A 141,746-nucleotide genomic window follows, 5' to 3' on the forward strand; every position below is an offset into this window, starting at 1 on the left:
GGGTTTTAATAAAGAAAAAAAGGGGCTTTTTAATATTTGACTTTATAATTAGGGATTAAACTAATAAATCTTAAATTCCCGCCTAAAATATAAGCTGATAAAAATTGCCTCTGTTCGGATTCGAACACGCGACCTCACGTGCAGGAACGCAAATTCTTGAACCCCCAACGCTACTGAGCTACGCCTTTGGTGTATGTTCAGGGGGTTCAATATTATATATATATACATAAATAAAAAATTTAATCGTATATATATAGTGTAATTTTTTGACGATGGGGGTTCGGATGAACCCCCTTGGTTCAACGTAAATCCGCCCCTGTTGGTGAGTAGTCCATCGAGCTCGAATTATGACATGTTTCTATTCAACATCTCAATATATGATAAAGAATTTTAATAAGTATAGGTTTTTCGAATCAACTTTAGTGTATATTTTTAAGACTCTATTAGGCAGTTAAGTTAATTATATAAAATATGTTATTTCTTTTAATTGTACATATTTTTCTTAATGGATTGTAAGAATTCAGATGTTTTCTAATTTAGGTTAATGCGTATAATTAAATATGACGAGATATTTTATGTGGTTAACTTAACTATCTAATAGAATATTGAGAACTCACACAACTTTTTATTTTCCAAAGCTTTATTCGAAATTGTCTAATTAGAACATTTTATCATGTGTTTAAGTGTTTAATTAGAACAAACAATAATTCGCACGATAAATTAAATTTGCTTATAAATTTAAAAAACTAATTATGTATTAAGCCATATAAAATTCATTTAATTGTAGAAATTGGATAAGTAAATTAAAACTAACTATTTTTTATAATGGAGGTATCACGTAATTAGTAATACGATAGAGAAGGAGTACTATTTTGCTAACGCTCTTTTTTTTACTGTGAGTTTTGGAAAGGTTAATGATTCCTATCTATGTTAAGTTCCCTTCTTGGTGGAAATGTTTTAATTTTTTTAATTCTCTGGATGTTGAATCATAGGACTTTATTTCCTATGAAAATTAGTTATTAATGCCTTCGATTAGGAGAGTGGTCCTCATTAATAAAATGAGACACAAGTCCAAAAAAAAAAAAAAAAAATCGCTAATATTGTTCTTTATTTGTTTCTTAAACATTACTTATTTATCATCCACACGATGTAATTGTTACTATGTATTTGTATAGCATCAAATTATGACAAATTAAATCCTCTATATATAAGTAACTTGTAAATTTCGAGGTCTTAAATGACCTTTCACCTAACAATGATATAAATCAACAAAGACAATTTGTGCCAAGAAACATTTAATCTTTTCCCTCATTGCTATATATATCATAGTCTCTATGCATATTGATAAAGTAGACTCACATGGGAGTTAACAATAGACTAAAATGACTGTACAATATATACAAACAATTAATACACAATCATTTTAAGCTGGCATATCCAAGATTTGCAAGTTTTCTAGTCTACCTTAAGATCTGGATCCTAATTGCCACCTTATTTCTATGTGCAAGTGGCTTCAAGTTCATGTATTTTGCTATTAGATCAATTCCAAACGAAACCACCATAATGCTAGGAGCGCTTTCATCTCTTATGTGCCTTACATATATAGAGTGATTGGTGAATATCATATTCGTTAAACAAAATAAAAATTTCCAATAAAAGATACTAATAATGAGTAATGAGTCTCATACAATGAATATTCAACCATTAAGCATTTAACATAATTTCTAGCTTCGTGCCACTGGAGCTTCCGAAGGTCATTATGATCGCTTCCTGTTGTAAAAAGGCGGCACTCCTTAGGTGAAACCTCTTTCAAATGTCCGATCATGTGTCAATTTAAAATAACAAACGATAAAGGTTTTTTTATGAAATACGAGGGGACAATCTCTTGTATTCTCTTTGGATTGCCACAAATATTTCGTCTTATTTGATTTTGCCACGTGCCATGATCTGATTCGTTCCTATTACTTCATCCGATTTTTCCACATACAAATTATATGTTCATTTTTTGGGATAAATACTGATCTGGCAAATAGTTTTAATTCCCATGTTAGAAAATTTTGATAAAATAAGATATAGTATATGTCATTTAATGTACATATAGCTAGGACAAAAATAAAAGATATTTTGCAGAGACAAAATCATGGTATGACACTTTCGTACAATGACCAAGATTGGTTGTAAGTCAGTGCTATTAACTATTGATGCGACAACAAATAAATGTGAGTGATAATTATAGGTATCATCATCTATATTATTAGGGGTATGCCAGAATATTTAATGACGTAATTTAAAGGTTATTTAACACTATTATTTTTTGATTATTTTTAAACTACTCTTTTAAAAATGTAAAGTAGTTAAGAACTCCCTTAAATGAAAGATAAATGTGACAAAAGACTTAATAATTTTCTTAAACTTTGAATAATTAACTTATTTTAAATAATAAAAAAACTCTCAACAATTTACTTAATATGTACTCGAAGGAGTGGTGAGTAATGTAGATCTGATCCATTTTATCATAACAAGACAATGACAAACATGATACTATATAAAACAAAAAAGGGTTAACACTGCACATAAATGTATTAAGTTAATAATTTGGTCTAAAATTATTTTATCGTCAATAATTTGATCAAAAAATAATTCTACTGCTAATAATATAATCCAAAATAGGCTTATTGTTACTTATGGGTCAAATAATCCTCTTTCTCTTAAACAAACAAGAAATTGTATCATTACCGATCATAAATTATGGACTAGAATTGACGTGAGTAATATTTAAGGAAGTGAAAGTATAATTTTCTCATATTGATCATTGGATTCCACCAAAATATCAGCCATAAAGATTTACCTTGTACATATAATAATGTAAGGTAAACACTAAACACTAAACACACATCATTGTATGCAATTATTAGGAGTATATATGTGATCTTTATTTGAGTAAATTCCAATAACCTTTAGTTAATGACAAGATTGACTCAAATTAATCAATTTAGATAGGTGACAAGGGTATTTTGGTATGACAACCTATCAGTCTATTACACACAAATAGAAGTTTAATAAAATCCTTTTAAACTTTACCAAAATATATCAAAGAAATTTATGCAAGATACAACAATGAGAATTTTTCTCTTTGTTCGTTTGAAGGTCAAGTAAACAATTAAAAGGATAAAAGTGGGCTTACTCATATGGATTCGTCTCAATTCATTGATGAGCCCAATTGAATTTAGAATGGAGAAAGTAGCCCGAACTTAACAACAAACAGCCCATTTTTATGGGCCAACACTCTCGGTTTCGTTTGAGATTGTAGTTGAGCACGCCACAGAAGTTTGATCAAACATGCTATTAACCTTTGAAGTTTTTCGTTAGAATTCATTAGCAGGGACTAAAATTTTTTAGATGTAAATCCTCATTGATTTGAAGTATGTAAACTGGAGAATTATCATGTTAACAATTTCTTTCCATCTTATCACTGGACTTTGGAATTATTATTTTTTTTAAAAAAAGGAATTTATCAAGAAATGGACAATGCAATCTGGATTTGAGGGATCCAGGGTGCAAAATATTTTTTTCTTCCGTTACAAAAACTGATCTTAATGTTAATGAATTAATTACTCATGTTGAAAAATACGTAACGATAATATTTTTCAAAAAAATGTTTAGTAGAGAATTAAACACTCATCACAAAATGCGGGATCCAAAATCACATCAACCTCCTTAAAAGACAAAACTACCCTCCATGACTTAGTTTATACCAGAACTAATGACCTACATCCCCACTGTCTATATGGTAGTTTTGTCTTTTTCCATATTTCTCTTTTCGAAAAAGTGACTCTTTCATTTTTCACTTCTCCTATAATATTTGTTCTTTGGAGAACATACGTCTCCTCCATTTCCCTCTTCATCTAAAGAGTCAAAAAGTTGAAAAAAAGCAAACAAAACACACCAAAAAAAGAGAGAAAAAGGGTAAGAAATTTAAAGGAAGATTTGTTTACTAAGAGTGAAAGGGAAAACAATAGTTTTTGTTCATATTTTTTCTCAATTTGAAGTTGTTGAGAGTAATGGCTGGGTACAGAGCTGAAGATGACTATGATTACCTATTCAAGGTGGTACTAATTGGTGATTCAGGTGTTGGCAAATCCAATTTGCTTTCAAGATTCACTAGAAATGAGTTTAGTCTTGAGTCTAAATCTACAATTGGTGTTGAGTTTGCTACTAAAAGCTTAACTGTTGATAGTAAAGTCATCAAGGCTCAAATTTGGGACACTGCTGGTCAAGAAAGGTAACATTTTTCAGACCCCCATTTCTCTTTTTTCTTGATCTGACCATACTTTGTTTATGTTTGAGAAGATTTGTGTTGTTTTGGTGAGTCATTCTTCTCTGATCTGGTGTATTTTTTGGGAATTTTATAGTGAGTATATGTATTGAGATTTGGGAATGAAATGTGCTTTATGTTTCTAGAATTGCAAAGCCCTGATCTGAATGATTGGTTTGCACAATGTGAGTATCTCTGTGTGGTGTTTTGCTGGATTACTTTGGGAATTTGAGATGTAGTTTGTAGTAGATCTGATGGGTATTTGGTTTCTTGATCTGTTAGATCTTCCATATCTTACTTTCTTATTGTAGTTTTTGACTCAATTGACTTCCTTTCTAAGGTAAGATGTGCCTGCAACTGTTGGATACAATGGCAAAGCTAAGAATTTTGTAAGGGTGTTCAAAACTTCAGGATATATATCTAAAAGGTTTTTTTTTGACCTATATATACAATCATTTGCTAAGGGTGTTTGAGTGATCACCATGGAATTAATGTGGCTACGGGCCTGGTTGGATACGGTGACTATAGCCAAAGGAAGCCCCAAATTTATCACCTTTGTGATGATTTCTTCTATACCTCATTTCAATGCACTTACAAATGATGCAGACTTTTTTGCTTTAGAAGATTGTGTCGTGCTATTAATTTTGTTTTAGATTGTAGTTTCTGTAGTGGCAATGACAAAGGGATTGAACATAAGTAGACCAGTTGACAAGCCATGTTCTAAAATGTGAGTCTGTCAGTCCCATTTTATAGGATGCCATAATTCTTGCATGGTCAAACAGTTTTTGACTTTAATTTTTTCAAACATCCTCAACAGTTTCGATTATAAGAAATTGTGATCTATAGTACCTTCCATAGTCATATGAATACGTAAATAAAACCAAAGAGTTGATGTCCAAATTCCAACCTAAAAATTGTGAAGTGATGCAACCACTATCTTGTTACAGATTATTTAATGAGGCCGTGGACCAAAGAATTTGAAGGTAGTTGACAGTTGTTTGATTTTGGGGTTGTGCACAAAAGTTGGTTGGTAGTGAGTAGCAATGAAAATATAAACAATTTAGTTTCTAGGAACCTGTAAGGCTGTAACAGTGTGTGCAGCAGCATGCTGAATTGGCATGTCAAAGTGTGTAGTAACAAATTCTAAAGGGCACTTGAGCTAAAGTAGTTGAATGATATAAAGTGAGATATCTGGTGTATATGCTTTGTGTGTCTGGGAGCATACATTTGTTTTTGCTCCTTGTAGTTTTTTTGATTGTCTTGCATCGGAAAATGAGCCTGTTCATCTGGTGATATATGATTTGTGTTAACATTAATTCTGGGGAATCTTCTATTTTTGCAGTTGTTATGGAAGTAAAAAATTCAAATGTGTCCATAATAGATGATTAAATCCCAACATGAATGTGGATCAAAAGTAAAATTATTTATCATTATTATTGTTTTTATTATTAGTTTTTTGAAGAAAACTTTTTTGTTAACTTGGTGACATGTTTGAGATATTGCTAAAGGATCTAACTTGCAATCTCCAACTAATTAGTCTTATACTTTTTACATTGTATCTTTAGGAGTCATTATTTCCTCGAAAAATAGAAGTTGTGATTGCTGAAGTTTGTTGATCTAGTAAATGGGAATATATTCCCCATTTGCCATCAGTGGAATTGCTTTCAATTTTATAGATATACACTGGAAGTAAATTATCTAGAACAAATTACCTCTCAAGAAGACTAACTAAAACATAATTAAGAGCTTAATTAATCTCAAAAACAAAAAAGATAGGAAAATATAGGCAGCAACTTCAACAAGAAGAGAATATATATCTAAAACACAGTGTGAATACTATCATAAACCATCATCGCACTTTCAAACAAGACGGGATCTTCCTCAAAAGTGTGTCAAATAATCATCCTATCTTCAACCGCACAATCTTCACCCTTAATAATAACCAAATTGACTCCATTAAGTTCAATATTCTTCTCCAGTATTCTAACAACATTTACCATTCACCTTTTCCTCCGAATTCAACATCACCAATCAATTCTTCCCTCATAGATGTTAAATTGTTCCTAGTATAAAAAACAACTATATTTTGTATGGATGAGTACCAGTTTCCCGTCTTAGTATGACGGGCCATACACCAAAAAAAGTCTAAAAAGATGCGAGAAGAAATCCATCTATTCGGATAGGGTTCAGGAACAACAAACTCATGAGAAATGTCATGTATGTTCTCTCGAATCAACATTATAAAGTAAAAATCTTTTACTGAATGACAAAAACCCCTCCATTTTAATGTCAGTTAAAAAAGTTCATTGTTTCACGGTATCGATACATGCAACAAAAACGTCAAGCAAAGAAGAAGCGTAGTGGGGGTGCGAGAATAAGAAGATTTGGGAAAGGAGGAGGAGGAGGAGGTAAGGGGGTTGGGGATTTTTTAAATCCAACAATCAAAGCAAAAAACTCCCTTACCATATTAGCAAATTTGATACACACCGAAAAGGGCGATTTGATAAAATGCCAAACAGTTTGAAAAAGACCCTTGTTACTGTTACTGCAACCGGATGGTGGAACCGGAATAGGACGTTAAATGGAGGAGTTTTTGTCATTGAGTAAAAGATTTTTACTTTATAATGTTGATTCGAGAGAACATACATGACATTTCTCATGAGTTTATTGTTCCTGAACCTTATCCGAATAGATGAGTTTCTTCTCACATCTTTTTTTGGCGTATGATCCGTCATACTAAGATAGGAAACTGGTACTCATCCATACAAAATATAGTTGTTTTTTATACTAGGAATGGTTTAACATCTAGGGAAGAATTGATTGTTGATGTTGAATTCGGAGGAAAAGGTGGATGGTAAATGTTGTTAGAATACCGGAGAAAAATATTAAACTTAACGGAGTCAATTTGGTTATTCTCAAGGGTGAAGATTGTGCGGTTGAAGATAGGATGATCATTCGACACACTTTTGAGGAAGATCCCATCTTGTTTGAAGCTACGATGATGGTTTATGATAGTATTCACACTGTGTTTTAGATATATATTCTCTTTTTGTTGAAGGTTTTAGACTTGTTGAAGTTGCTGCCTATGTTTTCCTATCTTTTTTGTTTTTGAGAATAATTAAGCTCTTAATTATGTTTTAGTTAGCCTCCTTGAGAGGTAATTTGTTCTAGATAATTTACTTCAAGTAGCTGTAAAGTCAGTTTTAAACTATTCATCTAGTATCATGAACTAATGTTAATAATACTTATTTTTTCTGGAAAAAATAAGAATAAGTGCTTGTGGGCATATTTAGCTTTTGTTGCCAAGTAGGAGAGAGGTGCAATGTGCCATTGTATACATTAAGAACTACCTTGCTCGAATATAATTATTTTATCATGTGAAATGCATCCTTCAAATCAACTTTTCATAAGAAAAGAAAAGGCAGTCAATACAATCATTACCACTCTAAGCTAAAAACAGGGGAATTCGGTTATGCAGGTATTTTGACCTATGACAACATTCCACTCTTTCCCTAACTTAAAAACTCATTTAGAAATTTGCTGGTACCTCTCATTCCTGATTGTCCTTAAAAGGCACAGTGCGCTAGCTTTACCTGCTACTTTCATCTTGGTCGATCCTCCTCATCTGCCGCCTTGCATAGTGCATGTGTTTGTAGACTTTTTATCAACAAATACATGCCATAATGCACATTTCGTTTTAGTCAACACAATATTCACTAACAATCAATGACATAAAGACGAATTAGAGGGCTAACACAAAGATAACTTCAAAGGATTTCCTCCAAAGATTATCTGTTTGTGATTTCAGTTTTGACATAGTCAGTTTTCTATAATCTATTCTAGTTGGGGTGGGGTGGGGGTGCCTTGGTGGATGTTGTGGTGGCATCGTAGACTTGGAGGTTGAAGTGTCATATGCAGGATAAGGACATTCTTATGCTATTCTAATTTGTTTTCCTGTGTTTGGATGATTAATAGTCTGTCTATCTTGTTCTTTTTTCCCTTTTCTTTTGGTTTGTATCTCTTTCTTTTTTCCCTTTTCCTTCGGTATGTAAAGGATAACCTGATACCAGAAATCACTAAATATGAACAAGAATGTGATATGCATTTTTAAAATTTTATCTGTTCTGACTTCTTCCTTTTGGTAAGGGAGGGTGGGGTTTTGAAGGAGGTGGTTGGAATGGAAGGCCGAATAAAAATAAGATTAAGCTGTACCTTTAGGAACACCATTTGCCATGATACTAAGGGCTGCAAGCTAGCAGGCTACTAATTCTAGTATTTAGATCTGTCCTTCATGGGTGAAGATTTCTACTTCGTGGAAAAATGAAACATTTGTCTAGGTTAGTTATGTGTTATTTGCAGAAGTCAACTAGTTGCAATTTATCTGGCATCAAGACGAATATATTATTCCTTGTTAAATATCATTCCCTGCCTCAAGAGCTAACCCCATGATGCAAAGAACTATCTACTTCTAGTACCAACTTTTATGATGTAAATGAATCCAACTAGTATAGTTTGTTGGTCACTTGTGCATTCATTTCATTGTTTAAATTCATTAAATTACTCAAATCTTAAATTTGTGTTGTTTCCTTTATCAAACTACTTTTCAATCATTAATATTATGTTCTTCTTCCACTATAACTAGTTTAATGTACAGGTTAACATCTTAAACTCCATAGAGGATTACTATATTTAATTTTATTAATTCATTATAAATGTTGCTTGAGCTTAATTTTTTTTTATTCCTCCATCTCCAGCGTGTCCTATTCTCCCAAATTCTCGATCCTATTGTTCTTTTGTTTTCTCTCGTAATATTATAGGAAACCTTAGGTTCTTCCATATCTAGTGATTTCTGTTTTTCAATCAAATCATGAGATTTCAGCTAATATTTGTTTATCATATGTCTACCCGTCATTTAGAGAGATGAACATGTATGTACTTCTTTTAGAACCATTTGACTGTAGAACAGTTTATTGTCTTACATCCCCCAAACCCCCTATTTAGGCAAGGAGGGTGATGAGAAGGGGCAAGAGATGCCCTTTTCTTAATTTATTATAGTGGACATGTTACTATTTTTGAGGGTTGGAAACTCTATGAGACTGCTTAACTTATTTTGTGATGCCTCAGAAAGGACGAGAAATGCTTAACTTATTTTGTGATGCCTCAGAAAGGGCAAGAAATAAATATGACACTAAAATTACCATGTTGTCTTCAATAGTTTCTTAATGTGATGCCCATCCCAAGTGATTTTATTTACATGTTGACTAATAAGCTTTTCCTTGGTTATTAAATTGTCTTCTACACTATTTGGTCTTGTTTCTATGTGATAACGGCTGTACTACATTGTTCTGTAGGTACCGTGCCATCACCAGTGCTTACTACAGAGGTGCTGTGGGTGCTCTGCTTGTGTATGATGTCACTCGACATTCTACATTTGAAAATGTTGAGAGGTGGCTTAAGGAGTTGAGAGATCATACAGATCCAAACATCGTTGTCATGCTTGTTGGAAACAAATCTGATCTGCGGCATCTGGTTGCAGTGTCAACTGAGGACGGGAAGTCTTTCGCGGAGAAGGAATCCCTCTACTACATGGAAACTTCTGCCCTCGAATCTACAAATGTTGAGAATGCATTTGCTGAAGTTCTCACTCAAATCTACCACGTCGTGAGTAGAAAAGCCATGGAAAATGGTGAGAATGGAAACGGAAACGTGCCTTCCAAAGGAGAAAAGATTGATATAGGTAAAGAAGTATCTGATGTCAAGAAAGCTGGTTGCTGTTCATCCTAAGGGCTATAATCTGTGCTGCTGTATCCTGTTCTAGGTGCACCGGTAGTGTAAAATTGTCCAGACTACCTTTGACACGATCCTATTTGATACTACTACCTTTTAAATTGGTTTTTGTTTTGGTTGGTAGTAAAGAATATCAATGTTAGAGAACCTTTTTCTAATGGAACCAAACCCTTTGTGTAGACCTGTTATGGCTTAACTATTGAATCATTCTTTCTCTCTTTTCAATTACTTTAATTGACTTGTGGATGCTCTGGTGTTGATACTCCAGTGCTTGTGATGAAGAGTAGTTTTAACAGTAGGTTGGTTTTGTAGGAGATGGGCATTTGGTAACTCTCTTGGCTATTCTGATACTAATTTCATAACCAAAACACTTAGCATAGTTTAGAGCAGTGACGGAGCCAGTATTTTCACTAAGGGGCTCAAGATGTGAAGAAGTAAACATATGAAGTCAAACTGGGTTACCCCTGAACTCTTACTATCTCTGCCACTGCACAAAAACATAAAACATTCTGAATTGAGTGAAAATGACAATATGCCTTTCATTTGTATATGGAAAAAGAAAATTGGAATGTTAGAAATTTCCACTCTTTGTTTGGTATGAACGAAGAAAATAGAAATAAGGTAAGGGAAATTATTTTGGTCCACCTACTCTTTTCATTTTCTCTAACAACCAAACAAAGTGAATTTTGGTCCCCATTTCTCAACTTGTTAACATCTTTTCGATGAAAATTTACATAGAGTAAATAGGTAAGAGTAAATAAATTATATGCTATCCATATGTTGAAATTCTTTGATTCTTTTGTACATTTACTTTTTTGATTTTTGATTCCACTTAATGAAAATTTTGCTCCGCCACTGCTTCGTCACATTGTCAAATTTGATTAAGCAAAAACTTTATACTCCCTCCATTTCAAATTAATTGAATTGTTGAGCTGTTTCACACCCTTTAAGAAAAGAAGATTAAGACATCAATTAGGCATAATTTTCCATTTTTACCCTTATTTATTATTATCAAATTTATGATTAAAATAACTAAACATTAATTAATAACTAATTCCAATACGAACTAATGAAGGGTAAAATTGGAAGACCATTCTAAAAATAGTCTTGAAAATTGAACAATTAGTTAATTTGAAAAATGAAAAATGTATCAACAATTCAATTAATTTGAAATGGAAGGAGTATGACTAAACAAAACAGAAAGAGATAACTCCAGATAGACTTTTAGCAAGATATCACCTTAGTTCATACTTTAATTAATTTATAGTTAAAATTAACAGATAAGATTATCACAGAAGAAACACTTGATAAAGATTCTTAATCTCATCACTGACGTTAATCCATGACTTGCACGTGCAACATGTGGGGACACGTATCACTCTAAAAGTTCATTAAAAGCTCTAAAAACAACTTGATAATATATTTTAAGAGCAAAAATTAAAAACCGGCCCTAATCTCTAACCAATACCAATAAATTACAATTTAAAAATCACAATTATTTACGAATAATGTAAGGACAATTTGGGTCCCTCATTTAAGCCTCTTTACCTACTCTCCCAATATTTAATTAGTTTCTAATCATGATTAACTAATCCTTAATACCTCCTGTCTTAGCAAGCTAAGATAATGCTATTTGATTCGAAGTCATGTGTAAACACCATCATACAAGGGAAATTGATGATCATAATCATATGTAACCAATCAAAATTATTCTTCTGCAAAAATTAAATTAAAATGTGGGACAACTCTTATTCAACGTGTACAGCTATATCAATATTGCTTAAAAAGTCAAAACTTTGGTTAATTTTGACTTTAAGGCAGTCAGCTAGTGAAGTTCGTAATTAGTCACATCAAATTTAAGTGATTTATGAAAGTCATTTTTCCATTACTATAAATTCAATATTTATGATTTAATTTAAATCTTCCTTATATGGGAATTCCGGCTCATTTAAATCAAAACACAACGAAACACCTATGATTAAGGGGAATGGAATGTCGACAATAGAGTGGAAGAATTTTGGTTTATGAATTTGAACTGACTACTACCGAAGTCGTAGCTACTTCAACCAAACACCTCCCCCCCTAAATTCAAGTCAAAAGACGCACTTCACCTTACTTATGAAGAAATTATTGGAGCTGGACTTCGAACTATGAGAATTTGCTTTTTATCTTCTTTTTTTTCCTGATCAAATAAGGGATCAAGCCACTCCTATTACATGAATCATGATAAAAGCTAGTGTACCAATTTCTTTTTCTTTAATCAATCATCAAATTTGCAAGCTTACATATTCCCGTCGTTCTAAATTATTTGTCGATTTTCACTTCTCAAAATCTAAACTATGTAATTTTGATTAACGTACTAAAATTATTATTTTTTCGTTATATTAACATGAGAACGATTGAAATTTCTAGTATGAAATCGACTATTAAAATGAGGAAAAAAGATACTTATAAATAAAGTAAACACATGGGATTTTGGGAATAGAGTTGTGCCACTTTGCTTGCATTAATAGAACTCAATAAGAAACAATTAATAAAGGATTATTGAATCTTATAGTTTTTGTCTTCTTTTTCTTTTTTCACTAGTTGGGTAAGCTCTACTCAATTTTCTTTGCCAGTTTTCTCGTTTCCTTAATTTGTAAGAAGGGATTGGATTATCCAATTAAACCAGATTAACATACTATATATTATACATACTTGTTCACTATTATTATATCATATGTTTTACCCTATTTTCTATTGCAAATTAAAACCAGAATTCTTTAACAAGTTAATGACCCTACCGGTTTGTAAGGCTAAAGCAAAGGTTTTGACACATGGTGGTTCAATATATAGGATCTGACTAGAACATTATTTTATTAACAATTCACTTTAGTAGCAGTTGTAATAAATACATCATCCAAAAGTAACAGACTGTAATATGTTATCATCCACTTGATTAAAATTTGGAACTAATTGAATGAGATATATGCAGGAATTTAAAATTCACTGACTACTCAATAGGTCTATATTTGTTAATACATAGAATGAAATCATGAACTATTAAAAAACTTAGCATTATTTCCCAGTATGACATATTACCAAAAATAATGGTTGATACATATAAACTGAGTAAAAGCCTAGGAGGTGAAGGTATTTATTATTACCACTTCCTCTTACGTGATATTTTTCATTTTTTCAAGAGATAATTTAACTAATTTTTGAAGTTAAATCGAATTTGATTAACTCAATATTCTAAAATTAAAATTTAGATATTAAAAAAGGACTATAAGTTGCAATTCATCCCTTTTGTAAGCTTGCTAGCTTACAGGCTGAACCATCACTGTTTACTTGTTTGGTCACTTATATGATGAAAAAATATATCATAAAAAATTGATATATATATACTTGAATATCAAAAAGTGAAAAGTGTCACATAAATTGAAACATAAGAACCAATATAATTTAATGAAATTAGTGGTAGTATCTCACATGATATATGTTGAGTTCAATTCTCACTATCCTCATATATTCTTCCTTTAATTTCATTTTCTCAATCTTCCGTCAATAAAGGGATTGGACTAGAATTTAAAATTGATGAGTTCTGAATTTGTCATAAACTTTATAGCTCAATTTGATCTATTGAATTCACAATGCATATTTAATGATTCTTTTGATATAAATATAGAGTCTAAGTTAAAATCACTGAGTCGTCCGAATTTATAATCAATATTATAGCTCCATCCCGAGTCCAGACCCATCTAATAGAAATATAAAGAAAGCAAAAGAGTGGACAAAAAGGTAGACCCAATTGGCAAATCTCTTCCATCTTACTTAAAGTAAAAAAAGAGGCATCGGATGAAATTTAGCCGTTAGAAATGAAACGGCCAATGATGCTAATTACAATGAGAATGAGACAGATTCCTCTCAATTGGACAACTTTTTTTATTTTACTATACTACAAAACCTACACTCAAATCTAAGAAAACTTACAAATATTAAAAGCCAAAACCAAATTGCTTTGGTATCTTATGGCGCACGACGCGCAATTTCCTAATGAATCAATTAAAAAAAAAGTTATAATTTTTTTTTTTTTTTTTGGTCAAGTAAAGACAAATAACACATATCGTAACCATCTTAGCCTGTAGTACCACACCAAGGTGTCAAGCTAAGTCGACGATGTTCCTCATCTCTCTCCATCATTCCACGGCCAAACACCGTTGAACATTCCGGTAACTCTCCGAGATCGGCGAAAAGTGACACGTCTTCCTCTCGCATTGTCAACGTTGATGACATGTCAATATCACAGTTAACTTCGGTCAAAATTGGACTTTCTAGCATAGTTGTTGAAGTACACTCAATTAAATCCGAAAACCATCCGAATTCATTTGCACTAATTAGAGACGATGATGATTCACCGAGATTGACAAATTTTTCGTCCGAATTAGGCTCCGATGGACGGGTGAAATCCCTCGTGACCTTTTCTTCTGAAACCACGATATCAGAATTTATCGTTGATGTTGTTATTGTTGTTGTTGTTGTTGTTAATGATGCTATTGTTTTCATCTTCGTCTTTGTATTATTATTAATAATACATGATGTACGATGGTTGTGTTGATTATTTCTAGAAGCCGGCCAAGGATGGTTATGTTCACAAGAATATGTCACAACCAACATGTTTGGGTCCGCACGGCTCCTTTCAACTTGTTTTCTAGCTGGACATCCTTTTGAACTACTACATCTATAATATCCCCTACAATTATCACAAAAATTCAAAAAAAATTCAATTTTTCATACAATTGAGTCCTAAAAGTTTATCAAATTACGATAATACCAAAAAAAATACTACTAATAATTAAACTAACCTGGGATAGGGGGAACCTTTGATGGGCTTTTGTCCATATTTTCTCCATGCCCAAGAATCAGATGGTGGCATACTTATTTCACCTTTCATTTTTGATCCTTCAACTTCTTTAATTGGCACTGACACCACTCTTTTTTCTATGGATCTTCTGCTGCAATTTTTTTTTTTTTAAAAAATTACTCCATTATAATTAAGCACCATATATATTAATTATCATGCAAGCACATGATCAATAAAATATCAAAACCCTAAAATCTCTTAAATATTTTCTTCCAAAAAAATGAAGCAAAAGAAAAAAAAAAAGTGAAAAAACATATTAATGTTCAGTAGATATTCTCGTATATATTTTGATTAAATAGGTAAAAAAAGAAAAAAAATATTAATGTTTTCATATAATTTTTTTTGAAATATCTCACTATTTCAGTGAGAATCTATTTCTCATTATATGTTTTCTCATTGAGCGGAAAATAAGTGAGAAAATCATATTCTATAACACAAATTTTATTGCGGGAATAACCCTTGTTTCTAGTAGTGAGAATAGATCCCATACTCATGGCAATCAACAAAGAAGGTATAATATATATACTATATGTATATGAGATTATTTACCTTCTTTTAGGGGACGAAGTTGAAGTCATCATCTTGTTATCATTGAACAAACCGGAACGCGGTGAATCGGAGCTGTTTTCCGGTGAGTTCTCGGAATCTTCTTGCTCAGAAACAAAAAAGTTATTGAATCTTCCATCCATATTTGCTTTGGTGAAGTAGTTTAATTTTCCTTTGTCTCTTATGGTTCTAATAATGATATATAGAAGATAAGAAAGTAGTTAAGAGAGAGAGAAAGAGATTATATTTTTCATAAGAAGAAGAAGAAAATAATGGAGAAAAAGAGTATAAAAAGGGTGTGAAAGGTGACAGATAAGGGAAAGGCATTGCATTTGTTTATAGAGGACGTGCAAATAAATGTGTGAAACTAATCCAAATGACAATTTTAATATTATTACAATTATTTTGAAAACGACCTTAACGTTTCTTTTAATTGTTATGCTATACTAATCCTAATTGATTTATTTATTTATCTATTTATTTATGGGCGCCACCGTTTTTGGACTATATGCTTAATTATACCTAGACGTCTAAATTTACATAGCCTAGACCTCGTCATACCATGCTTTAATTTTATTTTTATTTTTATTTTTCACCTATTTAAATGATCTCTACTCTTGTTGATTAAGCATGGATAGAAGAAATTAAAGGAAATTGATCAATAATTAAATTATACAGTCAAATCTTTTTGATAACAACATTGTTTATTTGGATTTTTATTTTTTTTTTGCTATTATAGCAAAATGCTATTATATATATTACATAATTAAAAAGTCGATTTCAAAAAAGAAAGTTGATTGGTATAGAAAATGACCGCTTATAATAGAAATGTTTATCTATATATCTCGATAGTTCCACAATTAGAGTGATTTAACATATTATAACACTTAATTCATGGAGTATATATCATTTATAAGAGGTTACTAAGCAATGAAAAAAATTAGAGTTATATGGAATTACCTTTTGATTAAGTGATTTGAATATAAATATTCTTTTATATAGTCAATGTATAAAACTTAAACTCGAATAAAAAAAACTCTACCTGATTTTAGCATGGACACCAACAAAGAGTATGTTAGTTGTTTTGCCAAACAGAGTTTGAATTGTAGTCCAATTCTCTTAAGGACTAATTAAAAGCTTGTTAAAGGCTATTTTTGTTAGCATGTTAGTTGATGCCCTACTTCACCCCTTCTCTATTTAATTTACTATCTAGTGGTGTAAAAATTTGGCAAGCAGGCTATTTAAGAAAAAGTTTTTAAAACATGAATTTAGTAGAAATTCAAACAATGATCTTCAAGAAAAAAAAATTCTCTAGAAAATGAAATGAAGGATTTCAATAAATTTAATGGATACTTTTTCTAGATTTGTAGGAGTTCCCAAACCTAAATTAAAGTGTACCTCAAGTCTAGTATACTATATACTATGTCATATTATAATTACTAATTGGATTAGTTCAAAAGAAATCTCGATGCATTGAAGAAAGAAGAGAGATGACAACACCAAAAGCATTTCTTAATTAAAAACTAATTTGAATAACTCCTAAATTAAGATACTGTATTATTTTGTTAAATCAATGTGTCCATATACATGTTGACGTCATACTTTTTTGGATAGCATAAACAATTAGCAATTAGCTAAAATATTCATAACGCTATCTTTGATTATTATTTTAGAGTGATGAAAATTAAGTTATCACTATTACGTCATTAATAGGAAATATATACTATAAGATCACACAATACAGATATATAATATGAAAGAAGGGATAGCAAAAAAGATGACTTATATATGTACACACAAATAGTTAGACAGATTTATTATTCCAAAAGTAACTCGTAACAATTTATTGATACTCAAAATCAAAATTGTTATAGCAAATTAAAAGTGAAAATAAGTCATACCTTACCCTTTACTTGTATATAAAGAAAATAAGATCTAGATAAAATTAATTGGCCTAACATCAAAAATAAAAATAAAAACAAAAACTATGGAGGAATTTGAGTTATTTCTTTGAATAAATAAAAACAAGAAATTATATTCTATAATCTTGAAATGTGTTATATAATCTCTTTCCTCATTATTTTGAATCTGTAGATCATGCCCATGGACAGTGGACTCAGTAATCACGATCATATTCATTATGTGGATAAAATACAGACTCAAAAGTTAGGAATGATAGACTATTCATAATATTATTTCATCTTCTTTTTTTAGTATTTTAATGCAGTGTTCGGTACTTATTTTTGGACCAATTCATTCATATATGTGCAAAAAAGTCTTATTTAGGAGTTAACGAGATATCTCCTTAACAAATTACCATTTTATTCTCCAATCTCGAATCTAAAACCTCTTATTAAGAATGTAAAGGTTCTAATTACTAATCTACCATGACCTCAGACGATAGATTTATATAAAATTTTATAGAGTATACAATATATGTTTGTTTCTAATTATGCATTTCTTTGAATTAACCAAAAAAAAAAAGGTTTACTTGTGTGAGCTCACTCATATGTTCGGTCTCAAGCCCCCATAAAGAAAGGGGTCACGGAGAGTCTATCGAAAACAAATATTTTACTTCATAAAGTAGAGATAAAATTGCATACATCTTACACTCTTTATATCACATTTGTGAAATCATAACTTACTTACTTGTGCCTTGTGGCAATCTTTCGACCGCCCAACTACCTATAACACTAGTCACTACTTCTACTGGGATTAGAAAGTAAGCCCCATAGTCCAAAGCAGCGAAGAACAAAGTTGTTAACCAAAAAAAACAATTTTTTTCCTTATATGTATATATTAAACTGCAGGCACAAAAAAAAAAACTAAAATATTTAGAATCACATGGGTGTTTGAGCAGAGAGAGAATCAAAATATAATGCGTGATCATGGAACTGAAATCAAGAATCTTTTTCGGGTTTCTTATTGTCTACTTATTATGCACATGACCAATTCACCATCACTTTGGTCCCCTAATTTAAAGTTTTGTTCTTCATTTAAACAAAAATAAAACTGGGGCTTACAAATTATGGTGAAAGAGCACCAATATATAAATCAGAAAAAATAGTGTTCATTGATTACATTTTTAATGATCGTGTCTTTAATAAATAATTATTACTTATACATTTTTCAAGTAACAGGTGAAACTCCACAATAATGATCTTCTAGAAACCTTATGACGGTAATTATTTTTAACCATAGAAATTGAAAATAGTTATTTGTTAAATTTACACCATAATCTAATTAAAACGAGTTAAAGTTATATTTCCATTCAGTGGTGGAGCTAGGATTTTTAATAAGGGGGTTCAAAATCTGAAGAACTAAACACATGAACTAATCAAAGGGGGTTCGACATCTACTATATATACATAAAAAATAATTTTAATCTTTTATAGATAGTATATTTTCTGCCGAAGGAGATTCGGATGAACCCCTAACAGAAGGCTGGCTCCGCCCTGTTTCCAACCAATTGAACCCCTTAATAAGTTGAAAGAGAGTTCTGTGTTATATACGGTATACAATATATATACATTCAAGTCTATGTCTTAATTTATGAAAAATTAATCTCAGCATCAATATATTTGGCGTACCTAAACAATCAGGGTTGTGGTGGAGTGGTAAGTACTCCTTCATCCTTAACCAAGAGGTCTCGGGTTCGAGCCTCCTTGGACACAGAGTCGCCTTTGTTAGGGAGCGTTTTACCCAATGTGAAACTTTCCGTCGTGAATCTGAATTTAGTCGGGCTCCAATGTGGATACCGGACACCGAATGAAAAACCCAAAAAAAATATTTGCCGTACCCTAAATAAAGGAAAGGGTTGAAATATTGCCATGAGATGGTAATTAAGTAAGCATTATTAATTTTAAAAATATGAGAAGTATAAAATGAAGGTATTATTAAATATTTGCAGACAAAAAGTTACGTAAGAATGCCCAATTGGATGACTTTTTCTAATCATCTGACTTTCTTCATCCCCAGCATGTTGCATCCGTTGTTGGCAGTTGATTGAAATACTATTCTATTAAATAATATAATACATAGTGTAATAAATAGAGCTACCTGTATTACTATTATTATTCAAATCATGATGTGAAACTTCCTCTTGCTTTCCTTCTCCTTCTTTACACTAAGGGTGTACGTAAGTCGGTTTAGTTTGGTTTTTCATTAAAAAAAATCTAAACCAATTATATCGATTTATTAAATCTATAAATCAAATCAAACCATATAAAGTTGGTTTTTTCGATTTCGGCTTTAGTCGGTTCTTTTGGATTTTTTTGGTTTTTTGACTTTTTATAACAATACGGTGTTTGAAAAAGAGATCAAACATATTTTCACTTACCTGTGTGATAAGCTAAACTTAAAAAATGTTAAATGAATAGAAATTTTTGAAAAGACGGTAAAATTCACATGAGTACAAAATATTTTTTTTGAAATATCAACACTCATTATATTAAAGGCTACATGAAAACTGAATACAAAACAAAAAATTTACAAAGTAAATTGTTAACTTTGAATTTGAAAAACTATAAGGGAAAATGCATAAGTACCCCCAACCTATGCCCGAAATCCCACAGACACACTTATACTATACTAAGGCCCTATNCCCCCCCCCCGAACTTATTTTATAAATAATTTTCTACCCCTTTTCGTCCTACGTGGCACTATCAACCAAATAGTTTGAAAAAATTGTCAACACGCACTGGGCCCAGAAGATAGTGCCACGTAGGCCGAAAAGGGGTAGAAAATTATTTATAAAATAAGTTCGGGGGGGTGAGGGGATGGGCGGGGGGGTAATAGGACCTTAGTATAGTATAAGTGTATCTCTGAGATTTCTGGCATAGGTTAGGGGTTACTTATGCATTTTCCCAAACTACAACAATATAATTGTAACTTCGGATCTTCATACAAAATAAAATATTTACAAATTTTACAAGCCTAAATTTGAAATAAAACATATAAACATTGAAAACTATAAACTAACTAAAAATATATTAACAAAGTAGATTATAAATAATATTTTTATCTGTAAATAAAATTTTATATATATATATATGTGTGTGTGTGATATTTGCAAAATTTTCCAAGCCCAAATTTGAAATAAAATATATAAACATTTAAAACTATAAACTAACTAAAAATATATTAACAAAGTAGATTACAAATAGTATTTTTTATTTATAAATAAAATAAAATTATATATATTATGTCGGTTTGATTTGGGTTCGGTTTGACTTTTTTTCTTTTAATATCAAACTAAACCAAGAGTGGTCGGTTTTTTTTTTCAACCACCAAACCAAACCACAAATCGGGTTTTTTTTCGATTTGATTTGGTTCATCGGTTCGGTTTGACTTTATGATTTGGCTTGTACACCCCTACTTCACACTACTCTATTTCTTTGTTTCCAAATTTTGACTTGTCAAGCACATTATATATATATTAGTCAATCTTTAATAATACTTTCATGGTATCTTTACACGTCCTTTAAGAAATAATTTTACTAACTAATATATAGTTTAATCTATTGGAAAAATTATCATAAATGATAAAGTAAAAATAAAAATATATTTTTAATATAATGAACAAGTAAAAGTGAAGGGAGGAAGTAAATAATTTATTGTAGCAGCAATGTATAGGCCAAGCTTTTCCTCATCACTAATTAATGTGTTCAAAAGCCTATTTGTTTAACTTTTGGGTGCACAAAAGGGAGATTGTAATAAAAATCTTTACTTCTTGGTGTCCAATAAGGGGGAGACAATGTCAATGATCAAATCCAATTTATGGTGTCACAAATATAGATGAGAACTTTTTGCATAATGGTAATTCATTTAGTTTGTTGTTGGAGTTTTTTTGAAGTTATTTCAAGGAATTGATGATCGTAAATTTTTCGTTATTATATAGATGTCTATCATAATTAAATCAAGTATAAAATTTAAGTGATTATAAAAGTACACGTAAAAGAAATAAATTTTGTAGATTCAATTAAATTCATTGTTATTAGCTCAACACACATATATAAAAAAAAATTAAAATGTCCTCAATCTAACTATGAACTAAACAAACTTTAACCTAATAATATTGTCGAAGATAATTCAGTTCGAATGTTAAATATCAAAAGACCATGGCATTTATACCACTAAAACAAAGATGTCAAATGATTATTTATATAGTATGAATAATTAGTTACAAATTATCGTAATTGAATAAAGGTGTTAAAACCTTGTTACCAATCATTATTGTCGTCATTTTATGATAAAAAAGTCATTAGATTGTATAAAGCAAAGTCAAAGATGATTAAACCGCGCAGTGAGGAAATTAAAAATAGGACAAAATCTTTCTAGGAGTATGTATAGTAAAATAACGTGATCCCTTAATTCAAAATATTAAACTAGTATACTAAAGTCTAGTAATGCAAGTCATATTTTTGAAAAAATATTATGCTACTATTTTCACATTATATTGTTTTTTTCCCCTTATAATCATGATTTAATATGTATACAAATAAGAAGGGGGCAGATCTAGCCTATTGGGTGCTTGTTTCTAGAAACCTAATAACTTTCACGAAGATCCTATATTTATATTGAGAAATCATATATAAGAAATATTTGTTAGAAACTAAATAACAAAGTACATAGTCTTTTGATGGAATTTTACTGGTATGTTATCGTTGATGCTGTTGTAGTCTCTTGATCTTGTAAACAAAGTATAAATGGAATTTGCTTAAGCTATACTACCCTCCTCAATGAGGGTTCAATTCTCTCTAGACACTTGTAATTAAGTTTCTTTTTCACTATTGAAAATTCATAAATTTTAAATTCTGAATTCACCTTCGTAAATAAGGACGAACACACATCTCTATAAGTACTAAGTAGTAATTCTTTTCTTTTTTAATAAAAATAACTTTTCGTATTAAAAGAGGCAACTAATAATACCTGATTTAGCAAAAGTGCAAAACTACATAGCAGAAATTCCAGAAGAGAAAGAAGGGAAATTAGAAAAGGTAAAAAAAGGAAAATGCAAAATATGATAGGTGGAAGAGCATCGTTTTGGGCCCATTAAACGAATGACAAATTAAGCAAAGTGTTGGAGTCATCACATCACGTACATAATTGTGGCTAGAATTAGCAGCTCTATACTTTTCACTTGATAAAGTGACTAGAGTTGTCAACATAGAAAGGCCCAGCTCAACTCATACAGGCTTTAATATTTGATGCATCAGTTTGGCCCACCACTTTAATGTCTAGCTCAATCCAATATCACATAGGCTCTTTATGTAAATAACAAGACTTAAGGCTTATTAAAGAATCTCACTAGTTTAGGAGTTAATTACTTAGATACAATTTAGTTTGTAATATAACGTATCTTATCAAATTTTAGTGTGTCCAGATACACATGTAGATCTCGAAATACATTAGATCAATTCTCCTTTGGCAGTAAAAAATTATTGACCAAAGGAGAACTACACTGTTATTCTTCTCTTCTACTTAGTATTTTTTGTTAAAAGAAGCAAAATGTTCATCAAGCTATAGCCTGTGTGAATTGTTGAGCTGATCTTCTGTTTTATTTTGAAGTAATTCGCAGAAAATATTGCATATTCTCTCTTAACGAATCCGTATATGCTAAAGCACAAACCCTTCCAGCTAGGAGATCACAAGTATATATTTCTTTCACTTTTCTACTTGCACTCATGGTCCCCTTTGGTACCATCCATGAGAAAAAACGTTCAATTAATTATTGATTTATTTATTTTAATCGGCTATCGTTGATGAAGATATATAGCTAATACTTTCTCTATCTCAATTTATATGTGTTATAGTTATTGTGACTTCAAGAGGCCAAACTTCTTGTGTATTTACGAAGTATTCCTTTTTGCTTTATGTTTTTATCTTGGTTAAAAGAAGAACCAGTAAATTTATTCCCAAACAAAACTCGATTGAAGCAAGATATTTTTATCTACTTATGTTTAAGATCATAAGACTAGAGATTTTTATTTGAAGGACCATATTTTACTTTGGATCCTTTATTCCACAAATGAACTATCAATTTAGCCTAATACAAATTCTCTTCTTTCCCCAAATATAATTTTAAACCTTTGCAAAAAAACAAATATATCGAAGCTAAATATTATTCGTATTCACTAGGCACAACATTTGTACAATGATTTTGTAGGAATAAAACGTCTTCGCGAACGTACGTGTTGCTGTATCACATTCACATATACTTTTTTTTTATCCTATATTCCTTCCTTCATCGTATGGATTGCAATAGAAGCTTTAAATTCAGACTTTTAACCAACCGCGCCTATAAATAATAAGGCAGACGATATATATTGGTTGTGTAGCAAATTATAATGTAGAGTGCAAATAAATTAGAGGGCTAATCTCATTTGGCAGACAGCAAATAATGCACTGATATATGCTTAGTTTGTAATATGCAGAATTAGTGAAGTCTGCCAAAGGAGATTTGCTCTCTAATTTTATAGTGCAACGATATCACTTCCAGAAACTTTGTAAGGCACGCATAATAATGGTAAGTATACATTTATTTACGGAGAATTAATACATTAGTATGATATATGGCTATTTCATATAGTGATTTACTAATTTTGATGTCCAATCTTAGCTCTTATTAGTTAATGCTTCTTTCTTGATTTATTTTTATGACATTTGGTGCGTTTAATATTATTTTTAAAAAATATTTCAGAGATACAAAATGCAGAATGCTTTGTGCATCGAACTGCCCTCAGATATTGAAGATTATAAAAAGAGATGATATTTCCTTCGAGGTAAGGAAGGTGACTTCTCTAGACGATATTACAAAAAGAGATGTCCTTACTCGTAATAGTAATACAAATTCATTCATCATAAAAATATATAGCACGAGGCACGATAGAAAGGCGGGGGTGGGGGTGGGGGGGATTATTAGGCACAACTATAGGAAGTGGTCACGAAACAATTAGAAAGAAAAGCTGATTTTTTTATTTGGAGAGGATAAATTATAATTTTTGGATTCAACAGTATCACCATGGTGGAGAAATTACAAATAAAAAGTAAAAAAGGTAAAATAAATTTTTAGGGTTCGTCCAATTATATGTAATGGATTTGACTGGATACTTATATAAGAAACAAATGAGAGACATTTAACACTCAATTAAATTTAATATAAGTATTTAGTATTTGTTTATATGTGTAACTATTGCAATGACAAATCAATTTGAATGACATGCGTACACCAAATTAACTTTTAGATTAATTAAATTTGGACGGAATTATAACTCTCCCAAACTTGACCATATTTTTATGAGAAAATTATATGAAATAGCAAATTAAATGATATAGTCATAGTTTATTTTATTTGTAAGTCGCAGCAATCATCCCATTTTTTGCCATCTGATTTGGTATACAATTAGTCATTTTATACACTTCGGTATAAAATATGTTTGTGTTTGTATAAAGCGAGAGATAAGTGTATATACAAATACAAATACATATATTTTCGTCCTATACACTTATAATTATACAAATACAAATTTTATTATACAAATTACAATGTATAAATGAATTTATACAAAACTGAACAATTTGTATAAAATTGGATGTATCTAGCGAATTATACAAATCAAAAGCTCCATAGCAAACATAAAATTTGTTATGGAGCTCAATTATGCAAACTATAGTTATAACATACAAATATGATTTTTATGTTTGCTATATGTGAAAGTTACTCTTTTTTTTATTGACTAATTTTACCATCCTAAAGTCATATTCTTAGGTTCTTTCATATTTCGCTCTTCTATTAAGAAAATAATAATTATATTCTAATTAAAAATATAAAGTAGGGTCTTAGAAAATATAAATGAGACCTATCTATTATGGTAGCAATGCTTTAGTTTTGCTCTTGTTGGACAAAGATAAGAGTTACAGGTGTGATATAGTGACGCTCTGCGTCTATGTGCATTGTTCCAAAATCATATTGCTTGATAATAACATCTTAAATAACGCTTATGTATATACTTATTTTCTTGTTATACGTAGAAATTAGAGGTGTCAAGTGAATATGTAGGCTTTTATTTATCGAGGGTTTGAATTTCTCTCTTTTCGCACTTTCACCTAATTCATTAATGGTAATGACTGAAATGTATCAAATAGCAATGGAAAAAATGATTCCAACAGTTAGACGACTGAATTTGAATAAATTAAAATGAATTGAGTTAATAAATGAACGAGTTATTGACCGTTCAAAAGTTATTTAAGCTGAATTTAAACGAATTACAATGCATTAATTAGTTAATAAATGGGTGGGCCAAAGTTACTTGGACTGAAATGGGGTCATAAATCCAACATGCACAACTTTCACTAAGTTTTAATTGATTTATTTACATTTTTATAATTTTTGTATCTAATAAAACTATAAAACAAAAAGCTTTATTAGTTTGACAAGATTTTTTTTCTAGGAGCTTCCACTCCTTTTGTTCTCTTGATAACTTGAACGTACGTGACCCATAATTTTAAAGTTTAAGGGGTTGGGGTATTGATCATCTAAGAAACCTCCGCATGAGTCAATTTGAATTATATAACGTAATAGATAGATGAAATTTTTATGAGCTAATTAATTTGACACCTCTAATTATATTTACCTACTATTTTGATCGTAAATGTTAATACAATTATATACCTCCACGTAGAGGAGAATTTTGATGCTAATTTTGAATAAATGAATTTATAATTTCTCCGTAAAAATTGATATTACAGGCTTAAAGCACACAACTCATGGTATTATTGTATGTGTCATCTTTTATTAAATTGGGCTCTACTTCCACCGTGTGAATAGTCCTAAAGGATACGCTTGACTATATATCATATAAACAAATGCATTGATATCTCACATCACTTTCAGAAGAACACTTTTTCTAAAAAAAATAACCAAAGTCTTCGAAAAAAATAATACAATTCTTTACTAAGCAGAACCAATTTTAATACTCGTGTGGTCGTGTCATATTGCTATTAAATAAACACCCATCTCTTTCTTCTACTTTCCTTGTCCCAACTGTGGTTAGTTGTAGCATTTAATATCACTATGTATCATACTGTACATTTTAATATGAGAGTTTTGGAACTTGATTTGAATTATTAGTTTCATTCTTAAATTATTGATAATCTTAAAAATATTCTCTAATTGACAAAATGAACTTAAATGCATCCTTGATCTGCCACATGGTATAACAAGTGGTCTCAAACTCTTGTAGTAGCGTGACTCTTAATAAAAAATCAAGAAAAGTGTTGAAAACACCTCTAAACTTGGAGAGAATTTAGGGGTGTATTTCACCCATGTGACAATGATCAGGAGTGTATTTAAGTTCAGCTAATCAAGTAAATGGATGTTTTAAGGTTGTCAATAGTTCATCGATAAAATTAATAATTCGCATCAAATTTAGAGGTATTTTCAATATTTTTCTCTTTTAATCTCAACAAAAATATGAGTACTAAAATTGGAGACAGAGCCAGATATATATATAATTTAATTTTTTATTTTTTTCTTCATATACTTACTTTTTTTAATTTTAAATTCTCTCTTGGTGAAAATTTGAACCGTGCCATGTTATTACCAACTACTAACACTGCTTTGACTGTGTGGGAACATAATAAAATAATTCATTACTTTTCTGTTGCCGCATGTAAAACATGCATCGTCTAAAGTACTTTAAATTAGCTTAAACCATTTTTTACTTGAAAAAGTTTCATAAGCCTAAAGAATAATTTCATATCCTTGAATACATTTCTAAATCTTTTTTATGTTTATCACGTTTTAATTCTATGGAACTTACTCCTCAATCCTCATGTGTTGGAGCATACGCCTTATGTTCGATGTTAAATAATTAAAATATCTCACATTTTACTTCCACCTCTTAAAACACTGCTATAAAATACGACTTATATAAATATAAGGAAAATAGACCATTACATAATAAATATGACATTATCGAGAGGACGATAAGAAAAAAGAGATCCTCTAGGAAAATAAAGAAATTAAATACTAAAAAGTAGTTGTTTGTGAAATCATTAACAGCCTTTTTCATAAACTAATTAATTTCATGTGCTCATTCCCACTGCTGGTCCTTCCCCTCTTTGTATTTATCTACTGTAGTATCCCTTCCGTTCATTTTTAGTTGTTATATTGTATTTTTTGAAAATTAATTTAATTAATTTTTGAAGTTAAATTATATTACATTAATTTAATATTTTAAACAAAAAAATTAGATATTCAAAAACTATACGAAAATACTATAAACTATAATTTTTTGCATAACAATATTGTGAAAATTACATCGTAAAATATTAATCAAATTTTTTATAATTTGATTCTAAAAAGAAAATCATAACAACTAAAAATGGACGGAGAGTATATATATTTGTTCATACCTTCTAGTTAGTTGAAAACATTTATTTAGCAAAAATTAAAGGCACTTCAAGCGCCACGTATCAGTTCCTTTTAATTATTTTATGAACATGAGGACGCAGTGACATTAGAAAAGAAGATTAAGTCAAATAAATGAAATAATAATTAATTAAAAATTGAAAATAAAATGAAACCCCAATTATTTTATTTTAAATTATTTTTTCTTAAGATACAGTGATAATGAATGACCAGAAGTAGGTACGCCATTGAGTGAGTGGGAACACAAAATTATGTTTTAATTCATTTTTAACGTGGTCAGATATTTTGTAAAGTTTTTTTTTTTTTTTTTGAAGAATCATATATATATATATATTATAAAACTTGGCACGTGAGATTTGGACTTAATTCCCACGAACGCCATTCTACCAAGTTCAAAGATCCCGCGTACACTATTGTTGGAGTTGCCAGGTGTTTCACTTTACTATACTACCCTTCATATCGGCTCGAAATTAGGATGGTTCAAAATTGAATTGATTTTTTTTATAGTTTATTGATTTAGCGATTTTGATAGCTGTTTTGCCTTTTTTAATATTGGATTACTGATAAGTTGATGGTAAACTAAAAAATTCTATTTATATTATTTAGTATATAAAGTTCTTGACTTAGGGTTTAATTTAATACTGTCATTTTTTATTGTCTTAAACTTTCAGTTATTTCACAAGGTGTCAATATTTGCTTTTCAGTAATATGCAATATCTATCAACTCATATGCATAGCTCATTTAGTTTGTTACTTTGTTTATAAGTGATTTTCAATACTTTTTTGTGTGTGAATTTAGCGGGTAAACCAATAATAACCAATAATTAATAAATTCATATCTTAATAATTTTATGACGATGTAGCGTGTCTAGAAATAAAAAATTTACAAGTCGAACCAATACACAACCCTACTTGAACCTTTAATTTTCTATTTCAACAGCAAACAATAATCCAAATTGACACTTTTGACTGTTTTTAAATAGTGATGAAAAATATCAAAAGACCAACAAAAAAGCAATATCTTTACGGGGGTAAACTTGATAAGAAAATAGATATTATTCGTACCTCATCCTCAAAATACCTCAAAATCTAACTTATGTGATATGATCTTTCAATATATAATAGGGATAAGGGTCTGAAAAATATTTCAATTTTGGTCAGATTTGTTGTTGCGATACTAAACTTTCATGAGGACCTATTACCTCCCTAGACTATTTAATACCGTATTTAAAACATATATATTTTCCCACGTGGACATAAAAAATAATGCAAAATTATAAGTAGTAATGTGTCCACGTGGGCACATATATACCTTTAAAATACACTATTAAATAGTTCAGGGGATAAAAAATACGGTATTTAATAGTTTAGGGAGGTAATAGGTCCTTATGAATGTTTAGTATCGCAACAGCAAATCCGACCAAAGTTAGGGATTTTTCAGACCATTATCCCTATATAATATAAAGAGATTTAATTAACATTTTTCACCATTATGGAATTAAACAAATAGATATTAAGCGTAACTCAATCTCAATAATTAATTCATATGGTAAAAATTTATCCTACATATATAAAAATAAAAAAAATAAAAAAATTGCATCCCCCACATTGATGTCGGACTGAACAATTTTTTAGGGCACTAGTCTAATAGTGAGAAAATGGGTATCTATATCTAAGTCATTATCCATTAATTACCTAGAGATTAGATCTTAGACATGCCAAACTTATCTAAATTAGATAATGCTTATGAGAATAATTAATCAATGGTACTCCATGATTGATTCCCTTGATCATTAGAATTCCGTAAAGAATATGATTCTGAAATTTGACCCACCTTTAGTTGGGATGATTCGATGAATGTTAGTGAGTAGTAAAATTGGCAAGAAAAAAACCATCATTATTTCATTTAATATTATGGTGTCATTTCAAAACATGATGGTTATGAGTTTGGTGCTTCCCTTTATCTCCTTGGTCATGTCACACCCCAATTAATACCATATTAGCATCCTCATAACCTTGATAATAGGCTGAATCCATCGGCAACTCCCTAAAGTTGGCACCAATTTTCATTTAGACACTTCAAGTAGGCTTTGTTCATTTTAAACACCTCAAGTAAAGGTCCTATGTATCATTTTGACATCTTTTGACAATCAATTAAAATTACAAAGTGTGTGTAAAACACTTGCGGATGACATGACATGATGACTAATTAAAAGTTGACATGCGGCATTTGAGTGTAAAAATAATAATTTTAAAATAAATTATTAAAAAGCAACTAATTTTTCAGCAAAAATAAATAAATAAAATTACTATTTTCAACCATCCCACCCCACCCCTACCCCATCTGCCTTACGTCCCTTTTGCCTCCCCAACCCTACAGCCATTTTTTTGTTCTTCTTCCAAATATTTTTAAAAAATAAAACATTAGATTTTAGTTTTTTTTTCTATTTTTGTTGTGAATTTGATTTTGAAAATCATATATGACATTCTTCTTTTACTTTTTTGAAAGAAAAAAATGTGTGTCTTGTTCTAAAAAATCTTTTCAAAATTAGTGTGATGATTTAAAAAAAATTGTTCTTATAAACATTTTAAAAATTTAGTGTGATAGTTTTTTTTATTTTATTTTTTCATATTTTGTAAGGTTTTTTATCATGATTTTTCATGGTAGAAGGTGGAATAAGTGGTCGAGCTAAAAAGTGAAGAGGAAGAAGGAATTTTTTTAAAAAACTCCTCACGCGCTCAAAATGGGTGCAGTACACACAACATGTTAAGTTAGTAAAAAGTGTCAAAATGACACAGTGATACTTAACATGAGGTGTCTAAAATGAACAAAGTGTAATTAAAATGTCTAAGTGAAAATTGATGTAAACTTTAAAAGGCTATCGATGGGTTCAACCTTGATAATAAAAAGGGCATCTACATGAGATTGACAACAAGTTATATTTTCATACCACACACGCAATCATATACTCTCCCTTTATTTAAACGACACATCATCACTTCTCCATATTCCCTTGTCTTGCTTTTTTTGAAATGAGGCAATTTCATTAATTAATCATCTTCCTATATCTAGCTAGGGTTATTTATAATTTAAAAGTTTAAGATTTTAAGTTACTGACCATCCTTTAAGTTTTTCGTATAATTCGCTCGCTCAAATATGCTAATCTAACCTTGTACTAATTGCTTCAAATAACGTTTGAATGACTCATTTGATATACGAGATAAGATATGACAATTTGATGATAATATATAAGATTATTTTATCTCGCATAAGAAGAATTAGTCTTTTGTCAACTACTCCATTATCAAGCCTCTTTGGTACGACCTTTTTGATAAGTACAACAACATATTCGAAATAAAATAATAGTACACACACTAGAAAACGTGTAAACAATCAAAGTTGAAGCATTTTGGTATTATAAGTAACTAAAGAAGGGTAATTTTGTGAACAGAAATAGTTTATATATATACTCACACGCAACTAAATCATCCTCTCTAAGCAACTTCTCACCAAAATCCCCTGCTGTGATAGCTCCCAATTTTCCTTTCAGCCTCCATTAATGGACCTCGAGGCTATACTTACCCTCTTCGATTCATGTTGGTTCAATCTTGAAATCCTTAAAAAACATTTAAATCCAACACAGAAAAACCCAGATGACAAAATTCAAGAAAATTCACCTGAAATTGTATTAGATTCAACAAAATTAGAAATCCAAATGGAGTCGCAAAGCGAAGATTTGAGCTACAATTCAGATTCTTTCTCCCCGGATTCAGTTCTCCCAGCAACCCATTTTAAACCGGATACTAAAAAGGCAGTACCGAAAAAAGTAAAGGGTAGAAGAAGGGAATTAAGGAGAAGAACAAAAAAGGGTCTTAGCAAGAGCTTATCGGAGCTAGAATATGAAGAGCTAAAAGGGTTTATGGATCTTGGATTTGAATTCTCAGAAGAAGATGTAAATTCAAGTTTGGTTGAAATTATTCCAGGTTTACAGAAATTACGCAAAAACAGGGATAGTGATGATCATCAACAAAATGTGAATTTTTATGAGAAATCTGAACAGTCAAGAGCGAGACCTTATCTTTCTGAAGCATGGGGAGTTATTGAAAAGAAAAAGAAAACGAATCCATTGATGAATTGGAAAGTACCAGAAACAAGCAATGAAATTGACATTAAACATAGTCTCAAATGGTGGGCTCATACTGTTGCTTCCTCTGTTAAACAACAGATCATAAGCTAAAATTAAAATCCTACTTATTTCCTTCTTTTTTTTCTTCTTTAATAACAACGACAACATATTCCGTGGAATCTAGAGAGGGTATGTCTACATAGACCTTTTTTTTAGCTTCTTGACTCACATTGTTGAGCTTGAAGTTGCAATCGAAAAGCAAATTCCTTCTGTTCTAAAGAAAATAATTTGTATATTGGTAGTTGGTTTTTGGAATTTGCATTGAACTATTGATGCAAGTGGTAATGTGGATAAAAATTGATGTCAGATATGTGTCAAGAAATGGAAAAGAATGAGTCCATCTTTAATAGTGTATATATTGTAGTATTATATTTCCTCAAGGAAATCAATCTGCAGGCAAAGGCCAAATCGGAATGAGTCAAAAATATCTTTATTTTGTTCCATATACTTCGTTGACACCATTTGATTTGATACGATATTTAAGTAAAAAAAAAAAAATTTTTTTAAAACTTGTGATCTAAAATAATTATTAGATATTTGTGTGGTTGTAAATCATTTTATTAATAATAAAAGAGGAATTTTCAAACTAAATTGTTTAATTATTGTAAAATAACATTATTTTTGAAACAGACCAAAAAAATAAAAAATAAAAAAGTTAAAAATGAGACGAGACGGAGGGAGTACTATTTGTTTGATAAGTCTTCCAAAGCCAAACCAGCAAATATTTAATATAATCCATATATATTATCTTGGTATATGAGAAATCAACCCAGCGAAGTCATTTTTATGATTGGTTGAAACAAGTTATAAAAGTAACAAAAATATTTTTTCTAGTAAATGATAGAAAATTATTTGTTGGAATATAACTCACAAAACATACCAGAAGACGAATCTTCAATGTCCAGCTTTTAGTGTTGATTTCTTCCAAAAAAATAATTTGACTCATCTAGATGCAAAATGTACTTATTGCATCCTTCTTTCGAATATATTGAATGAATGAATTTTACCGTTTTAGCCTCAAGGTTATAATAATTCTAGTCAACTAATCAAAAATTTATACAAGTGTATATTTAAGCATGTTATTTTCAAAATTAATAGGTAAAGTGTGAATTTTGGGCTACCAACAACTCCTTCGTACCAAACATGATATTAAATATATTTGTCAATCTATTTTTCCATTCCAATACAATTTGACATACTCTTCCCTCTACCGTCCTTTTCTTTTCTTGCCTCCAAATTATTATTATTATTACATATATTATAAAGTTTCAAGAAGTGGTATGATCATCACAAATAACATTATTATATTATATAATAATAAACATTGATTGAGAACCACACATATCAAAGACCAAATATTCCACTACAAATTCTGAATAAGAGAATGGAAAAACCGGCCAAAACATTTGTGAAGAGGGAGAGGCAAGAAACTAATATTAATTTCTTGAGAAATATAAATTAAGAAGAAGAGTGTCAACTATCATATAATTAATTATGTGACTTATTTTGATTTCTCTCTTCTTTTTATACTATTTTTCCGTCCAAATTAGTTGCAGCATTTATTTTAACAAGACAAGAATAAAAGCTTGAAGCGTCACGTTTCACTTCATTCTATCTACATTAGGAGGCAGTGTTCACTAGAAATAGATAGACTAAAATCTAATTAAATATAGTCAAATCATAAATTTTATATTTACAAAAGATAACGGTCGGTAGGACCATAGGTTATAATGTTATATCATTCCCATTGCGTGTATGAAAACACGGAATCAATATTTAAAGGGATATATAATCACTACTACTACTACTATATATATATATATATATGTAATATGTTGTGTATAATCATGCGTATTATAATTATATGTCAGTATAAAATATATGTTTTGTACATATTTTATAAATTAAATGATCGAATGATTTTTACCCGCAAGTATCCCTATTTTTTTTTATAAGAATTTGGAGTCATAAAGGGTAAAAAAAAATTATCAAAAATTTCAAAATGGCACATCAATTTTTTTAAAATTAAAGGGACAAAATTACTCCTGACGAATCGATTTCCTCTGACACAATTTTGACGCCGTTTGTCTATTATTTTTTTTCCAAACAAAAATCGATTCTATGGGAGCTTAATTTAAAAAAAAAAATTAACAAATTCTTGGGATTTTATATAAAAAAAAAGTTCTGAAAATCGCCGCCAAGGCAGCATTTTCATTCCCCTCCAATTTTATTTTATTTTTTAATTGTAACTCAATATTCACATTTCATATAAAAACAAATTGAGTTACAATTTAAAAAAATAAAAAATTGGAGGGGGCAACATTTTTTTAATAAAATCGCTACAGGCAGCGATTTCTCTAGAAACTATTTTTTAAAAATTAAAACGCTGTCACAACAGCGAATTTAGTTGGAAAAAAAAATTGAACTTAAAATTGCTGCCCTGACAATGATTTTTATTTTTAATGGACTAACGGCGTTAACAATGTGTCAGAGGGGTTTGCCTTTTGGGTAGATCTCGTCGCACCGGGCTTGTCTAGTGCGGGTTGCTTCTCCTATGTGGTTTGCGAGTTATTACATAGGAGCGGGGGTTTTACCGTGTGTGCATCCAAAAGATAGCGACTGCGGGTTTCCCTTGTCATCAAAAAAAAAAATATGTCAGAGGAAAATCGCTTCGTCGGGAGCGATTTTGTCCTATTGATTTAAAAAAAATTGATGTGCTCTTTTAAATTTTTTGACAATTTTTTTTTTGCCTTTTTAACTCCGCACTCTTTTTTATAATCTAGATTTGTTACGTGACTAAACTACAGTCTACACTATTCAGTAATTAACAGCCACGGGAGTTTTGCTATTTGACACGTGAGGTTTTTGGTATTTGACTTCTAATGATTATTGGTGTATAATAGGTGGTTGTATTTTACTACACTACCCTTCACATTGCTTGAGATGTACGAGTAGTATTTCTGAAAGGGAAATTAAAAATTGTTTTATGCAAAGAAAAGGAAATTTCGAAGTTTCTAATTTCAACATCAACACAAACACATGTAGTACTAATATTTTTTGCACAAATTTGCCAATTTTCTTTCTTTTATTCCCTTTCCTTATTTTCTTTAATTCCTTTCCCCCTTTTATACTTTATTTTTCACTAATAGAAGCACTCAAACTCATTATAACCAGCATCTTTCAAATTGATATGCATTTTATGCTTTGTGATTGATAACAACTTTACGATATCGATATCGATATCGACATCGAACGAACTGTCTAGTTTATTTAATTGCAAGGTTGCCATGATATTCATCGTTTGACATGTTGCATTGATAATCAAAGGAGCTACGTACATAATTCACATTTTAGACATTTTGCATTTAGAACGTCCATTTGTTTAGAAATAAGTAAGCACTACGCAAAAAAAATTATTGATACATATTGTATCTGAGTCATTATCAATTACCTAAAGATTAATCTAAAATTATCTAAATTACCGGGATGTTAAGAAGTTCTTGATTGAAAGTAAAGAATCATTAGGGTGTAGAGTAATAGAAAGTGAAATTTAACCTTTTTTGTGTATGTAGTTGGATTGATGCCCTTCAATGATTAGTTGTCTATGAGTAGTAAAAGAGCATGAAAAAGTCATCATTGAATTTAAGGTGTAATTTCACTAACATGATGGTTTGAGTTTGGTGCTTGGCATATGCATAGGCGGAGTCAGAGTTATGACTTTAGGACTTTTAAATTTTAGGACAGAAGAGAAAAATATAGCAAAAATGCCTCTTTTGACAAATTTTTTATTATTAGTGGGATTTGAACGCACAAGCTAGTGTGAAAAATATTTTCACCACTTTTTCTTATCATTGAGTTATCAATCAATTTTATTAAGAAATTTACTTGTTAATATATATATATATATATTTCTTTAATATTTTAATATAAATACAAAATTTACGAAAAAACTAACTACACCCCACCTAACTCTGTCTATGGCCATGCCACACTCCAATGAGTGAGGTCTCAATTTAGCCATGTTTTAGCATCAACGTGATCACAACCTTTGTGGTAAGGGCATCTTATTGAGATTGACATTTCAGTCAGCACATCACGCAATCATTTGCTTCTCCTTTTAAACCACATCATCATCCTCCATATTCCATTCTCTTGCCTTTTAGTCTGCATAATACATTGATAAACCTTTAAATTTGTCATCAGATTTTATTTATGAACAGATTCAAATTTTTAAAAACTTTTTATACGCATTTACATATGAGTATTTACCATGTAGGTAAATAAATCATTTAAAATATATCATCTTTTTTTGTATTGATCTTGATAGATTGTAAAATCTTGGGTTTGTTCAGATTAATGTTGATATGGAGTATATAAAAGGAAGTGACATATTTTATGTAATTAACTTATTTTGTAATAATCGTTTGAGAACACAAGAAAAGTTGTTTCAAAGTTGAATAAGAAGTGTCTAATAGAAACACTTTATCATGTATTTAAGTGAAACAAACTGTAATTCAAGTGTTAATATATTCAACCTTTTTAATGCTTATTGTGGAATCAAGTTAGTTAGTATAAATGTCAATTATTTTATTGGATACTTATTAATTACTTCTTCTAACTCCATATATGTGATTTTTTTTTTTAGTTAATTTTAAAAAGATAATTTTCATATTTAGTATTAGTATTTTTACTTTAAAGTTAAAACACATTTTTGCAAAAATTGATAGAAAACCGAGAATGACCAAAATATGTACAAGATAGTTTATAATGATCTAGATACATACATGATTCATATATCATCATAAATAAAATTAAATAGAAATAGATAATTCTTTTATTTGACTAATTTAAGGCCTTTTAGAGAGATGATTAGCTTTAGGCCACAAATTTTATTGACCCGTCCGTGCACACTCAACAAATCCCAATTTAAAATTGAAGAGCATGCAGTAAATTGAAAGAAGATAAATGTGGAACTAAACCTGGAGATCTTACGTACTTTTGTCCACTAAAACAATTTTTGCGGACATTTTTAAGTACAGTGACATTTTTCTAAATCTAAATAAAATAATACTCCATCTGACTCTGCAAAACGTGTAAACAAATAAAGTTGAAGCTTTTTTGTAATATAAGAAATAATGAAGGGTGTTTTGGTCACCAGGATCAATATATATACCCACAGATAACTTAGTTCTTCATAAAACCAAACCAAAAAAAGAAGAAGTTGTGTTTAATAATTTCCTAGTTTATTTCAGCCTCCATTAATGGACCTTGAGGCTGTTCTTACCCTCTTCGATTCATGCTGGTTTAATCTCGAAATTCTCAATAAACATTCAAATCCAATCCCATTATTGAATTACCAGAAAACCCCAGATAACAAAATTCAAGAAAATTTAGCAGAAACTGTATATGATTCACCAAAATTAGAAATCAAAATAGAGTCACAGAGTGATGATTTGAGCTACGATTCGGATTCTTTTTCACCAGATTCAGTTCTCCCAGTAACCCATTTTCAACCCTTTTGTAAAAATGCAGAATCGAAGAAAGTAAAGGGTAGAAGAAGGGAATTAAGGAGAAGAAGAAGAAGAAGCGAAAAGTGTCTTGGCAAGAGCTTATCGGAGCTTGAATATGAAGAGCTAAAAGGGTTTATGGATCTTGGATTTGAATTCTCAGAAGATGATGTAAATTCAAGTTTGGTTGAGATTATTCCAGGTTTACAGAAATTAAGCAAAAACAGGGACAGTGATGATGATAAGCAAAAATTGAATTTTGTAAAAAAATCTGATCAGTTAAGAGCAAGACCTTATCTTTCTGAAGCATGGGAAGTTGTTGAAACGAAGAAGAGAATGAATCCATTGATGAATTGGAAGGTACCAGTCATGAGCAATGAAATTGACGTCAAACATAATCTCAAATTGTGGGCTCATACTGTTGCTTCCACAGTAAAAGCATAAAGTTCAAAACTTTGTAAATTTTTCTCCTTTTTTTTCCCTCTACAAAATGTATAAGAAGAGTAAAGTTAGCCTTTTGATCCTTTTTTTTTTGCTGCTTCTTGACTCACATTGTTGAGCTTCGAGTTGCAGTGTTATGTATATTAAACTAGGAACAGGGCAAACTCCTTTTTCTTCAGAAAGTACGAGAAAATTGTATTTTCGTAGTGGGTTTTGGAATCCCAAATGAGATATTCTATCGAAGTTCTAATTTGGATTCAGTTGGCTGTAAATATTTGTCAAGAATGGCATAAAAATGCTATCGAAATAAACCGAGTTACTACAAAATTGAACTTTGCTTTGAAGCTCCATTTTCTTCTTTTGTTATGAACCAAGTCTATGTTACACATTGTTCGTTTTGGCCTAATAGATTATTATTTCACTTTTATGCTTCAATCAGGCCTATATTCGCATTTGAATGATACCAATCGAGATGGCTTTTTCAGGGACTGGCCTCTTCCCTGAGGTTCACAAAGTTACCTTTTGGATTATGTCATAATCAAATTCCAAAGCAAACGTATCGTGTATATTTGTGTTATGTATTGTGTAACTTTTTACTTTTCCCTCTCCTTTTGATATGCGATTCTATAGAAATTTGGCAACTCAAATTCTAGAAGCCTGTCAATCTTCTATTTGATGCACCGTCTGTTCACATGCGTCGGAACTTTTTATTGTTCTTTCAGTAATTCAATGGCATTGACTTCTAGGTGTTGGTATTCCTTTTGCTTTAAGCTACAGGCGTAACATTGTGGTTTTCCAAATAAAATTGAAAAGTCGGCCATGATTTATCATTGTTACTGTTTAAAATATACATAGATTTCGTTTTTTGTTTGTTGGGGTCAGTTCTGATTCATTGACTACTGTTTGAGGAAGACATGTCAAATGGATGGCCAAAGAGCGTGGGTTTACTTTGAAGGAAGTTATTATTAACAACAAGACTGTAAGAAGGCTTTACTTTTAACGTAGGACTTTCGCAGGCTCTAATATGGGGTACTAGACACCGATTTTGGAGACCAAAAAAGAAAGTCACATGTATCTCGAATTTATGTTAGTCCACTTTTTCTATCATATAATCCGAAATTATTATAGTGAATTTCATTTTATGAGATTGCTATACTTCTTTCAGAATAGATTGATTCCAACATCACAAAAACATTTTGATTCCTAGTTCCTACTAGCAATATTAAGACTTGTTTCTTGCATGCATCACACTAAAAAGTTCATAAGATGTGTTTTTGTATAAGATTGTGGCTTAAAATATTATTTTTATTACTTAAATCGTACTATAGGAGTATTATTTTTCCTAACAAATACGACATCGTTTGATGCCCTAAAAAGAAAACGCTTTCACAACTCACAAGAGGGTATAAAAAGGGGTTCTTACTGGTAGAGATAACGTTAGCAACTGAAAGAGCGAGCAGAGTAGAATGGAGGAACCAAGAAAACTCAAAGGTCACAAAGCCAGCACCACTTGCTGTATCGCCTCTCAAAACCGCCCTGGTCTTATTGCCACTGCAGATGAGGTGAATCCTTTTAATTCCAAGAACCTTTTTTTTGTTTAATTAGACACCCAGATGAAGCATAGGTCTTGAGGGGTAGTTTTGATTGCTAAATCTTGAATTTTGTGATTATAAAGATTGAAATTTTATTGAAAGTGCATTACTTTCGACTGTTGCTTTTTGTTTATTTAATCATTTTATTGGGAAATATTAGGATGGCTGTGTGTGCTGGTTCGATTTGAGGTGCAAAGATAAAATCTTTACAATGGATGTTGGAAATGGTAACCCAGTTTCATCAATATGTTTCAAGCCAGGTTTGTGTTTTTTTTTTCTTCACTGGTTCTTCTTATTTAATTGGAGTTGTGTGATTAAACAAAATATTTAGTCTGTATTTATTAAGTTTTATTGCATCTATGTACTCCCAAATGAGAACCATAAGATGATGGACAGAGCAATACAGGGGGCTGGTGTTTGGGACTTTTTAAGAGTCTATGAGGATTCCATTTCATTCTTGAGAGACCACTGGTGTTTCTCCTTGTGTTAATTGCATCATATCCGGATTTGTTACATGCTTCCGTTGTTATTTCTTCTGTTAGTTATGACTAAAGCTTGTCTCATCCTCGCAATTAACAAATCATGACCTAAAATGGAGCCTAATGGATGCAGGGAATTCATGTAAACCACCCCAACTAGAATTGAGGTAGAGTTGATTGATGTCTAGTGGTGAGAGCAAAACACGTGATGTGTGGGTTAGATGGTCACGGGTCCGAATCTTGCTGCAGGAAAAAAATTCTCGGTATTTAAGTGGAGAGGGTGGATGCATTATCCACTAAGTTTTGAACTGTGCTCCACTTTGGTTATATAAAAAACTATTTATCTTTTGTTTGGCGCTGTGACAATGTTTATGATTACACATGCTATGGAGTTGAGAAGTCTGAATACTAAAGATTTAAATGGAAGTACTTCAAATCCTGTTGGAGCAAATTATTTGGGGAGTGGGAGAGGAGATAAAGCTTGGGAGACAACAATGTCTTGATACTCCGTGTTGAAAGTTAAGGGTTCAGATGAGCCCATAGACTAAAGGCTACATCTAACCCTGAATATGGCAAAGAAAAATGTAATGATTTGATAATTTGATGAATACAATGGGCACCTATTTATAGATGTCAAACACTAAATATATCTTATTCTTCAATGAGACACAGTACTAAAAACTGACAGTTCTAATGTTCTAAATCTGGTATTCCAACGCTAGCATTTCATGTACTAACTTGCTCCCTCAAACGCAAGGTGAGAAAACATAGTTGCTTATTTTGATAACAAAATAAAGTAAGTCTCCAGAGAATTGCCAAAGAAACATGGCATAAATTTTGCCAGACGATCACACTGAAAATTTATGGAATATTAGTGGTGACAAAGGTAGTTTCACACTGCCGCCACAACGGTCGCCTAAAATGCCACTGGATAAGAGATGTGTTTTCACCGTAATAATAACAAGTAATATGCACAGCACCATCAGAATGATAACTGGGAAGAGGCACAATGTTGCCAAAACAGGTGCCGAATGAGTTGTAGTGTTACTGGAATAGTCTCCAAGAATAGACATGGTATTGTTGAGCGGTCATGGGAAGGATATAAGGATAGTAAAACTATTTAAGCAAAGAAATAAAAGCTAGTTAGGTCTCTACTATCTACTATGGTGTAGAAACTCTACTTAAGTTTCTAGTATGATCGTACAAACTCTGATACCTGTGAGAAATATGAACAGGAATGAACTGTATTGGTGACGGGATAATTGATGAATGCAAGACACCTAATTATATGTGTCAAACATAATAAATAAACCATATTCTTTCAAAACAAAGAAGAGAAAAGATAATAAATGGCATATACCACTCTAACTTAAGAACTTCTAATATTCCAACTCTAATACTCTTAACACTAACAACGAACATTCCAACTAAAAATATATGCTGCTGTTTTAGACAAAATAATATGCTATTTTAGGACAGTTACTGAGAATTAAGTGACTACTGATTTTGAGTTCTCTGTTAGTTCTGCACTGTAATAAGTTAGTTGGAGGGATGATAACCTTCCACTGGCACTGATAACATATTTGGAAATTTGTGAGAGTCGTCAATTTCAAACATGGTATCCATGGTGCAGGAAATGAAGATGTTGTTTATGTCTCATTGGGAAGTGAAGTCAAATGCTTTGATGTGAACATGGTAATGTTATATTGTTCCACCATTACTTTCTTGTGCTTTTTTTAAACTTGTTTCTTTTGTGTGGTTTTATAATTTACCGCATCTTGTGTTATTATGGTACCTCACAAATGGCTAAATATGTTTTTTAGTGGCAATTAACATTCTTTGTAAATGTCCCTAAAGCCTATAGCGACATTGAATCCAATGGCATGGAAAGGCTTTAGCACTCTTTGCTAATGTGCATATTTATTTTCTAAATTTAGATCTTTACCAACATCTCTCTAAATGAAATGCTTTCCCTTAATTTTATGTTGTGATTTGGTTTGAGTTGGCTTCTCTCCACTTAATTCTCTTTTATCACTTTTGGGCACAGAATTTTGTTATTAATCCAGTTTAACTGTATCTCAAGGTTACTGCATCGAAACTGTTGCACAGTTACAATTACAACAAGGATGAGATAAATCAGGTATGATTTCTGTTTGTTTTCTTTTTTTATCCTTATATTTTTTCCTTTCTCTCACTGTCCATACCTTTTAAGAATGGATTTTAGCACCATAAATTTAACTTTGCTCTCCTCTTTGCAAAAAATCTGCCATTGTGCTCGTTTTGTTATTTTCCACTTGTCATGTTATCAGGAGTATGCCCGATCATTAGTTCAATTGGCAATACAATATCTTAGCATCTTCAGCATCTTCTTTATTATTATCTCAGTCCCAATTTATGTGGATCCTTTCGTTTCCCTAGAGTTAATTTGACTAAATCTTTGAAGTTAGATTGGATTAGATCAACTTAATGTTTTAAAATTAAAATTTAGATATTCAAAAACTATACGAGAAGTACTATAAGTTGCAATTTTTCTCGTGACAATATGATGAAAAATACATTTTAAAATGTTGGTCATAGTTCACATAGTTTGATCTCGAAAAATGGGAAGTCCACATAAATTGGGACAGAGGAGTAGTCTTGAGCCTCTCATCTTGTGTGTATTTTGGGACTTTGATTCCAAGAACTTCAGCTAAATGCATCAGTTATTTACCATTCTTATCTCTTAACCTGATCCTTTTTTTTTTTTTTTTTCTTGCATTAGCTCAAGGAGTTTAGCTAGAATCAATTTAGGAGGTTTTTCGTGTGGTTTTCTGTTCACACATGTAAATTTTATGGATCACTTTGCTTTTCAAACCAAAATAGTGGTACATGTTGATGTAATTTCAGGACTAGGTACACAAACCAGGGAAAAGTTATACTACTTATCTGTCCATCTCATTCTGTAAATCCCTTTGCTTCAACCACCACGCTAATAGGTCGATTGCTCTGCAATAAACTGTACCAGATCTCCACATTGACGAATTTGAACTCTGAACTAGCCTCATTATAATTTTTCCTTATCCAAAAAAAAAAAAAGTTCTGATAGAATTTAGGACTTTGTTCGAGAAGCGTCCCTTGTTTCTTTTAGGCAATTGTGCACTCAATTCTCTGTTTTTAGGCTCTAGTCTAAATGTCATGTCCAACAGATTCACCTTGTACAGGCTTAAAAACAGAAATGTAGGATTTACTCTGTATTTGTTCATTCGGATATGTATTAGGCTTTGTCCATTCAATTTTGTGATGTTTAAATATCTTCCCTTCAATATTTTAATCTCTTATGATTTCTCCTATCTAACAAGGTCATATTTCAGGTACCTCAATTAGGTGTACTATATCTTCAAACAATGCCTATTCTGTTTCTGTGTGCTTAACCTTTCTGTTTTGTAGATTGCTTGCAGCTCGAAGTCATCATTCCTCGCTGCTGCAGATGATAATGGTGATGTCAAGGTAGTACAGACAGTTCCTCTGTTTCTATAAGTATGTTGGACATCTGTTTCGCTGTTCCCATAAAAGATAAAACTGATGAGTTGTGAAACTTTTGAAAGATAAAAACTGTTTCTCTGTTTCCATAAGTATGTTAGACATCTAAGTGCTACTTGTGTTGCAGATCATTGACATCCGCCAAAATCGCATGTACAAAACATTGAGAGATGGCCACACAAGTGTATCCTTTTTTATATAATTACTATAATAAGTTTGTACTTTTCCCCAGAAACATGGTGATTTTTTTTATGTCATTCATTTTAAGTAAAATGTACTGTTCTACATTCTATTTATTTGTTGTTGCCCTTCTAATATTATCTTGCTGGCATGTGAAGTCCTACTTGTATTTTTGCTGTGAAGGTTAATTCCAATTTTTCTTCCCCAAACTTCACATAGGGCACTATTTTTTTATTCCGAACCTATCATCATTTGTGACCTTCACTATCTTATCAGATATGTAGCAGTGTTCAATTCATCCCTTGGAGACCTTGGGAAGGTACTTTTGAACTAAAATTTTCGGAATTCCTACGTCCCCCTCTGTGAAATTAACTTTCCTCCTCTAGATATACATATGACCCACATACACGTTGAACTGAATGGCCTACGTAAATGCATGAACCAGATACTTGGAAATTTTAGCACCATAAGAAGTATGATAATGTTTTTATCCAAAGTTATTTTAGAGGTATATGATGTCCACTTATACATAGACTGCAGCTTTCTTGGAGAAACTAACTCTTCCTCTAAGTTGTACTTGTAGTCTCTTTGTGAGTTTAAGCTGGTAGGTTTCTGAAGGTTTGCATTGGCTAGCATTTGACAAATTAGTCATAATCTTGTAAAGAATGATACCATTTTTACAATGATATACAAGTAATTGCGATTTGCAATCAAGTTATGTGTTTTGATAACTGAAATCAATTAAGACTTCTTTTACAGTTGCTGTCTCTCTGTTTCTCTCGCTCTTACTGTGTGCGTGTGAGAGAGACATAGAGAGTGAGACTTCAAAGAGAGATGCAGACACACAGTATATGACATCCCTTGGCCCTTTAGTTTTTACGAGAGAATCTTGATGTAGAGTTCCTCGTGCAACCAATCACCAGTTTAATCTATATGGGATGGCAACATAAGGCTTCATAAAACATGCAAGTTGTGGCGCATAAGGTTTTCGTAAAACATGCAAATTATGACAGCCTGCTACATATTATTTAATTTCTGATGATGTTTGAAGAACAATATTTACTGTCAATTGCTATGCCAAAGTATATATTGTCAATCTGCTAAAGCTCTTGCTAAGTTAGCCTCCTAGCTAAAGTTTCCAGGAATGTTTTTTATAAGCTGATGTTGACAGTATGTTGTGTTTTTTTGAGTCATTTTTTAGTCATTACTGGGGGTCTTGATTCAAAATTTGTGCTATGGGACTTCTCCAAGGGACGGCCACGGAAGATTTGGGACTTTGGTACGTTAATCCTTCTACTATGCACTCTTTTCTAGAACTGCAATTTCTAGTATTAATTCCTTTGGTAATATGTACCTTCAAGTTTAGGCATGCCTTATTACACCAGAACTGCATATCTGAATTGTAGGTGTGCCTTACTACACTAGCTACATACTCAGTTAGTTATAGGCTTGCCTTACTACACTAGCTGGAAAAGGAGCGAAATCACTAAGTTTTAGAATATCTGGTAGTTATTTCCCTATATTTTGATCACAGGGGATTAAACTTATTCGTCTTACAATGTAAAGTAGAAGAAGCAAGAATTCCCAATCCTCCCATTCCATTATAGTAGTTGGTTAATTAAGAACAGATGTTTTTTATTGAATATTTCATATAGTAGTTTAAATAGGATATGTAATGGTTGAATATGTGTAAGACAGTAATATTTTCCCCTTAAGTCTAAATAGATAAAATGATATTGTTATAAGCAAACATGGATTCTCAGAGAGATGAGTTTCAGGAGTATGAGTCAAGTGTGTAACACTCTGTAACTTTGCTTTCTATTTTCCAATTTCTATGGTATTGGCCATGTGGCAGAAGAAATACTCAATGAGTAGATTATTAATCAGATAACTGGTCATTGGTCAATTGTTGGAGCATGGAATTTTATCTAAAAGTATCCTCTGTTGCTCAGAAACATCACTGACATTTCAGTTTGTTGGTGAGAAAGGGGAATTGAGAGTCGCTAGTCTATTATCTTCCTCCCATTTTTACTGATTGAATAAAGTATCTTCCTCCCATTTTAAATATTATTCTAGAGCTCTTAGCTTGGGTGTGTCATAAATTTCTGCAAGAGTGATTTTCCATATTTCAAGTTGTCTGCCTAGCAAGATTGGGCAGAAGAAGTTCAGGACTACTCTAGTGGGATCTGCCTACTTAAATGCTCAAAACTCCTACTGCTCAGTCAAGTTCGCGAGACCTGAAAAATGATTACTGCTTCCTGCCAGTGACATCTAATTTTGGTTCTCTCGTTGCCATTTTCCAAAAGAATCTAACTCTGCCTTTCTGCAACATCTATGGTACCCCCTTAATCATTTTACATAAGTTCACCCGTCTTGGACAGACATGGGAATTTCCAGTGGATCCTTCACAGTGCATACAAAACCTAGAATGGCTGAATGTAGTGTCAGATACATACATGCATCCAATACTCATGACCCAGCTAATGTATTAGAATTTTACATGTTGATATATCTAGTTTATTAGATAGGCTGTTGAAGTTATCTTTGTTTGCTGTAGGCACACTTGATGCAGGAAATAAAGGTAATACGGGACAATGTTTGAACCCTGCCTTTGTTCATGCTCTGGCTCTTCCTGAAGTTGATGTGGTGGATAACTTTGTGAAGATTTGTGCTGTGGCTAGGGGTGATGGAGTTGTTTCTGTAATAAACGTTGAGTCAGAGCTCAATGCTGTCAAGTCTAAGAGTTCGGCTAAACCCAAGAAAGGTTCTAAGTCAACCCCTAAAGTTGGCAGTTCTTCTGCTGATCCTGAAATTGAGAATCAAAATGGAGGAGACCTGCACCTTGATCACTCTTTGGGAGGACACACTGCTGCTGTATCCTGTGTGTAAGTTTTCTTTATAGCGTAGCAGGCTCAAATCTACCTCACCAGCCGGCACTAATCTGCTGAAATTCTATTAGGACTTTTTCCACATTTGGAGACAAAGGGAAGTTCATAATTTCAGGTGGAAATGACAGACAAGTAAAAGTATGGGATTGGTCTAAGTTTTTCATGTCTGGTGCGACAAGCAGTGGCACCGATTTCCTTCGTTCTAGCTTAGGTTTGAGCAGAAAAGTGAGTTCCATTTCATTGCCTTTTATGCCCTCTCTGTCTGAAACTTTATGCCTCAATTGTTTAGTATATTTGTCTCACTATTGGCTCTTTAATTAATTAGGTAAATTGGCTATGCACAACTCCTACTGATTCAGAGAACCTAATTGTCTGTGATACATCCAAGATAGTGAAGGTTTGCAACATCGGGTGAAGCAGCACAGATTGAGCAGAGATATTGCTACTTGTACATGATGTTACCCTCGTAGAAAGTTATGCTCCCAATATGCCAGTTTTGGGTCTTTTCTCTTGTATGCTAAACTGGACAGGCATGGCTTTGCCAAACAAAGGTTCTACCCAGCAGGGTTGTGACCTAAACAGCTAGGTGCTACAGCAATGATATTGGCTTATGCTTGTGCTTCTGTAGGATTAGATGTTTTCTTTCCCATGTAATTGCAAAAAGATATCTAAGATATCAAGAATCTGAGCTTGTCTCTTCATTTTCTCTCCCTTTTTTTGGTAGGGATTGGGATTTGGATCCGGAGACATTGATTTTGAGAATTGATATTACTTAATTAGATATTTGCTTCAACGTGATATTATTTGTATATTATTCGCTTAATCTGTAAGCAGCAGTACAAAGATACTCCTTGAATGAAGATGTCTATTGCAAGTGTGCTTGAGTGTGCGTGCAATTGTCAGGTCTACCTATTTGTTGGAGACTTGCACACCTAATTGTGGGCCTCTTTCAAACACTTTTCTTGGTACATTAGGTCATTGATGTGTCCAATACATTGATATTGAACTTTATGGTATGTATAACATCTATTTTTACATCACCATATGTAAAGGTAACATGAATTTCACCTCTGATTATCGCGAGTTTTCATATTTTGATGTTAAAAATTTTAATCTTGTTAATTGGAACAGGATGATGTCAGACAGTCGAAGTAGTGATTATGTTGTTATTGTGATTGTATTCACATTTATTTGGTGAAGAGAATAATCTTATTCGTTGAGATAAAAAAAATAGGCAATCTTTAATTAGAGCGTAAAAACATGAATAAATTGAGCTTAGTTACTATTCCAGGTAGAATGGATTGAAATTATATGTGATTCAGACCAAATATTTAACTTAGAGAGAGAAGAAAATAGAGGGGAGGTAAAAAAAAGATATTAGGTCTGAATCACATCATTTCATGTTAGAAGCTTTTATTCTTCCTTGATTTTGACAGTAAATCTATAGATCTTAAGAGAGAATCTTCCTTGATCAGAAAAAAGAGCTTAAGTTGTATGCATTGGTGTTATATAATTTTTTTTAATACACTTAATACAGACAAGTTTCTATGATAAGTATTACTATTTGCTAGTCTAATAAAAATGATAACTAACATAATATAATTCAAGTGTGTAAAAGATTTTATACACTATTAATATATATAACTTGAATCCAAAGGAAAAAAAGAAGAAAAGAAGGCATGTGGCTTGACTAAATCTTTCAAATGAGGTGTGGAGGGTGGCTCAGTCTTGAAGCTGCAGCCTGACTTAAAGTTTGGTACAATAAGTTGGTTAAGATGTATAAACTCCAACCATACTCATTCCTTCAAACTCCAGCAATTTTTTTTAAAAAAATCTGCCAACACATTGCTTTCTTGTCTGAAAAATATGCCTTTGATACCAACTTCTCAACCTACAAGGCCTTGTAACGACCCTCCAAACTTTCCTTCACCATTACAATAATATTTCTCATTCCTTAGCTCTTTTCAAATCAGTGAAAACATTCCTTCTTTATATTCTTGCCACTGACACAGGAGAAAACCATCATTTGTGTGCTAGCTGTTGCCAAGAGTACTAGTGACTAGTACTGTTTCTGTGAGTGGAAAAAATGATGGAGTCAGGGGTTCCAATATGCAACATTTGCGGCGAACAAGTGGGGTTAGCTAATAATAATGGTGAAGTCTTTGTGGCTTGTCATGAGTGTAACTATCCTGTTTGTAAGACTTGCATAGATTATGAGATCAAAGAAGGACGCAACACATGTCTACGCTGTGCAACTCCATATGATGGTAAGTAAATTTTGTTTTCTCACATGACTAGATTTTGATATTTGGCTTTATTTCTGATCCCATGTGACTATTTGTAAAAAAAAAAAGTACTAAGGAAAGTCTAACATAGTACTATGCTTATTATTATGCAGAAAATGAGCAAGAATCTACTAACCATGCTATAGTGGCTTCTCATCCTGATACTGCACAGGTACTAAGTCATGTCTGGTGAAACTTCACATCTATAGTCTACAAATTGAATTTTAGTTGGTGACGAATTATTGTTTCCAATATAGGATGCTGGAGTTCATGCTAGAACAGTCAGTTTTGTTTCAACTGTGGACAGCGGTAAGTAGATGGATGCTTTGCTGCACAACATTCATAAGAGCTGTTTCTAGTCTAGTTCAATAGATAACATTATATTAAATTATTTGTTATTTCCTCATGAAGAATATCATGATGATACCGGGAATCCAATATGGAAGAATAGAGTGGAAAGTTGGAAGGAAAAGAAAAACAAGAAAAAGAAGAACCAAAGTAAAGCTGTTGTACAAGAAGCTGCTGAAGTTCCACCTGAGCAGCAGATGGAAGAAAAGCCACAGTAAGTAGGCCTTGCAAAAGCAACTTAACTAGACGATAAATTTCGTGAAATTGGGAAGTAACCATGTTATACATAGTATTGCAGTTTTTTGTCTGATTTCATAGTTCTCTTTCTTTTGTCTAGACGTCTAAATAACTATCAAGAAAACAGGAAATTTTCTAGTTGTAAAAGACTTATGTTTGATCCACCTTCAGTGATTTTGAATCTTGAACTTGCTCTATCTTTATCATGCATGTATTAATTACTTGTAATATAACTTGTGCAGGTTAGCAGATGCTGCAGAGCCACTTTCAAGAATCATTCCAGTGCCGAAGTCTCAAATTACTCCATACAGGATTGTAATTATTGTTCGATTGATAGTTCTCTGCCTTTTCTTCCACTATAGAGTAACACATCCAGTTGAAAGTGCCTATCCCCTGTGGTTTATTTCTGTTTTCTGTGAGATCTGGTTCGCTTTCTCGTGGGTATTGGATCAGTTCCCTAAATGGTCTCCTATAAACCGAGAGACATATCTTGACAGGCTTTCTGCAAGGTTAGAAATCTTCTGCACAAATATTCATATCACTGCTAATAGAACATATCCAAACTTCTTTGCATTTTTTCACTTGAAGTTAACTTTGTTTGAACGTTTCTAGGTATGAAAGGGAGGGAGAGCCTTGTCAGCTTGCACCTGTCGATTTCTTTGTCAGTACGGTGGATCCCATGAAAGAACCTCCATTGATTACTGCCAACACTGTTCTCTCGATCCTCGCAGTTGACTATCCTGTCGAGAAAGTATCCTGCTATGTATCCGATGATGGTGGCTCAATGCTTACATTTGAATCACTAGCTGAGACTTCTGAATTTGCAAGGAAATGGGTACCATTCTGCAAGAAATTTGCAATTGAACCGCGTGCGCCTGAGTTCTACTTCACACAAAAGTTTGATTACTTGAAAGACAAAGTGCAGCCTTCTTTCGTCAAGGAGCGCAGAGCAATGAAGGTAAGAGAAGGATTTTGTAAGAACTAAACATCTGCTTCAAGAATTGGGCTGCATTGTTTAGATGATTAATCTTTTATTTGGTATTGCAGAGAGAATATGAAGAGTATAAAGTAAGGGTAAATGCTTTAGTAGCCAAGGCTCAGAAAACACCGGAGGATGGCTGGACCATGGCAGATGGAACTCCTTGGCCAGGAAACAACCCGCGTGATCATCCTGGAATGATTCAGGTAAGTGGTGATTGATTTTGCAACAATCTCTGTACTCGCTGCTTTCAGATCATTTTGATTCTTGAAGTTCTAGTATTTGTGAAACTTGACTATTCAACAGAAGCATTTTGGAGTTCAAATAAGCACCATAATATTTCTTCTTCACAGGTTTTCTTGGGACATAGTGGTGTCCATGACATTGAAGGAAATGAACTTCCACGACTCGTTTACGTCTCAAGAGAGAAAAGACCTGGTTATCAACACCACAAAAAAGCTGGTGCTGAAAATGCTCTGGTGTGTTCAGATGCAATTTATTAGCATTAATCTCAGACTATTTTTATTTAATTCTTTTTACAAACTTGCTGTTTTATTTCAGATACGGGTGTCTGCAGTTCTCACAAATGCACCCTATATTCTCAATCTTGACTGTGATCACTACGTCAATAACAGCAAAGCCATTCGTGAGGCTATGTGTTTCCTAATGGATCCACAAGTCGGCAGAGACGTCTGTTATGTGCAGTTCCCTCAGAGATTTGATGGGATTGATAAAAGTGACAGATATGCCAACAGAAACATAGTCTTCTTTGATGTAAGTATCGTGAGCTACTAAAATTATATCATACTATTATATTACTTTAAGCCTCTCAAGTGATTTTCTTCATCTATTTGAATATTGAAGAATAATCTTGCTTCATTCAACATCATACACATAATATCAGTTGTTTAGTATTGAATCTCTTGATGCTGCCAAATGAATTGAGATGGATTTTATCATGTTTTCAGGTTAACATGAAAGGTTTGGATGGCATCCAAGGACCTGTATATGTCGGTACAGGAACTGTTTTCAATAGGCAAGCACTTTATGGTTACAGCCCTTCTAATCTGCCTACAATACATAAATCTTCTTCATCATTCTCTTGCTGCTGTCGCCGCAAGAAACCAGCCAAAGAGAAGGATCTTACTGAGGTTTATCGTGAGGCTAAAAGAGAAGATCTGAATTCCGCAATCTTCAACCTAAGAGAAATTGAAAGTGAGTTTTCTAGTATCTTTGAAATTAGTGAGAAATTGGCCTCCATTATTTTTGGAACTTTAACCTTGAAGCTATCATTTTGGTATCTTCAGATTATGACGATCACGAGAGGTCCTTGCTTATCTCTCAGATGAGTTTTGAGAAAACTTTTGGCATGTCATCTGTGTTTATCGAGTCTACATTGATGGAAAATGGAGGAGTACCTGATTCTGCTAATCCGTCGACACTGATCAGGGAAGCAATTCATGTTATCGGCTGTGGTTATGAAGAGAAGACAGCATGGGGAAAAGAAGTAAAAATTGAATCTCTCTCTTTTGGTTTCACTTATGGAAAGATGGGGCTAACTCTTTTCTCTTTGTATGTCCTATTCAGATTGGTTGGATTTATGGTTCAGTGACAGAGGATATCTTGACTGGCTTCAAGATGCAGTGCAGGGGATGGAGATCAATATACTGTATGCCATTGAGACCTGCTTTCAAGGGGTCAGCTCCTATCAACTTGTCAGACAGGTTGCACCAAGTTCTTCGATGGGCTCTTGGATCGGTTGAGATTTTCTTGAGTAGGCATTGTCCTTTGTGGTATGGATTTGGAGGCGGCCGCCTCAAATGGCTCCAAAGACTTGCCTACACCAACACCATTGTCTATCCTTTCACTTCTCTTCCCCTCATTGCATACTGTATTCTTCCTGCTGTTTGCCTTCTTACAGGAAAATTCATCATCCCTACGGTAAATGCTTCCACTTCTCTGACTTGTTTACAACTTTCGAAATTGTTTAAAGATTTTGCAAATGAGTGCACATTAGGAGATGGTATTACGGCTGCTCTTTCTTTAGTTTCTATATATAATTACTGAGTGAAATTCTTGTGCCTTCTATGCAGCTGTCGAATGTTGCAAGTATACTCTTCCTTGGTCTTTTCCTTTCCATCATTGTAACAAGTGTGCTCGAGCTACGATGGAGTGGTATAGGCATAGAGGACTGGTGGCGTAACGAGCAGTTCTGGGTGATTGGTGGTGTCTCTGCACATCTGTTTGCAGTTTTCCAAGGATTCCTCAAAATGCTTGCTGGTATAGACACAAACTTCACAGTGACAGCCAAAGCAGCAGACGATGGAGAGTTTGCCGATCTCTACCTATTCAAATGGACAACAGTCTTGATCCCTCCAACCACAATTCTCATTGTCAACTTAGTTGGTGTTGTTGCTGGTTTCTCTGATGCACTCAACAAAGGATATGAGGCTTGGGGTCCTCTATTTGGCAAAGTGTTCTTCTCATTTTGGGTGATCCTTCATCTTTATCCATTCCTCAAAGGTCTCATGGGACGCCAAAATCGAACTCCAACTATTGTTGTGCTATGGTCTGTTCTGTTGGCTTCTGTTTTCTCACTAGTTTGGGTCAAGATTAATCCATTTGTCAGCAAAGATGACCCTTCAGCCATGGTTCAAAACTGCATTGATATGGATTGTTGAGCTTCGAACAAGTTTCTTGAACCATACCACATGTTTGATAATGTAGGCTTTTTTTTCATGTAATGTGGAGGTGAAAACTCTTCAATTCTTGCACAGTTTGAACAGCTTGTATCAGTTTTTCTAGTAGAAGATTTGTTTGGAAATAGAATGTTGAACTTTTAATTGAAACTTTTGAAATTACAAAGGTAAAGTTGAACTGATAATGAAAAGTACTATGGTACTTAAGATTAATGGAATTCTTTTCTAGTCCTTTGAGTTTTCTCATAGTTCTAACAGAACACTGGTAAACACACTTTAGACTCAAAATGTGCTATTCATTCATTCTTTAATCAAGCAGTTTGATTAAACTTTTGATTAACTAACAGCTAATAAATGGTCTCAAAAATCAAGTTTAAGAGCAAAATCCTTGATTATATGTGACCTTAAAAAGGACAACCTTAATTATTCAGCCCTTTGTTAATAATCCACCTTTGAAAAAAAGTCTAATTAGAGGAAGTCTTTCAAAGAGGGCAAACTAAAATTTTGGAAAAACCATAACTTCTTTTTTACTCATCCTATACTTGATATCCGTATTGAAGTCCAACTAATTCAAATTTGCATAGAAAAATTCCATTCATGGAGTGAAACTGACAACAACAACTCCATTCTCGAGAATCAAAGTCAAAATTGATATGTAAGAGTCATTACTAGTTTTAATTTAACCTTGAAAAAAATTTCTTTGACTTATTACTTTATTGATTCATGTTAGTGAAAGGTAAAATGTGTTTTGTCACAAAACCAAGAATTTCCTAGTTGTGTAGACCACAATACTTTAATCCAAAGGATAGAATCACATAATAATGAAAAAACTAGTATTCCAAGCAAAGAATAATCATGAAAAATGTTTATGAAAAGGGCCAAGAATGGTACGAGGAAAAAAACATATATATATTAAAAAAAGTTGGAGTGCACCTGAGTCCAGCAGAAAATATTTTGATTCTGATTAAACCTTATTTTAATATATAAAATGTCCTTCGCTTCGTACTTAATAAACAAAATAATCTCTACTATCAACATTTGTTTTTTTAATGTCCTTCGCTTCGCACTTAATTTACAAAATATAATAATGCTTGATCAATTTTTGGAAGTCGCAATTTCGACCTTTGACCTTATCGAAACAATTTTCTCGTACATTTTTAAAATTCTTTTGCATGTGATGGCCAACATGACTAGCTAATATGTGATGTCCTAATAATAATCTGCTTAAATTCGAGGCGACTGATTTAAGAACCTGAATTTGAGTGGATTAGCTGATTAAAAATAGTCGATAGGTGATAAGTATTAATTATTGAACAAGGGAAAATGTATAATTAAAGTTATAAGTTCATTCCAATCAGTAATTTTGGTTGAGATTCGGTATGTATGTTAAAAAATCATTAAATAAAATAAAAATAATTGATTTTTGAACCTAATACATGAAACGAGTTGTACTATAGTCTAGGGTTTGAACTCATAAAATTTAAATTTTGAATATATCCCTAGTGGTGAAAGACACTAATTGAAACTAATTTTATGAATAAGTTTATGTTTAGACAGAAATGTTTGATAACATAAGTAGAATGTGATTAACTTATAACTTCTAACTTTAACTATGTAACTTATAAATATTACTTTCAAACACAAAATAACCCCAAAAAATGTTTACAAGTTTTGCTTATAAGCTTATTTAAATGATAAATACTTACCGTACTCAATATTCACATGAAAACACATTAACTTAGCATAGAATAATACTTTACTTCATTATAATGATCAAGTTCATGTATAAACATAGACACTAATAATTTTACCTATGTTAACACCTTTTTGACCCAAACCAAGTCTGTAATAATTCCACAATCCAAGGTGTCCACTAAGATTCGACTCGTAAACAGCGCCTCATAGTGCAACAGGGTTCGAGCTCAACGGGGCTCCGCCCTCTCAAAATCCTTTTCTTGTACAAACTCCAACATACCCCTCACACTTCACAAGAAGTTCTCTTCTTTTCCTTCTACAAATCTTCTTCCTTTCTTCTTCTTCAACCATGGCTCCATTCTTCCTCTCCTTGACCCTTCACCTCTTTCTCCTCTCCACAAAATCATCATCTCAATCCACTAATCTTGACCCAAACCAACTCAAAGCTCTCAGATCACTAAATGTACCAACAGGAAAAGACCCTTGTTCTCCCCTTCACAATTCCACCATTTGTGACTCTTCAACTCCCTTTCACCATCTCATCTCCCTCAAACTCATAAACTGTTCAAATGATGTTACATTATCCCAAACATCTCTCAAAACTCTCTCCACTCTCCAAGACTTACAATTCATCAACTGCCCTGTTTCTCCTATTCATTTCCCTTCTGAACTTTCCTCCAATCTCCAATCCTTCACTTGCATCAACTCCCTCAAGAAACTCACTAGCCTTTGGCTAATTCAATTACGCAATGTGACAAGTTTAACGGTGTCACATGTTCCTGTTTCTGCTAGTGGCCCTTCTATAATCTTGAACAGTATCAAGAACTTGCAGAGTGTCACAATATCTCATGCAAATATCAAAGGGGTTCTTCCTACAAAATGGCATATGAATCTTACTTATGTTGATTTATCTGGGAATCAACTAAAAGGGAAAATACCAAGTTCTTTAACTGAACTTGAAAATCTTTTGCATTTGAATCTTTCTTCAAATTCACTCAATGGGACTATACCAAATTCATTTGGTAACTTACTTTCTTTAAAAAATGTGTCATTAGCTTCAAATGCTCTGTCTGGAAGTATTCCGAAATCGATTGCTGCAATTCCTGAATTAGTCCATCTTGATCTTGGATCAAACCAATTGAATGGAACTATTCCAAAGTTCATATCAGATATGAAAGGATTGCAATACTTGAATCTTGAAAGAAACAATTTCGAAGGGGTTTTGCCATTCAATGCTTCTTTCATCAAGAAACTAGTTGTGTTCAAAGTGGGAGAAAATTCAAATCTTTGCTACAATCATTCCACATTGTCTTCAAAACTGAAACTTGGCATTGCCCCTTGTGATAAACATGGATTGCCACTGTCTCCGCCGCCTCCTAAGGAAGATTTCAGTGATGATACTGCCAAGGATGATAGTCCACCACCTAAACATGAACATGGGCCAAGCAGGGTTGTTTTTGGTGTGGCTGTTGGGCTTTCATCCATTGTGTTTTTGATTATTTTATTGGTTCTATTGTCCAAATGCTGTAAATGATGATGAGGGTAAATTGTGACAAATTCTTGGTCCAGTTAGAAATTTGAGTTTTGAAAGTATGAATCATTTACGCTATTGAAAGTATGCATGTGTTCATGATTTAGTGTCTCTTGAAATTGATTCACAAACAAAAGTATGAACTTTGTACGTCTTATTATTAATCTAGCTCAAATTGGACTCAAATATTTAAATGAACAAGCTTGCGTATACGTTTGAACTTGTGTTTATATAATTATATATCTTCTGCGAGAATATTTTATATACTCTATAGTCTAGTCAATCTTATAAGACCTGATCCTTATTTTTTTTATACTTAGTGATATTTGGTACTTGATGAATGATGATATGAGCTATGAGCTATAATTAAAGATGTAATCATGGGTTCTCTGTTAGCATGAGTAATAAATAATGAAAAGATCAAATATGTCAGCTTTACTATGTTCATGGTTGGTTTTTTATTTACTTATTCCAATCTTAGTACAAAGGGAACATGCCTCTCCTGATTCTTTTCAGATTATTTTTAATTTGACAAAACATAATGTCTCTTTAACTCACAAAGGGTCAAGAAAAGTTTAAAGACGACTTGGGATTCATATTTGAATTGATGAAAAGAAGGATAAATTGAACTCTAATCTTTTTTATTCCATTTATATAACAAATTTTTTAGATAGAAATTTGTTTTCATCGAGTTCTGACCATGTCCTTTTCCTACAAACTTTGATTATACATGTTGATAAAAGGCTTTGCTTGTTTTTTCATTTTCCTAACATTCACAAAGGGTGACTATAATAATTGGAAAGAAACAAACAAAAGTAAAATCAATCCTATTCTCATCCAAAACCATATTCTACTTGCTGTAGCACGTGTGACAAGTGATGATGAGACACAAAAATGTGTACATGGCTTTTGTGGGCAGCCTGCATACACGTCTACTCTTTTTTGTGGTGTTGAATGAATGTGTTTCATTAAAATAAAGAGTCTACGGTATATGTAGTTATTTCATTAAGAATCGAAAAAATAAGATTTTCAAGAAAATATGGGTGCAACAGCAACTGCAGTTTTCTCTTCAAATTCCATATCTCAATTGCCCTCCTTCTCTGCTTTATGTAAACCCAACTTGGGGATCCGAATACCAAAAGGTACTTTTTTCTAATTATGAAAATCTTCCATGGAATGAGTTGATTTAGTTGTGTTCTTATGAATTCTTGAAATTAAAATTGGAATTTAATTGGGAAGTTACTTCGAAAATCTTGGGTTGTATTATTACTACTATTGGAATTGCAAGCAAGAATTGTTCACCCAATTTACTTCGACTTACCTGTGTTATGAACATTGATCTAGGTTAGAATGTAGTAGTACTAATTAACTAGTAGATGTGTGTTTAGGTCTCTGTAAACCTTTGCCTCACAGTATAGCCAGGCGTTAATTAATTAGTCGAGGTACATGTCAGCTGAACCTAAAACTAAACCCACAAATAATCCATACAATTGATGTATAAAAATGTGGAATTTGAGTGATCTTGATTTTAATCAAGAAGGGTCAAGTAGATGAGAAGAAGAGATTTAGTATGCCTGTTGTAGCTAGATCTGCTTTTCGATTTAACTTTGTGGATGTTTTTCTGTTATCTGTAGAGGAATTTAGTATATTTTATAGGGAAAAAGGACAAATATACCCCAAACTATCGTAAATGGTAGTAGATACCCTCCGTCATACTTTTGGGACATTAGTGTCTCTGCAATCCAAAAACTAGAGCATATATGCCATTCACAAACTAAATAGAGACACGTGGCGCAATCTTATCCGTCGATCCTATATTTTATAATTGTCGGGTCGTGGATAAGATAAGATTATGACACGTGTATGTCCATTAGTATGACACGTGTATATATGCTCTAGTTTTTGGACGGCGGGGCATCAATGTCCCAAAAGTGTGACGGAGGGTCTCTGCATACCATTTACGATAATTCGGGGGTATATTTGTAATTTTTCCCTATTTTATAATCACCATCACTTGTAAGTTGTAGGAAGGAGTGCTTGGGAAAACTACGTGAACTTATTTTTAATTCGTCATTCTTGGTTTGTGTGTTGGGGGAAGAGGGGAGAGGTTGGGGGGTGGATTTTAACATGAGGGACATCCTTGATATGATTTTCACACAATGAGACTAATATACCTCAACAGTCTGATATTGGCTAGATATGCACATCAGGGCTAAGAAATAGAAGTAACTTTGTAGTCTGGCTCTAATTGTTCGAAATTGACCTCCAGCGTTGGCATATGAAGTTAATGAAGATTAGAACTAGAGAAATAGTAGAAGAAGAATAAGAAGAAATAGACTAGGAAGAAGAAGAAGAATCAATCTGTTATAGAAGCTTATATCTGAGAGTTATAAGATTTGTCACAATTCTCTTATTGATTCATTGAAACAAATGAGTACAAGAGTGATTATATATATACAACACTTCTGGAACTTAGTTAGTTAGAGCTCCTAACTAACTTTTGGATAGGTAGTTATATAACCGACTAACTAACTTATACACTTCCTATTTTGAATATTGAACCAACTAATTTCGCTCACTAATCTTAACACTCCCCCTTAAGCTTGGAAGCGAAAATATGTTCTGAACTCCAAGCTTGGAACTGAGCAACTGATGTTGAATTTTAGTCAACCCTTTTGTAAGCATATCAGCTGGTTATTCATGTGTAGGAGTGTACTTGGTACATATTATTCCTTGTACAATTTTTTCCCTTATGAAGTGGCAGTCTATCTCAATGTGTTTTGTCCTCTCATGATACACAGGATTAGCAGCTAACAAGATGGCTGTTTTACTGTCTGTGCATACTTCTACAGGTTTATGCATTTAAATCCCTTAAGTCTTTTAACAGCCCCAACATCCAGATGATTTTTGTTACAGTTGTAGCTATACTCATGTACTCAGCTTCTGCTGAGCTTCTAGAAACAGTAGATTGTTTCTTAGACTTCCATGACACCACTGAGTTACCAAACTTGATAAAATACCCTGTTACAGACTTCCTTGTAAGAGGACAAGATGCCCAGTCAGCATCACAAAAAGCTGTGAGATTGGTATCTTGAATGCTGGATAATAATATCCCTTGACCTGGCTGACCTTTTATGTATCTAGCAATCCTTAAAGTTGCTTCCATACGAGTCTTTTTAGGTTGTTGTAAGAATTGACTCAAAGTTTGCACTCCAAATGCAATATCAGGCCTTGTCATAGTGAGGTATAGTAGCTTTCCTATCAATCTCTGATATAGGCTTTGATCAGCTGGAGGATCTTCTTGTACATTCTCTGAATAGAAGTGATCATCATATTGTCTTGAGCTTAGCTTGCTGTTATTATCAATAGGAGTTACGGTTGGTTTTGCATTTCCCAGTTCTGTTTCAAAAATGAGTTCTAATGCATACTTCCTCTGATACATCAGTATACCCTTACTTGATCTGGCAAACTCAATCCCCAGAAAAAACCTTAACTCTCCTAAGACCTTCATCTTGAAGGTTTGATTCAGTTTAGCTTTTGTTTCTTCAATGGCTGAACACTGCTTCCTGTAATTAGCATATCATCCACATATATGAGAACAAACACTGAACCTGTTGATGTTTGCTCGATAAACAAAGAGTGATCATTTTCACTCTGCTTGAACCCAAACCTTAACAATGCCTCATACAACTTTGCATTCCACTGTCTGGGAGCCTGTTTCAATCCATAGAGGGATTTAGTGAGTCTACACACTTTATTCTCCCCCTGACTCTCAAATCCCTAAGGTAATTGCATATAGATTTCATCAGTATCTCCTTGAAGAAATGCATTAAATACATCCATTTGATGTATCTGCCAGTGTTGTTGTGCAGCAATAGCCAAGACAGTCCTAACAGTCTTCATCTTTACAACAGGACTAAAGGTTTCTTGATAATCTATACCTTCTTTTTGGCTGTACCCCTTTGCCACCAACCTTGCCTTGAACCTTTCAACCTCTCCATTAGATTTGTACTTAACTTTGAATATCCATCTGCAACCTATAGGTGTTTTTCCATCAGGAAGCTCAACTACTTCCCAAGTATAATTATCTTGCAGTGCCTTTATCTCAGCATTCATTGCCTCAGTCCACTTAGGATCAAATGCTACCTTCTTGTAAGACTGTGGTTCTGTCACACTTGACATCTTTGCTAGATATACCTGATAGGTAGGATTAATACTGTTGTATGACACATACTTATCCAAACTGTAAGGTCCTTCATGGATGTTTAGTGACACAAAATCTTTTAACCATAATGGAGGTTTGGTTTCTCTTCCTAATTTCCTCACTTCAGTTTGACTGTTCTGCTTGTATATCCTCATATACATTTGTTTGTTGTAGGTTGGTAGAAGTCTCCACCTCAGCATTTTCAACTTGTTCTTGAGGCAGTAACTCAGCTTGAGAATTATGTTGTGAATGTGTTGTTACTGACACTTCTTTTAGATCATCCACTTCATGATTTATACCAATGTATGTAAAAATAGGAACTGAATCCTTGGACTTGAGTTTGAATGGAAAAACATCTTCCTGAAACACTACATCTCTGTTAACAGAAAACACATTATTAGCTAGATCATATACCACATATCCTTTTTGAGTCTCAGCATAACCCAGGAAAACACAAGCTGTAGACCTGGGCTTCAAATTGTCTAACTCATTTACTCTCTTAGCAAAACATAGACATCCTAACACCCTTAATTGATGCAAAGAAGGTTTCTTATTATACAGTTTTTCAAAGGGAGATATATCAACAATAACACTACTAGGCATCCTGTTAATAATATAAACAACAGCTTTAACACACAACCCCCAAAACATTATAGGAATATTTGCTTGAAATCTTATGGCTCTTGTTATCTCTAAGATGTGTCTGTGTTTTCTTTCAGCTATTCCATTTTGTTGGGGTGTGTAAGCAACATGAAGTTTGATGTATTATGCCTAACTCTTTGAACAACTCAGAAAAGTTTGTATTCACAAATTCAGTACCATTATCACTTCTTATAACCTTCACTTGCTTATTGAATTGAGTTTTTATGTAAGTCAAATAAGTTTTCAGCATTGTACACACATCAGACTTCATTCTTAACAGGAACACCCAAGTCATTCTAGAGTAGTCATCTACAATAGTTAAGAAGTATTTGAACCCATCAAATGTAGGTTTTTTATAAGGACCCCACAAATCCATATGTAGCAAATCAAAAGTACTCAAGCTGCTAGAAGTACTAATAGGAAATGACATTCTAGCTCGTTTGGCACAAGGACATACAGTACATTTACTTATGGACTTTGTAATATCCTCCAAACTAGTATTTAACAACTTCTTAAGCTTTGAACTAGAACTATGCCCAAGCCTTTTATGTAGTAACTGAACATCTATTTTCTCAGTCTTTCTATCACTGTGCTCAGAATGTCTTGCTGACAATACAACATCATCTTCTTTATCTATTTTGTTGGACAAAATGTACAATCCTCCATCCTCTTTACCAATCATCTTCACCTTTCCACTGAAGAGTTCCTGAAACAAACAAAAGTCAGGAAAAAAGGATACAGAACAATTCAACTCCTTGGTTAGTTTAGCAACAGATAATAGATTAAACTTGAACTGAGGAATATAAAATACTCCTGAAACTGTGTTCTTCCCATCTAGTGTGCTAGAACCTAGATGTGTTACCAAGGCTTTATCACCATTTGGAAGATGTACTTTCTTGGGATTTTCAACTTTAGATATAGACTGATTTTTTAAGAGACTCAGATCAGTCACAACATGATTTGTGGCTCCTGTATCTAGCATCCATCCTGGACTGTGACTCTGACTTCTTGAAGTAGGATTCGTACCTACTGCATTTACACAATGTGAAACCTCTGACTTCTTGTCAAGGAATTGCAAGACCTGATTATATTGCTCCCTAGTCAATGTACATGATTCCAGCTGATTCTGATGTGGTACTTTAACCTCTCCATCACACCTCAACTGTCCACTTCCTGCATCACTTGCATTTGACCTCACTCCATCATCAGACCTTGACCTCAACCCATCCTCAGATTCACCAGTTACATTATATGCAGAACTACTTACTCCCTTCTTTTTGAACTTAAAATCCTGTGGATATCCAATGATCTTGTAACAATTTTCCCTTGTATGTCCTTTAATTTTGCAGAAATCATACACAAAATTATATCCCTTCTTGAACCTATTTTGAGTTCCACTTGTCCTTGAGTACATAACAACATCAAAAGACCCTTGTAGACTCGCTGGACCAGTACCCAACACTCCTGCATTAGCTACAACAGATCTCTGACTTTCATCACTTAAGATCATAGAATAAGCTTGATTAACACTAGGTACTGGTTTCAGCATCAGAATTTGACTTCTTGCTTGCAGATATGAGTCATTCAATCCCATGAGAAACTGAAACAACTTCAAATTTTGATGATGCACACTATATTCCTTTGACCCCTCACAAGAACATCCTGGGATTGGAACTAGAGCTTCAAACTCTTCCCACAGTTCTTTGAGTTTAGAATAGTACACAGAAACAGAACTGGTGCCTTGACTTAAGGTGGCAATTTCTTTATGAAGATTAAATATTCTTGATCCATCCACCTTGTTGAATCTTTCGAACAAGTCATCCCATACAACTTTAGCACTTGAAGCATACATTATGCCTCCTAACAAGCTTTTTGAAACAGAATTCATGATCCAAGACAGAACTATGTCATTGACTCTTTCCCAATTGCCCTCTAGCCCTGGAAACATTTCCTTTTTACAAGATCCATCAACCATTCCCAGTTTGTTTCTTCCTAGCAACGCAATCTTCATTGATCTAAACCAAACTGAATAATTTTCCACTCCAGTTAACTGAAACAAAATTATTTGTATCCCACTTACATCAGAAGAGTGCAAGAACAATGGGTGATTGTGATCAATCACAGCTACAGCTCCTCCAGTGGTACTAGTGGCCTGACCTTGAGAATCAGCAGAATTTGGTGCCATTTCTTGAACCAACTTCGAACCTTCGAATTTGTATTAATGTCAATCGAGAAAAACTTGCGGAATTCAAGCAATGACTCTCTTGCTTGAAAGCTCTGATACCATGAAGTTAATGAAGATTAGAACTAGAGAAATAGTAGAAGAAGAATAAGAAGAAATAGACTAGGAAGAAGAAGAAGAAGAATCACTCTGTTATAGAAGCTTATATATGAGAGTTATAAGATCTCTCACAATTCTCTTATTGATTCATTGAAACAAATGAGTACAAGAGTGATTATATATATACAACACTTCTGGAACTTAGTTAGTTAGAGCTCCTAACTAACTTTTGGATAGGTAGTTATATAACCGACTAACTAACTTATACACTTCCTATTTTGAATATTGAACTAACTAATTTCGCTCACTAATCTTAACAGCATAGACATATCAGAACCACTGGTGATCTCCTTTCGTTGAGTTCATCTGTTTTTTTTTTTCCGCTTTCCATTTGGAGATAATGTTTGTATTGGACATACGTTTGTATATGGATCTTGTGATTCGATTGATTATGTATGCTTAGACACTTTTTATTTCAGTCTACTAGAATTGACAACACCCAGCGTCACTGGTAAGCCTCATATTTCATCCAGACATGAAGATGAGTATGCATCTTATTAGATGGCATGAATTCTGGAAATTTAAACTGAGGTATTGATTTTTGATGCAGCTTGTTCAATTTGGCAGAGATTGCATATGGGGTTTCCTTGAGTACAAATCGTAGGGATTTTCATTGTTCAACTCTCTCCACCATAAGAGCTGATGGGATCAGGCGACGGAAGTCTTCAAAAGATGCTACGCCAGGGAAAACATCCAAAGGAAGTGAGCTCAATATACAGCCATCCCCCGACAGTAAATCGCCAAATTCATTAAACCAGGAAGAGATCATTTCTCTTTTCAAGAGAATACAATCTTCAATTTCAAAAGGTGAATCTACAAGTTCCAAGAAAAGAAGTACCAAGTCTTCTGAAGAGAAGCCCGCTATTGATTCGGTCTTGGAAATCCTTCGTCATTCAAAGACAGAACCAAAAGGTAGTGATTTCTTTCAGTTTTACCCAAGCCTGTTTCCAGTCGTCCCACCTTTTCCCAAAATTCTATCCCAGTGCAAATGATGATACATACTCAGTTAGCTAATATCTCTTTTTCTTTTGAAGGTACTAAGGATGACAAGGGTTTGACTCATCAAAAAGAACCGGAAACAGACTATCCCCCAACAGCAGATCCAAGATCAACACGCCTACAGTCAAGCTTTGTGAAAAGATCGCCTCTACAATCCCCATTTAACTCCAAAGAAAAAGTTGAGCTCAAGGCGGAGACATCACTGGAGAATCATGTTGAAAGTGAAGCAGTCAAAATTGAAGAAATGAAACTTCCTCAGCTTAAAGAACTAGCAAAATCTAGAGGACTTAAGGGTTATTCGAAATTGAAGAAAAGTGAACTAGTGGAATTGCTCATCAGTTGTTGAGACAATGCAAAGATGATCAAGTTGTCCATCCAATGCTTTACATACTTGACGGTTAACTACAGGACTAGTCTTTTTTTCGTATCAGCTTTCTTTCATGGAGAAACAAGATGAAAAGGCAGAATACTGTGTGAGTTTTAACACATTCATTTGTTTGTTGGTTTGTAACATATGTTGTCTTTAAAGTCTAATTGCATTTATGATCACTTTCTAAAGTTGCTTACCTTCTCCTCTCCATCCCCCAACAGTTTGCTTGCTTCAATGGTTGAAAGAGGGGTTACTATTCCTCCAATCTGCTAGTTGTTTTCTTACATATATCTGATGTGGTCTTTTAGCCTGGTGTTGGAAGATCCTCACTTGCCATGCATCAGTATTGCCCGGACCTCCAAAAACAAGCATTCATCTTTTCCATTGGGGAAATGGCTTGCAATAACAAGTTGGTGAAGATGAGAATTATACATGGTATTTATTTTTGGTTCATTTTTACATAGTCATTACTCCCTGTGGAGGATTCATTCCCAGTTCCACCCAAAACTATAGTTGAGAAATTTATTTACAATAAAGCAGTGAATGTGAATAATCACTTCAAGCCTACACAGATATTAGATGTACAAGTAACAGATATGAATATGCTTCAGGGAACTCAAGTGTTACTGTTCCATCAAATATACAAAACTAATTAGAACAATTAAATGTACGACAAAAAAAAAGATTTCCGTTGCCGGGACTTGAACCCGGGTCTCTCGGGTGAGAGCCGAGTATCCTAACCAACTAGACTACAACGGATTTGTTTACTAATATTAAGTTATTCTGTTTTACAAAGTTGTTTCACGTAAATGATCAGAAACAATCTTTCTAGCTCCCAAGATAAGGTTAAGGTCTGTGAATATTCTACCCCTCTCCAAACTTCATTTATGAGATAACACTAAATATGTAATTGTAGATTTATTTAGTCCTACACTTATGGACACTTGCTTCTTTAATTTTCAAGAATTCTAACTCTACCAGGCAATGCCTTAAGTAGATCAACTTTAACATTGGATATTGGCTACACTAGTTCTACAATGATATATCCTGTATGCACAGGCTGGCCAATTACATTTTAGTTAGCTTGCAAGAACAGTTTACCCAATTGACAAAAAAAAGGGAACAGTACTATTTTTTATTTTTTTTGTTAAGAATCAATCACTTTCAAATATATAACCATTCAACCCCCAAGACTTCCCATCTCAATTCATTACCACTTATTATATAACAGAGAAAGCAGACATCAGATGTCACATAGGAGTATCAAATAAGAAAGAAACCTAGAATGTAGCTCATATCATGCCATATTATGTAAATCATGTCTCAAGAACTTTTTCAGAATCTCTTATAAAATTAAAGGAAGGTTTCATGGATGATGTAAGAATCATGATTCACGCCACTCCAGTATCTGAAGATGCGAAAGTGATTGCCATCTTATACAATATTATCTACCCAAATAAAAAAAATGATAAGAGATTCAATAGAAAATCTGAAGTATACAATCCCACTTATCTAAAATCGACCAAGAATTTGGCTCAGATAATGTGAAAAGACACAGCAATGGTATAAGTTATGCTGGTTTGTTGTACTAAAAACACTCAAAACCTTGTTATCTGCAAGACGCAGCATAAGATTTGAGGCTAGAAACTATTAACTCTATTTACCGCATCAAAACAAATTTATACGGCAAAACCATGGTAGCAAAAATACTATTATCAGGCATGCTATCAACAAGTTACAAAATGGCTGTCCACGACAGTATCCTCTATCTCGTCCTGCTGAACCAGTACCACCTGCAATGTATCTCGCTTCATTCCACTCTTCAATGAATCTGTTATCGCTGACACCTGTCACATTTTTTGCAATCTCCCGACAAATTTCACACAATCTGCAGACAAATTATTACTGTTTAGGCTAAGTTACCCTTATTTCAGGAGTTGATAATAAAAATAAAAAATCATCTTAGCTAGCATTTCATGTGCAAGGAGTTGAGACATGGGTAATAATCATGTTGCTATCCTTCCGGAGTGCAAACCATCTATGGCATGTCATTCAAAATATATAGTTAACCCAATTTTGTCATAGACAATAAAGGATATCCTTTAGAGTTGGAAGCCAAGGGGAGACAAACATACGGATACTCAAGCGCACAAATTTATTCCCCGTGCATTGATGGCAGTATTGTTGAGAGCGAAACCTACAACTTCAAGGTGTGGAGAATCCACTGCAGTAATATCTAATATTTCCTCTTGTCCTGTTATTAGGCATATACAAGTCATATCCGCCAGTAGAGAAGACAGGATAAATTTCATTTTGAACAATTAAGTACAAAGCTTTCTGCTCTTGAAACACATGACTATTCTATGCTTCAATAGCTTGAGAAGAGGGGTTTACGGTTTAAAGGGCACTTCATTACAGGGAATTTGAAATTCCTATTTGACCTAACCTTTTAAAATAAGTGATAGAACCCAGAGAAATCATCCAGATATGCATCATCCAGCATTCTATGCTACCAAAGGGGAGGACAGCAGGCAGCACTAACACTAAAGCCAGAGAAAGTAATTTTCCTTGTTTTTTTTTGCTCTACTAATCAACATAATTCTCATGCAACATAAAATAACCTAGTAACTAAAACAGAAGAAGAAAAACTGAATCTTTGTGGCTGTTATGCAACACAATTCCAAACTCTGCACACCAAGACTTACTACCAATGCCATAATTTTGGCAAGGCAGTTACTTTTTGAACCTAATGGCCACCAATTCCAATAAAAACCAAGTTTTAACAAGACATAAGTACACACAGTATGTTAAATGCAAGCAAAAGAGCTAGAAATTGCACCTAAGGATGTGGCCTAGTGGTGAATGAAGTGGTTGAGAGCCATGAGGTCTCATGCTTAAATCCTAACGGAGACAAAAATAGTAGGTGATTCTTTCTATCGTTCCTAGCCTTGGTGGACAGAGTTAACTGATACCTATTGTAGGTGAGAGGTGGTAGGTATCCCCAGTGGTGGAGCCACATATAGTTGAGCCCCTCTCGGAAAATTACATTGTGTAGCTAGAATAAATTTTTTTTTTTACACTTCTTGGCTTCTACACGATTTTACTTCTTTATGTTTTGACACACCTTAGTCGATATTTTGGTTCCCCCACTGGTCTCCAGTGAACATAAGATTAAAGCATACAGATATTATCATCAGTCAAATAACAATTGAAGTAAACAATGACAAGTAAAGACAAGAAAAAGGGGAGAAAAGTTAAATTTACCTATTTCCTTTAAGCTTAAACCAAGTTTCTGCACAATGAGAATGAACAAATCCAAGCTCTCCTTTACACCCACAACCAATCTCAATCAAATCCACAAATTTCTTCCCACTTTCATATGTATCCAAATGGCATATCCTACACACCTTTTCGAAATCATCAACAATCAAATTCTCCCCCAATTTTCCATCCCCAATACCATACTTCACATCAATCACACTTGAAAAACTCTCTTTCTTCAAATCCTTCCTTTTCACCTCATTCCCACCAATCCCAGAATCCCTTTTTTCATCCAATCTGATTGTAATTACTGTCTCTACAACTCTCTGATTCTGAGTATCGATCTCCTTATCCATAACTTTTTCGTTAATCTTTCGCAAAATCTCATTCAAAATACTTCAAGAAAACAACACCAATCAATCAAATAACGAAAAGGGCAAATAAATCGGCAAGAAATTAAGATAAGATTAATTGAAGTTCAAAGGATTTAGTGGGCCAATTTGGGAAGTGAGAAAATAGAGATAAGAAGGTAAAGATCCATACAAATAGTATAAAAGAACAACGGTTTTGTGAATCTATGAAAATAGTTTAGCTATGAAAATTTCCAAGTTCCCTACATTGGTGTCAACCGATTTGTACTCTTCTGCATATATATATACGTGCTGGTTTAACTGGTCGATAGGGTTGACAAAGCAGTAAACTTTTTTCGAGTGGATTCACTAGGGCCCGTTTGGATACCGGAATTATGACCTTGTAAAATTTATAAATAAAAATTATTTTTTAAAGTGAAAAATAATAATTAAAAATTGGAGTTTTTTTTTTAACTTTATGTGCGTAATTTAGAGTGAAGAAGCGAAAATATTACTCTTATTTTGTTATTTTTATGGATAAATGTGTTTTCCAAAGTTCAACTCTAGAAAAAAGTGAAATTTTTTCATGGCCTAACTCCTTCTAAATTTCTCCAATCTTCGAACAAAACTTTAATTTCAAATCATGATTTCATTGCAGGTACAACCATGGCCTTAATAAAAGCCAAGGGAAATCCATTAATTATTTTTTCAACACTTTAAGTTATATACTAAATTAAAGATGTACATGATTCTCTTTTTTCCTTTTTAAATTGGGGATACGGGGAAGAGGATTATAAGGTAGGGAATGCACCTTCACAACAAGGTCAAAGTTTAAGTAGTCGAGCTATTAAATTCCTTATACAACGTCAAAGTTCAAGTAGTCAACGGAATCTTCATTAATTTTAATTTATTTAGTGATATTTTATCGCAATTTTTTTTAAAAAAAAATTAATTTTAAACATGTCATTAGAGATATAAAGGCAAAATGAGAAATTAAAGCTAATGAACAAATATTTATTCATAATCAAACAAATGTAGGAAACAATGGGAGTGTCATAACTAATATACTCCAATCTCATCTTTACTACAATTTGAAAATTGATACTGGACTCCTAACAGAGTACTTGCCTGAAGACCAATTTATGTATCCTTGTGAAGAATCTGTTGAAGTTGAGCGCTTAAATGTTACTTCATAGGACAACTTCTGGTTCAAAGCTGAAAATTTCAATATACTAGGTTTAATACTCAACACGACGCCTTCAACTCCAATTACTTCAACTGTGTAAGTCGAATTAGCCTCACCAACATTAATAACGGTCCTTGTGTACGTTTGAGCACTTGATCCAAGATCAATTGAAAATGAAGGATAGTTCAACTCTGCTTCAGCTATGCTCGACGTGCAATGTACCTTCTTATTCACAATGGTACTAACTTGTTGATCAGTGTACTTTAGGCCGCATAAGTAAGGCACATAATCTTGGGGTTGGATGTCATAAACTAGGCCCGGATCATTTGCCTTTGATGGGTTTACATGCCCTGATCCAATTGTAAGTAGATCAGCAGGGTTGAGTTTTTCATCCTGAATCGGATTGTTGCCAAGGTTCACTAAATCAGCAGTCGTCATGATTGCAGACTTAATTGCAGCTGGAGACCAATCGGGATGTGCACTCTTTAACAATGCTGCTACTCCTGCAAGGTGAGGGCAAGACATCGACGTACCAGAAATAATGTTGAATGTTGATGTAGCAGATGGTATCACCCCTGCAGGGGGTTTGATCCATGCCGCAAGGATGTTCACTCCAGGCCCAATGATGTCAGGCTTTAATATGCCTTGACTTATGGTATATGGTCCCCTAGAAGAGAAGGAAGCAACTACTGGTGCGTGCTTGTCTCCAATTCTTGTTCCCTTGAATGATATTGTTGCAACGGGGGTTGATGTTGATTTTATGTATTCTATGATCTTTAGTCCGTCGAGGTAACTAACATGTGTGGCAGGAAGGACATGAACAGTTACAAATGTTGTATAGCCTTGCTCTTCTTCGTTCTTGAGAATCATGGCAGCGCCACCAGCTTTTTTCACTTCTTGTCCTATTTCGATTCCAGACAAGCTACCCATGGCTCCACACAACACTATTTTACCCCTGACATCAATGCTAGCCAATGACTCACAATCACCACCATTTATGAGGGGCAATAATTTTTTTGAGATGTTTGTTGATTGAAAGGCTGATTCACCCTCATATTCAGCTCCATTACCCAAAACAGCTACCGCACTGATCTTTCTATCTGTTGAACTAGCACCAACAGTTAGAATCCATGGGGATCCATTCTCTACAGTAGCACTAGATGGTCCACTATTTCCAGCTGAGCAACTTACAAAAATCCCCTTTTCAATTGCTCTATACGCTCCAATTGCCATGATTTCTTCATAAGGAGGTACAGCTGTTGCTCCAATGGAAATGGAGATCACATCCACCCCGTCTTCAATGGCAGCATCATAACCGGCTAAGATAAAAACTTCTGGACAACCATCGGTATCACAGACTCTGTACATGGCCACATGAGCACCGGGTGCAATACCAACAGCAGTGCCATTAGCATTACCAAGAAAATTGGCACCAACTACAAAGTTTCCAGCGGCTGTACTTGAAGTATGTGTCCCATGTCCATCTCCATCCAAAGGTGACTTAGCCGTCTTCACAAGGTTTCGTGCTCCAATAAGCTTGTTGTTACAAGCTTTGTAATTGAACTCACATTTGCCTTTCCATTTAGCAGGGGGAGGAGGCATTCCGTGATCGTTGAATGAAGGATGTTTTGGATTTATTCCAGAGTCTAATAAACCAATAATCACACCTTTACCAGAATTTGAGGCATTCCACAAGCCAACATTCTGGTGCAACCCAAGGAAATTTGGACTGTGTGTGGTATGCAACTGTAGCACTCTTTGGGGACGCGCGGATACGAATCCTGGTTGTTTTTCCATCATTTTCACTTCATCTGATGACAACATTGCAGCAAATCCATTAAACACATGACGATAAGAATAAATAATGCGCGATGAAAGATCAGAATTTGCTGAAGTTGTAGGCAAAAATGATTGATGCCAGAGGTATAAATCTTTTGAATCAGAGAAAACAAAATCATCAGGCAACTCAAGCTGCACAATGTAAGTTTCTAAATCATTTTGATAAGTAAAATGATCAGCAAAAGTACTTTTTGATGAATGAAGAAATATAACAATGCAAAAAAAGATTGAAACGAATTTGAGATCCATGTTTTTTTTTTTTTTTTGTGATTATCACATTGAGCAAGATGTGCATTATATAGTATTAAGAGAGTTAGCCTATTCAATAAATATATACAGCTTCCTTAAATAAACATTCCACTGCCTATGTGCTTTCATACTAAATCTCTTAATATAGTGTTTTTTTTTATGAAGATCAATTTAAGATTTATGTATTTTCCAAATTTGGATCAATTTACATTACCCTTTAAACTTGTTACTTGTAATGTAAACACTCAAAGTTTCTTCCTTTTATGTTCATGTCTAAATGTGATTTAATTTGATCATGCATTAATATGGACAGTAAATCAATTTTTCAATTAAATATCCATATTAGCCTATTCAAAAATTGCAAAATAAGAAGAATATACCGTACTAATTTATTGCTGAGGACAGGCTCAAACCAGGAACGAGTTTTAAAAGTACAAGGGTTATTTGTTAACATGAGTTCTATTTATATATTTAGCATAATAATAACTTTATTCCCACTAATTTATATTTTTTAGAGTTAATCATTAGTGATAATTATATAGTTAAGCCGCTAAAAAAGATCCTTACGGTGGAAATTAGTAAAAATACAAAAGAGAAGCATATTAAGGAATGCAACAGACTCAAAGTTTTCCTCCCATTTTAAAATCTAAATATTTCCTTTCTTTGTAGTAATATATTTTATACTAATCTTATTTATAGCTTTTTAGTCAGTATATTAATTATGAATTACGATTAGAGTAATTATTTTCCTAATCAAAGTCTTATTTGAATAGGCTAATTAATATAGAGATATTTGACAGATAATTGAATTGCTTACCATAAAAAATATGGTATACAAAAGGAGGCAAATTCATAGAATTATACTATAGTAAGTTTATAAGGTAAGTAATTGAATCATTGATCCAAATTTTGGGACATCCATTAAAAGGCTGACATATTTGGCAAAAAATTGATTTAGTGACCTAAGAAATAAGATAATATATCTTAGATGAACATTCCATTATTCACTCTTTTCGCAAAAGTCAATTTGCTTTAATATTTTTTTACTCTAAAGTCATTCAACATAAACTTTTTTTTCAAGTCAGTTAACTTTAATTTTTAACTCAGAAGTCACTTAACTTTGATTTTTAACTCAAAAGTCACTTAATTTATTTAATTAATTTCTAAAATTAAAATTTGATGACATGAAATTTTTATTTTTAACCAAAATTTTAAAAAATAGAAAAATATTTATTTATACCATACTAAAAAAAATATTGACCTTATTATTTTACGCTTATTCTCCTAAAAAGAATTTATAATAACTTTCTCTCCCAAAGACCAGTATTTATGGCCATCATTTGTTTATTTCTCTGCTCTTTTTTTCAATTTTTATGATCATGTCCATGGCTTTTCTTTCTGACTCTTCCCAATTCTGAAAAACCCAAGATACCTTTTTCAAGACTTCATTAGTTTTTGAATCTTGATATAGTATTCCGTCTTGTTGTTTTTTGAACTATTTGGTAAGAATCCTTTTAGGTCTGATTATTAAAAAAAAATCATAAATTTTATGTATGGGTGTTCAGGGGTTGAGGTTTTGATAACTGTTAAAGATGATTCTCAATTGTATTTAATTCATCACGTGAATACATCAATATATATACATGAGTTTCTGGAGAATAGGACTTCAAAGTTGTCACGGCTAAGGACTCCTAATCTGAATACAATTACACGACTTCTTCTAAAGTGATTCCTAACAATCAGTAAATAAATACAAATAGACTTCCACTCAAACTCCTACGTGACATTATCTTTACAATAACTAAGAATTTTTTTGGAATTGTTAAAGGGGTAACTATTGAGTTAAAAATTAAAGTTTAGTGATTTTTTGAGAAAAAAGTGGTGACTTTTGAGTTAAAAAAAAATTAGACTTTTTAGAAAAAAAAAATCATCGTTAATTAACCATCTAAGATATTAATCTCCATTAAATATGGTCCAATCTAATTACATATAACGGAAGAAAATTTCGAGTGGTCATACTTATAATAATAAGTTGGTACACTGTAATTACTGTAATTTGATCCAACTTTGGAACATTTGATTACACATCACATATTGATTTGAGCTTCATCAGAAAAGCACTATATATACACATCTTGCTAACTGTGTTAGTCACCTAAAAAACATGGATCTGAAATTCATTTCAATCTTTTTTTGGGTTTTCCTGTTTCATTCATCAAAAACATTTGGTGACCATCTTACTAATCGAAGCGATCTAGATACTTACATAGTCCAACTTGGGTTTCCTGATGATATATTTTTATCTGATTCAAATGATTTACACCTCTGGCATCAGTCATTTTTGCCTACAACTTCAGCAAATTCTGATCTTTCATCGCGCATTATTTATTCTTATCGCCATGTATTTCATGGATTTGCTGCTTTGCTGTCATCGGATGAAGTGAAAGAAATGGAATTGAAACCAGGATTTGTGTCTGCACGTCCCCAAAGGGTACTGGAGTTGGATACCACACACACTCCAAGTTTCCTAGGGTTGCACCAGAATGTTGGCTTGTGGAATGTTTCAAATTCTGGTAAAGGTGTGATTATTGGTTTGCTAGATTCTGGAATAACTCCAAAACATCCTTCATTCAACGACAACGGAATGCCTCCTCCCCCTGCCAAATGGAAAGGCAAATGTGAATTCAATTCCAAAACTTGTAACAACAAGCTTATTGGAGCACGGAACTTTGTGACGACGTCTACATCACCTTTGGATGTAGAAGGACACGGGACACATACTTCAAGCACAGCCGCTGGAAACTTTGTGGATGGTGCCAATTTGCTTGGTAATGCTAATGGCACTGCTGTTGGCATTGCACCCCGTGCTCATTTGGCCATGTACAGAGTCTGTGATGATGGTGTTTGTCAGGAATCCTATATCTTAGCTGGTCTTGATGCTGCCATTGAAGACGGTGTGGATGTTCTTTCTATTTCCCTTGGAGGAATGCCTGTTCCTTTTTATGATGATGCTCTAGCAATTGGTGCATATAGCGCGATTCAGAAGGGGATTTTTGTTAGTTGCTCAGCAGGAAATAAAGGACCGGCTGTTGGTACTTTAAAGAATGGAGCTCCGTGGATTCTCACTGTTGCTGCTACTACAACTGATAGAAAGATAAGAGCGGTAGCAGTTTTAGGCAATGGAGCTAAATATGTGGGCGAATCTGCCTATCAACCAACAAATTTTTCAGGTAAATGGTTGCCACTCGTAAATGCTAACGATTGTGAATCGTTGTCTACAATTGATGTTAAGGGTAAAATAGTGTTGTGTGATACCAGTGGTGATTTGTCAAGAATCGAAAAAGGAGAAGCAGTGAAAAATGCTGGTGGCACCGCCATGATACTCATGACCGAAAAAAAACGTGGCTATACAACAATTGCAGATGTTCATGTCCTTCCCGCAACACATGTCAGTTATTTTAACGGACTAAAGATCATAAACTATATGAAATCAACATCATCCCCTGTTGCAACAATATCATTCAAAGGAACAGAATTCGGAAACAAACATGTGCCAACAGTTGCTTCCTTTTCTTCTAGGGGACCATTTTCGCCAAGTCCAGGCATATTAAAGCCCGATATTAGTGGACCTGGAGTCAATATCCTTGCAGCATGGCCAACCTCTGTAGGAGAAATGATAGCATCTGCTACATCATCGACGTTTAACATCATTTCTGGAACGTCGATGGCTTGCCCTCACCTTGCAGGAGTAGCAGCATTGTTAAAGAGCGCACATCCTGATTGGTCTCCAGCTGCAATTAAATCTGCAATCATGACCACTGCGGATATCATCAATCTTAAAAAACATCCAATAGAGGACGAAAGACTCAATCCTGCTAATCTATTTACAATCGGATCAGGAAACGTGAACCCATCAAGAGCAAGTGATCCAGGACTCATTTATGACATTCACCCCGAGGATTACGTGCCCTATTTATGTGGCTTGAAATACACGGATCAACAAGTTAGTTCAATTGTGAGAAGGAAGGTACATTGTACATCGAGTATAGCTGAGGCAGAGTTGAATTACCCTTCGTTTTCTATTAGTTCGAAATCAGGGGCTCAAACATATACAAGGACTGTGACTAATGTCGGAAAAGCTAATTCAACTTACATAGTTGAAGTGTGTGGACTCGACGGTGTTAAGGTAGCTGTTAATCCAATCACCTTGAAGTTTTCAGCGTTGAATCAAAAGGCGTCATATAATGTAACTGTTAAGCATTTAAAGCATAGATCACATTCCCAAGGATACATAACATGGTCTTCTGGTAGGTACTCTGTTAGAAGTCCAATACAAATATTCCCGCATAGCATTTTAAAGATGTAAATGGCTTTGTCACAAGAAATGACTTCTCCATCATTTATTAAACAAATCCTTCAGTGTTCTTATATCTTATTATGATTCTTCTGTGTTTTATTAGGAAAATATATTTTGGACTGGTTTAGAGTCGCCACTTAATTTTTTAAGAAAAATCAAGAAAACTATTTTTTCAATCGATTAAACAGGGAATCAATTTGAAAATATAAGGGGGTTCGGGGTTCATATTAGTGTTCTAGGAAGGGTTTTAAAGCACCTAGAACACCCGCTAATGCGGTTATCCGACAATTAATCATTTGGCTAAAGTAGTTTTAACTTGGCTTGACTTGCAAAAGTGAACTATTCTTATAGTTAGAACTATTTTAAAGGGGAAAAGGGGAAATATTTAAATATTATCTAAGTGAGCTATCTTACAAAATTATTTGTTTAAGTCTTGTTAAGAAACAACTGGTTTGTTAAATCGTTAAAGACAAAATATGCGTCTTTTGGGGATTTGAACTCTTCGACCCTAAGATTAATGACAAATACTGGCAAGCAAAATAAACACAGTAAAGTAAAGAGGGAAAGGAGGTTGGGCCCAAATCTGGTTTCCTGTCCGCCTGGACCAATACTTGGGCCCATTTTCGCTTTGGGCTTTTGGCCCACTTGAGTCACCAACACCTGTCCTGAACTAACAAGTATAATAAATAAATGGGCTTAGGCCCAAAATAACAAAATACGATCCCCAAAATTAAGAGTGGGCCTTTGGCCCGATCTTTTAAATCTCCTCCGCTTTTGCGTTTTTCCACCTTCGAGACCTGTTCGTCGATTTTTATAGGCCGGTAGACTCGAATAAGGGATTGGGCCTCCCTGGGCCAATGAGAAAATGCAAGGTAGAGTCCATGAGGACTCGGGAAGATTTCACATGCAACGAGAAAATGAGAAAAAAAATAAATTAGTATCCAATAATAATAAGATATTTCGAACCTTAGCTCTAAACGATAACATGATTCATCGATAGTAAATAGCAATGTATCCAAGGGAACATACTCAAACATATTTCAAGTACTAGACGATGGCGAACCCGTGCAAGCACGGGTACTACAAAAATATATATTAATTTAATAACATAGATGAGTATAAACTAACGGATTGAACATTATCTTTTATAATTGAAACGAAGGGTTCAATTTACCTCCATTAAAAGAGGTTTTTTTTATTCCCTATCTCTATCCATATTTATTTTATTTTATTTTATTTTATTTTTATTTTTTAAAAAAAGAACATATTATCATATGATTGGAGTATGCATATCACCATATAAAAAGGTAAGAAGGTTAACAATAAATTAATATGATTAAGTCCAATAGACTTTTTATAAATTAATGTACATAGTTTTCAAAAAAAAAAAAAGTCACGTAATTTAAATAAGGAGGTAGTTCACTATTCCCTTTATTTCAAATACTTGTCGTAATTTTTTAAAAAAAAATTAAATCAGATTAAAATAAGTTAATATTTAAATTTTAAAACAGAGATATTCAAAACATATATAAAAAGTACTATTTAAACACAAAAAAAACACTCTAAACGATTAGTCAAAATGCATTTTAAATATTCTAGAATGGTTTATTATTATGACTTGTTATATATATATATATATATATATATATATATATATATATATATATTTTATTTTAAATACGTAAATTTTACTATTATTATTATTACAAATTTTATGTCAAAATTTATTAAAAATTAACTCTCCAAATTCAAGAGGTGCCACATAAATTAGAACCAAAGGGAGATTATTTGCAAAAATATGGAAGGATTAAAGACCTAAAGCAGCACTTAATGAAAAGACAAACATCATAAAAATTAGATAATTACACTAATCACACATGTCAATATCCAAATCTTTACTCACTCTTCTAACACTAACATAAAACAAAATGAATAAATTGAAATTAAATAATATAGCAATCAATTGGCAATAGATGAATTGATAATGGCATAAGAAGGCAAAATAACTACTGTTCATTTGGCGAACAAATAGCACGGTAAATAACAAGAATCAACAAATAGGCAATTAAGATTTCAACAACTTGAGAACAACCAATTACTGACTCAGTTTAACTCGACTTTAGCTAGCAAGAAAAAGTTTAAAAAATAGTTAACTCTATGCACAAGATAGCAAGCCTATATATCAAACATTATTAAAGACCAGATTCTAGAAATACAATGGCTAGCACTGATTCCCAAAGAGGAAACACCATAAACAAAAGTTTAGCAGCAAACTACTCAATTACACTATTTTATTTCCAAGATAAATGGAATTCTCCTCATAATAGGTTGGAAAAATAAGTAAACTAGCTTAAGAGATTCAAAATTTAAACCGTGACTCGGAGCCGACAAAATGAGATGAACAGAGGCTATTTTAGGAGAAGAAGGAGAAAGCAACCCAGGCTGGACAGATACATACAGGAACAGAAAAGCTCATGCATCAAAGACAACTAAATAAGCAGATTTGTGAAAGTATTAAGAACACATCATTTGGAAAAGGAGGAAGCCAACGTATTATCAATCACCTTTTGAGCCGAAACAATTCTAACACATAAAAGGTTTGACGCACATTTAGAATTAAACCAACAACAAGCTTATAAACCGAGTTAAAACGAGACCAAGGTGAGTCACAGGCATGATATCACGATTTGAAGATGCGAAAAGTACATGAACAGTATTCGAGTTAAGAACATAGATAAGCACTATGGAATTAGACTAGCGTTGGTGAGAGCCTATAACGATGAATCAGCCAACAAGGAAGAAAACCGAACCAACGAGTGAACAATGAAGAAACAAACTATATAGCTTAATGCCTTCGAAGTCGAAGCTAAATGAACCTCAAAGAATTTCGCTAATATTTACTTCATGTTCACGGTATCAAGAACTCACAAGAGAAACGAAACTGAAAGCAAAGTCTAAAACGGAGAAATCGACTAATCCTAATAACTGAACTCCGCTAGATATCGAATACATAACCCATACTATATAGAAACGTAAGGCGAGGGGACGAGATTACCTCTTTTCGGGCAGCAAACTGAGAACTTGAGCAGAGCAAAACTTTCTACCACCAATAACAGAGAACTCCAATGAAGGCTTGAACCTCCCTAAGCACCGAACCCCGAAAAGTTATTATCGTTCTGGAATCTACTTATATTTTGCCTACTGTTCTTTGTGAACTTTTAATTCCTTTCTTGTGTATTTTTTTTTTTCTTTCACTGTCTCTCTTTGCAAAAAAAAAATTCGACTCGAAATCCCCCCCTTTTTACAATGAATAAGGAGGAATATATAGAAGAAAACTAGGGTTCGGATTTTTTGGGGGGAAAGAGGCTGATTTTCGGATTCAAAGGGCCAATTCAAAATTCAAAGTCTTTCACCCTTCAAGCTAAACAACTTTTCCTTGCAATTTCTGCCTATTCCGAATGAGGAAGGGCGAATCAACGCTTTAGATTGACTCACTCGTCCTTGTGCTTGACGTGGCATCATCTCGCACTAGTGAGGACGAGATTGCAGCTGAAATCGCAGAAAAACTTTGCAAGAACAGTACTCAGACTGAGGAAGGAGACATTGGAATTTACTTTCCGTCTATTTGACGTCGTGTCCTCGTCGTTTCCGAGTTTTACCGTTGGAGTTGGACATCGTCTCTTGCTCCGTGTACTGTTGTTGTCGACGCCGTGGGATTAGGAGAACGTTGTTGCTTTGAATTGTCATTTGCCAGCTACTGTTGCTGGGTTACTTTTGTTATTGAATGAGGATTTGGGCCGGGTTATGGGTTAAGGGGAACGGAGTGGGCTGGGAGGAATTAAAGTATTGGGTTGGTTGGGAATTTGGGTTTTAAAATGGGCTGGAAGGTTTGCTGGNCCAGCTACTGTTGCTGGGCTACTTTTGTTATTGAATGAGGATTTGGGCCGGGTTATGGGTTAAGGGGAATGGAGTGGGCTGGGAGGAATTAAAGTATTGGGTTGGTTGGGAATTTGGGTTTAAAAATGGGCTGGAAGGTTTGCTGGCATGTCAATTGAAATTGGGAAAAGGCCAAAATGCTATCCCTTAAGGTGGATTGAAGAAAAGTTATATTTGGCTACAATCTCAATAGAAATTAATTAACAAATTAGCCAAATGGATTAAAGGGGTAATCAAAAGGAGTTAAATTTAGAAGATTCGTCTAGAATTCAAATAGGAAGAATTAATATAATTAATTATGAGCTTTTTAATCTTAACGAAATAAAATAACCAATTTAACCATAAACTAATCGATTTACCTATAAACTTGTTAATTCAAAATTAAAACCATAATTCAAACTAGAACTAAATTAATAAAATATTTATTTTAACAAGGTAAAAATCTTTTGGTATGATTTTTCAAACGTTTATAAAATATACTAACTACGTATATAATTATATGAAATATATTTATCATTTAAAATACAATAAAAACCGACTGAAATTACTTAAAATAACCTTGAAACTATTTGCATTTTATGAAGCCAATTATTCTAAGTCGTTTGAAAATTAGAAAGCTCAAAAACTAATTATTATTGGGGAGGGTCAAAATTGGGTGTCAACATTCTGCAAAGGCATTTTCTTTATACTAGTAGTGTGCGATAGTGAAAAACTTAAGTAACTTATATATTTTTGTGTTATACATCTGAACTTAACTCTGTATTTACTTAGATATTTAGATGACGAAAAAAAAAATCGTTAGAATAATTTTTTAAAAGGATAAATTGATAGCTATGACGTTCTAAGTCAACCAACCATTTTGATGGTCGTTGAATAATTGGGCAGTAGAACACTTGAAAATTACCTACTTGTGTTCATAATAAAAATAGATCCAAACTTTTCAATAAAATACAAAAGACGAACAATGTTCAGTCAACAAAAAGGGCACAACTTCCTGAGTATATGTGTAAAAGTCATATCCCATTGGAGACGAGGGATAAATAAAGGTCAATTCATTATTTAACTTGTAACAATGTTACGTATTAACGCGTTAAAAGTTTATTTCTTGACATGCTTTCTTTTTCTAGAGTATGGTCTGGAACTGGAAGGCCTTATATCCAAGAGGTCTGACGTTTATAGTTTTGGCATCATGTTGCTTGAAACTTTTACTAAGAAGAAACCTAGTGATGAAATGTTCGTGGGGAATTTGAGTTTGAGAAGCTTCGTGCATAGTTCACTTCAACATGAGCTGAACCAAATCGTAGATACTGACTTACTAACACTAGATGAAGAGAAGTTAAGTCAAAAGCTGCAATGTGTATCATCCATCATGGAGTTAGCCATGAATTGCACAGCTAATATTCCAATGTAAAGGATGAACATGACTGATGTTGTAGCAGCATTGAAAAAGATCAAACAGGCCCTTTCTTCCTGTTACCGAACGACCTAATGACATCTACAGCAGGTACTTTCTGTATGTACCATATAACAACAATTAGTAGTAGTTGTTCCTCCATTTTGGAATACACTCTGATATTGTACATGTTTAATCTGTTTAGATGGAAGACATTACTATTGGTCTCTTGGTTGCTGCCAATTTTCTGCTCTTGCAATGTGATCTATGTATTTTGAGCTGTACACATTTGAATTGATATGTTAAAAACTGATATTCAGAAGTTAGCTCAGTGCCTGTTTTGTACAAAGCAAATGAAATGGTCCAGTGGTGTTAAATTTTGGGAACTAATTAAAGGTTGAATTGCTATAGCTCCTAGTTTATTTCATTTAATATATGCACATAATTCTTAGCCTTAAGATTCACAGAAATATAAAGGACAACTCGGTACACTACCTTTCGTTATGTGTGGGATTTGAGGGTCAAATCACAAAAATCTATTGTACACAATCTTATCCTATATTTCTGCAAGAGGAATATAGAAGGTGCTAAAAATGCTGCCTAAAACATGGCCAAGATAGCTCTTTGGTCCAAGAGTAGTTAATATTGTTTGGTCAAGTTTTTGGGAAGTCAAATGTTTTTATTTTCTGTTAGAAAATGCTTTATTTAATATTTTTTAAAAAAAGAATTGTTTGACCAAAGTTGTTTGGAGAAAATAAATTGTTTCTCACTGAAAAGTATTTTTTTGAAAATACATTTTTCAAATGTTTGGTAGGTGTTTGAATTGATACAAGTTATTTGATTCTCTTAACGTCATTATTTTAATAGTATAAATTACTAAGGACTCCTTTTATACTCGGGAAAAACTTGGAGAAAATTTGAGAAACTTGAGAAGTGGTGTTTGGTCATATAACTTGGCAAATATATTTGTTAGGTATCCCAAGTTTCCAAATAATAGAAAAAACTATTATTTGAGTCAAGTTCTAAAATTTGAGAAATCAAACATTTTTATTTTCATATAAAAAATGCTTTATTTTTTATTTATTTTTTGTAAAAAAGAGTTGTTTGACAAAAAAAATTTAGAAAAAATAAATTGTTTCTCTTTTTTTGAAAACACATTTCTCAAAAGTTTGGTAGGGTTATAAATTTGCTTGAATTACTACAAGTTATTTGATTCTCTTAACGTCACTATTTTAATTGTATAGATTATTAAGCTATTTTATTCTAGGAAAATGGAAGTGCCGGAGAAATTCAATTTCAAAATATCTTATTTAATTTTAGTTTAAATTGTCTTATTAGTACTCTGAGATTGTTTCAGGTAGGTCATTTATTTTAATTTGTTTATTCTATTTTCTTTTTAGGTTTTTTTTTTTTTTAAAAAAAAGTCTTCATCCTTTTTAACAATTGTTTAATTTTAACTTTTCATGACAAGTTCAAGATTATGAGATTAAAAGACATTTTGGTAAAAAAAAAGTTTTCTTTATTTTTTTGACATATTTTTAATTAAGATAAAATTACAAAATTCAAAAGTTTTCTTTACTTTTTAGAGCTTGTCCAATTAAAATAAGACAAACATATTGAAGTGAAGTATTATCTTCTACTTATCTCATAGACTCATACATTACTAGTTTGGTACAATATATTATCTTATACTTAAGGACCTAATCTCAGTAAGATGATACTTAATCCCTTAATTGTGCTTCTTACCATAATTAATAAAATAGATAATGTGTTAATATTTCCTGCTAAACTTCTCATTATCAAGTGATAAAGATTTTCTTGCAAACGTCAAGTTAACATTTATAATTATTTTTTTAAGAAAAACAAATATTTGCTGGTTCAACTTGTTTTTGGTGACGGCTCACTTTTTTTATTATTTGGAATTGATCTAGAAAAGGCTAGTATTGTATAATTTGATAGGTATTTTCATTCAACAAAATGTATGGTGGTTGACAATTAAGTTGGATAAAATTATCGCAGAATATTTAATTACGGATAGATTTAGTGTAAATAGTTATGGTAAGTGTAAATTCATGATATTTTCTTTATGTTACATATTTTATATAGATATTTTATAAAATTAATTTAATATTATCTGTTAACTATTAACATTATGCTAAAAATGAATAAAATCGTATACTTGATTAAATACTAAACTTATTGCTTAAAATAATATTATTCAAATCTCACTTAATACTTTTCTTCTTCTTTCTTTAAATGTACATACATATGTATAAAATTCTAAATTTCTCTGTGACACTGACAATAAATTTCTTTGTGACATTAACGATGCTTGCTCAACTGATACTCAATGTCTAATACTGTACTTGAAAACATGAAGTAGTGGCGTGGATTCACTAACTCAATGAATAATAACATTATCTACACTTATAATAGGATAGCAACATTTTAATCATATCCTATAATTTATCTATAATAACATTCTTGAACATATATAATACTTTTTTTCTTCTTTCTTTAGATGTACACACGTATTTGCAAAAATTCTAAATTCTTCTATGATACTTAACGATAAATTCCTCTGTGACACAAACCTTGCTTGCTCAATTGGTACTCAATGTCCACTGTATTTGAAAACATGAAGTAGTGGTGTGGGTTTACAAACTCAATGATTGATAACATTATCAACATCTACACTTATAATAAGAAAGCAACATTTTTAACATATCATATAATATATCTATAACATCTTTACACATATAATTAAGGGTTGTGATAGGGGTGGAGACACATGCCTTTCAGGGTGTCCAATGGAAAACTCTTCGTCGGATTTTTTTTACCATTTATACAAGTAAATGATACGTAAAGTGATAAAATAACATATTTTAAACACTCTAACATGTTGTAGCCCAATAGTTTCAAATGCCTTGAATGAATTTCAGACATCTTGAATAAGCTAGTGTTCACGTGTTCGAATCTCACTATTCCGCCACCAATTCTGTTTATAGAGGTGTCTGAAAAAAATGCATTATAAATACAACTGGAACAAATAATTTTAATTATACAATACTAATAAATATAATAATGAAAAAAATATATATTCACAAAAACTTTAGGCAAATCATATCTAGTAAGTCTTACATTTTTGTGCAACGTTTAAATGAATGATATCTATTATGGAAAAAATAAATAATTGCAAAAAGTTAAATGCAATAAAAAATATATTACGGTGAGTTTATTGTTTCTTTCTTAATCAATGATTTCAAATTCGAGCTTAAATAAGAATAAATGTGAAAAAGTAGGGGAATAATAAAAGTGAAAAAGTCTTTAGGGAGAACATTAGATTGTCGGGGTCTGGTTCTGCGAGTCAAATTCGGCTTTCCAGTCCACCTTCAATGACCCTACCTACCTACTCATCTTTTTCTTCCCCAAAATTTGACTGGTTAATTGGGAAAAATTAGCAATTACCTACAAATGTAGGGGCTATACCAAAATTTTCAAACATGGGAGAGGAGAGAGACAGGAAGAGAAATGAACAAGATATAGGGAGAGAGAGAGAAAACCAAAAGAGGAATAGCTGGATTCACATGGCTGTTTTACTAATGGGTCCTCTTTTTCTCTCTCTTCACCTAACCGACAATTGTGATCTTTGAATCTTAAACAAAGAAGAAAAAACTCAAGAAAAGAATTCTTCTTCTTCCTCGTAATTTTTCTGTTTCCCCCCTTTTCTCTGTTGATTTTGAGCTGGAGAAGTTATGGCTGATGATAAGGTATGGATTTGCATGTGGGTTTTTCTTGTGTGAAGAAAAAGTTCATTTCTTTACTTGTTAAAGCTGATTTCATTTTGGAAATTATATGGGGATTGTTGATTCTTGGAATCAGTGTGTATTGTGTCGAAAGATCATTTCTTTTTAGCCAATCTGAGTTCAAATAGTAGCCCTGTGCAAATCTGTTGTATTGGTTTTGATTATTGAGTATAAATCTGGGTTTAGTTTTGGTTTCTAGTGGAGAAAAGTTGATGGTTCTTTGTTGCATGTTCTTGCTCATCTGATTCTGAAATGAAATGAAATGAAATCTTTGTCTAGTATCCCTGGGCCTGAAATTAATAATTTGGACCCTCAAGTTAGTTTCAGTTTCAGATAGTTGATCTTTTCATCTTCAGGATGCTTTATTAGTTCAGGATCTGGTCTTTTTCGTTTATTTACCTGAGTTTTTTTTTTTTTTTTGTTTTTGGAGAATTTTTGGTGATAGAAATGTCTCTAATCTACTTGAATGTGTTGTTATAGATCTGATCTTAGCCGTCCATTATCCGTTGCTATTAAGTACTTGATCAAGCCATCCAGTTTTGCTTAGCTTTCTTATCAGATACTTGAGTTATGATTTTACTAAACAGGATAAAGTTTTGGGGGTTTGGAAGGGGTGGGGGTGTAGTCTTCCTTTTTTTTTTTTTGTGATACTCTGTGTCTTAGTTATTGAAAATGCTGGTCTGAGATGTATGTTTGATGTGGGACTGTAGGAGATGTCAGCTCCTGTTATGGATGGGAACGATGCAGTGACCGGTCATATAATTTCCACAACCATTGGGGGCAAGAATGGCGAGCCAAAGCAGGTAGACATGATGTATTTATCAGAATCTTAAGTTTATTAGTTAGAGATAGTTTGTCTTTTTTATATGTATTGCTTCTCATGTTGGAGGTCTCAAGTTTGAAACTCCTTGCCAGCAAAAGCAAGGGGGTTGCCTTCTGGGTCGAGCTTGTCGCACCGGGCTTGCCTAGTGCGGACCTCTATGCATAGGAGCGGGGATTTTACCCTGCGCGCGCCCAAAGGGTAGCGGCTGCGGGTTTCCCTTGAATAAAAAAAATAAAAATATGTATTGTTTTGTCACTAGAAGAATGATCAAAATAGTCCGGGCATGCTACACACTTTTGTAAATTGACACAAATAGTTTACACTTTAATTTTTCTTTTACATGTTTGCATGTCTCATATTGAATCATGAGCATGTGTAACCTGCTTTATTACACGAAACTGAAAATCTGTTTGCCTTTCAATATTATTTGGTGCAGACAGTCAGTTACATGGCTGAACGTGTTGTGGGGACTGGATCGTTTGGAATTGTCTTTCAGGTATATGAACATGTATCTTCTTGTTTTGCTATTCCTTTTTTTTTAAAATTTTAAAAAAAAGGAAAATCAAAAAAACTTTTGGTTTGACGTTATGCTTCTCTTATGAAGGCAAAATGCCTGGAAAATGGGGAGACTGTGGCAATAAAGAAGGTTCTGCAAGACCGTAGATACAAGAATCGTGAGTTGCAGCTAATGCGCACTATGGATCACACAAATGTTGTTTGCCTAAAGCACTGCTTCTATTCAACTACGAGTACAAATGAACTTTTTCTCAATTTAGTCATGGAATATGTTCCAGAAACTATGTATAGAGTGCTAAAGCATTATAGCAATATGAACCAGAGAATGCCACTCATCTATGTTAAGCTTTACACCTATCAAGTGAGTGAAGTGCTTTCCTGAGTAGTATTTTTGTTTCCTAAGTTTGAGCAATACAAAGTGGTATTATTGTTTCCTAAGCTTTGAGCCATACTAAGATTTAGATGTTTTCAGGTATTTAGAGGGCTGGCTTACATGCATACTGTTGCTGGCGTATGCCACAGGGACTTGAAGCCTCAGAATGTTTTGGTAATGCATCTTTCAAGCTGCTAAATTTGCATAGCAAATTATGGCTTTTTTCCCCTTATGTCATTGTTTGCTGTCACAGGTAGACCCTCTTACTCACCAAGTAAAGATTTGCGATTTTGGAAGCGCGAAAGTGCTGGTAAGTGTAAATCATAAGAGTTTCTGTAGCTATTCTCATTTTTGTACTAAAGATTATGGATTTGATCCGTCTTCCTGAGATGTACACTGTTGTTAATTCAAACTTAGTCAGCAATAATTCTGACTTAAGTACCTTTTGGCCTCATTGTATTCATTAATGTTAGAGTCAACTGTAAATTGATCCTTTCTAGATGTCCAGGATATGTTGATTCTTCGTACATTTGTTATCGAATACTAGATAACACATGTAGTTAAATATTTATTGTTGAAATATTTCTGAGGCATGCTAGTTCTCTTGGGAGAAGATCCTGTTAACCATGATTTTGTGATTGGTCAGATTCTGTAGAGTCACCTGTTTGTTGATCTTGTTGCCACTTTCAGGTGTTGTGTTTTATTATAAGTTGAGTCTGACCATGTTTGAGTTAGTTGATGTTTGCTATTTAACCATGGTGCAGTGCTATAATTCTAAGTTACCTCCCTTAGCATATCCCTTGAACTGGCAAATTCATAATGTAATGTTTTTTTTTTCTTTTTCTTGGGAGGACATGTGGAAATTTATACCTTTGATGGGGTTTTCACCTTTTCAGTGGCTTTAAATAAGAAAGCAATAGGTTTCCACTTCCCACGACTGTGAATTCATTAGCTTAGTTTTAACTATTGCAAGCTTATGGTGTAGACTATGTCATTTCAGCAAGCTTCCTTTGTGTGAGAATTACTCAATTTTAAGGTTGTGGTTGGTTCTTATATTTATGGAAGTACCATATATTATCAGGTTAAAGGAGAAGCAAACATCTCATACATCTGCTCGCGGTTTTATCGGGCTCCTGAACTCATATTTGGTGCAACAGAGTACACTACTTCAATTGATATCTGGTCAGCTGGCTGTGTCCTTGCTGAGCTTCTTCTGGGCCAGGTTTGTGGTGATCTAAACTTCTATAGCTTGCATACTGTCCATGAAATCTCTGCGGTCTTTTCTGGTGCACTATTCCAATTTCTAACCAATTTTTGCAATCATCTTCTTGCAGCCATTGTTCCCAGGAGAAAATGCTGTGGACCAGCTTGTTGAGATAATCAAGGTGCTGTGATAAATTCTTGTTTACTGATTGTAGCAGGTTTGTGGTGATCTAGACTTCTATAGGTTACTGATTCTTGTTTCATTTGCTTCATCTTATAGGTACTTGGAACACCGACAAGGGAGGAAATTCGCTGTATGAATCCAAACTATACTGATTTTAGGTTTCCACAAATCAAAGCACACCCTTGGCATAAGGTATGCTTTCACTTGACTTTAGTTGTACCTAGTGGAGCAACAATTTGTTGTCTTGCTGCTTGCTGTGTAGATCATTCCTGTTGAATTTTGTACTGAGATTTAACTAAGTTGTCAAGGGAGTTCTTTTTCTTAAAAGCAGATATTTCTTTAGTTGATAAGAGGCCCAAAAAAATGAAAGAAAAAGGAGCGAGCATCTCTGACGTATAAAGCTTGTTTAAACTTTCTCCTATAGAATATAGGTGCTGGCTTGTTGATGGAATGTTTGAAAATGTAATTATTTAGAGATCCCTCGAGGTTCCTTTTTCATTCTAAAAGAAGAGATTCCTCTAGGTTATATCTTAGTTTCTGTTAATTGAAATTCGTTATAAATCTGCATCACATTATTAAGCTTGGATTTTGTTGTTTTTCCATTTATCATTTCTTCATAATCATTTTGGATTCAAAAGCTATGAATCCAAGTCTTTAATCCTTTAGAAGAATATGCTTTTCCATTAGTTGCAACTTGAGAGACAAAGAAGTTATACAGGGCAATACCCCAACAAATACCAGACACGAGGCATTTCTTGAGTTTGTTCATGCTCTATGAGTATGGAAATAGTCTTGTTTAGTGACTTTGTTCTAAATCAGATATAACCTTAGATTGGCTTCCCTGAAGAGTACTCATTCTGCCAAGCAGCATATCTATTAAATACCAAGGAAACAATATCAGTAAACCTTAGAAAAGTAATAGATACTGAAAGCCAATACCAATTGAAATCGGGTTTTCAGTGGATTTGTCCTCTGCATCCTGATGACTGTATTTTATTCTTACAAAACAATGTTAATGACAAAAATGCAAATAAATTCTTTTGTTGTTTCCGAGCTCGTGTATATCATGATCTGCTGCTAACTTACTTGTTGTGTCTGGTCTCAGGTTTTCCACAAACGGATGCCTCCTGAAGCAATTGACCTTGCTTCTCGGCTACTGCAGTACTCACCAAGTCTACGTTGCACTGCAGTAAGTTCAATTTTATTTTCCTGATGTCATTCGTTTAAACAACAGTTCCTGTATCACAATTACCATTTCTTCATTCGGGGTGGCCATTTCTGTGGTCCTTTTTATCCTCCCACATCTCTGTGTTGTTTTTACTGATTTGTTACCATCGTTCAGCACGCACATTGTTTCTTTGTTTATTGAACAGTGAATCTCTAAATCTATTAAATTAATATGCTTCTCATTTTGCAGCTTGAAGCATGTGCTCATCCTTTCTTTGATGAACTTCGTGAACCAAATGCACGTCTTCCCAATGGTCGCCCATTGCCCCCTCTCTTCAATTTTAAGCAGGAGGTACGGCTTTCATGTGTTTATTCTTAAATTAAATGTTGTACCATCCATGCTTTATTCTTCCGGATCTCAGCTGAAGGGCACTCCAGGGTAGTACGGTAGGCATTCAATGTGATTAAATTCTTCAGATTACCCAAAGGCCAGACTATAGAAGTCAGTTTGGTACTTAAACAAAGATTTAGAATGATTGATTCCATCAACCCACTGGAAGGCAGTTACGGTTTCTGATACCCTGTGGCTGGTGGTAATAGTTGATCATTGATCCAAGTCCGTAGTATGCACTGGAAAATGAATGCGAGCACATTCTTATTCTGGAGCATGGATGTGTTATGCAATGAATCATCTTTATACAGGGGCCTCATGTTTAAAGTTGGTGTTTTGGAATGGGAAGCTTGATGAGGGTATTGCAATCTAGCATGTCATAAGTTATGCTTCTTGGAGGTATTGCCGGCCACTGGTATACAACACAATGACATAGGACTCATTCTGGATTTGGCAAAAAATAATGGTTCCCTGGCCAAGGAAAGGCATAATTGAGAGGACAACGAAGATGGAGATTGAGATAGAAAACAAAAGGAGAAAAAGGAGAAGAAACAAAAGGCCAGAAACAGACAGGCATCCTTTATGTGTGAAGATTGACAAAAGGATCTGTAGCCATTCGTCGAACTTAGAAGAAGAGGAGGTCCATTGGTCACTAGAGTATTTTTGTTTCTTTTTTTGTTAGTAGCTGGGGTAGATTAGGCTTCTAAGAAATGGACTGAGCCTATACTTAATTGGCCAAGAATAAGTTGGGCTACTTAACATTAAGGTTTATACAACATAACAATACCACTGGATTAAATGGCTTAATGGTGGTCCTTCCATATTGTTCTTTGAAACAAGCCTTTGAGGTTCTTATGATTCTGTGGGAAAGTTATGTTAGAGGTTGGGTGAAAATCATTCTAGCTAAGAAGTTCTGATGATTAAATTAGTGTCGATAGCGAGAACAAGTAGACTAGTCTAGTGGTGAGAAACATCTCTGGTGGACTGTGTCAGTATATTTATTGGGGTGGAGTGACCTTGAGGTGTTTGAGATTACACCTTGAAAAACAGGAAGGCCCTTTTGTCCAATACCATGATGTCAGATAACAGGTTCTAAGTGAGGTACTTGCATTGGTAAAGAAGCTATGCACTGTCACTGAATCTTAATTAAAGAAAGCCCTTTCATCCTAATCCCATATCTACTGACAAGAGGGCCAGGGAGAAGACTGAAGAGTCCTAATCCCATATCTACTGACAAGAGGGCCAGGGAGAAGCCTGAAGAGTTGAACTCCCTCAATAAATAGTATAGTATCTTGTAAGATGCTGGGAGAAAGACGCGATAATATGTATCTGTAAAGGATAAAACCTCATTGTTCAGTGATCTTCATTCTAATTGGTTACTAAGGAGATGTTAGTCACAGCAGCATTTTAATTATAAGGATGGGGAAAATTGTTAAAGCATGCATTTCTGCAAAGAGCACAACTTAACTGTACATATCTTTAGCTGGAATTGCCATCTTCAATTGTCCATTAGAATTTAGAAGCATGTCAAGGCCATTAATATTGAAAAACTGTATTACTATCACAGTTACGCATTCTATACTTGCCTATTTTAAGTTAACTCTATTGCTTATCCACCTATATTTTTCCTGGTTTCAGTTGTCTGGTGCCTCTCCGGACCTCGTAAACAGGCTGATACCAGACCATATAAAAAGGCAGATGGGCCTGCATCTTTTTGCATCCCACGGTGACATGACGTGAAGTATATGCTTAGTAAGTATACTAGTTTATGATCTATATATGAAGGGATCCAAGTTACATCCCTCCAAAGCAGAGGAGTCCAGCATAACAAGCGACAGTATCTCCTGGTCGAAAAGGACAATGTAATGGGCTGCAGTGCATTTTAGTTCTGTACTTTGTATTATCTTTTTTGTTCCACTCTTCAAAGTCTTCCTATCTTAGCAGCCAACTAGTGAAAAGGAAATATGTTTTTGTACATGTTTGTTAGTAGTATATTGACCAGAGCTTCCGGGGACACGATTGAATATGCATGGACAAGTTGCAAGGCTCCAAAAGGATTGCCAGGACTTGAAAGGGAAGTGTTTTTTTTTCTTCTTAAGTTGATATCTCACTTCAGTTTGTATTTAGCAGTCTTGTACTTTGAAAGGAATTGCAAGCAAATTTGTGTTACAGTTGCTCTATGTGATTATATGATTAATCAAACATATCTATTTTGTTGCCTCTTCATATGTTCTTGTCGTTTTAACCTTAATTCCTGATGCTTCCTACTTTTCATTTCATGACAACCTTTGGTTTGGACCTGTTCTCTTCATAGAGACATCATTTTTAAAAATGAATTAAGACATAATTCCTGATGCTTCCTACTTTTCATTTCATGACAACCTTTGGTTTGGACCTGTTCTCTTCATAGAGACCTCATTTTTAAAAATGAATTAAGACAAAGATTTTGTTACTCTTTCCGTTCAACAATAGTTGTTCAACAATACTTGTTCAATTTAGAAAATTAAGAGATAATTTACCTTTTGTGTCTATTTTATCCTTGTTATTAAACACTATTTACCATCTAACACATTTTTCAAAGCATTAAATTTAATAAAGTCAAAGAATGATATATTAATATTATTCCTATTATTTATTATTTCTTAAGAAGTGTATCAAGTTTATAGTGGACAATCATTATTGGATAGAAGAAGTATCTTATTTTTCTATACAGTATACCCACTTACAATATTATTATGAAATTAAAGAAAATAAACTATAAATGCAATAATCAAATATCATAATTAAACACAAACAACACAGAAGGGTTTGTATGGGTCTGTTTAACTCTTAAAAGAAACGAAAGTGATATTCGAAAGCAATTTCTCAAACGAGAGTGATTGATTATTTTTTGGGTGTGTATATGATTCTGTGCTAACAATCTGTTTCATTTTGTAAGGGTCAATCTATCCCCACAGTAAACACCAATGGCGAGCACTTCAAAACTTAAATGAAATGATTCGCTGAGCAAGATCTATTTGATACAAATTTAAATTAGTTAAGCTTCAATGGGATGAGAATTAAAATTATTGTTAAAAAGAAAATAAATAGTGCTCTCTTTGTTTTTTTTTATTTGTCATTTTTTTACTTTGCACTTGCATTAAGAAATAATGTAACTTTATCCTTCTATCCTTTTTTTTTTTTGGAACTCAAGTTTTCAATCAATGAATTTGAATTAATTTATTTTGATTAATTAATTTAACCAATCGACATGAATCATTTACTTAACTTTTCTAAGTTGGTCAAATGTATATATTCAAGGCTAATAACTCACAAGGATAAAAAAGGAACAATATGGTAATTTATGCATTGATTTTATGAAAAAACAAATATTATGAACCAACTATTTATAGAAAGGAATAACATATAAAAAGGAACGGAGGGAGTATAATACATATTTTTATTGTGTCTAATGAGTATATTTAGAGAAAGGGTAATGTTAAATGGTCAGAAAATTTGACCAAAAATTTAAAAACTTTATAGTATTTTTATTATTTTAAAATAAATTGATTTTTTTTTCATTTTTTAATTAAAATGTATTAAAATTAAAAGGATAAAAATATAAAATAATATAGAAAAAATATCATTCTGACTAAATTTTTTGGATTTTTTTGAGAGAAAAATAGATTAGTTTTTGGGTGTGTATGGGATTCCGTACTAATTGTCTGTTTCATTTTGTAAGGGTCAAAGTATCTCGCACTTCAAAACTTATATTATATGAAATGATTCGGTGCTTCTTTACCCACAATACATTCTCTTTTAATTGGTTAAAATACAGTCCAGCCAATGAATACCCTCTGTTCACTATCCTTACAGTGTTGCTTATCTCATAGGAAATACACTATTGCTGTCCTCTTACGGAAGACAAGGGGACACTCCCCAAATCTCAAGACTTTGATCTTAATTTTCTTTTCCAACCCACTTTTAAAATCACTACTAGGAGTACTTGCTGAGAATTTTCACGTCGGTAGAGGGATAATTAATCTCTTTATATGAACTTGGACAAATATTTTCTAATGAGTTAACTTTTAGGGTTGAGTTATGTCTAGTTATCATATCTTTACATGGTATCAAATTCAGACTCATATCAATTTGTTGTTCACTGATGTTGGACCCCCGTTTAGAAGTGTTCACACTCCGATTGAGGTCTGGGTGTGCAGGGGAGTGTTAAAAATTTTCACAGCAGTAGAGGGATAAAAAATTGATCTCCTTATATAGACTTGGGCAAACCTCCCCTCATGAGCTAGCCTTTTGGATTTGGTTAGGTTCAACTTTCAAGTGTTATATTTTTACATGAGCTAGTTTATCTTTAGCTTTTGGAGTTGAGTTAGGTCCATGTGTCATATCTTTTCAGTACTACAATTTGCTTGTATTATGAATAAGACTAATATTTTCCATTTATTCCCCCCAAAAATTTTTCTTTTTGAAGAAAATATTTTTTATCAATCTGAATAATTCAGATTTGCATCATATAAGTTTAGAGGTGGAGTAATAATTTAAACTTTATAAATTTTAAATTCAATGATAGAGATATTCACGGTTAGTAATTGGGTTCTAATTTTTATACATATATATTTATAAATAAATTTAAGATTTGAACTAAATTTATTAAATTCCATCCATCATATCATATACTTCTTATGATACTAAAAAGTGCTTCTTTCTGCAATGATTTCGTGGGGTTTCCCATTTGGCTTGTTGAGGGACTATTAATGACTCTAAGGAAAAACAACAACATTTAGAAAAATTCCACAAATAGGAAAATGACAGTAAGAAAAAGAGAGTACAAATTTACATCTCTTTGTAGGATGAATCTGAAGAGTTTTTACAAAGTAACAAATTTTTATACTTAAATTGGTACTAATACTTCGGATTCTCTTTTCTTAATTAAAAAATAAAAAACCAAACAAGACTTTTCAGCCATTTATAAGCTCGAGGGAAATATATTTTATTGTGATACTCTACTGCTGCACAATGATGAATTCTAAAAAGGACTTGTTCTGAAAGCTCTGCACCAAAATCTTTCTTTTGGGTAATTAGCTTTTTGGATCCAAATGGCAACTTTGCTACTCATTTTCTCATTTCTTCTTCATTGGGTGGCCACCACTCCAGCTTCCATGGGTTTTCTTTCACCTAAAGGTGTCAACTATGAAGGTAAAGATTAAAACTTTACTATAATCCAATCATTTCTTGTTTTTTTTTTCCCAGTGAAAAATCCAAACTTTATTGCTTAGCACTTGTTTATTTTTGTTTTCATAGTTTAGAGTGGTAAAGATGAAAACTTTACTACAATCCAAACATTTGCTGTTTTTTTTTCCAGTGAAAAATCCAAACTTTGTTGCTTAGCACTGTTTATAAGCATTTATTTGTTTATATTTTCATAGTTATGGTAACTTTACTTAAAGATTTGTTGAATTTATTGTGGGGTAAGCAGTGGCAGCATTGATGTCTATGAAGAATAGAATGAGAGATGAATACCATGTGTTAGATGGATGGGATATAAATTCTGTTGATCCTTGTACTTGGTACATGGTTGGTTGTTCTTCAGAAGGCTTTGTTATTTCTCTGTGAGTTTTCTCCCTTTCTGTTACATCTTGTCCATTTCTTTTCCCTTTCTGTGAAAATAATTTATTATTATTCTTTGGTTATATATTCTTGGCAGTGAAATGGCAAGTATGGGATTATCTGGCACACTTTCGCCTAGTATTGGGAATTTAACTCATCTTCGGACAATGTAAGACTAATTTGACATGAATTTCCCCCTTTATTCTTATTTTGATGTGATGCTGCTCACATATATCCTGGAGATACTTGAAGTTAAAATCACATAGTACTTTTAGTTTAATAATTACTAATACTATCAAGAGTGACATTAAGTGATTTAATTGCAAGATATGTTGAAAAATATCTTTTAATATTATCTGTTAAAGTCATTTTTGCATTGGTTTTTGTTGTAGGTTGTTGCAGAATAATCATTTATCTGGTCCAATTCCTACTGAAATTGGACAGCTCACTGAACTGCTGACCCTTGATTTGTCTGGTAATCAGTTTGATGGAGGAATTCCTAGGGCGTTGGGTCGCCTAATTTATTTAAATTACTTGTGAGTGTAGGCTAAACTCTTGATTTTGTTCTATCTTTATTACTCGTATGTTACAGTTCCCCTTGTTGGCTGTGTATGTAATCCTTTGGTGTGTCAAATTCTCAGGAGGCTTAGCAGGAACAGATTGTCTGGACAAATTCCTAAACCTGTGGCATACCTTTCAGGTCTTTCATTCTTGTATGTCTTCCATCCATGACATTTATATGTCCAATACAAGGGCTATATGAGAGTTAAATAAACTGTGGATGGTGTTGTGTAGGGACTTATCATTCAATAACCTTAGTGGTCCAACTCCAAAAATTTTGGCCAAAGACTACAGGTAAGATCCAAGGAAATATTATTATATCTGTCTCAATGTTTGGTCCTCAATAGTCGGTGAACTGGAAGAATCCTTCGGGTCTCTAGTTTGATGAATCAAGGAATTCAGAGTTTACACTTTTACTATGAGGAGGATGGTATATGCCACAGTACTGTGCCGGAATCTTATTCATTAATGGAGTTTAAGATAAACACCTTGATCTTAAATTCAACTGCAAAATAGAAGCTTGATTCAATATTGTTGCATCTGCGACATGCCATATGGCGCAGTGCCACACATAATGTTTCTCTCGTAATAAAGTTATGCTTTCTATAGTTTTAGTAACTGTTATCTTGCATTCCAATTTGTTGTTGTGGTATGTCCCTTCACTGGAAACCAGCAGTCAGTTCTTGCAGACCTGAAAGTAATATCTCAAATCTCATTATCAAAAAAAAAAAGAAGAAAAGAAGAAGTAATATCTCAAATCTCCTTATCAAAAAAAGAAGAAGTAATATCTCAAATCTTATCATTGAAGTATTATCTTCTTACCTGGTCTAATGGAACTTCCATGATGTTTGTTTGATATAATTCCTATATTGCTAAATATGCTAATGTCAAGCAGAATATTTGCTTGAGATAATGTCTGATGTTATAGAAGTTTTCTATCCTACTTGCAATGCTTGTTGATTACCTTCCCCCTGGCATCATACTAGCAACCCTTCGGGTTCTTTTGTATTCTATTTCAGCTTATAATTTGGTTGTTGCCTTAGTATTGCAGGAAACAGATTTCTTTGCTCTGCATTGACCACACAAATTTGTGGGGGTGTGCCAAAACCAGTAAATGGTATTGTTGAAATTTTACCAGAACTTGTCATTATATTGAGGCTGATGTTTTTAATCAAACTCTATTTTTACCATGCAGAAACATCTTCAGACAAGAGGATTAGCAATCATCATCGATGGGTTGTTTCTGTTAGCGTTGGGGTCAGTTGCACATTCATAGTTACAATCATGCTTCTGGTTTGTTGGGTGCATTGGTACAGATCTCGTGTCCTCACAGGATATGGTAATTACAAGAATAGAAACACATCTCCGATTTCTTGCACATTAAGACCTAGATACATTATGAGTCTCTGATCATTTGATCTGCAGTGCAACACGATTGTGAGTTCGCCACTGGCCACCTGAAGAGATTTTCATTTCGTGAACTGCAAATTGCCACTGGAAATTTCAGTTCTAAGAACATACTAGGACAAGGTGGATTTGGAGTGGTTTACAAAGGATACCTTCCAAATAGGACAGTAGTGGCTGTCAAAAGATTAAGAGATCCAAGTTTCACTGGAGAAGTGCAGTTTCAAACAGAAGTTGAGATGATAGGCTTGGCTGTGCATCGGAACCTTCTACGCCTGTATGGATTCTGTACGACTCCCGAGGAAAGATTACTTATTTACCCTTATATGCCAAATGGGAGCGTTGCCGATTGCTTGAGAGGTTTGCTTTGAAGTATATTTGCTTGGTGCTTTTGCTGAAGCATTCTTTTTTCTTGTCACAATAGATTCCGTAAACTGATCAAGTTTAACATATGCATTTCAATTATTCCTAGTGCTCTCAATGTTAATCTGGCAAAAACTGTTGAAAGGTCACGGTTTATGGAAATCGAGGACTTTGTGCTTTATTTTTACTGTACATCTGAAAACACCAGGGCCCTATGATGAAAACAACTTTTGATTGATTATCTTAGATAGTTAAATTGGATTTACATTGTCAATGTTTCTTGTGAAAGTGGAATGAAATCTATTATCAACATATCAATCAACAATGCATCAAACCCAATCTAGTTGGGGTTGACTATATGAATTTTTTGTATCCATTGCAATTAAGACTCCTGATGTAGTGCATTACGTAAGTAGGCATGCCTCTAGCAATCTATTGCGACCTTACGTGCTATTAAGCTTAATTTTTATGTGACAGTTTCTATCCATCTTCTGAAAATGCCATTTATGGTATCGACTTACATTATCCATGAATAAAATAAATTGTTATTTGGCAGTAAGGTAACTGTCGTGTTGTCATTAATTTTTAGCATGACCAATTCAAGTCAATTTTTAGGTATATGAACACAAAATCAAGTTGGAATTATTGGAATGTAAACACATTAGCTTGATGTAGTGACTGTGTCATCTTTTGCTCTGTTCTCACATAATCTTTTGTTATCTACCAGACAATGGCCGGGATAAACCATTTTTGGATTGGAGAAAGCGCATGCATATAGCTCTTGGAGCTGCCAGAGGTCTTCTGTATTTGCATGAACAGTGTAATCCTAAAATAATTCACAGAGATGTTAAGGCGGCTAATATTCTGCTTGATGAAAGTTTTGAAGCTGTTGTTGGTGATTTTGGTCTTGCTAAGCTTTTAGACTGTAGAGATTCTCATGTTACAACTGCAGTTCGTGGTACTATAGGTCATATCGCACCAGAGTATTTATCAACTGGTCAATCATCTGAGAAGACAGATGTCTTTGGATATGGGATACTACTTTTGGAACTCATTACAGGACACAAGGCATTAGATGCAGGAATTGGTCAGGGTCAGAAAGGAACTATTCTTGACCGGGTGTGTAGCTTCTAACCCTCCTACTGTTTGAAGCTTTATATAGTTGTGCATATAATTTCTAGACTTTATTTGATTAACCAGTTAATAGTTAATCTTCTTGCAGGATTTTGTTTGACTCATAATCAATATCAATATTTGGCTTGAAATTTTTCACTAAAATTGATGCAATAACTAGTGTCTAACGCAGAAGTTGCTCCACATCTTATGAGAGAAGTACAGTTCCAAAATTCTGAATCATTGCTCGAAAACTTGTTCTTTTTACTGACTGCATAATCTGGTTCATGATCAGTAGGAATTATGGACAACATATTCAAGGTTTTTGAATCACTTACTGATCAGTGCAATAAAATTATTGCTGTGTATTACCTTACTGTTGCATACTTTAAGCCCTTAAATATAAATTATTTGGTTGATTTTTTATCACATATAATGTTACACTTGCATACTTTAAGCCCTTGATTAACTTATTTGGTTGATATTTATTACATTATCATGTAAGTCTGAACAACCATGTATTATGCTAGAATAGTTGTGTGAAAAAAAGTACCCGTTCTATGCTTCTTCAATTATGATTTTTCTTCCTTCTCAGGCTGTTTATGTGGAGTAAAGATTTTCAGAACATGATAGAGCTCAGAGTTTGTTATGTCTATTATTCGGGCCTATTCATTCTGACAACCTGTCCAATTTACAGGTCCGGAATTTATTTGAGGAAAAGAAAGTGGAAATGCTTGCGGATAGGGATCTAAGAGGATGTTTTAATGCAGAGGAGCTAGAGAAAACAGTTGAAGTGGCTCTACAGTGTACTCAATCTAACCCCAATAATCGGCCTAATATGTCGGAAGTTTTGAGAATCCTGGAAGGCGTTACAGAACAAATGGGGCATGTGGACGAATCACAAGGTGGAAGCAACACATGTCAAACAAGGGCTTTCAGCTTCTCTAGGAATTTTAGTGATATTCATGAAGAATCCTCATTTACTTTTGAACCAATTGAGCTTTCAGGACCCAGATAACAAAAGTAGCCTGCACTGGCATCCTCATAATAAGCGTGCAATCTTGATATATCTAGTTCAGCCATACATACGAGTATATTGTTGCTTTAAGTCAATGTCCTAGTACTCTGTAAGTTACTGTAATTTGTAAATTTTGTTGCAAAAACATTCATTATACTAGTTCTTGGTGGTTCACAACCTGTGTTAGAACTAGCTAGATTAACTTCATTTTGGAACTTCATTCTTTGGAAATGACAAACTTCCATACTAGTTCTGCTGTGTTCGTTGAACGTTTGTGATGACAACAGGTCTATGCGTTTCAGAAGTTTGATTCTTACTACTATTTTGTAGTGAGATAAACAAGAATCTAGATTAAGGAGATGCTCCCCATGTTTTGAGTGGCTGTTGTTGGAGAGTTCATTATGGAGTTAAGTCAATGCAACTTATTTCCATGTTGAACTTTTAAAGGCACTTAGAACAAACCTATGACTATTGACTTTCATCAACACCAATAGCTGAAGAAGCTAACTGAAGCTGCTAGGAAAACTAATGAGAGGAATACACAAATAAAACTATCCTACGGTCCTGAAATCAAGAAATTATAGTTGGTGTATAGAATAGTGTGGAGTTGCTTGTAGAGTTTCTTCATGGTACCAAGGCAACTACTATTGGACTCCTAACAAAGTGCTTGGATGAGGTCCATTTCACAAATCCTTGAACAAATGTGGCATTAATGTTTGAAATTGATCGGTTAAAGGTTACTTGATATGTTTTCTTCTGGTACATCTCTGCGAAGTGTAAGGTGGAAGGTTCAACTTTCACATCAACTCCTTGGGGTGGCACAATCTCCAGAGTATAAGATGATATAGGCTCCCCAACATTGGTCACAGTCCTTGTGTATGCTTGTAAATCAGATCCAAGTCTAATTGAAAATGATGGATAGTTTAGTTCTGCTTCAGGAGTAGTTGATGAGCAGTTCACTTGTTGCAAAACAATCAAACTTACAGCTCTACTTGGGTATAATCCGCATAAATAAGGTATATACTCATTTGGTTGGATGTCATAGATCAGTCCCGGATCATTTGCTCTTAATGGGTTAACGTGGCCTGCACCAGTTGCAAAGAAGTCAGCACGGAGGCCCCTTTCGTCTTCAATGGGATTATTTCCAAGGTTTACCAGATCAGCGGTTGTCATGATTGCAGACTTGATAGCAGATGGAGACCATTCTGGATGTGCACTCTTGATCAATGTTACAACTCCTGAAAGGTGAGGACAGGACATTGAAGTGCCAGACAGTGTGTCAAAGGTAGACTTTTTGTTGGTATTGTTCTCCACAGACGTTGGCGATGCTGCAAGGATGCTAATACCAGGACCGATAATATCAGGTTTCAATATGCCAGGGCTTTCTGGAAAAGGGCCTCTAGATGAGAAGGCTGCAACTGCTGGAGCATGATCATCTCCAAATATAGTTCCTTTAAACAAAAATGAAGCCACAGGGGTCGATGTTGAATTTATGTAGGCTTTGATCTTCAGGCCATCAATAAAACTGATATGTGCTGCTGGAAGAACATGAGGTTCAGCGTGTATAGTGAAGCCTTGTGGTTCCTCATTCATGAGTATCATTCCAGCACCCCCAGCATCCTTCACAAAATGTCCTTTATCAAGTCTGTTTATCTTACCACCATCTTCGCAAAAGACTATCTTTCCCTTCACATTAATATTTTTCAAAGACTCGGCATTGCAGAATGGGGCCATCAGATCACTAGAACTTTTTCCAGGGTAAACTAATGGAAGCAGAGTTTGAGAGAAGTCTTCAGGTTGAAAAGCTGATTCACCATCAATTTCTTCACTGTTCCCCAGCAGTACTGTTGCCCTTAGTTTTCTATCAGTGGTGCTAGCACCAACAGTGAGATGCCATGGAGCTCCATTTGCTATTGTGCCATGTTCTGGGCCCATATTACCAGCTGTGGTGCTCACCAGAATGCCATTTTGAATTGCAGTAAATGAACAGAGTGCAATAGAGTCTTCCCAGAAAGGTCTAGAGATATCGTCAATGGAAATAGAAATTACATCAACACCATCTTCGATTGCAGCATCCATAGCAGCAAATGTGTCACCCTCAGAACAAGCAGCGCTAGCGTCACAGACTTTATACATGGCAACATGAGCAAGGGGAGCCACGCCAGAAGCTGTTCCATTAGAAAGTCCAAAAACATTGGCACCACTGACAAAGTTTCCAGCAGCTGTGCTTGCAACATGTGTGCCATGTCCATTCTCATCCAAAGGCGTCCCATTTCCAAACTCCTGGAAATATCTAGCTCCAATGAGCTTGTTGTTGCAGGCTGTAGTAAAGTTGAATTCACACTTGCCCTTCCACTTTGCTGGTGGAGGAGGCACTCCTTCATCATAGAATGATGGATGATCGGGTGTTATCCCTGTGTCTAAAAATCCAATAATCATACCTTTACCATAGTTTATACTTTTCCAGAAGCCTAAGTTCTGGTGCAGCCCCATGAAATGAGTACTGTGGGTGGTCCGTGCATGCAGCAGCCTTTGTGGCCGCACTGATATGATCCCTTCTGTCTCCTGCAGTAGCTCTGCTTCATCTGGTGTTAGTCTAGCTGCAAAACCATTAAGGACATTGCGAAAAGAGTAAATTATGTGCGAGGATGCAGAATCATTTAGACTCGTTTTCTTTGGGGGCAGAAAAGAATGGTGCCACATTTGTAAACTATCCAAGTCAGAGAAAAGTTGGCCATGAAAAGACTCAAGATGGACTATGTAAATATCTGAGTTGCTCTGCTGATTGGTATTACTTGCCTGTATGGCTGAAGAATAAAGACTGAGAGTAAAGATGGCACTTAAAAGAAGTTTCAAATCCATGTTTATCAGTGCTAATTAATGAGACACATTTCTTGTAAACCACATATATATAGTGTTAATTTCTTATGATTGGTTTTGTCATCATTTTTTTTTAACAGTGTCTTCAGTATTGAAGTAATCGAAAGAATTTGAGTGACACTGAAGTTTTGAGAAGGATGTGATTGGTTCTGAACTCTCCAATTGGCTTGAAACGCAATCTCTGTTTGAGCTAAGAAATGAAAGCCTAAGACAAGCCATTTGGAGGTTGCTTTGGTTTTTATTGCAATTAAAAAATCTTTTCAACTAGGCGGCAAAAAACTAATTTTGATCATCTAACATGTTTCACTTGGGAATAACCAATGATTTGCAGGCTGAATATTTATTGTAGGAGGAATCTGTTCTGATGGAAATAAATCCAAGGACTTGCTTACAGGCATTGTGGATGACTTCAAGAATCACTTCTCTGCTTTGTGGTTAAAGTAAAATATTTGAGGGGTTTGCTCGGTTTCAACAAAGGATTTGCATTCTGTTATGAATGATAAGTTCATGAAATGCACAATGATTAGAGGTAATGAAACTCCAAAAGCATGAAATCCAATGAACCAGTAAGCACAAAGGTTTCACAAGTAACATTTGTTAAAACTTGGTTCCATTTCATTTAATTTTTCTACCTTTTTCTGTGAAATTTATGCAATTAAAATTAGCATATTCTAATGGACACCGTTTAGAGGTGTCATTAATCACCATGGACTAGGCGTTGACAAACTCATTGTCAACTAATTTCCCAGGCTGGGAAATATTTAGAAAATGATCTGTTACAGTGTCAACTGACATTTAGTCTGTGATGATAAATGTTCATATTATCGTATACAAGAAAATGTGTGTGACATATCTGTGAATTAGGAATAACTAGGTAGCTTCAGAGGCGGATTCAGGATTTTAGCTTGTATCTACAAATTTGTTGCAATTTTAGTGGATGCACACAATTTTATGCTCCGCATTGGGAGTAATGGATTTAGGCGAACCCAATAACTTAAAGCTGCATCCGCCTCTGAATGGCTTTTAAAATAGCCAGGTTTGAATAACTGTTGCACTATTTATGTCGTTTGGCTAGTTAAATCATGTTATTTGCCATTTATTTTAAGGTTACCCATGACAAAGCTTACATGTAGTTATCGTTTCCATGCATTGATTATGTATATATTTTTACAGCATTTCAGTAAAGTTTAACGAAAAGATACTCATTTCGATATGCATTTGAAGGAACGTACAATAGATGGACAAGTAAAACTTGAAACCAAATTGAGTGGCTTCTAAAAGTACGTGAAGGTAAATCTGATCTACTAACTTAGAAAGAGAAGTAAGATATCCCTATTGTTGTATGGAAAACAGTTATGAAAATTAATCCTCCTCACTACTCTAAGGTAACTACGATTGGGCTCCTAACGAAGTGCTTGGATGAAGTCCATCTCAAGTATCCTTGAACAAAAGTGGCATTGATGGTTGAAGTACTTGATCGGCTAAATGTTACTTGATATGTTTTCTTCTGGTTCAACTCGGAGAAATTCAATAGAGGAGGGTCAACTCTCACATCAACTCCTTGTGGTGGCACAATCTCCACAACATAAGACAAGACAGCTTCACCAACATTAGTCACAGTCCTCGTATATGTTTGAGCTTCTAATCCAAGTCCAATTGAAAAGGAAGGATAATTTAGTTCTGCTTCAGGAATGGCTGATGAGCAGTTCACTTTTCTCAATACAAACATACTAACTGCTCTGTTTGAGTAGTTTAAGCCACATAAGTAAGGAACATAATCCTCAGGTTGAATGTCATAGATTAAGCCTGGATCACTTGCTCTTAACGGATTAACATGTCCTGCACCAGTGGCAAAGAAGTCAGCAGGAACACCCCTTTCATCCTCAATTGGTTTTTCACCGAGGTTCACAAGATCAGCAGTCGTCATGATTGCTGATTTGATAGCAGCTGGAGACCAATCAGGGTGTGCACTCTTTACTAATGTTGCAATTCCAGATACATGAGGACAAGACATTGAGGTGCCAGATAAAAGGTTAAAAGTAGATTTCGTGTCAGTATTGTTCTCAATGGATTTTGGCCATGCAGCAAGAATGTTAACACCAGGACCAATAATATCTGGTTTCAAGATACCAGGACTTGCCAAGTTTGGGCCTCTGCCTGAAAAGCCAGCAACTGCTGGAGCATGATCATCTCCAAATATGGTTCCCTTGAATAAAAATGTGGCCTGAGGTTTTGGTGTTGAATTGATGTAGGCTTTGATCTTTAGTCCATCTGCATAGCTGACATGTGCTGCTGGAAGAACATGTGGATCAGCTAAGATAGTGAACCCCAAGGGTTCACTATTCATGAGTATCATTCCAGCACCTCCAGCATCCTTCACGAAATTTCCCTTGCCAATTCTAGTAATCTTACCACCAGATATACACAACACAACTTTTCCTTTGACATCAATATTCTTCAGTGACTCCGCGTTGCAAAATGCAGCAGTCGGATCACTGATATTTGTTCCAGGAAAAATGAGTGGTAATGGGGTCTTGGAGAAGTCTTTGGGCTGGAAAGCTGACTCCCCATTAATTTCTTTGCCATCTCCAAGACGTATTGTCGCTCTTAATTTTCTATCAGTAGTACTTGCACCAACAGTGAGAAGCCATGGAGCTCCATTAAACACAGAGCCTGGTATGGGACCTGCATTGCCAGCTGAGCAGCTGACGAGAATCCCCTTCTGCATAGCAGTAAATCCACCAAGTGCAACAACCTCTGACCAAAAATTGGTAGAATTTTTTCCAATGGAAAATGATAATACATCAACTCCATCCTCAATTGCAGCATCAATCGCAGCCAATATATCACTTTCAGAACAAATAAGACTAGCATTGCAGACTTTATACATGGCAACGTGTGCAAGCGGAGCCATACCAGATGCTGTGCCACTAGCCAGGCCTAAAAAGTTGGCCCCATCCACAAAATTTCCAGCAGCAGTGCTTGAAGTATGTGTACCATGACCATTTTCATCTAGTGGCGTCCCATTACCAAATTCATGGAAATATCTTGCTCCAATGAGTTTGTTGTTACACGCCGTAAAGTTGAACTCACACTTGCCCTTCCACCTAGCAGGTGGAGGGGCCACTCCTTCATCATGGAAGGATGGATGATCAGGCGTTATTCCACTGTCTAAAACTCCAATTATCATACCTTTTCCATAATTTGATTTTTCCCAGAAGCCTAAGTTCTGGTGTAGCCCCAAGAAATTTGTACTATGAGTGGTTTGTGCATCCAGTAATTGTCGTGGCCGGACTGATATAATCCCCTCCTTGTCTTGAAGTGATGTTACTTCTTCTGGTGTTAGCATTGCAGCAAAGCCATTGAGGACATTGCGATAGGAGTAAACCATACGCGAAGAGGAAGAATTGTCTGTGTTTGAGGGCAAAAATGAATGGTGCCAATCATGCAAATCTTCAAAATTAGAGAAAAATTGATTTTCATCAGGTAAGCCTAGATGTACAATGTAAATCTCTTTGTTGTTTTCATAACTTGCAAATATAACCAAGGAATGAAGGAAAAATATGGAAACAACACTTTGATAAACTAATGTTGGAGTCATGCTCTGTAAGTATGCTTCTGAACTCAATAATTTTCCTCTGCAAGAGAATATGTTAAACCGCGTCTATTTATAATAGTGCAAAAGTTATTTTGACTTGAGGTACCTACGTCCACTTTTAATTGCCATGGTTTTAGAGTCAAACGATAATAATTTTGATTAACATTTTACGATATATTTTTTTAATCAACATGCAATAGATGAGAATTTATAGTATTTTTCGTATAGTTTTTTGAATATATAATTTTTTTATTTAAAATATCAAATTAATGTAATCTAATTTAACTTTAAAAATTAATCAAATTAAGTTTCGAAAATTTTGGTTTCGTATAGCTTTGAATTATTCATCAATTAGTGGATGTTGTTCTGGTATTCTATTTAACGATAATTATTATATATTCTTTGTTTAGTAGTTACTTTTATTTATTTAGAAATTTGAGAAAGTAACTGTTTTTTAAATTATTATTGACGTTCCAATTGGATTAATTTAAAAATCCCTTTTGGGCTATGAAATAAACGCCCCATAAAGGCGTAGGCATCTGGAGCTTTTTGGGTTGTCAGCCGACTAGAAATTACTCCTATTTATTTTTTGTAAAAACCAATCATTTGCAGGCTGAAGACTTTTGTCACATAACATACATATAAATGTTAAATGGACGAGTTGAATTGAATTGAGCGGATAAAAATAAATTGAATTAATAAATGGATGGATTATTAACCCGCTTAAAAGTAGTTTAACTAAAATAGGCTAAAATGCGGCTCACCTAGCTTAGTTCTTACTGAGTTTTAATTACTTTATTTGTTCTTTTGTAATTTTCAGTATCTAATAAAATTGTTTTTTCTTTATTAGGACTATATATAGCATATCAAATAAATAAATAAAAAATTCTATAAATATTTTAACAAAATTTCTCATAAATCAACTTGGATTATATCTCATCCCAATTTTTGATGGATTGGACTGAAAAGATCTCTACACACAGATGCATATTTTCCCATAATGACCCACCCAATTCAGATGAATTGAATGAATTATATTTTTATTAGCTAATTTTATTACCTTTACACAAAAATACATACTTCCCCATATGCCCAATCATCTGTAGGTTCCCTACCATTTGATTTGACTAAACATATTTTGCTAATATTAAGAGGAAAAATTACCTAATTTCACGATTTATGTTATCATATTTTCTAAAATTTCATACTATTTAAAAAAATTATAATTTTTTTTATTCTCTTCTATTTTCAAATACATCGGTCAGATACAATGTATTGAGACATACACGATGTATAGGAACGTTGAGTGATGTATCCGAAATCGAGACACGATGTATCGGGACGTTGAGCGATATATCCAAAATCGGGACACAATGCATCGCGAAGTTTTGGGATGTATCCGGATTTCACCAAATTTTAGGGATGTTTTGTAATTTGGAAAAGAGTAGGGATAAGATGTAATTAGCTCTTAACATTAAGGGATTTGTGTAAAAAGATATTGGTAATTAAATTACCTAAATACACAACTTATTTTTCCATATTTTCCACTCTCTCACATTTTCAGATACATCACTTTACATGATGTATTGTACATTGAATGATATATCCAAAACCGAGACGCAATGTACCGGGACATTGAGGGATATATTCGAAACCAAGATGTGATATGTGTAGAGGCATTTTGGGATGTATCCATATTCTATCAAATTTAAGGAATTTTTGTAATTTGAAAAAGAATAGGGATGAAATGTAATTAACTCTTAACACAACAATAAAATTCAATTTTATTAAGAGAAATCTACCCAGTATACATACCAGTGTTTTAAAAGGCGGGTGCGTGAGGCGAGACGTTTTACTTAGTATAGGGCGAGGCGTAAGCCTCGAGACGTGGGGCGTAAGCCCTATGGATCTTTAAATTTTTAATTTACAATATAGTATAATAATACAAAATTATAAAAATACATCAAGGTTTGAAATAATTACAAACATCATTAATGAAACTCAAAGAAAATAAAACTTCTAACATGACTATACAAGTATAAATAATCTAATATCTTAACTTTTTAATAATAAAAGAGTCCTTATTTCTAAAAATATTTTTTTATCATACTATACAATTCACCCCCTAAAAAAAAAATCAATAAAACTTACTAGTATTATAATAAAAACATCACTCCATCATCAATAAAATTACTTTCAAATAGCTAAATAAAATATGATAACTTTGAGATTTATGACAAAACCATGAAGATCAATGATAAGTGGAAAAGTAAAATTTTGTTACGTATTTTTAAAAGAAATGTTATGTAATGTATAATCACTTCCACAATGTTATCAAATAGTAAAGATGTGATACTACAACTTGTTAATTGAGTTACTCTCAATCTTCTTATCTCTATAGATTAAAAAATTATGAAGTATCATTCATTTATTCAGGAATTATGAGGGTCAACAATGTTAACTAAATATTTTAACGTATAATTTGTCTAAGATTTATTAGGCGAGTCCCGAGTGTTGGGCGTTAGGCGTGCTTAGGGAGTACAGTCGGGCGTAATTCTTATAGAACTAAGCCTCACACTTGAGTTTCGGGGCATTTTGCTAGAGTCCTACCCCAGGGCGAGTCCTAACGAAGTCTTTTAAAACACTGATACATACCATATGGGAAAGTCACTTAATTTAATATTATAGTCGTATCGTATTTAAATTTCACCCACTGACCATATTAAGTTTTTTTAATTCAATTTCATCAAAATTGAAATTCACTCTATACCATCATAAAATAATTAAAGAGAGTTACTGCAAGAAGAAAGGAAATTGTGTTATATAGTCAAGTTCAAATCTCAAGCAGGTATACATAATTATTTTCTAGGATTTATTGAGAAGGCTGATGGTGCTTTCACTAATCCAATATAACTGCAATGGGACTTCGAACAGAGTGCTTATCTGATGACCATTTCAAATATCCTTGCACAAAGTTCGCGTTGCTGACGGTGCCAGACGCCGAACGTTTAAACGTTACCTGATAGGTTATCCTCTCCTTTACTTCAGAGAAGTGCAAACTGCTAGGACTCACAGTTATCTCAACACCTTCTGGTGGTGAAATCTCCACAGTGTAAGTCGAATTAGCCTCACCGACATTAGTCACAGCCCTTGTATATTCCTGAGTCTCTGATCCAAGTTTGATCGAAAATGAAGGATAGTTTAGCTCTGCCTCGGGTATACTAATTGTGCAATTCACCTTCTTTTGTAAGATTGCGCTAACTTGTTGATCTGTGTAGTTTAAGCCGCATAAATAAGGCACGTAATCATGAGGCTGGATGTCATAGATTAGACCAGGATCATTTGCACTCAACGGATTCACATGTCCTGCTCCAATTGCAAATATGTTAGCTGGTAAATGTCTTTCATCCTCGATTGGATTATTGACAAGATTAACGAGACCAGCAGTGGTCATAATCGCGGACTTAATAGCAGCAGGAGACCAATCTGGATGAGCACTTTTAAGCAAAGCTGCAACTCCAGCAAGGTGAGGACAAGCCATGGATGTGCCAGAAATCATGTTAAATGTCAAGTTTGTATGAGTATTGTTTTCTACGGAGGTCGGCCAAGCTGCAAGGATATTGAATCCCGGGCCAATAATATCTGGTTTTAATATACCCGGACTTGTTCTGCTTGGGCCTCTGGACGAAAAGAAAGCAACTGAAGGAGCATGTTTATTTCCAATTACAGTGCCCTTAAATAAAATACTGGCCATAGGGGTTGATGTAGAGTTTATATATGCTATGAGATCTTGTGCATCTGCATAGCTGATGCGTGTTGCTGGAAGAACATAATCGTGTGCAGGTATAGTGTAACCTTCAATATCTCTGTTCATTAGAATCATGCCAGCAGCACCGGCATCTTTCACAGGCTGTCCTTTTGCAATTGCTGTTGCGCCACCCGCTCCACACAACACTAATTTTCCTTCAACATTTGTAAGTGATTCTGGGCTACAAACAAATGCACCAAAATAACTGCTGTTCAATGCTGGGTAGACGATTGGTAGTAATGTTGGAGGGAAATCATTTGGTTGAGAAGTTGATTCACCATCATATTCTATGCCGTTTCCAAGTGCCACAGTTGCCTTTATTTGTCTATCGATCGTGCTAGCACCAACAGTGAGAATCCAAGGGGCTTCATTAGATAAGGTAGCATTATATGGACCCTCATTTCCAGCTGAGCAACTTACGAAAATTCCCTTTGCCATAGAACTAAATGCACCAAGTGCAATATTGTCATCCCAAAAAGGAGTAGAAATTCCACCAATAGAAATGGATATTACATCAACACCATCTTCAATTGCAGCATCCATCGCGGCTAACATGTCACTTTCGGAACACAGGCCACTTGGATTGCAAACTTTGTACATAGCCAAGTGAGCACGAGGTGCAATGCCAGCCGCTGTGCCATTAGCACTGCCAAACACATTCGCTCCATCAACGAAATTTCCAGCAGCCGTACTTGAAGTATGTGTACCATGCCCATTTTCATCTAATGGCGTCCCATCTTCAACACTCAAAAAGTCTCTTGCTCCAATGAGCTTGTTGTTACATGCTGTGAAGTTAAACTCGCACTTCCCCTTCCACTTAGCAGGAGGAGGAGGCATTCCTTCATCGTCAAACGAAGGATGTTCCGGATAAATTCCAGTATCCAACAGACCAATAATCACACCTTCACCATAGTTAGACGTATTCCAGAAGCCTAAATTTTGGTGCAATCCTAAGAAGCTAGGACTGTGAGTTGTTTGTACTCGCAATACCCTTTGAGGTCTTATGGAAATAAAGCCATCTTTCGTTTCCAGTCCCTTCACTTCATCTGGTGATAATCTAGCCGCAAAACCATTGAAAACATTCCGATAGGAATATATTACACGCGAGGACACATCAGACAATAATGAATACTGGTGTGAGGCATGTAAATTATCAACGCTAACAATATAGATTTCTGAATTGCTCTGCTGAGAAAGATGATCAGTAGCTAATATGATCGATAAATGAGAACTTACAACGAAAAAGAGCGTAATCAGGAAAACCATCATCGCCATGTGTTTGGAATGGAGTAAAAACTCCTCTGTAGAACTTTGTTTTATATAGTTTTTTTCAGCTGATATAACTATGTCCTACTTTAATTTTATTTGTCATGAACTTATTGATAGAACATTGGTAACTTCGGTAGCTTTGGGTTACAACTCATCTTTTCATTGCATAGAAAAATACAAGTTTCCTAGTTAATAACAACCTAAGTTCTAAGCCTTGTTTTGAAAATTTTAAAAGTATATACCTGTATTAGTTTTAAAGATGATTACTACATCTATTTTATGCACAGAGTAGACAACTGAGGAATTCATTTCTGCAGAGTCTGATATTTACAAATTACAGCTATAGTGATAGTGTCATGCAATTGAAATAAAAAAATTTCACTGGGTAGATAAATCTATTGAATTACTAAAATATCCTTTAAAAGTTGATTAATCATTTTATTCTTTTATTAAAAGTAATCATAACTAAACTTAATTGAAAAGACTTTTCATCTCTCTATGTATAATATACACACACTTCATTTAATATTTAAATGATACACATTAAGTTTTCTGTAATACCCAAAGAGTTACAAAATTTGATAAGTCATATGTAATAATTTAATTAGCATACACCAAATTCTTATTGCTAATTATAGGAGTAATGTTTCTGATTTCTATTTTATATCATCTTTGTTTCAATTTATTTATTCTATTTTTTAAAATTTATTTTAAAAAGAATATTTTTTAGAGATACATTAGTCCAAATAAATATTAACAATTAATATAATTAAATTAATTATTTAAGCTCAATAAATATGATTGTGCTAGTATATTTAATTGGGCAACAAATCATGAACCCACTTTTGTCAAGCCTAAGATGCCATTTTATCCCAAAAATTCAAATTAGTGGCACATGTCAAATGACGTGGAATGCCAAATCAGGTGAAGGAGTCAGTAAAATCATGCCACATATCAAGATGACATAGCATGCCTAGTCAAAACAAGGGTCAATGAAAATGTGTCACGTATATAAGTGATATGTTTCGACCAATTAAATATTGTTGTCACTTAAATCTGATTGATCGAGAGAATTAAGCATATCCTTATCACAACTCATACATTCTACAACTACAAATAGGCTTTCAAGAAAATCCAACAAAATTCTAACAAAAAAAACAAAGAAAATACGTGAATTAAATGTCCTAAATTTTTCTTCAAGTTACAAACACTCAAGTGTCTTTATACAAGTTCTAAAAATCATCAAGATCAAGTTAAAAAATGATTGAATTATAATTTTATGGGGTAGTTACCAAAATAGAAAAAAGACATGATAATTAACTAAGGAAAACATAATAAGAAAGGATAAAATTTGTAAACATGAAAGATTTCTAATTAGGATATCAATGAAGAAGGGACTAAACTGAAAATAACATAACTTTGTGGACTAAAAGTGTAGCACCAAGTCACCATCACAAGTAGTGCCAGCAAAATGAACCCATATTTTGGTAACCCGTCCAATCTATTCATATTTTAATGGCTTGGGTGAATGATTTTTTACATGGGTAAAATATGGGTTGATAACCATATTCAACCCATAAAAATATGGTAAAATATGGATTAGCCAAATAGATTAACCTTGTAACTTTTATTCACTCAAAATTCATGATATTACTAAAAATATTGTAACTTTCTTCCTTTTTATGTTCTTCTATAGAACTAATTATTTTTCTCTATAATTGAAAATGTGAAGTCTTTGGCCCTCCAAAAATATATATTTTAATTGTACATTTCTTTTGTTAATTATAATGATATTTTTTTATTTGTTTAATTTTATAGTGGATAATAAATAAAAAAAGCCTAAAATGTTTTCTCCATATTGAATTTTTAAGTAGAGTACTATTTACTCATGAAAATATGGTTACAAATATGGGTAAACTGATATTTTACCTAACCCATTTGTTACCCATATCAAAGAGTAACTTTCACATATAGCAAACACAAAATTCATATTTGTATGCTATAACAAAGTTTGCATAATTGCGCTCCATAGCAAACATGAATATGTATATTTCGCTATACATATTAAAGAAAGTAGTTGTATAATCTGCTTTGGTATACATATACAAAAAAATCAATTGTATAAAGTGAGAGAAGCGAGTGAGCGAGCGAGATCTGGGAGAGTGGCGAGCGAGATCTGGGAGAGGGGAGAGAGGGGAACGAAAATATATGTATATATACAATTTTCACGAATTTTGTACATTTGCGTTTTTGTATAAAGTGAGAGAAGAGAGTGAGAGAGCGAGATTTGGGAGAGTGCGAGCAAGATTTGGGAGAGGGGAACGAAAATATATGTATATATACAATTCTCTCTCGCTTTATACAAACACAAACACATTTTATACAATTTGCGTTTTTTGTATAAAGTGAGAGAGTGAGTTCTGGGAGAGGGGCGAGCGAGATCTGGGAGAGGGGAATGAAAATATATGTATATATACAATTTTCTCTCGCTTTATACAAATACAAACGCACTTTATACACTTGTGTTTGTATAAAAAACGAGAGAGGCGAGGGAGAGAACGAGAGTGGCGAGCAAGATTCACCAGGAGAGAGGTGAAATAACAACTGTTTGCTATGAGGTACAATTAAATCAAACTATAGTTATAGCATTTAATTTGAATTAATAATTTACTATTATATACAATTTTCCCTATCAAATATGAGCGGATTAAATTATTACCCATTTTCAACCCGCCCATTTGCCACCACTAATCACTAATTGAGCTGAACCCAATTGTAAAGTTCCCGTACCTCACTATCTCCGTCTCCAACAGTGCCGTCCACCAAAGGTTAGTCTCAGCTGCCGTCGCCGGTTCTTTTTCTTCTTGCTTTCTATGTTAAGAATTTTTCAAATTGTTTCCTTTACTTGTTACTTTCCGATCATGCAATGTTGTAGTATACTGTAACATAAATCTAAGTTTCTTCCATTTTTGCCGCTGTTCCGCACACTTTAGAAGCTTAAAAGCAAAAGTGAAGTCCCAATTTATCTTTTGGCACATAAACCCTACTGATTTTACCCTAGTCATTGAAAGTTTTCCTAACCCCAGGTAAATATGGGGCAAAAATTGGATCCTTTAATTTCCCTCGTAATGTTCTTGATTATTCGGTGGTTCCTTTTTCTTATCTAAATTTACTCTTATATAACTGTAATTGCCTGTCTGAAATGCCTATGCTTTTTGACTCTGGAGGCTGATTGAAATATGGGGCATTTGATAAATTCGAATTTGGGTTGGTTTTCACATGTTGCCCAAAGCTCAGTGAGAAGGATGGATATGTGTGTTATTCATTACGAATTTCAGTTTTATCTACTTAACATTGTAAATATAATTTGACTGGTTCGAAAAAAAATTTCCACCCTCTTTTCTTAAGTTACCAACTCATGCTGGGCATTGAAACTTCCCTGCAGTTGGCTTATACAAGCGATTTGATGATTTGAAAAATTCTTTCTTTGTCAGTGGGAAACTCTCTATTTCACCATTCTACCTCCAATGGTTGGTTTAGCCAAGTTAGAAGAGTTTCATATTGGTGTAAATACTCTTATTAGAGATGTGGGGTGGCGTGGGGGTAATATCTAATTAATGACGATGTTGGAACAGCCTGATTGTTGTATTCTTGTATGAGCTGATAAAGTCTATCTCACAGGAGTGAACTTGTGTAGTCTTCTATATTTGCCTGTGATGTTTCAAGCCAATCTCTGCGACTTATATGAGGGAAAGATGACTGATACTGCTAGTTAAGACACTGCGTCCAAATCCTTGTACCATTCTGTCTCTTGCAGTTTCATACCCAGTACCTTTGGCACCTTAACAGTGTGTGAGGATGTGAAATCTTCTCCTGATGGATAAATTACAGTAGATGTGCACTGCATTTCTTGTGGTTGTGGCATATGAAATTCAAAACATTTTCTTGAACTTCCATACTGGAATTACTGTGACTGCATGGTTTCTTTGAAAGGCTCATATTTCCCTTGTTAAAGCCCACTGTGTTTTGATTTGTGACAGGTCCTTTAAAATGTATGTGAAATCTCAGTTGTCATGGAATGTGATAATCCCTGCTGAGAACCTTGATGTTGAAGGCTTAATGCTTCAGAAGGCAATTGTTATTCGCCTCATGGATGACTTTGCTTCCAAGAAGGCTTCAAAAAATCTTGGTTACTTTATGGCTCTCACTTCATTGGAGAGGATTGGAGAAGGGAAAGTTCGAGACCACACTGGTGATGTGCTTTTCCCTGTGGAATTCAGCTGCCTTACCTTCAAGCTATTCCGTGGAGAGATCTTGGAAGGGGTTGTTGACAAGATCTTGAAGCACGGGGTCTTCTTGAGATGTGGCCCCACCAACAAGGTATACCTCTCTCATCAGAAGATGGCGGATTACAAGTATGTGCCTGGAGAAAATCCTATCTTTATGAATGAGAAGATGTCAAGAATTGAGAAACACACTGTGGTGCGTTTCATCGTGTTTGGAGCAAGGTATGTGGAGGCGGAGAAGGAATTCCAAGCAGTTGTGAGCTTGGAGGGTGATTACCTCGGACCCATCTCACAAGCTGTTTCTTAGATTTCTGTGAACAACTGTGATTGGCTCATTTCAGACATAGACCAGTGACATGTAAAAAGCTAACGTCTGTAGCAATATCTGTGTTTAGTACTGTTTTGAATTGAATGTGACATTTTTTGTTGATGTTGCTGACCTTCTCTTTAGTGTCTTTGGTTGCTTAAGCCCTCAAGTGGTCATGTAAATGTTTCAAGGCATAGCATGTCTTCAGAGATACATTTACTTGTTAAGGTGATAAACCATTTCTTAAATTACCTTTCCAAAGTGTCTAGTTCTCTTGACTGATATTTCTCTCTAGTTTGTTTTGAAAAAACAAGTAGTGATACTTTGTAAGGTACTATATTTTTGTTTGTGTATGCAAAGACACATACTCATTAAGGGTTGATCTTGAGAGAAATGAATGGTATGGAAAGGTTCTCTCTTTACCTACATGAGATATGAGCATAACATGTCATGGAGTAGTATATTAAATTGGTAATGAACGAGGAAGAGGAAAAGTAAAAATGTTTTAGTTTTGGTTATGCACAAAAAAAGAGGATAAAAAAAAGATGGAAATTAAGAATAAGAAAAGGGGAATACATATGTGTCCTAGATGTTTTTTTTGTGAGCAACAGGCAGAGACAATCAACCATCTGTTTCTTCATTGCAAGGTGGTTAGACAACTGTGACACTTATTTACCATCTTCAGGGGCACAAACTGGACCATGCCACAAAGGGCAAGTCAGGCTATAGAAAGCTGGAACAATGAAGGCAGTGGCAGTACAGACCAAAGCAAATGGAGGATTGTCCCAGTAGTGATTTGGTGGACCATATGGAAGGAGAGAAATATGAGATGCTTTGAGAGTAGTAGTAGTCCTTTACACAGGATTAAAATGAACTGCGTAATCACTTTTTGCTATTGGTGTAGTTCGGAGTATGTAGATGATCCTATAGCGGTTAGAGATATCCTAGGTCCTTTGTAAGATGAAGTAGGATCTAGTTTAGTTTTGTTTTAAGTACACGCAATTGTATGTAGCTCCATGATGTAAATTTGGGATCCCAGCCTTTAGTGCCAAATATTAATACACAAAACTGTTACCTTTGTCAAAAAAAAAGAAAAGGGTACAAAAGCTATCAGCAGTTTTTGTTAGCAGTACTCTCCAAAATTATAGTAATTCTTCTTGAAGTATGAAAACAAAAAGAGCTTCCATCCCTTTAATTTAACATATGCTACACAATTTCCTGCAATAACGTTAGAGAAACTGTGGAATAAGATTATTGAATAATTTCATTCATATCTTTCTATGTCATGTACATGGCTTTATATATACATAAAAGATTGTGGAATAGAATCACCTAAATCTTTACATTAAGAGAAAGAATCAGAGATATGATATTCTAGATTACCACAATTATACTAAGATCTTAGAGGATCATATCTTGATATGAAGAATATCTTCTCATCTTAGAGGATCACATCTTTGATGACAAGAATATCTTCTTGGAAATCCTCCATCAGCCAACACTCCCCCTCAAGCGGGTGAATGGATATCTTCCATTCCTAGCTTGCTTATTAGATCTTGAAACATATTGTTTGGCAATCCTTTTGTTAAAACATCAGCAACCTGATCTTTTGTAGATACAAATGGCGTACAAATGAGTCCGTTATCTAATTTCTCCTTAATGAAATGTCTGTCTACCTCAATATGCTTAGTGCGATCATGTTGTACAGGATTATGAGCTATACTTATTGCTGATTTATTGTCACAATATAGCCTCATAGGTCCTTCCCATCTTATCTTCAAATCATCAAGGATTATCTTTAGCCATAACAACTCACAAACTCCCATCGCCATGGATCTAAACTCAGATTCTGCACTTGATCTAGCTACTACATTTTGTTTTTTACTCCTCCAAGTCACCAGATTTCCTCCTAAGAAGGTGCAATATCCAGAACTTGACCTTCGATCCACTAATGAACCAGCATAGTCCGCATCTGTATAAGCCTCTAAAACCATGTTTCCTCCTCTTTTGAATAATATTCCTTTTCCTGGACTTCCTTTAAGATATTGTAGAATCCGGTTGACAGCTTGAAGATGCATTTCTCTAGGATCATGCATAAATTGGCTAACAACACTTACAGCAAATGCAATGTCCGGCCTTGTATGGGACAAGTAAATCAATTTCCCTACAAGCCTTTGATACAAGCCTTTATCTACCACTGAATCTTCTGGAGCATTGCACAATCTATGATTGTATTCAATTGGTGTAGCCACTGGTTTACACCCTAATTTTCCTGTTTCTTTCAACAAATCAAGCACATATTTTTGTTGGGAAATAAAGATTCCTTGTTTTGAGTGTGCCACTTCGATTCCCAAAAAATACTTTAATTTCCCAAGCTCTTTGATGTCAAATTCCTTGAGTAAACACTTCTTCAAATTTTGTATCTCCTCTGAATCATCACCTGTTACTATGATGTCATCCACATAAACCAACAATGCTGTCACTTTTCCTATTTTTGAGTGTCGTATGAACAAGGTGTGGTCTCCTTGACTTTGTCGATACCCTAGCTTGATCATAACCTTTGTAAATCTTCCAAACCATGCACGAGGTGATTGCTTTAATCCATAGAGTGCCTTCTTCAGTCTACACACCATTCCCTTCTTGCTTTCAAAAGCAGGTGGCACCTCCATATAGATCTCCTCATCTAAGTCTCCATGTAAAAAGGCATTTTTTACATCAAATTGTTGTAGGTTCCAATTAAAAACTGCAGCCAATGATAATAAAACTCTCACTGTATTCATTTTTGCCACTGGGGCAAAAGTCTCCAAATAATCAATTCCATAGGTTTGTGTATAACCCTTTGCTACCAAACGTGCTTTATATCTTTCTATGGACCCATCTGACTTATATTTCACAGTAAACACCCATCTGCACCCGACCAACCTTTTTCCTTTTGGTAATTCCACAATATCCCAAGTTTTGTTTTTCTCCAATGCTTCCATTTCTACCTTCATAGCTTTCTCCCATTCTTTATTTCCTAATGCTTCAGACAAATTTCTGGGGATAGGAATTGTGTGGAGGTTACAGAGAAAAGCTTTATGACTTGGGGATAGATTTTGATATGTCATGGAGAGGCTCAAAGGGTGTTGTGTGCAAGTTCTGGTTCCTTTTCTGATTGCAATGGGAAGGTCAAGGACATTAGGTTGGTTAAATTCTTCTTCATGATCAGTTTGGTTTGGTGTTTCTGACGGTTCAACAAGTTCAGGATGGGTATCAGGAGCAGTAACCTGTGGAGATGATTGCAACCGAGTAGTTTGATCAGTTAGTCTCTTTCTTCTGGAATATACCTGCAATGGTAGATTATTTTCTAGAATTCCATTATCTATATTTGGATTAGGAGACTCAATGGGTTCATTTGGATTTAGAGACTCAGGTGACTGTAGAAATGGTGACTCAGGCAAGGATTTGGCACGACTAGAAATGGACAAATCAAATAGTGACAAGTCTAGAGGTTCCTTTCCCTTCAGTGACTCCCCCTGATTGTAAGAATGATTAAAAAAGGATTCACTCTCATCAAATGTGACATCTGCGGAAACAAAGAATTTCTTTGATGATGGTTGATAACACTTGTAACCTTTTTGAGTAGGAGAATATCCTATGAAAACACACTTAAGAGCACGTGGGTCTAATTTGCCTCTATTTTGAGAATGAATATGAACATAGGCAACACTTCCGAAGATTCTAGGAACCAATTTATTGGAAATTTCAAAATTTGGAAAGAAATTCCTAAGAGTATCAAGCGGACTTTGAAAGTTCAGAATTCTTGATGGCATTCTGTTACTAAGATGTGCAGCAGTTAGGACAGCTTCCCCCCAATACTGTTTTGGCACCTTTTTGTGAAACAATAATGATCTAGTAATGTCAAGTAACAGACCATTTCTTCTCTCTGCTATCCCATTTTGTTGAGGAGTATTGACACATGAAGATTCATGAATAATTCCCTCTTTTTGGAAGAAAACAGAGAGGTTTTGATTGAAGTAGTCCTTGGCATTATCGGATCGAAATCTTTTAATTGGCACATCATATTGGGTTTTGATCATATTAAAAAAGGTAGGAAGAATTTGACTGACATCTGATTTTTGCTTTAGCAAATAGATCCACGTAACTCTTGTACAATCATCAATGAATGACACAAACCATCTAGCACCAGAAATATTAGGAATGGGAGAGGGTCCCCAAATATCACTATGAATAAGAGAGAATGGAGTTTGACATCTTTTGTGACTAATTGGAAAGGAAGTACGTTTGTGTTTTGCAATTTCACAATCATCACAATGAAAAGACTCAACAATCAAATCTTTGAACAAAGATGGGAACATCCTTTTGATTACATAAAAGGAAGGGTGACCTAACCGACGATGATAAAGCCATACTTTCTCTTTATTGGACATGATAGATTCAGACAAGAATGAACTAGACAAGGAATTCTTAGATATATATTCACCATTGTGGAAATCCAAACAATAAAGACCACCTTTCTCACTAGCACGCCCAATCATCTCCTTCGTGTTCTGTTCCTGAAATAAGCAATATGAAGGGAAGAAAGTTACTTGGCATTTGGAATCTTTGGTGAGTTTCTGGATAGAAATGAGATTTGCAGATAACTTTGGGATATGAAGGACATCTTTAAGTATCAAGGATTTTCCAAGTGGTATGTCTCCTTGCCCAGCTACAGTAATAACTGAACCATCAGCTATAGTTATTTTTTTATAGCTAGGACAAGGGGAATATGATATGAAGAGATGAGAGAGACTAGTCATGTGATCAGTTGCCCCGGAATCAACCACCCACGTTGGAGAAAGTTTGTCTGAGACATTAGTAATAAAAGAGTAAGAAATACCTGTGAAGGCCAATGAACAACTACCTGTTGAAGCTGAATGTTGCAAATCTCCAATTGAAACTGTAGAGTTATTCTCTACGGTTGCAGAAACATTTTCAGAGACTGGAATATTTGCGGCAGTACCATTTTCAGACATGGTTTGGGCAGATAAAGATAGCAAAATGGGATTTTTCAAGATAGGATGAATAAAATTGGCCAGGAATAAGCCTAAAGCTCTGATACCATGTGGAATAAGATTATTGAATAATTTCATTCATATCTTTCTATGTCATGTACATGGCTTTATATATACATAAAAGATTGTGGAATAGAATCACCTAAATCTTTACATTAAGAGAAAGAATCAGAGATATGATATTCTAGATTACCACAATTATACTAAGATCTTAGAGGATCATATCTTGATATGAAGAATATCTTCTCATCTTAGAGGATCACATCTTTGATGACAAGAGTATGTCTTGGAAATCCTCTATCAGCCAACAGAAACAATTACTGATGGTTAAAGCACTGAACTTTAAAACCTTTTTTTCTCCAGCAGAAATATTAGAAAGTACCTGATGTCATGTTGTTAGGTAGTTCAATAATAGGAAGAAAGCTTTTGTTTGATCTTTTTCAATGTTGTTACAACATCAGTCATGTTCATCCTTTCAACTGGAATACTAATTGTGCAATTCATGGCTAACTCCATAATGAATGACACACATTGCAGCTTTTGACTTCTTAAGTTCTCTTCATCTAGTGTGAGTAAGTCAGCATCTATGATTTGATCCAACTCATCAGGAAGTGAATTATGCACCCAGCTTCTCAAATTCAAATCTCCTGCGAACATTTCATCACTGGGTTTCTTCTTGGTAAAATTTTCCAACAGCATGATACCAAAACTATAAACGTCAGACCTCTTGGATATAAGGCCTTCCAGACCATACTCTAGAAAATAAAAAAATAAAATATGTCAGCATTTTTAACACTGTTACTAGTTAAATAAAGCATTCACCTGGAGCAATGTAACCAATTGTCGCAAAGGTTGTAGTGTGAGCAATAGATTCTTCTTTGGTTAAAAGTTTCGCAATGCCAAAGTCAGTCAGGTGTCCCACCATGTTGTTGTCAAGTAACACGTTGCTAGGCTTCAGATCACAATGAATAACTGGTACTGAGTAACCATGATGGAGATATTCCAGAGCAGATGCAATATCAACCATGATATTCAATCTTTGCATCATACTTAAACAGAAATCTCTAGAATATAGCAACTTGTCTAAGCTCTCATTTGGCATGTACTCAAGTATCAATGCCTTAAAATCCAAGTTACTACAGCTGCTAACGATCTTTGTGAGATTTCTGTGACGAAGACTCCGCAAGATTTCACATTCTCTATCAAAGGTTTGAAATGTACCTTCCATCTGCACATTGAAAACTTTAACAGCTACAATCATCCCATCTGCCAATGTCCCTTTGTAAACAGAACCGAAACTTCCACTACCTAGCAAGTTAATTTCATCAAAGCCCTGAGTTGCTCTTTGAAGTTCATAGTAAGATATTCTTGGTGGTGCTACCTCAGCCAACCCCTCGTCTTCTGCGTTGACTGTTGTGCCCCGATGTCTCATCAACACGAAAGCTATTGCTGACGTTAGCACTATCACAGAGATAACTGAAAAGGCAACTACAATCCATATCATTATTCTTTTCTTTGACTTAGAATGATTCTTTGAATTAGAAGGACAAGCTGGGAAATGCTTTTGAGAGTTACCACACAATCCTTCATTCGACATGAAAGATAGGTAAGTAAGATTAACAAATGGTCCTCCACTTGGAATTTCACCGTGTAACCTGTTGAATGAGACATTAAGGGAGCGTAGTTGCTTAAGTTCTTCTAATGACTTTGGAATCACACCAGACATTTTGTTATATGAGATATCCATCGCTTCCAAATTTATGAGTTCCCCAAATGTGTCAGGAATAGATCCTTCAATTCTGTTATGAGCCAAAGATAGTTGAGTCAATTTCTGTAGACCTCCCAATGTGCTTGAAATGTTGCCTGAGATGTGGTTTCTGGAAAGATCCAGAAGTGTTACAGCCTTGAGGCTTCCAACTTCTAGTGGAAGAGAACCATTGAAGAAATTAGAAGACAAGTTCAGCTTTAAAATGTCTTTGAGGTTCCATAGACTTGAAGGTATGCTAGCAGAGAAGTTATTGGAATCAAGATAAATCTCCCTTGGAGAAGTCACATCCCCTAAGCAACTAGGAATATTTCCCCACATTTGATTTTGTGAAAGGTTTAGCATGCCCAAGTTGGGTAGCTCACATAAAACAATTTGGAAAGGACCACTTATTCTGTTTGCACCAAGTGAAAGCCGTTGAAGGTTTTTCAAAGAACTTATCGTTGTCGGGATAATTCCAGTTAAGTCATTGTCATCCAACTCCAAAGTAGATAACTTTCTCATATTTCCAATTTCATCTGGAATTTGTCCCTTGAGGTTACAGCTTATTGCCGAAAAATAATTAAGAGAAGAAAGATTGCCAACAGATTTGGGAAGCATTGCATTTAGGGGGATTGAAAGACAATAACAATCTTGCCATGTTTTCACAATTGGCCAAGGGAGTAATGAAGCTCAATTGACTTGTGAAGGAGTTACCGTACAAGTTGAGATTTCTAAGTAGTCTTAAATTTCCTAGAGATTCGGGAATTGAACCCGTAAGTTCATTTCCACCTAGTTTGAGAAATTCAAGCTTAGACAAATTTGAGATGGAACTAGGTAAAGCACCATTGATGTTATTTCCAACTAGATAAATTCCTTCGATATTAGGTAAGCCATTGCCTATAGAGGAAGGAATACTACCCGAAATGTGGTTTCCTAAGATTCCCAGACCTACAAGAGATGAGATATTGAAAATGCCAATAGGGATCAACCCTGTAAAGTCATTGAAAGACAAGGAAATGAACGACAACTCAGGAAGGTTACCGACTTCATCTGGAATTACACCTGCAAAATTCAGTAAGATTAGGATCCGTAAAAGCTTCTACAAGACTAAAATTTTAACATGACGTGAAATAGATATATTTTCAGGTAATTATTTGAAAGATCAAACCAGACAAGCATAGTCAAATTATCAACCTGTCTTGGTATAGGTCCTTCAAGCATGTTATCACTCATAAATAAACGTCCAAGTGATGAAATGTTGAATATGGTTGAAGGGATTGACCCTGTTAATCTATTATTATCCACGAACAATAACTTCAAGTTATACAGATGACCAATCTCATCAGGAATTGTGCCTGTCATACTGTTAAATAGAACTATCACATAAATGGTTGAACAATTCAACTCTCTAAAATGTACAGATTTCTTTTCTTCGAATAAACACTTTTAGCTTCTAGAAGCTTGGCCAAATAGGCTATGAACTTGCTAGAAAAATGGTAAACACGTACCTTCTAACTTGTTTTGTGAAAGATGTAATTGTTGCAGCAGGTGTAAGTTACCTAGTTCTCTTGGAATTGTTCCAACAAAGTTATTTTGAAACAACATTGGTATTTGAAGCTCGGAGCATTCAGATATGTTTCTTGGTACCTCTCCGCTTAACATGTTGTTGCCAAGTGCAAGCCTTTTCAATCTAGGAGCTCACCAGTTAAACCGGTACTTGTGACTTCTGAGATCCAAAATTTCAAGTGTTGAGGTGTTAAAGATGGAGAGCACATTGGAGCCATTGAGTAATTTGTTATATCTCAAGATGAACCATTTCAAATTTGGAAGATTGGCTATTCCTTTTGGTATTTCTATGGTGAAGTTGTTGTAACTAAGATCAACGTCTCTCAACTTTCGCGAAAGAAGCAACTCTGGTGGAAGTTCACCGTGGAAATTGTTTTTGCTTAGATCAAGTGAAACAAGAAAAGAAAGGTTGCCAAGTTGCGGTGGGATGGTACCAGTAATATCCATATATACCTGATATATTCAGTTCAATAACTCTGTGATGACGAGAGCCACAAGTGATTCCAATCCAGTTACAAACTGAGTTAGAAGAAGACCAGTTTGTCAAGAGAATGTGATTAGTATCTGAAGTGATGTGTTCTCTCAAGGCTAGAAAAGAAGATTGATCTGTGCTGATATTCATGGCTAAGCATGTCGTTATAACATGAAGAGATATTAATAAAATTCCTAGAAGCGGAAAGGAGGAGGAGGATGTTTTCTCCATTGATGAGTTTTCTGGTTTGATCATTGCAGCAATATAATGATCTATACCTATTGAAACTGATTAGATTTATAATTGAAAATATAATGCTAGTACATAGTTCTATATTATTGAAACTAATTAACAACATATATAATACTTGCAATTGTAAAATGCTTCTAGCAACAATTTAGTCCGTTAATTGTGCAAGTCTTCATGTTAGAAATGTAAAGAAAAAGGTTGAAAAAATTATTCAAGATCTGGTAGCTAGCTAATAAATGCTAACACATTAAAATATAAGTTTATGGCCTAAGTAATATATTACTCGACTAAGGAAGTTGACTTTGCACCATATATTGAACTAAATTAATCTGTTACTTAAAGAGAAGGAAACTTTGCTAATGGTGAGATGTTGCTAAACACAGCAATCTAGATTTTGGCATGGAAAATTTGTTTGTGGTTATCAGTATACAGACATACAAAAGAGTTGACTCTCTAGCTAGGTTGTTTACTTTCATAGATTGGATCTTTGCATCAATACCCTTAACTATTTGAATTAATGAATTTATTCCAGGCTTCATGCAGTCATTAAAAAATTAACTATTTGAGTTGACTCTGGAAAATTTACAATCCTTTTTCGACTCACTATTTGCCCACTAGTTGGGCAGTTGCCCTCTTTGGCACCCAGTTCATACGCCTTGACTGTACAAATCAAGAACTTCAAATTCAACTCCCTTTCTGCCTAAGATATTTTCTTGTTTACCCTTCATTTATCAGTGGCTGTATGAAAGTTCTCCTTCATGCATGTTCAATGCCATAACAAGGTAAAACCTTGACTATATATATGGATATATCTGTAACAGAAAGGAACTCCCATGTCAAAGTAAGTAGTGAAAACTATCAAGGAATATGCATATCGTCTTGCTGCTCTATTCTTTGGAGAAAAAAAATTCAGTTGAATACTTGGGAGAACTTGAGATATATACAATGGATTCAACATAGTTTATTTAAATGGCTTACATACAATGTTCACTTGTATCATCAAATTGGAAGGGTGCTTAGAACATTAGATTATGGAAAGGCCCTCTTGGCTTAAACAAGAAAAAGGAAGAAGTACACAAGCTATCATCGGCTTTTTATAATAGTCCCAAAATCATAGCAACTTCATGAAGTAAGAATTATATGAACTTCAATCCTTTTAACTTCCAATAGCCACATTATCTCCTGCAATAACATTCGAGGAACACTTACTGATAGTCAAATGCTACTGAACTTTATAACCTCGTTTGTTTCAAAAGGAATATGAAAAGTAGCTGATGTCATGTTGTTAGGTAGTTCAGTAACAGAAAGAAAGCTTTTGTTTGATCTTGTTCAATGTTTCTACAACATCAGTCATGTTCATCCTTTCAACTGGAATACTAGTTGTGCAATTCATGGCTAACTCCATAATGGATGACACACATTGCAGCTTTTGACTTAAGTTTTGTTCATCTACTGTTAGTAAGTCAGCATCTATGATTTGATCCAACTCCTCAGGAAGTGAACTATGCACCCAGCTTCTCAAATTCAAATCTCCTGCGAACTTTTCATCACTGGGTTTCTTCTTGGTAAAAGTTTCCAACAGCATGATGCCAAAACTATAAACGTCAGACCTCTTGGATATAAGGCCTTCCAGACCATACTCTAGAAAATAAAAAAATAAAATATGTCAGCATTTTTAACACATTATACCATAACACTGTTACTAGTTAAATAAAGCATTCACCTGGAGCAATGTAACCAATTGTCGCAAAGGTTGTAGTGTGAGCAATAGATTCTTCTTTGGTTAAAAGTTTCGCAATGCCAAAGTCAGTCAGGTGTCCCACCATGTTGTTGTCAAGTAACACGTTGCTAGGCTTCAGATCACAATGAATAACTGGTACTGAGTAACCATGATGGAGATATTCCAGAGCAGATGCAACATCGACCATGATATTCAATCTTTGCATCATATGTAAACAGTAATCTCGAGAATATAGCAACTTCTCTAAGCTCTCATTTGGCATGTACTCAAGTATCAATGCCTTAAAATCCAAGTTACAGCAGCTGCTAATGATCTTTGTGAGATTTCTGTGACGAAGATTCCGCAAGATTTCACACTCTCTGTCAAAGGTCTGAAATGTTCCTTCCATCTGCACGTTGAAAACTTTAACAGCTATAATCATCCCATCAGCCAACATCCCTTTATAAACAGAACCAAAACTTCCACTACCAAGCAAGTTATTTTCATTAAAACTCTGAGTTGCTCTTTGAAGTTCATAGTAAGAAAATCTTTGTGGTGCTACTTCAGGAGACCACTCAACTTCAGCATTGATCGTTTTACCCCCACGTCTCATCAACATGAAAACTATTGCTGAAGCAAGCCCTGTTACAGAGATAACTGACGAGGTAACTATAATCCATATCAGATTTCTTTTCTTTGACTTAGACTGATTCTTTGAATAAGAAGGACAAGCTGGGACATGCTTTTGAGGGTTACCACACAATCCTTTATTCGACATGAAAGACTGGTAAGGTAGATTAAGAAAAGGTCCTCCACTCGGAATTTCCCCGTGTAACCTATTGAATGAGACATTAAAGGAGTTTAGCTGGTTAAGTGCCTCTAATGACTTTGGAATCACACCAGACATTTTGTTGTATGAAAGATATAATGCTTCCAAACTTAGGAGTTCCCCAAATGTGTCAGGAATAGATCCTTCAATTCCGTTATGAGCCAAAGATAGTTGAATCAATTTCTGTAGACCTCCCAATGTAGTTGGAATGTTGCCTGATATTTGGTTCCTAGAAAGATCCAGAAGTAGTGCAGCCTTGAGGTTTCCAACTTCTAGTGGTAGAGATCCATTGAAGGAATTAGAAGACAAGTTCAGCTTCAAAATGTCTTTGAGGTTCCATAGACTTGAAGGTATGCTAGCAGTGAAGTTATTGGAATCAAGATAAACCTCCCTTAGGGATGTCATATTCCCCAAGCAGCTAGGAATATGTCCCAAAATTTTATTTTGTGAAAGGCTTAGTATCCCCAAGTTGGGCAGCTCACATAAAACAATTGGGAAAGGGCCATTTATTCTGTTTGCATCAAGAAAAAGCCGTTGCAGGTTTTTCAAAGAACTTAATGTCGTCGGGGCAATTCCAGTAAGGTTATTACCTCCCAGAGACAAAGTGGATAAATTTCTCATATTTCTGATCTCACTTGGAACATTGCCCTTGAGGTTACAGCCTACAGCAATAAATGATTGAAGAGAAGATATATTGCCAATGGATCTTGGGAGCATTGCATTTAGGGGATTGAAAGACAATATCAATATTCTCAAGTGTTTACAATTGGCCAAAGGAGTAATGAAGCTCAATTCACTTGTAAAGGAGTTACCGTACAAGTTGAGAAGTTCAAGTTGTCTTAAATTTCCCAGAGAGTCAGGAATTGAACCAGTAAATTCATTACTAAAGAGTTCGAGAAAGGTGAGCTTAGACAAATTTGAGATGGATCCAGGTAAAACACCATTAATGTTGTTTCCACCTAGAAATAATTTTTCAACATTAGGTAACCCATTGCCTATAGTGGACGGAAGATTACCTGAAATGTGGTTTTCTGTGGGTCCAATAGTTACAAGAGATGAGATATTAAAGATACCAATAGGGATCGACCCACTAAATTCATTGTAAGACAATGGAAGATCTGTCAACTCTTGAAGGTTACCAACTTCATGTGGAATTACACCTGAAAAATTCAGTATGATTATGATCAGTAGACATATCCCAAAAAACTAAAAATTCTAACATGACTTGAATTAGATTTTTTTTCCGTACCTGCCAGGTAATTATTGGAAAGATCAAACCAGGCAAGCATAGTCAAATTTCCAACCTGTCTCGGTAAAGGACCTTCAAGCTTGTTATCATTCATATATAGCATTTCAAGTGATGAAATGTTGAATAAGGTTAAAGGGATTGAGCCTGTTAAATAATTTTTATCCATGAATATGTTCTTTAAGTTATAAAGATGGCCGATCTCATCAGGAATTGTGCCTGTCATATTGTTAAACAGAAATATCACATAAAAACATATATTTAACAAGAGTTTAACTTCCAAATGGGTATGCCAGAAGCTTGGTCAAACCGGCAACAAGTATACAAATCGAGAGGAGAAGTGACAGAGCAATTAGTGAAAACAAACAAATCTTCTAATGCTACTATTAAAAAAATACTTAGATTTTTTTAAAGATTGTCCAAACACTTCAACTCTCTAAAATACATTTTCTTTTAAATAAGTTAAATCTAATGTCCCGAGAAAAAAAGGGTAAAGCCATACCTTTTAACGTGTTATCTGCAAGATCTAAATGTTGCAGCAGCTGCAAGTTACCTATTTCTCTTGGAATTGTTCCAACAAAGTTATTTTGAAACAACATTAGGAGTTGAAGCTCTGAGCATTCAGATATGTTTCTTGGTACCTCTCCGCTTAACATGTTGTTGCCAAGTGCAAGCTTTTGCAATCTAGGAAGACGATGACATAAATCAGAAGGGAAATCACCAGTCAAACCAGAATTTCTGAGATCCAAATATTCAAGGGTTGAGATGTTGAATTTAGAGAGCACATTGGAGCCATTGAGTAATTTATTGTATCCCATGGAAAACCGTATCAAACTCGGAAGAGTGGCTATTTCTGTTGGAATTTCTCCGGTGAAGTTGGTGTAACTAAGATTAATGACTCTCAATCTCCTTAAATGAGAAAAATCTGATGGAAGTTCACCCTGTAAATCGTTTTTGCTTAGATCAAGTGAAACAAGAAAAGAGAGGTTGCCAAGTTGTGGCGGGATAGTACCCGAAAAACCCATGTTTGAAATATTCAGTGCAATCACTCGTTGATGGCGAGAGCTACAAGTGATTCCAATCCAATCACAAACAGAGGTAGAAGAAGACCAGTTCGTCGAAAGAACATGAAAAGGATCTGAAGTGATGTGGGATTTCAAGGCAAGAAGAGAAGATTGATCAGTGCTAATATTCATGGCCAAGCTGCAAGGTGCTAAAAGGTGAAGACATGTTAATAAAAATGCGAGAAGCTGAAAAGGCGAGGCTTTCTCCATTGTTAATAGAATGTGAAAGGACATGTGTTTGTTGGTTGTAACTTGGAACTGATTAGATTTACAGTAAAGGAGAAGACAATGTAATTGTTTTAAACTGCCCAGTTGTTATTAACTTAATTAATTGTGCAAGTCATCTTGCTAGAATTTTTTTTGCAAAAAAAAAAGAGTTGAAAAAATGAGTCAAGATCTAGTAGATAATAAATGCTAACACATGAAAAAGCATCATCATCCAATAAACTTATTGTAGCTGTTTTGCCAATCAACATGTGCCTGCTTTTGTTTATGAACTTCATTTATACTTCAATCAGTTAGAGTAATAAGTTGTTAGCTAAGTAACTAAAATGACTTTGAACATGTAATTGTTCAACCAAATCTTCACTGCTAATGATATGTTAAAGTGGTGAAATCGAGGTGCAAAAATCTCTACAAGGTCTTTTTGTGTTCTATCCTTCTTACTTTTGATGTTGCTGATATAATTCTTTTTCGCTGGTCATAGTAATAAAACTTGTAAATGAAGTGACTTTTGATCAAGAAATTATCTTTGCTTCCTCTTGGGAAGATTTTGTAGACTTGAAGATATTGGGGGCTACATTTATCCGCTTAAATAGCTTTCTTCCTGCATTCATTGTGAGCCTCTAATTGATATAGCCATCAAGTTTATGAGATCATTTGATGACTCTTTTTTTATATATATACATGTCTTCAAGTTCCCTTGCTGGTACACTAGAGCTGGGAAGTTAGAGGGTCACCAAAAAGTTAATTAGATCTTTCGAGAAGCCAGCTTTCATTATGTTTTGGTTAGCTAATAACAGACTAAAAGGTCCAATCCCGATATCATTTGGTTATCTTGATCAATAAGCTTGATGTTTCTGGATCTCTCTCTTGAAGAAGAATCTTTTGGTGAGATTCAGTAAGGCAGATCTAGGATTTGAACTTTATGATTTCCAAATTTACTTGTCCTGTTAAAGTAGTGTGGACTAACAACACTTCTTTATGTATTCAAACTGTTAATCATCGACGAATCAATCTAGTACTCAAACAATGACACTCTATAAATGGCACCAGGTAATCGCAATCTCAACATTTTTCCAAAATGTTTCTACAGCACCATTTTTATACAAATTTATGTTTTTATTATTTTCTGAACAGAGTGTAGTGCTGAATGATTCATTTCTTCTATGATGTTGTGCTGATTCAAACATGTATTTTCCACTGGATACAAGATTAAAGCAAGGGTAAGTGACTCTTTTGGATATATTTACTAAGGCCAGATGAGGATCACTTCACTTGAAATTAAGAAGCACTGTATTTTATTGATCCTTAATTAGCAATACATTGTACAGAAGACTCATCTCAACGAAGGACAATTACGATAGCCAAACAGTCTCTTGCAAAAGCATTTGAAGAACAATTACTGATTAAAATGCTAGTGAACTGTTTTACAACTTTCCTTTTTGCCTCCCAAAAGTGATATGGAAAAAGTACCTGATGTCATGTCATTAAGCCATTCAATCAGTAACATGAAGAAAGCTGCTGCTTGATCTTTTCCAATGCTGCTACAACATCAGTCATGTTCATCCTTTCAACCGGAGATTTAGCTGTGCAATTCATGGCTAACTCCATGATAGATGACACATACTGTAACTTTTCATTTAGCTTTTGTTCATCTAGTGTTAGTAAGTCGGCATCTATGATTTCATCCAGCTTATCAGGAAGTGAACTATGTACCCAGCTTTTCAAATCCAAATCGCTCGTGAACATTTCATCATTCGGTTTCTTCTTTGTAAAAGTTTCCAGCAACATGATACCATAACTATAAACATCAGACCTCTTGGATATAAGGCCTTCCAATCCATATTCTAGAAAAGAAAAATTGAAATACATCAGCAACTGAACTTATAAGGCGTAAATCTGATTAACTGTTACTCAAAAACTTTGTTACAAGTTAAATAAATGATTCACCTGGAGCAATGTAACCAATTGTGGCAAAGGTTGTAGTGTGAGCAATAGATTCCTCTTTTGTTAGAAGTTTTGCTATGCCAAAGTCAGCTAGGTGTCCCACCATGTCTTTGTCAAGTAAGACGTTGCTAGGCTTCAGATCACAATGAATAACAGGTACAGAGTAACCATGATGGAGATATTCCAGAGCAGATGCAACATCGACCATGATATTCAATCGTTGCATTATACTTAGAGAATAATCTCGAGAATATAGCAACTTGTCTAAGCTCCCATTTGGCATGTACTCAAGTACCAATGCTTTAAAATCCAAGTTACAACAGCTGCTAATGATCTTTGTGAGATTTCTGTGACGAAGATTCCTCAAGATTTCACATTCTCTATCAAAGGTTTGAAATGTACCTTCCATCTGCACATTAAAAACTTTGACAGCTAGTATCATCCCATCTGCCAACGCCCCTTTAAAAACAGAACCAAAACTTCCACTACCTAGCAAGTTGTTTCCATCAAACCCCCGAGTTGCTCTTTGAAGTTCATAGTAAGAGAATCTCTGTGGTGCTACCTCAGGTGACCACTCATCTTCACCTTTGATTACTTTACCCCGATGTCGCATCAACACGAAAATTATTGCTGAAGCAAACCCTATTATAGATATAACTGAAGAGACAACTACAATCCATATCATTCTTCTTTTCTTTGAATTAGAATGATTCTTTGAATTTGAACGACAAGCTGGGACATGCTTTTGAGGATTACCACACAATCCTTCATTCGACAAGAAAGACTGGTAAGGGAGATTAAGAAATGGTCCGCCACTCGGAATTTCCCCATGTAACCTGTTGAATGAGACATTAAAGGAATGTAGTTGTTTGAGTGTCTCTAATGACTTTGGAATCACACCAGAAATATTGTTATTTGAAAGATCCAATTCTTCCAAACTTATGAGTTCCCCAAATGTCTCAGGAATAGATCCTTCAATTCTGTTATGAGCCAAAGATAGCTGAATCAATTTCTGCAAACCTCCCAATGTACTAGGAATGTTGCCTGAGATTTGGTTCCTTGAAAGATCCAGAAGTATTGCAGCCTTGAGGTTTCCAACTTCTAATGGTAGAGAGCCATTGAAGAAATTAGAAGACAAGTTCAGCTTCAAAATGTCTTTGAGGTTCCATAGACTTGAAGGTATGCTAGCAGTGAATTTATTGGAATCAAGATAAATCTCCCTTAGAGAAGTCACATCCCCTAAGCAACTAGGAATACTTCCCCACATTTGGTTTTGTGAAAGGTTTAGCATGCCCAAGTTGGGTAGCTCACATAAAACAATTGGGAAAGGACCACTAATTCTGTTTGCACCAAGTGAAAACTGTTGAAGTTTTTCCAAAGAACTTATTGTCGTCGGGACAATTCCAGTGAAGTCATTTTTATCCAGCTTCAAATAAGATAAATTTCTCAAATTTCCAATTTCATTTGGAATATGGCCTTTGAGATTACAACCTATTGCCTCAAACGTTTGAAGAGACGAAAGATTCCCTATGGATTTTGGAAGTATTGCATTTAGGGGATTGATAGACACTATCAGTTCTCTTAAGTATTTACAATTGGCCAAAGGAGTAATAAAACTCAACATTGAAGAGTCACTAGTGAAGGAGTTACCTTGCAAGTTGAGGATTTCAACAAGTCTTAAGTTTCCTAGAAAGTCAGGAATTGAACCTGTGAGTTCATTCGCACTAAGTTCGAGAACAGTAAGCTTAGACAAATTTGAGATGGAACTAGGTAAAAGACCATCAATGTTATTTGCACCTAGAAAAATTCGTTCAAGATTGGGTGACCCGCTGCCTATAGTGTTAGGAAGATTACCTGAAATGCGGTTTTGTGTGAGTGTAATAGATACAAGAGTTGAGATATTAAATATACCAATAGGGATCGACCCACTAAAGTTATTGAAATCCAACTTCAGCATCAGCAACTCTTGAAGGTTACCGATTTCATCTGGAAGTACGCCTGCAGAATGAAGTAAGATTACCATTAGAAGAAGTACTGAAAGAACTAGCATTCTGAAATCCTGTGGTCAAATATTATTCCATACCCGTCAGGCTATTCATTCCAAGATCAAGTATGTTAACCGTAGTCAAATTTCCAACCTCTCTTGGTAGAGTTCCTTCAAGCTTGTTGTCCCACATTGATAAAACTTGAAGTGATGAAATATTGAATATGCTTAATGGGATTGAGCCTGTTATTGCATTTTGTTCCAATCCCAATTGCTTCAAGTTATGAAGACGACCAATCTCATTGGGAATTGTGCCTGTCAAATTATTATGCAAAATTATCAAATGAAAGTCCTAAGGAATTAAGTTGAACAAATTTCAATATCTCATTAAATAATTTAACAGACAGGTATAAGCAAAGGTCTACTTTATGATGTAACAAATTCTCACACCAGGTCAAAACCATACATTTGCTTGTTTAGGAAAGGAAAAATTGAACGCTTAACCTCTAATCGAAACTGAAAATTAAAGGGAATGCATGTGTTCAGCACAAAACAATATCTTCGATTTCTTACTACATATGTAGATATTGTTAAGATTGGAAGCTGCATACCTTCTAACTTGTTATTTCCGAGAGCTAATTGTTGCAGCAGTTGTAATTTCCCAAGTTCTCCTGGAATTGTTCCAATCAAGTTATTTTCCATCAACAGTAAGACTTGAAGTTGGGAGCACTCCGATATACGTCTTGGGATCTCTCCACTTAACATATTGAAATTAAGTCCAAGCTTTTGCAATCTTGGAAGACGACCACACAAATCAGATAAGTTGCTAGAGCATGAAGAAGAACGAACAAAATTGTTTGAAGGTGAAAAGAGGGATTTTTCTCCATTAATGAAATCCTCATTTTTTTCTGAGTGAATGGGAGAAAATGTGTTCGCCGTAATTGCATAGAATATGGCGGTACATTTAAATATTTATAAAACAGGGATTCACGACACAGAAAAGGAAAGAGACAAGCTAATTCCCATTCACTTTCTTAGTTTGTGCAATATGAAATTACGATTTCAAGTCAGTCTTTGAACATGCCATTTGTGATCATGTAATTATCCACACAAAAAAAATAATATCATCTGCAATTTCAAATCATGATTTCAAAAAGTTTATGTAAAATTTGACCCATAAATTTATATTTTATATATAAAGAATATATATTATTTTAAGTTTTACAAAAAAAACTCATGTTAAACGTGAAAAAATTGTTCATACCATGTGAAAGGATTATATTGAAGAATATATGATTAATTAGTTTCTACTATTGTTGACTAGTGAATTTTTATAAAATTATGTGTATTTGAAAGTTTATAAACACAAATATTTAGTTATAATAGGAATATGGAGATATGTGATTGATCAATGTGATGTTTTAGGATATTTTGATATTTTATTTATGAACTATAGTTTGTTCATTTGGTAAAATTGTATACGACTTGAAGAAATTTTGATGGTTTTCATAATTTGTAGGGTTTAATGTTTATAATTTGAGAAATCCAAATTGTATATCCAAACAAAATTTCAACTTCATTTATATTCATATCATAATTTCATATCGTATGTCCAATATGGTCTGAATTGTAAATGTGAAAAGGATAATTGGGATATAGACATTGATTGCTTAAGAATCAAAACTCAACTCAAGTAGGGTCACGCACTAGGCTATGTGATCTTATTCAGATTGACTTATTTTCTGGAATTCAAGATCTACTAGATTTTATATAAATCCAGCCAACTTTTCACTTGAGTATTGAAATATACACATTTGCTTTAAGCCATTACATTCCCTTTGGTGGTGCCATCCAATTTTGAAATTTTGGGTACCAAAAAGAACCCAACTTGCCAACCACGCTTATATTAATCTTCCACTAGCTTCTTCTTCTTCCATTTAATCATCGGTATCTAAAATTTACTGGTCCGACTAATTCATATTCATCCTCATACTTAGGGAGAAAAATTCTCTCTCTCTTTTGTACATTTTCCTCTAAAGTTACTATCTCAACCGTTTGTATGAAAAGTAAATATGAAGTGTGTGTTTGGTACAAAAGATAATTTTTTTAATCTTTTCATGTTTAGCTAGTCAAATATTTTGAAAATGAGCTCCCTAAGGAAAGTAGGGAAAACAAGTTCTATTTTAGTGATATTCCACATTGATTTAGTTTTCTTCACCCTTCAACATACCTCATCTTCACCTAGCTTCTATAGTCCTCATCCCCACCATTCGACACCCCTACCTCCCATATAGTATTTTTCTAAACTATACACAAATGCTTATAGGATAATGATTTTTACTTATCTAAGAAATACAAAAAAATAAGTAGGAAATCCACTTATTCTCTAGAAAACATTTTTCAAAAAAATATTTTCCTTCGTAACAAACATACCCGAAGTATATATAAAAGATAAAAACCCTACCAACAAAAATACACATAATCATGAGTAGATGTACATATATCAAGGATATATATATTTGTATAATGTACACTCTCAGCTTTTGCATTTCACAATAGAAAAATAATAATTTAAGAACACATTTTAGCTGTTAAATGTCAATTGAAATTCTATTGTTAGCCCCATATCAAATAATTTGCCCAGGGGTCATCTAAGTACCTTTTTGTCATTTTAAACGGCTTTTACTTGTTTAATAAGGCGACAAAATGAAGGGGTTAAATTAAGGGAAAATTAAGTGGATAAACAAATATATATTAGTTAATTAGTTAATATAGCTATTCACAATTTAATTAAATTACCAATTGTCATTAACTTACAATCAAGAATTTTTCTAATTGTATAGATCCAAAATTTGTTTATGCTTACCCTAACTTGTATATAATATCGCATTGATACATTTAATTTACATAGGTTCAAAAAAATCTTAAATGTATAAATACAAAATTTCTTTATACTTACCATGTTTGTATATCAACAAGCGAATTATAAAAACAGAAATATCCATAGCAAACAAAACTATAACTATGAAACGTATTGAAGCAAACGGTAGCTAAAAGGGCTTGTCAAATTTAATATCTTTTGTTATTTATGAAATTTCCTCAATTAAGGGAAAATTAACTCATACTCTTTTGCATTTTTGCACGATGTTGACCGGCAAACTCACCGGATGTAAATCCTAATTGGCATTCCACGTCATCAAAAATGCTTAGTTGGCTATCCACGTCAAAGTAGCTCAGCATCATCTCAAAACTTTTTCTACCCCTATAAATAAAGAGAAAAATCAGTTGAGAAGCAAAAAATCAGTTAAAAAGAATCGTTTCCACCGAGAGAGAGAGTTTCGGCGTTTCTTCTTCTTCTTCATTTGGGTTGGATTTCTGCCTCTCATCAAATGATTGTCAAGGTGAGTGCTTAAATCAGAGCAATTTCTTGAAGATTTTTAGTTAAATTTGGGCGAGTACTCTACTTTCTGCATACAAAATTGTTTGATTCATTGTCTCAACCAGAAATAGAATCTCAATTTTCCTTGTATTCTGAAGAAGATGAAGAAAGCAAGACGAATTACCTATATTCCATGTCTTCACGAAGAGATTCTTGGTGTTATTTTTTCAAGATTACCAGTTAAAACTCTGCTGCGATTGAAGTGCTCAAATAAGGGCTATTGCGATCTGATTTCAAGCCCCTGGTTTATGACTCTGCATCGCAAGAGGTTTAGTTCAGACCCTGATAACCATTGTATCTTTGTTCAGACTGGGAAGATAAATCGTTTGATCCGTATACAAAATCCTGGCAACTTGATAAAGCTTAATGAACCCTGTAGGACCGATTATACTGTTATAGGTTCAATCAATGGCTTGATCTGTCTAGTTACTAATATTGCTTCCCGTCAATGGGTTTGCCTATGGAACCCTTCCATAAATCAATACAAGATGTTCCCTGTGCACAGTGATAACCCTGAAAAGACACGCAAATGTGATGTTAGTATGGGTTTTGGATATGAAAAAGGTTCTGATGATTACCAGGTCATCAGGGTTCTAAGCTATAAAACAGGTTGGCCATTGACTATACTTGAGATTTACTCAACAAATTCGGACTCTTGGAAAGAAGTGAAGTCTCATAGTCGCTTAATTAAATTGAATACCTGCTTCTGTAATGTAATTGTTGAAGGGCTTACTTACTGGGTTGCCAAGGACTTGGATGGAAGTTCTGTTCTTGCCTCGTTTGTTTGGAGTATAGAGAAGTTCTTCATAATTCCTTTACCGGAAGAAGTGATAACTAAATCTCAAACTTTTGTGGCCACGAACTATCATGGGTCATTTGCATTGCTTGCATACTCTTCACCCAGCAAATTGAAGGCGTGTGTTGACGTTTGGGAGATTGAACTTGATATCTCTGCAGAGGAGTGTGACTGGAAAAAGAAGGACACCTTTCACACGGATTTTGGCTTTTCAATGCATTGGGGTCTTACTGGTGGAGATATAGTGGTTGAAAATGCTCCAAACATGCCGTTCTTGTTCAACGTGACAACAAAACAGAGGTGGGAAATGGGAATAAATCCTATTCTTTCACTTTCCAACTATACTGAGAGCCTTGTATCAATTAAGGGGTTCAGGCGTGTCCGCAATCAACTGAAAAGGAAGAGGAAGGCTTCAAATCCAGTAAGAGCAAGATTTAGCTAATAGGCACATAACTGAACTGAAGTAAATGTAGCAATTCCAACATATTATATTCTACTTTTCCTTGTTTGTGTTTCATAAACATTACTATGATAGTTCTGTATCGAATCTGTCATAAACTTAGGCATTTAAATGTTTAGTAACTGGCCTCATTATGGTCCAAGATATGTACTTTGAGTTGCTATCTGTAGTAAGAAAAATAGCCTCATTTTGTCACAGTTGTTGATATACAACATGGTGGAATCTCCAAATAATATAGCTAGATCCCTTTTAATGCAACTTTTTCTACTTTATGAGAAGAGAACTACTATTTTATATTGAATTGCATCTTCTGAGTTAAGTGTTTTGCTTCTTTGAGCAAGATAGGCGAAACAATTTTGACGTGTAAAACGCGTAGTGTGCCAAGTGACATCTCAGTGTATCTGTAATCTGACTTAGTTTTTATTGAACTCAAGGCAATATTAACTCATAAAGAAGAAGAAATGACCCCAAGATTCTTTGACTAATATGCACTTTCTCATTAATTAAGTCTAAAATAGTCCATTAACAATGAACTTACCTAATTTAGTCCCTTAACTATCCAACACCTTATCAGGTTTAGTTCTTTAACTTTACACTTACCGGTGTCCTTTAGTTAAGAGGACATAAATTTGAGATAGTTAATGGACCAAACCTAATAAAATTTGAGATAGTTAAAGGATTAAATTCGATAAGTGTATATTATAAGAGACTATTTTAGATCTACTCCAATAGTTTATGGACCATTTGTGACATTTAGTTGTATAATATACATTCTCAGCTAGCTGTTGCATTTCACAATAAAATTTTCACATAATACATAAATATGTCATTTAACTTGTCTTCAACTCAAATTTATGTCCTCAAACTTTGGGTGTGTACAAGTAGACAATTAAACTTGTATAAATTGAATAAATAAATACGCGCATCCTACGTGACATCCTACATGACGATTGGAGTCTCACGGGTGTCCTACGTATATTATGTCACGTAACTTATATGTCTATTTATTTAATTTTATACAAGTTTAAGAATCTATTTATGCAAATTCAAAGTTAGAGAGGGTAAATATGAAATGAGGCAAAATGTAGGGGCATTTCACGTCATTAAATATGCTTAGTTGGCTTTACATGCCAGCCCCCTCATCAAAGTTGCTCAACATCATCTCAACTTTTTTCACCCCTATAAATAAAGTAAAAGAAAGAGAAAAATCAGTTGAGAAGCAAAAAAATAAGTTCAAAAGAATCGTTTCCACTGGGAAGAGAGTGTTTCTTCTTCATTTGGGTTGGGTTTCTGCCTCTCATCAAATGATTCTCAGGTGAGTGCTTAAATCACAGCAATTTCTTGAAGATTTTTAGTTAAATTTGGGCGAGTACTCTACTTTCTGCATACAAAACTGTTTGATTCATTGTCTCAACCATAGTCAGAATCTCCATTTTCCTTATAATCTGAAGAAGATGAAGAATGCAAGACGAATTACTGATAATCCGTATCTTGTCAATGAAATTCTTGAGGGTATTTTTTTAAGATTACCAGTTAAAACTCTGCTGCGATTCAAGTGCATATGTAAGCGCTATTGCGATCTGATTTCAAGCCCCTGGTTTATCACTCTGCATCGAAAGGTCTTTAATTCAGAACCTTATAACCATTGTATCCTTGTCCAGACTGGGGAGATAAATCGTTTGATCCGTATACAAAATCCTGGCTGCCTGATAAAGATTAATGAACCATGTACGTCTAATTATACTGTTGTAGGTTCAATCAATGGCTTGGTCTGTCTAGTTACTACTACTGGTTCCCGTAAATTGATTTGCCTATGGAATCCTTCCATAAATCAATTCAAGATGTTCCCTCCTATGAGGCGTCGAATGACACGCTACATTGATGTTAGTATGGGTTTTGGATATGAAAAAGATTCTGATGATTACAAGGTCATGAGGGTTCTAAGCTATAAAACAGTTTGGCCACCTACTACACTTCTTGAGGTTTACTCAACCAAATTGGAATCTTGGACAGTACGGAAGTTTGATGTTCACTTAAAAATGAGTACCTGCCGCTGTGATGTAATTGTTGAAGGGTTTACTTACTGGGTTGCCAAAGACTTGGATGAAAGTACTGTTCTTGTCTCATTTGATTTGAGTAGTGATGATCTCAGATTAATTCCAGTACCGGAAAGTTTGATGACTGAATCTCAAAGTTTTGAGGCCACGAACTATCATGGGTCATTTGCATTGCTTGTATACTCTTCACCCAGTGAATTCAAGGCGTGTCTTGAGGTTTGGATGGTTGAAGATGTCTCTGCAGAGGCGTATAGATGGCAAAAGAAGTTCACCTTTCACATGGATTTTGAGTTTTCAAGGCATTGGGGTCTTACTGGTGGAGATATAGTAGTTAAAAATGCTCCAAACATGCCGTTCTTGTTCAATCTGACAACAAAACAAATGAGTGTAATAGGAATAAATCCTATTCTTTCACTTTTCAACTATACCGAGAGCCTTGTATCAATTGAGGGTTTCAAGCGTATCCGCAATCAACAGAAGGTGAGAAGGAGGAGGAATGATTCACTTCCACAGAAGAATCAGCAAGACAGAGCTAACAGGCA

The 141,746-nt window shown here is 34.0% G+C and overlaps 20 protein-coding genes and 1 non-coding gene across 25 annotated transcripts in view; 11 read left to right on the top strand and 10 right to left on the bottom strand.

The window, feature by feature from the left end:
- The first annotated feature begins 3,888 nt into the window (after positions 1–3,888).
- LOC125848863 (ras-related protein RABA1d) lies at positions 3,889–10,315 on the top strand. Its single transcript, XM_049528807.1, has 2 exons — positions 3,889–4,282; positions 9,667–10,315. Exons 1-2 carry the CDS (start codon positions 4,062–4,064, stop codon positions 10,097–10,099), a joined length of 654 nt encoding a protein of 217 aa, XP_049384764.1. The 5' UTR covers positions 3,889–4,061; the 3' UTR covers positions 10,100–10,315.
- A 3,584-nt stretch (positions 10,316–13,899) lies between these two features.
- Positions 13,900–15,818, bottom strand: LOC125847868 (probable WRKY transcription factor 65). 2 transcript variants are annotated; one of them, XM_049527583.1, is made up of 3 exons: positions 15,555–15,818; positions 14,947–15,093; positions 13,900–14,834 (listed from the first exon to the last, which is right to left on the bottom strand). In XM_049527583.1, exons 1-3 carry the CDS (start codon positions 15,692–15,694, stop codon positions 14,219–14,221), a joined length of 903 nt encoding a protein of 300 aa, XP_049383540.1. In that variant the 5' UTR covers positions 15,695–15,818; the 3' UTR covers positions 13,900–14,218. The 2 variants fall into 2 exon arrangements, with proteins under 2 accessions (XP_049383540.1, XP_049383539.1); XM_049527582.1 differs by having other exon boundaries at positions 14,947–15,096; positions 15,555–15,817.
- A 15,567-nt stretch (positions 15,819–31,385) lies between these two features.
- Positions 31,386–32,630, top strand: LOC125848324 (uncharacterized). Its single transcript, XM_049528175.1, has one exon. It carries the CDS (start codon positions 31,545–31,547, stop codon positions 32,220–32,222), a length of 678 nt encoding a protein of 225 aa, XP_049384132.1. The 5' UTR covers positions 31,386–31,544; the 3' UTR covers positions 32,223–32,630.
- A 4,802-nt stretch (positions 32,631–37,432) lies between these two features.
- Positions 37,433–38,122, top strand: LOC125847357 (uncharacterized). The gene has a single exon (XM_049526990.1). The coding sequence runs from the start codon at positions 37,433–37,435 to the stop codon at positions 38,120–38,122; it is 690 nt and encodes a 229-aa protein (XP_049382947.1).
- Positions 38,123–39,541: 1,419 nt separating this feature from the next.
- On the top strand, positions 39,542–53,613 carry LOC125847358 (cellulose synthase A catalytic subunit 8 [UDP-forming]). Its single transcript, XM_049526991.1, has 25 exons — positions 39,542–39,681; positions 39,872–39,971; positions 41,824–41,885; positions 42,274–42,330; positions 43,617–43,676; positions 43,837–43,893; positions 44,166–44,208; positions 45,091–45,168; positions 46,447–46,774; positions 46,849–47,002; positions 47,103–47,190; positions 47,308–47,328; positions 48,856–49,044; positions 49,176–49,234; positions 49,320–49,371; positions 49,474–49,624; positions 49,890–50,156; positions 50,260–50,605; positions 50,695–50,832; positions 50,980–51,105; positions 51,188–51,400; positions 51,595–51,841; positions 51,934–52,133; positions 52,214–52,567; positions 52,720–53,613. Exons 1-25 carry the CDS (start codon positions 39,586–39,588, stop codon positions 53,305–53,307), a joined length of 4,074 nt encoding a protein of 1,357 aa, XP_049382948.1. The 5' UTR covers positions 39,542–39,585; the 3' UTR covers positions 53,308–53,613.
- A 1,756-nt stretch (positions 53,614–55,369) lies between these two features.
- Positions 55,370–56,640, top strand: LOC125849479 (receptor-like protein 51). The gene has a single exon (XM_049529566.1). It carries the CDS (start codon positions 55,370–55,372, stop codon positions 56,552–56,554), a length of 1,185 nt encoding a protein of 394 aa, XP_049385523.1. The 3' UTR covers positions 56,555–56,640.
- A 910-nt stretch (positions 56,641–57,550) lies between these two features.
- On the top strand, positions 57,551–65,303 carry LOC125849481 (rho-N domain-containing protein 1, chloroplastic). 2 transcript variants are annotated; one of them, XM_049529568.1, is made up of 3 exons: positions 57,551–57,693; positions 64,306–64,650; positions 64,773–65,303. In XM_049529568.1, exons 1-3 carry the CDS (start codon positions 57,591–57,593, stop codon positions 65,081–65,083), a joined length of 759 nt encoding a protein of 252 aa, XP_049385525.1. In that variant the 5' UTR covers positions 57,551–57,590; the 3' UTR covers positions 65,084–65,303. The 2 variants fall into 2 exon arrangements, 1 of the variants encoding a protein (XP_049385525.1); XR_007444644.1 differs by lacking the exon at positions 64,773–65,303 and having other exon boundaries at positions 64,289–64,557.
- Positions 65,304–65,793: 490 nt separating this feature from the next.
- On the bottom strand, positions 65,794–65,866 carry TRNAE-CUC (transfer RNA glutamic acid (anticodon CUC)). Its single transcript has one exon. It is a non-coding gene; the product is annotated as a tRNA-Glu (tRNA).
- A 731-nt stretch (positions 65,867–66,597) lies between these two features.
- On the bottom strand, positions 66,598–68,975 carry LOC125849482 (uncharacterized). The gene is made up of 2 exons (XM_049529569.1): positions 68,372–68,975; positions 66,598–66,995 (listed from the first exon to the last, which is right to left on the bottom strand). The coding sequence occupies exons 1-2, from the start codon at positions 68,722–68,724 to the stop codon at positions 66,776–66,778; spliced, it is 573 nt and encodes a 190-aa protein (XP_049385526.1). The 5' UTR covers positions 68,725–68,975; the 3' UTR covers positions 66,598–66,775.
- Positions 68,976–69,802: 827 nt separating this feature from the next.
- Positions 69,803–81,868, bottom strand: LOC125847359 (subtilisin-like protease). The gene is made up of 7 exons (XM_049526993.1): positions 81,763–81,868; positions 75,732–75,795; positions 75,488–75,635; positions 75,308–75,397; positions 75,076–75,199; positions 74,532–74,649; positions 69,803–71,930 (listed from the first exon to the last, which is right to left on the bottom strand). Exons 1-7 carry the CDS (start codon positions 81,866–81,868, stop codon positions 69,803–69,805), a joined length of 2,778 nt encoding a protein of 925 aa, XP_049382950.1.
- Positions 81,869–85,156: 3,288 nt separating this feature from the next.
- On the top strand, positions 85,157–92,360 carry LOC125849480 (shaggy-related protein kinase eta). The gene is made up of 12 exons (XM_049529567.1): positions 85,157–85,448; positions 86,195–86,287; positions 86,744–86,803; positions 86,912–87,184; positions 87,296–87,370; positions 87,450–87,506; positions 88,278–88,418; positions 88,531–88,581; positions 88,680–88,775; positions 89,689–89,772; positions 90,001–90,102; positions 91,780–92,360. Exons 1-12 carry the CDS (start codon positions 85,434–85,436, stop codon positions 91,879–91,881), a joined length of 1,149 nt encoding a protein of 382 aa, XP_049385524.1. The 5' UTR covers positions 85,157–85,433; the 3' UTR covers positions 91,882–92,360.
- A 2,773-nt stretch (positions 92,361–95,133) lies between these two features.
- LOC125849478 (probable LRR receptor-like serine/threonine-protein kinase At5g45780) lies at positions 95,134–100,381 on the top strand. 3 transcript variants are annotated; one of them, XM_049529562.1, is made up of 11 exons: positions 95,134–95,334; positions 95,615–95,747; positions 95,843–95,914; positions 96,138–96,281; positions 96,387–96,458; positions 96,541–96,600; positions 97,350–97,423; positions 97,502–97,645; positions 97,732–98,070; positions 98,801–99,192; positions 99,884–100,381. In XM_049529562.1, exons 1-11 carry the CDS (start codon positions 95,235–95,237, stop codon positions 100,202–100,204), a joined length of 1,851 nt encoding a protein of 616 aa, XP_049385519.1. In that variant the 5' UTR covers positions 95,134–95,234; the 3' UTR covers positions 100,205–100,381. The 3 variants fall into 3 exon arrangements, with proteins under 3 accessions (XP_049385519.1, XP_049385521.1, XP_049385522.1); XM_049529564.1 differs by having other exon boundaries at positions 96,387–96,445; positions 97,358–97,423; XM_049529565.1 differs by lacking the exon at positions 97,350–97,423 and having other exon boundaries at positions 96,387–96,445.
- Positions 100,382–100,828: 447 nt separating this feature from the next.
- On the bottom strand, positions 100,829–103,066 carry LOC125847360 (subtilisin-like protease). Its single transcript, XM_049526994.1, has one exon. It carries the CDS (start codon positions 103,064–103,066, stop codon positions 100,829–100,831), a length of 2,238 nt encoding a protein of 745 aa, XP_049382951.1.
- A 1,393-nt stretch (positions 103,067–104,459) lies between these two features.
- LOC125847361 (subtilisin-like protease 4) lies at positions 104,460–106,685 on the bottom strand. The gene has a single exon (XM_049526995.1). The coding sequence runs from the start codon at positions 106,683–106,685 to the stop codon at positions 104,460–104,462; it is 2,226 nt and encodes a 741-aa protein (XP_049382952.1).
- A 2,896-nt stretch (positions 106,686–109,581) lies between these two features.
- On the bottom strand, positions 109,582–111,765 carry LOC125847362 (subtilisin-like protease). Its single transcript, XM_049526996.1, has one exon. The coding sequence runs from the start codon at positions 111,763–111,765 to the stop codon at positions 109,582–109,584; it is 2,184 nt and encodes a 727-aa protein (XP_049382953.1).
- Positions 111,766–114,483: 2,718 nt separating this feature from the next.
- LOC125848114 (DNA-directed RNA polymerase V subunit 7-like) lies at positions 114,484–116,588 on the top strand. The gene is made up of 2 exons (XM_049527918.1): positions 114,484–114,587; positions 115,800–116,588. The coding sequence occupies exon 2, from the start codon at positions 115,810–115,812 to the stop codon at positions 116,350–116,352; it is 543 nt and encodes a 180-aa protein (XP_049383875.1). The 5' UTR covers positions 114,484–114,587; positions 115,800–115,809; the 3' UTR covers positions 116,353–116,588.
- A 5,223-nt stretch (positions 116,589–121,811) lies between these two features.
- On the bottom strand, positions 121,812–125,166 carry LOC125847363 (receptor kinase-like protein Xa21). Its single transcript, XM_049526997.1, has 5 exons — positions 124,856–125,166; positions 124,395–124,516; positions 123,868–124,215; positions 122,229–123,689; positions 121,812–122,161 (listed from the first exon to the last, which is right to left on the bottom strand). Exons 1-5 carry the CDS (start codon positions 125,164–125,166, stop codon positions 121,812–121,814), a joined length of 2,592 nt encoding a protein of 863 aa, XP_049382954.1.
- Positions 125,167–126,734: 1,568 nt separating this feature from the next.
- On the bottom strand, positions 126,735–130,509 carry LOC125847364 (probable LRR receptor-like serine/threonine-protein kinase At3g47570). Its single transcript, XM_049526998.1, has 4 exons — positions 129,738–130,509; positions 129,239–129,454; positions 127,164–129,149; positions 126,735–127,081 (listed from the first exon to the last, which is right to left on the bottom strand). Exons 1-4 carry the CDS (start codon positions 130,507–130,509, stop codon positions 126,735–126,737), a joined length of 3,321 nt encoding a protein of 1,106 aa, XP_049382955.1.
- A 1,444-nt stretch (positions 130,510–131,953) lies between these two features.
- Positions 131,954–135,266, bottom strand: LOC125849497 (probable LRR receptor-like serine/threonine-protein kinase At3g47570). The gene is made up of 4 exons (XM_049529586.1): positions 135,064–135,266; positions 134,552–134,767; positions 132,472–134,466; positions 131,954–132,368 (listed from the first exon to the last, which is right to left on the bottom strand). The coding sequence occupies exons 1-4, from the start codon at positions 135,215–135,217 to the stop codon at positions 132,022–132,024; spliced, it is 2,712 nt and encodes a 903-aa protein (XP_049385543.1). The 5' UTR covers positions 135,218–135,266; the 3' UTR covers positions 131,954–132,021.
- A 2,543-nt stretch (positions 135,267–137,809) lies between these two features.
- LOC125848796 (F-box/kelch-repeat protein At3g23880-like) lies at positions 137,810–139,184 on the top strand. Its single transcript, XM_049528731.1, has one exon. It carries the CDS (start codon positions 137,993–137,995, stop codon positions 139,127–139,129), a length of 1,137 nt encoding a protein of 378 aa, XP_049384688.1. The 5' UTR covers positions 137,810–137,992; the 3' UTR covers positions 139,130–139,184.
- A 1,231-nt stretch (positions 139,185–140,415) lies between these two features.
- The window catches only part of LOC125848812 (F-box/kelch-repeat protein At3g23880-like), a 1,470-nt gene continuing 139 nt past the window's right edge, over positions 140,416–141,746 (top strand). The window contains exon 1 of the mRNA XM_049528751.1: positions 140,416–141,746. This exon is cut by the window's right edge and continues 139 nt beyond it. Within this exon, the coding sequence (XP_049384708.1) occupies positions 140,602–141,746 (1,145 nt within the window). The 5' untranslated portion in view covers positions 140,416–140,601.

This window comes from Solanum stenotomum, chromosome 12 (genome assembly GCF_019186545.1).
Source record: "Solanum stenotomum isolate F172 chromosome 12, ASM1918654v1, whole genome shotgun sequence".
Taxonomy (NCBI): domain Eukaryota; kingdom Viridiplantae; phylum Streptophyta; class Magnoliopsida; order Solanales; family Solanaceae; genus Solanum; species Solanum stenotomum.

Coding starts and splice junctions, on each gene's coding strand:
- LOC125849481 (XM_049529568.1), top strand. CDS start 57,591: ATGGGTGCAACAGCAACTGCAGTTTTCTCTTCAAATTCCATATCTCAA. Junction 57,694..64,305: donor GGGGATCCGAATACCAAAAG/GTACTTTTTTCT, acceptor TCAATTTGGCAG/AGATTGCATATGGGGTTTCC. Junction 64,651..64,772: donor TTCAAAGACAGAACCAAAAG/GTAGTGATTTCT, acceptor TTTCTTTTGAAG/GTACTAAGGATGACAAGGGT.
- LOC125849478 (XM_049529562.1), top strand. CDS start 95,235: ATGGCAACTTTGCTACTCATTTTCTCATTTCTTCTTCATTGGGTGGCC. Junction 96,282..96,386: donor CTAATTTATTTAAATTACTT/GTGAGTGTAGGC, acceptor TCAAATTCTCAG/GAGGCTTAGCAGGAACAGAT. Junction 99,193..99,883: donor AAGGAACTATTCTTGACCGG/GTGTGTAGCTTC, acceptor TCCAATTTACAG/GTCCGGAATTTATTTGAGGA.
- LOC125848863 (XM_049528807.1), top strand. CDS start 4,062: ATGGCTGGGTACAGAGCTGAAGATGACTATGATTACCTATTCAAGGTG. Junction 4,283..9,666: donor GACACTGCTGGTCAAGAAAG/GTAACATTTTTC, acceptor ATTGTTCTGTAG/GTACCGTGCCATCACCAGTG.
- LOC125848114 (XM_049527918.1), top strand. CDS start 115,810: ATGTATGTGAAATCTCAGTTGTCATGGAATGTGATAATCCCTGCTGAG.
- LOC125849497 (XM_049529586.1), bottom strand. CDS start 135,217: ATGTTAAGTGGAGAGATCCCAAGACGTATATCGGAGTGCTCCCAACTT. Junction 134,768..135,063: donor CGGAAATAACAAGTTAGAAG/GTATGCAGCTTC, acceptor ATAATTTGACAG/GCACAATTCCCAATGAGATT. Junction 134,467..134,551: donor TGGAATGAATAGCCTGACGG/GTATGGAATAAT, acceptor TTCATTCTGCAG/GCGTACTTCCAGATGAAATC.
- LOC125847364 (XM_049526998.1), bottom strand. CDS start 130,509: ATGGAGAAAGCCTCGCCTTTTCAGCTTCTCGCATTTTTATTAACATGT. Junction 129,455..129,737: donor TGCAGATAACACGTTAAAAG/GTATGGCTTTAC, acceptor ACAATATGACAG/GCACAATTCCTGATGAGATC. Junction 127,082..127,163: donor AATTGGTTACATTGCTCCAG/GTGAATGCTTTA, acceptor TTTATTTTCTAG/AGTATGGTCTGGAAGGCCTT.
- LOC125848324 (XM_049528175.1), top strand. CDS start 31,545: ATGGACCTCGAGGCTATACTTACCCTCTTCGATTCATGTTGGTTCAAT.
- LOC125848796 (XM_049528731.1), top strand. CDS start 137,993: ATGAAGAAAGCAAGACGAATTACCTATATTCCATGTCTTCACGAAGAG.
- LOC125847359 (XM_049526993.1), bottom strand. CDS start 81,868: ATGTACAATATCAGAGTGTATTCCAAAATGGAGGAACAACTACTACTA. Junction 75,796..81,762: donor AGATGTCATTAGGTCGTTCG/GTAACAGGAAGA, acceptor TCATGATTGCAG/ATTTAATTGCAGCTGGAGAC. Junction 75,398..75,487: donor TTGTTGCAACAGGGGATGAT/GTTGATTTCATA, acceptor ATTGTTGTATAG/CCACGTTTTTTTTCGGTCAT.
- LOC125847357 (XM_049526990.1), top strand. CDS start 37,433: ATGGACCTTGAGGCTGTTCTTACCCTCTTCGATTCATGCTGGTTTAAT.
- LOC125847868 (XM_049527582.1), bottom strand. CDS start 15,694: ATGGATGGAAGATTCAATAACTTTTTTGTTTCTGAGCAAGAAGATTCC. Junction 15,097..15,554: donor ACTTCGTCCCCTAAAAGAAG/GTAAATAATCTC, acceptor AAAAAATTGCAG/CAGAAGATCCATAGAAAAAA. Junction 14,835..14,946: donor AAAGGTTCCCCCTATCCCAG/GTTAGTTTAATT, acceptor TGATAATTGTAG/GGGATATTATAGATGTAGTA.
- LOC125847360 (XM_049526994.1), bottom strand. CDS start 103,066: ATGGATTTGAAACTTCTTTTAAGTGCCATCTTTACTCTCAGTCTTTAT.
- LOC125847362 (XM_049526996.1), bottom strand. CDS start 111,765: ATGGCGATGATGGTTTTCCTGATTACGCTCTTTTTCGTTGTAAGTTCT.
- LOC125849480 (XM_049529567.1), top strand. Junction 87,185..87,295: donor TTAAGCTTTACACCTATCAA/GTGAGTGAAGTG, acceptor AGATGTTTTCAG/GTATTTAGAGGGCTGGCTTA. Junction 88,419..88,530: donor CTGAGCTTCTTCTGGGCCAG/GTTTGTGGTGAT, acceptor ATCTTCTTGCAG/CCATTGTTCCCAGGAGAAAA.
- LOC125849482 (XM_049529569.1), bottom strand. CDS start 68,724: ATGGATAAGGAGATCGATACTCAGAATCAGAGAGTTGTAGAGACAGTA. Junction 66,996..68,371: donor TTTAAGCTTAAAGGAAATAG/GTAAATTTAACT, acceptor ATTTGTCTGCAG/ATTGTGTGAAATTTGTCGGG.
- LOC125847361 (XM_049526995.1), bottom strand. CDS start 106,685: ATGACTCCAACATTAGTTTATCAAAGTGTTGTTTCCATATTTTTCCTT.
- LOC125847358 (XM_049526991.1), top strand. CDS start 39,586: ATGGAGGAACCAAGAAAACTCAAAGGTCACAAAGCCAGCACCACTTGC. Junction 50,157..50,259: donor CTTGACAGGCTTTCTGCAAG/GTTAGAAATCTT, acceptor GAACGTTTCTAG/GTATGAAAGGGAGGGAGAGC. Junction 52,568..52,719: donor GAAAATTCATCATCCCTACG/GTAAATGCTTCC, acceptor CCTTCTATGCAG/CTGTCGAATGTTGCAAGTAT.
- LOC125849479 (XM_049529566.1), top strand. CDS start 55,370: ATGGCTCCATTCTTCCTCTCCTTGACCCTTCACCTCTTTCTCCTCTCC.
- LOC125847363 (XM_049526997.1), bottom strand. CDS start 125,166: ATGGATATTACTGGTACCATCCCACCGCAACTTGGCAACCTTTCTTTT. Junction 124,517..124,855: donor CACAAGTACCGGTTTAACTG/GTGAGCTCCTAG, acceptor TCTATTTAACAG/TATGACAGGCACAATTCCTG. Junction 122,162..122,228: donor AATTGGTTACATTGCTCCAG/GTGAATGCTTTA, acceptor TTTATTTTCTAG/AGTATGGTCTGGAAGGCCTT.